General features: G+C 28.2%; 3 protein-coding genes across 6 annotated transcripts; 1 reads left to right on the top strand and 2 right to left on the bottom strand.

Moving 5' to 3' along the window:
• The first annotated feature begins 11996 nt into the window (after positions 1–11996).
• LOC114940609 (uncharacterized) lies at positions 11997–13223 on the top strand. Its single transcript, XM_085489513.1, has 2 exons — positions 11997–12930; positions 13108–13223. Exons 1-2 carry the CDS (start codon positions 11997–11999, stop codon positions 13221–13223), a joined length of 1050 nt encoding a protein of 349 aa, XP_085345639.1.
• A 21831-nt stretch (positions 13224–35054) lies between these two features.
• On the bottom strand, positions 35055–99004 carry DAAM (disheveled-associated activator of morphogenesis-like protein). Of its 2 annotated transcripts, XM_029312491.2 has the most exons (13): positions 68030–68376; positions 65545–65794; positions 52355–52462; positions 42335–42643; positions 41599–41823; positions 40624–41221; positions 40281–40552; positions 38983–39318; positions 38385–38860; positions 37651–38087; positions 36874–37001; positions 36076–36246; positions 35055–35926 (listed from the first exon to the last, which is right to left on the bottom strand). In XM_029312491.2, the coding sequence occupies exons 2-13, from the start codon at positions 65581–65583 to the stop codon at positions 35660–35662; spliced, it is 3366 nt and encodes a 1121-aa protein (XP_029168324.2). In that variant the 5' UTR covers positions 65584–65794; positions 68030–68376; the 3' UTR covers positions 35055–35659. The 2 variants fall into 2 exon arrangements, with proteins under 2 accessions (XP_029168324.2, XP_085345637.1); XM_085489511.1 differs by lacking the exons at positions 65545–65794; positions 68030–68376 and adding an exon at positions 98578–99004.
• Positions 99005–101671: 2667 nt separating this feature from the next.
• Positions 101672–119624, bottom strand: fs(1)N (female sterile (1) Nasrat). Of its 3 annotated transcripts, none has more exons than XM_029312490.2 (16): positions 119394–119624; positions 117918–118407; positions 117166–117464; positions 115784–116088; positions 113031–113723; positions 111474–111725; positions 110888–111206; positions 109277–110116; positions 107792–108307; positions 107415–107626; positions 106977–107115; positions 106363–106652; positions 105763–106131; positions 104799–105137; positions 102078–102231; positions 101672–101898 (listed from the first exon to the last, which is right to left on the bottom strand). In XM_029312490.2, the coding sequence occupies exons 1-16, from the start codon at positions 119596–119598 to the stop codon at positions 101726–101728; spliced, it is 5595 nt and encodes a 1864-aa protein (XP_029168323.2). In that variant the 5' UTR covers positions 119599–119624; the 3' UTR covers positions 101672–101725. The 3 variants fall into 3 exon arrangements, with proteins under 3 accessions (XP_029168323.2, XP_029168322.2, XP_029168321.2); XM_029312489.2 differs by having other exon boundaries at positions 111474–111722; positions 117918–118410; XM_029312488.2 differs by having other exon boundaries at positions 117918–118410.
• Between the last annotated feature and the right edge of the window lie 1492 nt (positions 119625–121116).

Genomic DNA, 121116 nt, shown 5'->3' on the forward strand with positions numbered 1-121116 from the left:
CCGGGGGGGGTTTTTTTTTAAAAAAAATTTTAAAATTTTTTTAAAAAAAAAAAAAATTTTTAAAAAATTTTAAAAAAAAAGGGGGGGAAAAAAAAAAAAAAAAAGGGGAAAAAAAAGGGGGGGGGGTTTTTTTTTTTAAAAAAGGGGGGGGGAAAAAAAAAAATTTTTTTTTAAAAAAAAAGGGGAAAAAGGGGAAAAAAAAAGAACCGGGGGGGGGGGGGGGGAAAAGGGGGAAAAAATTTTTTCCGGGGGGGGGCCCGGGGGGGGGGGGGGAAAAAAAAAAAGAAAAAAAAGGGGAAAGGGGCCCCAAAAAAAAAATTTCCGGGGAAAAAAAAAAATTAAAAAAAAAAAAAAAAAACAAAAAAAAAAAATTTTTTTTTTAAAAAAAAAATTAAAAATTTTTTTTTAAAAAAAGGAAAAAAAAAAAAAAAAAAAAATTTTTTTTTAAAAAAAAAAAAAATTTTTTTTTTTTCCCCGGGAAAAATTTTTTAAAAAAAAACCCGTTTTTTATTTTCCTCAAAAATCCCTCCCCCTTTTCACCCCGTCCCACTCTTTACCGGAACCAAAACCCCGTATACTTTTTTTTTTTAAATTTTAAACTATATTTTATTTTAATTTTGGTTGTTTTAAATCATCTCAAAATTTAAATTTTAATATATTAAAAAGTAAACCCTTTAAATTATTTATTTTAATGTTTTAAACTGTGCCCAATATCATTATTTTGTATACTTTTGTATATATTTGTTTTTTTTTTAATACACTTATGTTTTTTGTATTAAAATTTTAAATTAAAAATTTTGAAAGAAAAACAAAATAACTACGTGCTTCTGAAAAATAGGCAAAACTGTTTATATGCAAAAAAAATGTTCACTTGGGTCACGATTTTACTGTTTCGCTTGAGTAAAAAATACTTTCGAAGGATTTTTAATATTTAAAGACGTTATTGTAAAAAGCAACGTTACCAGATTAAAGCAGAACGATAAAAAAAAAAAAAGCAATAAAAAGGATTAAATCCAAGAAAAAAATCGTGTCACGGCTAAAAAAAATAATAATGAGTGATATGTACAAAAAATATGAGAAAAATACAATATTAAAAATTTTATAACTTTTAAAGCAAATAATAATTAAATTTTGGCAAGATTTTTTCAAAAGGGCGGCACAAAAGCTTAACAGTAGAAAAAGGGGCCCCCCTACTGTCTTTTAGAAACAATCAAGGGGAAAACAACTAGTTTCCCTTTAAATCTTTCCGGTCGAAATATTTTTTTATGAATACATAAATTTTATTTCTTCAAACTTCCTAAGCTTACTGACTGCATCCCTCGGCTCATACATGTCGGATTCCTTTTTTTTTTTTAAAGCCAAAAGTAAACCAAAAAACTAGGGGATAAAAGCCCATAAACCTTTCTTCCAAAACAAAACTTTTGCCAAAGGAATAAAAAGGGAATTCTATTTTTCCGTCTAATTTTTAAAAATTCTACCGCCAACCCACTCTTGGAACAAAGATCCACTTTTTTCTTTTTATAATTAATCAAATATCTTTTATTTTTTAAAATATAATTGGTATAGAAAACACAACGTGCGCTTTGCGCGCGCTAAACAAATTTTTCCCCGGAGTGTATATAATTTTAATTCCCCCAAATTTCTATTATGTAAATAATTAAAATTTGACCAAAATAGAAATTGGGCCGTTAAATTTTTGTAAAAATAAATTTTGAAAATTTAAAATAAAAAACCTAATAAAATTCCCGAATATTAGTATTGGACATTGTAAAATTCACGAATCAAAAATTTAAAACAAATGGAAATTCAAAAAAATTTAAAATTTGGGGACAAAATTAAAAATTCCCCAAAAATAAAAAATTTTGGGATAAAATAAAATTTGAATTAAAATTTTTGTACAAAAAAAAATTGGGAAAATTTAAAAAATTTTAAAAAAATAATAAAAATTTGGTAATTTAAAAAATAGTTCATTACAAAATTCCTATTTAAAAAAATCCCCTCCCTCCTACCGAGATATAGGACTTCTTCTTTTAAAAATTTTAAAATGTGATTTTAAAAAAAAATTGAAAATTTAAAATAATTTTAGGGGGGTCGAATTTTTGGGGAAAAAAATTTTCCAACCCTAATTGAAATTTTTAGCGCTGGGGGCTGGTCTCACCCCCCGGTTTTACATCAAAGTTTTTTTTTTTTCCCTTTTTTTTCCCCCCTGGTTTTTGAACCCTTTCCTACCCGGGGGCCCCAAAAAATGGGGCAAGTAAAGTTTCCCCCCTCGTAGGGTGGCCCCTTGGCAACGCCCTATTTGGGGGGGTGACCACAAAAACTAGAACTGCGGGACATGTGAGGACAATATCATACATTACAACCCTTTTATTTTGGGGCCTTTTTTGAAATAGTTTCGTTATTTACCATTTTTATTTTATATAAAAAAGGGGATTTTAAAAATTTCATCCCTAAAAATTTAATTTTTTAAAAATTGAAAAAAAATAACAAACTTTTTAAAATTCCCTTTTTTAAAAAATATTAATTAAATTTACCTATTATTGTTTTATATTATAAAAAAAATTTAAAAAAGTATTTTATACTATTTTTCATTCCGTTTTTTAAAAAATTTACCCTTGTGTTTTTTTAAAACTCAAAAAAAATAAAAAAATAATATAAAGAATTTTTTTTTTTATAAAATTCTCAAAAAAAATTGCAAAAAAAAATTTTTTAAATGTCTTTTTTTTAAAACGCCCCAAATTTTTTTTAAAAAATTTTTAACAAAAATAAAAAAATTTACAAAAAAAAATTAAAAAAATTTTTGGTTAAAAATTTTTAAAACATTTTTTCCTTTTAAAAAACTTTTAATATAAAAAAAAAACCCGCCGGGAAAAAAAATTTTTAAACACAAAACCCCTAAAAAAATGGAAGAAATTTGCGCTACGTTTTTTAAAAATTTTATTTGTCAAATTTATGAATAAAAACCCAATTATAAAAAAAATTTTTCCGTTTTTTTTTTCTTTTTCATACAGGGTTAAAAAAAAAAAAAAATTTTAAAAAAATTTAATTTTTTTTTTTTTTTTCAATGTTTTTTTTAATTTTTAAAATTCTGTTTTAAAAAAAATTTGAATAATTTAAAAGGGTTTTCTTTTTTTTTTCGATCTTTTTGAATTTTTACAATAATAAACTAAAAATTTAAAAAATTTTTTAAAAACATTGTTTAATTAATAAAAAAAAGGTTTTTTTTTTTGTAGGGATATTTGTTAAAATTTTTTAAACCTCTGACTAAAAATTTTACTCATCTGTAAAAAAATAAAATTTACAAAATTTTAAAAAAAATAATAATAAAATTTTAAAGAAAAGAGGGGTAATTAAAAATGAAAAAAAACGCTATTTTTTTTTAGGCTGTCAAAAAAACGTATTTTTAAAAAAAATTGCCCAGGAAAAGGGAAAAAAGTACCCTTTTTAATTTTCTTTCTCGCAAAAACAGGGAAAACCCCTTTTTTTTAAAAACTTACCTTTAAAAAAAAAGGGAAAAAAAAAGGGCCCCCTTTAAAAGGCAAGGGTTGTAAAAAAAAATTTCCATTTTCCAAAACCCCTTTAAAATTTCATGAAAAAATTTTCCTTTTTAAAACCCCTATAAAAACTTCTAAAAAAATGATATAAAGAAAAAAAATTGCGCCCATGAAAGGAAAACTTGGGAAATTAAAAAATTTCAAACCCAAAAAAAGTCGTATAAAAAGAACTAGTAAAATTTTAAAAAAATTAAAAAATTAAAATAAAAAAAAAAAATTTTGTTAAAAAAAACTTACGGCCCTAAAAATTATAAAAAAAAGGAGAGGAAAAGGGGAAAAAGAGAAGAGAGAAAAGATAAAGTAAAAGAAAAATAAACCCAAAATAATATTTAAAATTCAAAACCCTAAAGAAAAAGAAGGAAACCTTTGCCCCATTTTAATGAAAAAAAACCCAATTTAAAAATTTTTTTTAAACAAAAAATTGGGAAAAAAAAACCTCGTTAAAAAAACATTTAAAATCCCCCAATGAGGGTTAAATTTTAAAAATTTTTTTGGATTCCATCCACAACACAGTAATTTAAATGGGTTTTACTCACCCCCTTTTTCATGACGTATATGGGTTGTTGTAATTTTTCCCCTTAAAAATTAAATTTTTTTAAAATTACATATATTTAAAAATTTTTTTATTTGTCATTATTCCCAAAAAACACTGACTTCAATAAACAATGTTCTTTTGGTATATGTCATGAATTTTACTAATTTGACCAAAAAAATTTTAAAAAAAAACCATTAAAAAATTTTTGGAAAAAAGCTAATTTTCGATTTTTTCGTAAAAATTTTTTTCCTTTTTTTTTTAAAAAATTTTTTTTTCAAATTTTTTTTTTAAAAATTGGGAAAAACTTTTTCAAGTATCTGTTTTTATCAAAGTTTTTTTTTTTTTCTTGCCTTTTTTGTAAAAAAAAATTTTTTTAAGAAAAGCAAAAATTTAAAATTCTTCTTCATTTATTTTTATGGTTTTTATCAAAAAGGGTTTTCCCTCACCATCAACGTCCGGGCCCCGATTTTAGGGTTTTTCCCGCTAAAATTTTTTAAAAAAAAAGAAAAGAAAAAAAAAGGGGGGGAGGAAAGGGGGAAGAGGGGAGAAAAAAAGGGGCGCTACTCCCGCTCTTAAATCAATCAACTTTTTAAAAAAAAATTTTTTTTTGGGAAAAATCATTTGAATTATTAGTTTGATTTTAGACATTTTAACAAAATTTTTAATTATTTTACGACATTCGAATAATATTTTCAATGTTGATAATATATACTGTTTTATTATTTAAGTTCGTAAAAAGTTTAGAAATAAATTAAAATTTATAAATAAATATATAAAATAATTAAAATATATAAAATAAATTATTAAAAATATACTACAATTATTAAAATATACTTTAAAATGAAAAATTATTTTATTTTTTCAAGTACCTAAATATTTCTAAATCTTGAAGCGAGAAAAAAAAGAAAAAAAAATTAAAATTTCCTAGTCTGGTAAGATCTATTTGATTTAATGCGCAATTCTTTCTCTGAAAAAATCATTTATATACACATTACTTTGGCTTTGATCAAAATTCTCATATGCATAATTTTAAAAATATATATAGCTATAACACTGCTAACGATGTTTATTGTTTGAATGAAAGTCATCGTTTATAGTGATAAATTTTAATCTAATGAGCAATCTTTATATATAAGCACCGTCTGTCTGTATGTATGTACGCGAACTACTTCCGCATTTGTGGACCGATTTTCGTGAAACTGGTACCAAAATGTTGCAAATTTTTCGGGGGTGGCTGCTGTGGGTTTTTTTTTTTAATTTTTTAATTTTTTTTTTTCTCAGAGGAGGGTATGTTTCTTTTTTTGCAATATTTCTAAACACATGGTATCAAAATGTTGCAAATTTTTTGGAGATAGCGACGATGCGGTTTTTTCATGTGTTACACCTCCACCCACGCACCCACCCACGCATTCACCCACACGCATGCGCATTTATGGACCAATTTTCACGAAATTAGTACCAAAATGTTGCAAATTTTTCTGAGAAAACTGCTGTTTTATTTTTTTAAGTTTACGCCTCCACCCACGCACCCACCCACGCAAATGTATATTTATGAACCGATTTTTTTTTAAATTGGTACCAAAATGTTGCAAATTTTTTGGAGATGGCGACGATGCGGTTTTTTCAAGTGTTACATCTCAACCCTCGCATTCACACAAATGCATGCGCATTTATGGACCAATTTTTACAAAATTGATACCAAAATGTTGCAAATTTTTCTGAGAAAACTGCTGTTTTATTTCTTTAAGTTTACGCCTCCACCCACGCACCCACTTACGCAATCGCATATTTATGAACCGATTTTTCTTAAATTGGTACCAAAATGTTGCAAATTTTGTGGAGATGGTGACGATGTGGTTTTTTCAAGTGTTACACCTCCACCCACGCATTCACACATTTATTCACAGATTTTTTCGAAATTTGTACTCAAACTTTGTCGGGGATGGCTACTATGATTTTAACAAATTTTTATCATCCTATTTATCCATCCATGCACCCATGTGCATACGCATTTATTGACTTGGTCACACCAAGAAGTAATTTTAAAAAAATTTGTGTACGTGTTTGTGATTATGTGTGCAATTCGTGTAAATAAACCTTTAATTTATATGCCTTGACCATAGTAACATTTAAATTCAATATTCTTATTTTATATATACATTTCCTTCAACTTTTTTTAAATCAATGTGACACATAATACGGCTTAACCAACATGTCTAAAGAGAGCAGCGAAAATGCATGCAGTTCAAATCAGCATAATGTAAGTAGATTTTAATTTTAGAGAGAGAGAGAAAGGGAGAGTGAGAAAGAAAGAGAGAGAGAGAGAGAGAGGGAGAAAAGGAAAGAGAGAAAGAGAGCATGTGTCTTAAAGAAAGAGAGAAAGAGGGAGAGAGAGAGAGAAAGAGAGAAAGAGCGTGTGTCTTAGAGAGAGAAAGAGAGAGAGAGAGAGAGAGAGGGAGAGAGATCGTGTGTCTTAAAGAAAGAAAGAAAGAGAGAGAGATTGATTGATTGATGAGCTTTTATTTAGCTTTCTCAGCTATTTTCTTATACAGTTTTAACATTTACATATGTAAGATATGCGCTTTTAATCTTCTTTTAAATAATTCGAGCCTATCGCAAGTTTTAATTTCTACTGGCAGGACGTTATACAATATACTTCCTTCATAAAACAAACTTTTCTGTGCACTCCTTGTTTTTCGAAATTGAATTTCGATATTACCCGCTTGTCTTGTTTCCCTATCGCATTTGTTCCCTACTATTTGTAACTTATCTCTTAACTGAATTGGTAACAGGTTATTCAATATCTTGAAAATAAATATACATATATTATATTGTAATCTTTGTCTTACTGACATAAATTGCAACGCCTCTAGCATGTCTTCCACTTTGGTGTATCTATCACATTGAAATATTATCCTCATAGCTCTGTTTTGTACCTTCTGCAGTTGGGTTATCTGCGTCTCCCCCATGCCTATTAATATCGTCGCGCAATACTCAAAATGAGGAGCTATGATTGTCTTATATATAATGCATCTAGTATACACTGATATGTAATTACCTACTCTATTTAAGAAACTCGTTTTTTTACCTATTTTTTTTAACATATAATCACAGTGATCTTGAAATCGAAGTCTGTCATCGATAATTATACCTAGATATTTCATAGTCTCTACACGCTTTATTTCAATTCCGTCCAGACATTTCAAAATAGTATTACCTCTCAATTCTTTTCGAATACTTCTAACTATCATATACTTCGTTTTACTTGCATTCATTTTTAACTTATTTATATTCATCCAACGTTCGATTATATTAAAAGCCGTGTTCAATTTTATCTCTATATCCGTGCTACTTTCTCCACTTACATATATAAGCGTGTCGTCTGCAAACATTTTTATATTGCACCCTTCTGGACAGCCTTCGATTATATCATTTATATATATTATAAATAGTAAAGGTCCTAGTAACGAGCCTTGTGGCACTCCGTATTCTGTTGTCAAGAGAGAGAGAGAGAGAGAGAGAGCGTGTGTCTTAAAAAAAGAGGGAGGAAGAGAGAGAAAGAGAGAGAGAGCGTGTGTCTTAAAGAGAGAGAGAGAAAGAAAGAGAGAGAGATAGAACGTGTGTCTTAAAGAAAGAGAGAGAAAAAGAGAGAGAGAGAGAGAGAAGAGAGAGAGAGAGAGAGAGAGAACGTGTGTCTTAAAGAAAGAAAGAGAGAGAGAACGTGTGTCTTAAAAAGAGGGAGGAAGAGAGAGAAAGAGAGAGAGAGCGTGTGTCTTAAAGAGATAGAGAGAGAAAGAGAGAGAGAGAGAGAGAACGTGTGTCTTAAAGAAAGAGAGAGAGAGAGAGAGAACGTGTGTCTTAAAGAAAGAGAGAGAAAAAAGAGAGAGAGAGAGAGAGAAAGAGAGAGAGAGAGAGAGAACGTGTGTCTTAAAGAAAGAGAGAGAGAGAGAACGTGTGTCTTAAAGAAAGAGAGAGAAGAGAGAGAGAGAGAGAGAGAGAGAGAGAGATTATTAATTTAATAGTAGATATATATTCTATGTATTTTTTTAGAATAACATAAGTAGTGAAGCCGTTACAGTCAATGGAATAAATCATTATGATGGACAAAGCGGCACGGACGAAATTTCAACAAGGCAAAGAGAAATGGAAGAATTTAGAAACGGTAAATAAAAATTAATAATAATAATTAATTCAAAATTTCTTAAATCTTTTAATAAATTATCTAATTAAATTTAAAAAAATTTCAGTGCTTGAAGATGGGTTCGATGATATTTTATTAGAAGCATTAATAGAATTTGAAAATCAAGAGATTCAGAAAGAAGAATGTATTGAAAATCAACAGAATAAAAAAGAAGAAGGAGAAACAGAATATAAGAAACGGAAAAATATAAGTAATGATGACAAGAAGAATAAGAAAAATAAGAAAAAATAAAATTTGACATATAAAAATGAATTTACAATATAATGATTTATTTCATTGATTTTTTTCCATAATAATTTTTAATATCTATTTCTAATGTACATATTATATGTAATTTTTATGTATACATTTATCTATTATTAAAAATATATCTCTATATGTATCAAATATCTAATATTAATTTGAGCGTGTCTTAAAGAAAGAGAGAGAGAGAGAGAGAGAGCGTGTGTCTTAAAAAAAGAGGGAGGAAGAGAGAGAACGTGTGTCTTAAAGAAAGAGAGAGAGAGAGAGAGAGAGAGAGAGAGAGAACGTGTGTCTTAAAAAAAGAGAGGGGGGGGGAGACAGAGAGAGAGTGAGAGAAAGAGAAAGAAAGAGGGAGGGGGGGGAGAGAGAAAGAGAGAGAGAGAAAGGGAGGGGAGTGAGAGAGAGAGAGGGAAAGAAAGAGGGGGAAAGAGAAAGAGGGGGGAGGGGGAGAAGGGAAGAGAGAGAGAGTGAGAGAGAGAGAGAGAGGAAGGGGAGAGAGAGAGAGAGAGAGAGAGAGAGAACGTGTGCGTGTGTCTTTTTTAAAGAAAAAGATAAAATATATTTCAGATATATTTTATATATTTTTTTAAAATAATCTAAGTAGCAAAGCACTTTTTGCCGAAAATAATTTATTTCAGACGAATAGGTATAACAGTAACTGTCTGCTGCTTTGACAAAGATGATACAGATTTACATATTGATATAATTTATAATAGTATTTTCGCGTCCACGGCCACGTCTGCGTCCACGGCCACGTCCGCGTTCACGGCCACGTCCTGCTCTTGCCCATCGAGCTTTAGTTTTTGCTGTAAAAAGAATATACATAGATTTTTGATATTATAAGGGAATTAATCCATAAATGTAAAAGTAGGTCACGGTTATATATAGATAAATGAATAGAAAAAAATATTTATAAATATGGATACTTACGTTGAAATTTATCTTCTTCCATTTCTTTTAAAACTGCAGGCTGTGGATTGTTAGTAATCACCTCAGGTTGTATATTTTCAACAGCCACCTCAGGTTGTGGATTATTATTAACAGCCACTTCAGGTTGTAGTGGCTGTTTGGCCAAAGCAGCAGTCAGTTGCCGTTGCAACTCCCGTAGTACCTTTGTGTTCAATATATCATTTTCGGCATTAAAATCTTCGCTACCGTTATTCTAAAAATAGATAAATTAATAGATTAATCATTTTCTCTCTCTCTCTCTTTCTCTTTAACACACACAAACACACATGTCTATCTTTTTCTCTCTCTTTCTCTTTTACTATCCCTCCCCCCTCTCTCTCTCCCCCTCTCCCCCTTCATCACTCTTTCTCTCTTTCTTTAAGACACACGCTCTCTCTCTCTCTCTCTCTCTCTCTCTCTCTAAGACACTCTCTCTCTCTTTAAGACACACGCTCTCTCTCTCTTTCTCTCTTTAAAACACACGCTCTTTCTCTCTCTCTCTCTCTCTCTCTCTCTCTCTCTAAGACACGCGCTCTCTCTCTTTCTTTCTCTCTTTAAGACACACGCTCTCTCTCTCTTTCTCTCTCTCCCTCTTTCTTTCTTTAAGACACACGCTCTCTCTCTCTCTCTTTCTTTAAGACACACGCTCTCTCTCTCTCTCTCTCTCTCTCTCTAAAATTAAAATCTACTTACATTATGCTGATTTGAACTGCATGCATTTTCGCTGCTCTCTTTAGACATCTTGGTTAAGCCGTATTATGTGTCACATTGATTTAAAAAAAGTTTAAGGAAATGTTTGTATAAAATAAGAATATTGAATTTAAATGTTACTATGGTCAAGGCATACAAATTAAAAGTTTATTTACACGAATTGCACACATAATCACACAAACACGTACACAAATTTTTTTAAATTACTTATTGGTGTGATTTTGTAAATATCACTTTTTAGGAGTGAGTTTCGATTTTTTAACGTGAGTCATTTAATAAATAATTATATAAGTTGCTGGTTTCATATTAAATTACGTTAAATGTCATAACGGATAGATCAAATAAAATAGAAAATATAATAAATAAAATTAGTACAACAAAAAAGGTGTCGAAGGCGTAAAACTTTACGAGAAAGGTTAGTGGTAGGCGAAGGAAGAAAGTTAGTGATAAACGAAGTTAAAACGTTGAAGAGGAAGAGTGAAGAGAGAGAGAGAGAAAGAGAGAGAGAGAAAGAGAGAGAGACGGTAGATATTTTATTTATAGGTATTTGTAATAAATATGTTTAAATATTTGTAATTATTTTATAATAATTACACTTTTATTAGATTTTTCGTATATAAAAAATTTTTTCTTAGATATTCTAAATTCAATTATTTAAAAATTATATAAAAATTATATAAAAAATATATATATATAAATAAAAAAATATATAAAATTATATAAAAAGGCTGCTGTGCGCCTGTAAAAAAGGCTGCTGCGCGCCTGTAAAAAAAGGCTGCTGTGCGCCTGTAAAAAAAGGCTGCTGTGCGCCTGTAAAAAAGGCTGCTGTGCGCCTGTAAAAAAAGGCTGCGGTGCGCCTGTAAAAAAAGGCTGCTGTGCGCCTGTAAAAAAAGGCTGCTGTGCGCCTGTAAAAAAAGGCTGCTGTGCGCCTGTATAAAAAAGACTACTGTGCGCCTATAAAAAAGGTTGCTGTGCGTCTGTAAAAAAGGCTGCAGTGCGCCTATATAAAAAGGTTGCTGTGTGCTTATACAAAGAATTAATATAAAACAGAATAAGCACGAAAAAGAAAAATTCTATCAAGAAAATCGATGAATTAATGAATAAATAATTCTTGGTCATACAGACAGACAGACAGTACTTATATATATAGATAGATAATATAGATATAATTATTACGGCAATATATTTATAATATACCTACGTACACGCCGTATATGGTACGACGCAGATAAGTATGCCTCAAAAGAGAAAAGGCGGAAATTTATATAAAATCAGTCGCGAAAGCAAGCGTTTACGACAAATACGAAAAATTGAGAGTTCGGAGGAAAGATCTCAACGACTTGAAGCTAATGCTCAAAGAAATTATCAGCAGAGGGTCAATGAAAATGATGACGAAAGGTCTCAACGACTCGAAGCTAATGCTCAAAGAAATTATCAGCAGAGGGTCAATGAAAATAATGACGCAAGGTCTCAACGACTCGAAGCTGATGCCCAAAGACATGCTCAGTGAAGGCAACAAGCTAGACAATTAAATCATCATATTGCGCTAATTGCCAAGGACAATGAAATAAATGTGTCAATTCATACACTTGGCCAAATGAATATAGAATGCCAATTTTGCAAATCGTTAAATTTTGAATGTGAAAAACCTAAAGATGGGAAATTTACATATTGTTGTCAAAAGGGTAAGCTTACATTAAAGTCAATAAATTGTTCTGATTTTATTAAAAAATTATACATAGGAAATGATTATGCATCGAAAAATTTCCTTCATAATATTTGTTCATATAATAGCGCTTTAGCTATGGCTTCTATGGGTGCCCCGGGCAATAGAAATCCATTAGATGTTGTGAACAATGTTCCTTATTGCTTGAAGATTCATGGGCAATATCATCATTTGACTTCGACAGCAATGCGCCCAGCAGATGGGCAAGCTCCGCGCTTTGCGCAGCTTTACTTTTTAGATATAGAAGAAGCTATAAATCATAGAATGAATAAGAAAGCTAATCAAGAGTGTGATTTTGAAATAATGAAAAATTTGTCAAGTTTTATGGTTAAATGCAATGAATTTGCAAAGACTTTCAAGATGATGCGTCAAGTTGAACAAGATCTTAATCCGATAGGCAATAAAAATATAAATTTAATGTTGTCCTTTCGAAACAATCCTCAACATGATCAAAGAAGATATAATGCTCCACAAGCTAATGAAATAGCTGTGGTCTTTCAGAATGTAGATGGTGAGCCTCCATTTGAAAGAGACATTCGAATTTATAATAAAAATTCAAACAATGTTCAACAAATATCAATTCTGGACAAAAGGTGTGACCCAATGTGTTATCCTTTGTTATATCCATATGGTAACGATGGATGGCATTCAGAAATGAAATCTTATAATTCTAAATATTCAGGATTTAAAGTTACTCAAATGGATTATTATGCTCATCTGCTGGCACCAAGAGCCGAATTTAGCCAATTTAAAAGAGCAGGCAAATTGAGATGTCAATTTATACTTGATGCCTATATGAAAACTGAAGCCAATAGACTTAATTATATTAAATTAAATCAACCTCAATTAAGAGCAGAACTTTATTCAGGATTAATGAATCACCTTGATAATCGAGCACAAAATGAGGGAATTACAGTTGGTGTACCTGTAATATTACCATCTTCATTTATGGGCAGTCCAAGGAACATGCAAGAAAGATACCAAGATGCCATGTCTTTGGTAAGAAAGTATGGTAAACCAGACATTTTTTTAACCATAACTTGCAATCCTCAATGTCCTGAAATTAAGGATAATCTTGATGGATGTCAAATAGAGTTTCGACCTGATTTAGTCGCTAAAACATTTAATTTGGATGTCAAAGAGATTTTAAAGGATTTAATTCAAAATAAAATTTTTGGAAATATTATAGCTTATGCAGGTGTGATTGAATTTCAAAAAAGAGGACTTCCACATTTGCATTTACTTGCAATGTTGAGCGATGAAGATAAGCCCCGACTTCAAGAAGTCATTGATATGATGGTATGAGCTGAAATTCCTAATAAAGAAAAATATTCAGAACTTAATGAAAAAGTTTTGAAACACATGATTCACGGTCCATGTGGAGATCCCTCGAGGAGATATCCTTGCACTGGGGACGATGGAAAATGTTCAAAAGGTTTTCCAAAAGAATTTTGTGATAAAACTAATGCTAATGTAAATGGATATCCCATCTATCAACGTAGGAATATTGGAATAAAATACATCGTTAGAAATAAAGAATAAGTGGATAATCGATGGGTGGTACCGTATTCACCATATTTAATCATGAAATATAATCGACATATTAATTTAGAAATATGTTCATCAGTGAAGAGCGTAAAATATCTATATAAATATATTCATAAAGGATTTGATTGTGCTGCAATTGAAATGCAAGCACGAGATGGTACAAGATTTATTAGAATAGATGAGGTTAACTCATTTCTGGATGCAAGATATGTTAGTGCTCCAGAAGCAATGTGGAGACTTAACGGATATGATCTGTTCATGAAATCTCATACAGTAATAAGATTGGCAGTTCATTTGCCTGATCGCCAAATGGTTTATTTTCGAGCAGGAAATGAAGAACAAGCTGCTCAAAGAGAGCTAAATCGAGATACTACGCTGACTGCATGGTTCAAATTAAATCAATATGATGAAAATGCAGTAAATTATCTTTATACAGATATTCCTTATCATTATGTTTATAATAAAAAAGAAACTAAGTGGAAGCCACGTAAAAAAGGTGGTGAAAAAATAATTTCAAGACTATATACAGTAAGCATAAAAGATATTGAAAGATTTTATCTCCGTCTTCTTCTACTACATGTGACTGGAGCAAAATGTTTTGAAGATTTGAGAAATGTAAATGGAATTATTTATAATACGTTTAAGGATGCAGCAATTGCAAAAAATTTAGTAGAAACTGATGACTTTTGGGGAAAAACGATGGAGGAAGCAACAGAATCGAATATGCCTGCACAACTTCGAGAATTATTTGCTTACATTTGCATCTTTGGAAATCCAATAGATGTACCAACAATTTGGAATAAATACAACAATTTTATGATTGAGGACTTTGTAAATAATAATGTTGTAAATCCCGAAAATATGGCGTTAAACCATATACAACAAATTCTGATAAATAATGGAAGTAGTTGTGAGAAATTTCAATTACCAAATCCAACTGAAATAAATATTTACGAAACAGAGTATAATGTAGATGAAGAAAAAATACGTGGTGATTATTTATTATCTACACTAAATGATGAGCAAAAATACGTGTATGATATAGTAATGCGAGCAATTGAAAATGAAAATGAACCTAAACGTTTGTTTTTTATTGACGGGTTTGCAGGAAGTGGTAAAACCTATCTATTTAATACATTTCTAAGTGTTATTCGAGGAAAAAATGAAATAATTCTTCCATGTGCTTCAACTGGAATTGCAGCCACACTTCTGAAAGGAGGAAGAACTTATCATTCTCTATTTAAGCTTACAATTCCAATTGATGATGCAGCTAAATCAAATATTAGAGGAAATTCTCAAGCTGCACGAGAATTGATCAATGCCAAATTAATCATATCGGATGAAGTGAGCATGACTGTTGGACATGCCTTAACAGCAGTTGATAAACTTTTCAAGGATTTAATGAAGAATCATCAACCATTTGGAGAAAAAGTAATTTTATTTGCAGGAGATTTCAGACAAAATCTTCCAGTAGTACCTCATGTACACAAAACAGCGATAATTGAATCGACTGTTAAATACAACCCTATATGGAGGAATGTAATTAAGGTTAAATTACAGCAAAATATGAGAACTGCGGAAGAAAAAGAATTTGCAAATTGGTTAATGCAACTCGGAGATGGTAAATTATCAAATACAGATGGACTAAATCTAGACACGATTAAAATTCCACAAGATTTTATATCAAAAGAATCTCTTATTAATGAGATTTTTGGTGATAGAATTACCATGAGAAGAATTAGAGAAAATCAAGATCGAGCGATTCTTTGTCCTAAAAATGAAGATACTTTCAAAATTAATGATGAAATTCTTTGTCTAATGGAAGGAGAAGAAAAGGAGTATCTCTCTATTGACTGTATTGTAAGTGATGATCCACAGGAGCAATTAAATTTTCCAACTGAGTTTCTAAACTCACTGACACCTTCTGGAATGCCAGTTCATCGGCTTAAAATAAAAGTTGGTGCTACAATAATCTTATTAAAAAATTTAAATACTAAAAAAGGACTTTGTAATGGTACAAGATTTATTGTAACTAATTTGAAAAATAATATAATTTATGTAGAAGTTATAACAGGTCCTGCTCGAGGACAAATTGTCATGATTCCGAGGATAGATTTAATTACAAATGATTTGGAACTGCCATTTAAGTTTAAACGAAGACAGTTTCCTATCCGAGTGTTATTTGCTATGACAATAAATAAATCACAAGGACAAAGTTTAGAAAAAATTGGAATTTATTTGCCACATCCTGTATTTGCTCATGGTCAACTTTATGTGGCATTTTCTAGAGCAACAAAAAGAGAAAGTGTAAAAATTAAAATTGATGAATGTAGCAATCAAGGACATTTAATTGAAGAAAGTGAAAAATGTTTTACAAAAAATGTAATATACAGGGAAATTTTGTAAATTGAAGAATTATGATATTGTATGAGAGCTAATAATAGCGTGTTAGCGGTGGGTACATTAGAAATAAAAAAAAATTGAGTAAAATGTATAAAAAAGGATATAATAATTAAGTAATAAAAAAAATATTTAAAGTATTTAACCAAAATAAATGTTTAAATTTTTTTGTGGATGACTACTATGTTATCTATTTCTTTCTCCCAGATATTTTATACACAACATTTTGACAGACAACAAATGTGGGAGTAGTTTGCGGTAATACAAAAAAAGAATTAATTTGTTGTGTTAAAACGGATTTAATATAGGCTATATGAGGACCGCGCGAAGCGCGGTCCGAAAAGCTAGTAGGATATATTTTTAATATTTAAAAAAAATTGTTATGTACGTACAATAACTTAAAATATAAGCAATTATTGTAAATATTATTAACACATGATTTATTATGACAGGTAAACATTTTTTACTAACAAATGCAAATTTTCTGATAGTACATACATAAGTAGTATGTAGGCCACTATAGCCCGTCAAAACAAACCCCCACCCTTCAGCCATTGACGCCAACTCCCTGCTGTGAGGTCAGTGCCCGCCGCTGTGAGGGTCAATGCCCCTACTGTGAGGGTCGGTGGCCCCTGCTGCGAGGGTCAAAACTTTCCCTTTGACACAAGACCCCTGACGTCAGAGGGGGTGGCTAGACAGAGTTTTACGATCCGTGTTGGTCTATTTTTTTATCGGGACATTAGTCCTCGGGGTCTGATAGGATCTGCCTATAGTGGCCCGCACTCTGATGGCTGATTTTCATTTTCGAAGGGTAGAGAGAGAGTAGGTAGGGTTTTGGAAAAAGCCGACAAAATGGCGAGTCGTGGTATACCGAAGTCGCGGAGAGGGGGACTATGACGTCTAGCTCTTCGGACTATCTCTTACGCTATAAAGCGGAAAGATCTCTGGAGTGACAGCAGTGAAAAAGATTAACAAAAAATACAGACTCTCACTGATTTCGGGCTGATTATTTATTAGGCGTTGCACTATCAGCTATTGTTAGTATCATCGGTAAGGAGAGGAAACAAAGAAAAAAAAAAGATATACAAAAATTAATGCCTCTAACGTCCGTGTATGATTTTACTTACCGTATGCTCAACATCTGGTACGAGTATTATCAAAACCTCGGGTAACAAATAAGGCCTAACAAAAAAAAAAAAAAAAAGCACATGTACAATTTCGGTTGAACATCACCTCGACACCTCGGGTAATAAAAATAACTTTAATAGAAAACAAGCTCGTCCAAGTTTACATTCAAGTTTTATTGCCGGAAAAATAAAATTATTTCTCGAAATACAGCGACGCAATAGAGAAAAGAGCATATTAAACAATTAGAAGTACAAAGGATCAAATTTCTATTTCGCTATGAGGTAAAGAATAAAGCATGTAGGAAAAATATAAAAAATTTAAATAAAAAGTTTCACAGACGTTTATTATCACTAATTCTTTATATAAATGGACGTTACAAATACATAAAGTTAAAAACGATACATAAAAATGTTATTAAAATTATTAAATTGAATATAATATTAGGATTAGAAACTACGTTTTTATTTCAGCAGAAAAGAAATTTTTTGAAATAAATGTACGATTAATCTGTCGTTGTGTGTACAATTTTCGGCAAAAAGAGTAAGAAATTGATTAAGATCGTAACCGATTGACATAAAATAAAAAAATACCAGAGAGAAATCTGAGAGCGGCCATCGGAATTTAGCGGCCGTGTGTACTAGTGCGCTCCCTGACAAAGTGAACATACACTACGTCGTGACGCTCGGTAAAAAGCACGGTAAATGGTACGATTTCGTGATATGGTTCATGTCCAAACTATTCAGCTAAGAACCAAGTTGAGCAGCAAACCGCGAAGAGCGTTTGATAAGCATCGACGTAAAGCAGTTCTTCCGACGAGAAAATCGGCTGTAATGGTCTACTAGAAATTTGCGTACCGTTGACGTACAGAGAGAAAAAATTTATACCGTAATTTTAAAAATTAAACGGATGTAATTTTCTGTCTCCATTAAATGCTTTATTATTTACGATCCGACTATTATTCGTTTTGGTAATTGTCCTAGTATTATATTATCTAATGATACGCCCACAACACCGCTATGAATCGTGAATGTTTTAACCTCGACTCTCGTAAGCGGATACTTGGCTGTAACTTTACTCAGCATTCTAGCATGCACAAATAGCACTCCATGGCTTATTTTTGTTCTTCTCACTAGTAAGCTAGCATCGAAAATAAGTATTTTCGACGCGCCGTTACTTTCAATGAAGCAAAACGAATCTTTCGAGCGGACAAGTCTCAGTCGTACTTCCACACCGTTAATTAAGAATTTGTCTTGATTGAAAATGTCGCAATGGAGATGTCCTATAAGATCTACCGCTCGCCCGCCTCCGAATGTAATGGGCGCGTCTCGCGAGAGCGGTATTGTTTTTCGACTCCAGCGAATCGTCCATATAATCTGGTATATCCGCATTCCATAAACATGATGTTAGATGGGAAGTTTTTGAGAGTGAGGAATAATTTAAAATCGATGTACGCGCGGAACGCGTAAGCGTTGTTTGGAGGTGACATGAGCTTTTGATTGAAATATACGTCGACCTAATTAAAGATGAAATAAAGTAAATGATTTACAGGGCCTATGACGTTCTCCGCGGCAACGGCGCTGCTCGTTCCTGAAGCTCGAGCCATTGAATCGTCGCCCGATTTCAGGCGCACGCGAAGACTCAGCAGGGTATGCGTAAGATCTAGATATTCTTCTCCGTAGGCCGGGACGACGAATTCTATCGGTAAATCGTCTGAGAGAGAGGTCACGGGTTTGTAATGAATCCATTGCGAACTCTCGATACTGGTTTGCGTAGGCGATAAAGAAAAAAGATCGAGCTCACTCTTTAAACACTCACTCAAATGCGTATAAAGAAAAGACATACTTATTCTCCGGCAATTGTTTCGTCGTCCTCGTCATGGTTAAATGTGTGCGAATGAAAATATCGTTATTTAAGAAAATATGTCGAATACGGTACTTTTCTTGCCAATTTTACGTCGTTTCGCTGACATTTTGAGTCTTTTTACAGCCGCACGAGTTTTCCTCGTTCTCTTATTCTTCGGTGATTTTGTATTCTTCTTCTTTTTGGTCTTGATTTTCGATGAATTTCTCTTATTCGTGCGACGCCGTTTAGCGATGCGGTTGTCGTACCCGACGCTATGTGCATTTTCGCATCAGATTTATATCCTGAGCTTTTCATGAAACTAGTTATTTTTTTCTTTAGCTTTTGAGATTGTTACGCGATTCTTCAAAACGTTGTCTGGCCGCTATCCTTAAACGGAGTACTATTTTCTACATCGTCTATTATATTAGCGCTCGTGCGTAAAGCTTCTTTACCGACAGCCCGTGCAGCAATGCCTAGATAAGGTAACACGCGTTTGAATAATCTTCCGAGAAAACACCCGATACCGTGCTCGCGTTGATAGGGTGATCTGACAAAAACTCTTGGAATTCCACCACCGCGAGCTCCTCCGTTCTATAATACGTCGTAATATGCCAAATAATAATCCATCGACAGAGTAAACAAACAAATTTTTTTTTCTTTTTCCTTTATCGTTCTCTCTGTCATAAACCGAATGTTTTTACGACATCGATTGGATTCGTCTAAAGTGCAATGTCACCGTCAGCGTTTCGAATTCGAATGGTATACTTTGACCCATTTGATCTTTTCTATTTTGATTGTACGGAAACACGCGTTTGATGCAGCGTGATGTATTGAGCGGGCGAGAAATGTTTTATCTGAGTCGATGCGAACGCGTAATCATTTTTTGAGTCGAGCGCAACTATTCGAAGAAGGGGAGATTGTACGTCGCCAGTAATATAAGATTCGCAAATGTTGCAATAAACAAAAAATTTGTCGGCAATACCGCGCAATAAACTACCCGGTTCGTCGGTTATTAACATTTGTGTAGAAGTGAATTCGTAAAATAGCAGAGAATGCATCTCTTCATCGTAGACCCACGATAAAATGTTGGGCATAACGGAGTTACTTCCGATTTTAACAAGCTTTTCGTCGTCGTTATTATATTGTATTTTTATACCGATTTTGTTATAAATCCACGCAGGCAATGAGGTAAGTATAGTGGGATCGTTATCGAGTTGAACAAGATCTCTACGCTTGATGTGTACATCGAAGCCAAGTATGCGACAAAGTTTATCGGAAAAATTTATATAATGCAATATATTACAACCATTTTCTTTACAGTCAAGTTTCATAAAAACTTTACCACCCACGAAGACGCCGTAATAGAAAACAATATGCGAATCGACAGAATTAGCTGCAAAATTTACACCAGCAACAATATTTTGCATACTTAAGTAAATAAATACCCACGAGTACTCGAAATCTTATAGCCTTAACTGATTTATCGTCTTCGTTGTGACGTGGTCTTTTTGAGCCAGTCACAAGGACGGACGCGCCAGGCCGGGAGGTGTCTGAGAGCGCTTTCGAATTTTTGCGTTTCGTACGGGTGAGCGGCGACCTTTTCGCTGGCTCGCCCTTACTCGGTATCGGGAGTCGAGGTGGTGGGCCAGGAGAGCTTGAATTGTTCTAGAGAGAAGAAGACCCAGGCGAACAGCGGAGGGACGACGAGAGGGAGGAACGGAGACTGAGCGACCGGCCCGGTGAGTAGTAAGGAGCAATAAAATGTACACAGCACCGAGTGCATAAGAAAGAGATACTGCAAGTAAACTCGTTACAGCCTCGAGTAGACGAACAGAAGCAGCCCGGAGCAGGGAAGGAAAGGCGCCTACATCTCTCCACAAGGATGATCACCCCTATAGGGCCCCGCCACCACACGTCGAGGAGAAAGCGGAGATCACTCGGGACCGATCACCCCGGAACGATCTCCCCAGTAAAGCAAGGCTGGCGAGGACACCATCAAGCAGCCATACGAGGTGTGGACGGGGCCACCAGGAGCAGACCTGCGACATCGTCATTACCGAGGGCTGCGATTCGAATTTGGCGGCGGAAGATCGATACGAGAATCGATTCCGAGCCTGGCGCAGGGCGCAACGCTGCCGCGAAACCTGGCAACCGGGCCGGGGTGGCGCGCAGTGTCTCCCCCTCCCCCAGCGTACCTCCCGAGGTCCTGCCGGCCCAAGGCGAAATCACTGTTCGGCGAGCCGGTGTCCTGCGAACATTAGGAGACAGCGGCCCACATCCCACAGCAGCGGCGACGTAGAATTGTAAGGCCACCTCCTCGATCTTCCGGTAAGCGCGGATTCGGCAGAGACCCGTGGGCTATTAGAGTATTATCGCGATACCGAGCAATTATGCCAGTAATAATTTAATACCGAGAATTTGTGGAAGACTCACGGGACTCGCGTCGGTGTCCGCGTAATTACGTTTTTACACAACTCTTTGCCTTCTTCGTCTTTCCAAGGGGCACCGAAACGAGTCGACAGTCACTTTGTTATCACATTAATGTTGTAAGATTATATCGAGCCATTTAGTACCGAGTTTGAGAATGATTTTCACTGGATTATTGTATGGCGTATACGATTCCGAGCAACCACAAAAGGAGGAGAGTAATAATAATTAGAGATCTAAAGAAACCCAGCAATCTCCTCCACGCTCGATGATTATGTTATACCAATGCCTAGTTTCTACATATACTATTAATTGAAAATATACTCTTACTATTTTATCTAATATCTGGTCGTAATTTATGTCGATATTTCCTCTCTCTCTCCGAGACTGCGATTCCGACTCTTCTTACGGAAAGAACCACGACACTCTACCCCCTGTTGATACCGAGCTTCCGAGGCTGAGCCGTTGTGTCCGCTAATTAGTTGTCGCGATACTAATGAGTGGTGCGGCCTGACCGTACCTGGCGCCCAATATACAATACCGAGTAGCGATCGAGAGAACGGAAAGCGGCACGGCGAGGTTGCGCAGCGATCTCTCTCGCACTCTCTCTCTTTTGACGAGAGAGGACGGGGAGACGGTCGCATCGTTGATATCGATAAATCTGATTATTCTTTCATTATCGCGTATGTAAAAAAATTACACAGAAACTGAATCTCCATGAGCGCTACTTCCCAACGCCCGTGCAATTCTATACGCTGAGGTAATTCGGTGGTGAAACACATAGTTGTATTTTCAGGGAAATAACGCATGCTACTGTTGCTCGGGAGAATAATATAAAATTCTTCTTCCCTCATTTTAATTCAAAGATCTTAAACTCAAAACGGGTATCTAAGAGTCGAACTTTGAAGGATATCCCTGCCAACTAACTAGTAATTGTTTATTGTTGTCGCGCCCCCTGCTTTTTATTACTCGCTCGACGATAACTTCTTTCTCTTGCAAATCTTTATTGACAGGAGTTAATTCTTGTTTGTAAAATATTCTATCTATATTCTCACCCGCTAAATCACTTTATTCGTATACGCGAGGTTTTCTCCATTCGAGAACGCGGTAAATTCGAAATATTTCTTCTCCACTTTGCCTCGTATCCTTTCTCGAAGACTACTTTTGCCCTACTGACACGCACGAGATCTCACTGATTGTATTTAGACTTTTGTTTATCGCTGCGCTTCTTTTTTTTCTTTTCATTGTCGTCGTCGTCGTCGTTGACTTTCCATCGCTGATTCATATTTCACACGCGTTACGGGCATTTTCCTGCGTGACAGCAGCGGGTTGCATTTTAATAGAGGTATGTCGTAAGCGTGAACGATATCCTGTAAAACATTGATGCAACGTTGCGTATTTTTATGTGTAAAATATGTCACATCCGTTTCTTGAGTACCTATTAAAACGCTCATCTCCAGCTGCTTTAACATCGAGACTACGGGCCACGCGAAAACTAATGTCTTTTTCTTTCAAGAACTTTTATACAAAACTGTGCTATAAATTATTTACCTTTATCCATCTGCAAGTAGACGGGTCGACGCTCTTTCTCAAAAGTACACGATAAAAGGCTTTTGTCATACAGGTAGCCGTTTTGTCGCGTAATGGTTCTACCCAAATAAACTTACTTTTATCCCAGCTAATCTTCGATGGCGGAATTTTTAACAAATATTTCAATAACGCGTTTGCTTAAGAACAATACGTTTGCGGTACACTGCTGAGTATTTCTTTGATCTTTTCCGCAGATTGTGCACGTTTCTTCCCGAAACTACTCTCGCTAACAGCTTTACTACTGCTGATTGAAGTATTATCATGAGTTTGTATTTCCATAAATTCGTCATCTGTGGACGGCTCGATATCTTTATCCTGATCGTCTTCGTTGACTCCGTCATCATCAACATTAGTAGCGTCATCGGTGTTATTGCGCGTAAGCGCTTTTTTGCTTCTTAAACAAAATAAAGATAGTGCTGAAACACTTCTTTATTCAATTTCCATGTTTTGCTTTTATCGAGAGGAGTCGTGAGATTGAGATACGCCACATTTCCGTGTCAAGGCGCGATAAGGAGGTTCCAGGAGTTCGTATGCTAGTATTATTATTATTATTATTATTATTATTATTATTATTACCTTTTTCTTCATTCAATAACGTTATATTTTTTTGGCGAATTATCCAACAATGTTTTTGTTGTTTCCGGCTGTATTTGACGATGTTGCATTTATCGCATTCTTTCGAGATTTTCCGTAGAAATCAGTACCATTTTTTTGCTCTTTCCATTTTTCCGTATGACAAACGAGCGTGTCAAATCTTTTTATAACTTTTTTCTAGCCTTAAAAGAAATCAATATTCACAGGGATATATTTTTTTCATTCACCGATAACTCTGGCTAATATAGCGCTTAACAACCCCTAATAGCACACCATATCCAAAAGACATTCAGAGGATATCTAGAGGACATTTGAACATCTTCAGGATGTTCTCTGAACGTCTTCGGGATATGTGTGCTGTTCGAGAATGGAGCAATAAGGTAGGGTAAAAAATCTCCGCGTTGTACCAACAAATTTCTTTTAGTTTCTCAATTGCCACGTTTTACTGCGATGCGTCGAAGGATAGATTTATGCTTGACTAAACGTGCTTTTTCATGACTCTCGAGCGGCACGTTTCCCTCGAGCGTATTATAAACACACTCTTGAATACACTTTATGAGGTTATTATCGGCAGTACGTAAGAACGACGTATTTTGATTTCTTTTTATATAACAGAAAGTTTTCAAAAGACAGGCGTTTCTCTCACCGATAGACTGCCTGGCAATCTTTATTGCGAATGAATTTTTTCGACGACGTCGACGTCTCTCTTTGTTGTCCTTTTTTTCACGTGTTACCATTACGTTAAAATTGCGCAACTGACAACTTTTACATGTAAATATTGTCCTTTTATACGTCCTCCGTTACTGCTCTACTATTCGATCTACGAGGAATGTAGACGTAATGCGTATTTATCGTTTCTTAAAAAAAACATTTCGCGAAATTCACGCGTATGGTATAAATTCGAGTAAACTGGGAGATTATGTAGGATTATCATTTAATTCGCCGAATTTATTGCACGGCCTCGCGGGTTTATCCTTTCGTCCGGTGCGCGACTTGACTTACGAGGATATTTGAGGCCTCGTGAGCACGGTAACATAGAGTACGGGAGAACTCGAACAGTTCGCGAAACAGTTTAATATACATATTTTCAATATCGCTATTCCTTCAGGTCGCGGACGTGTGAAAATATCGCGAAACATTCAATAGTGGAAATAAACAATTTCGACAACTTGTATTTTCCGCGCTCCCTCGTAGTAGCGCAAACTTATTGCGAACGCAGAACATGCGTACGGGAGAATTGCACGAAAAGTAGAATAGGATAAGACGTCAGCAATCGACGTTACAACGCGAATGAGCATTAGAATTAACAAGAAACGCCGATGTGATAATGCCCGAAGAGAGATACGGAATTCATGAAATATTGAGCATTTCCAGTGACACTCGCCGCTGACAATGTCGCTGGAATCGTTATATGTATATAATTTTAGTATTTTCGGTCGCGGAGCGAAACCGTACTACGACGGTACAACAATACTCGCTCTCGAGCGTGAATCCTTTCATCGGCTAAATATTATGTATTATGAAGATTCACGCCATTTTAACCCTATATTAAATTTAAAAGCCGCCGCGAGTTCTCGTAATTTTTGTGCGACGTGCAATGTAGGTTTTCGGAACGATAGAGGTAGCGGTCACCGGTGCTCAAATAAATGTCTGCATTGTTTTGCCGCGCCGGCGTGCGATCACTCTGACGACGCGCGAATGCGACGCATGCAATCAAACGTTTTTCGGTGCTTCGTGTTTCGAGCGTCATCGTAGGGAAAAATCTTGTGACAGTAAATCGCTCGCGAGTGTTTGTAGCATCATACGATTTTGCGATGAATGCGGTTGTATAGTTAAATCGAAAGTAAAACACGAATTGATAAGCTCTTGATGATAAGCTCTTGATAAGCGTAACATCTCGCGAAATCCCGGTTTACGCTCAGTCGCAAAACTTTGCTTGAATTTATTCTGGGGAAAATTTGGCCAACGATCCAATTTGCCAAATACCGAAATCGTTAAGTTACATCAGCGTTTTATGTTATTATTAACAAGTCCCGAGCACGAGATAATCGATATATTACCTGTAAACGACGAGGTAATGTATGTTTCGTGGCGATTGCGACATGAGGCTGTCGTCCGATGAGTACCCTCGCCGATAACTAATGTCGTGATAGCCGCATACACGACTGCACAGGCGAGACTAAAATTGTATGAATATCTGGAGCGTTTAGATCGTCGTGTATTATATTACGATATCGATTCTTGCATTTATGTGAGCACTGGTAAACCGGATGAATATGAACCGCGCACTGGTAATTTTCTAGGCAAAATGACCGATAAACTCGAGAGCTACGGTTGTGAAAGTTACATCGAGGAATTCGTGTCCAGCGGTCCAAAGTTTTACGCCTACATCGTGCGAACACCCGACAGAGTTATACACAAAACTTGTAAAGTTAAAGGTATAACTCTCAATTACGAGAACTCGCAGCGTGTTAATTTTAATAGTATTAAAAAATTGTTATTAGCGCGAGAAAAAAACACGAGAAAACGAAGATAACGAAGAAAAAGATGAAATAACGATAAATCTGCGTTTCAACGCCATTCGCCATACTGCATTTTATGAAATTATAACGCGGGACGAGACGAAAATATGCGCACCAGTATTGATGAAACGTAGATTTATTGATAACCGATATTCATTCCCACATGAATATTTATTATAAAAATAATAATATTCTTTTCTCCCGCATTTTGTACAAATATTTTATGCGCTTATTAGGAAATATTTGTGTAATATAGTACTGTTAATACTAGTAATAACAGAAGTATGCAATATGTAATAAGAAAAATAAATTTTGTATTACACGTGCAGGCAATGTGGCACTTTCGGTGCATGTTTTCTGTGCCGAAAGCGGCCGATTTCCCCCGCCGCCATCTAGCGGCGACGCGGTGAATAAATAAGCAAAATTTTATTCTATGCTAATTTTAAATAATATCGGTAACGTTATTATAAAAAATGTACATAATAGTATATTGTGTATCAAGTGCGGAAAGTTGACAATTGGTCACGAGTGCGGGGGATGGACACACGAGCCGAAGGCGAGTGCGACCATCCCACACGAGTGAACAATCGTCAATCCGCACTTGATACACATACTATTTTGTATTGCAAGTGCAGGCAAAGTGGCTGTTTCGGCGCGTTTTCTGTGCGCGAAGCGGCCGATCGCACGCCGCCATCTTGCCGCGGCACGGTGGGGGAATAGCCGGTTTCAATACATTTTCTACGGCTTGAACCGTATACAATGGCTTTTAACGTGGCTCAGCCGTAGATAATGACTTTGAAACCGGCTTATTCACTCACCGCGTCGCCGCTAGATGGCGGCGGGGAAAATCGGCCGCTTTCGGCACAGAAAACATGCACCGAAAGTGCCACATTGCCTGCACGTGTAATACAAAATAATTTTATTTTACTTTTTTTAACGATAAAACTTTGAATGCGAACTCGAAGGTGCGTGTTTTCTATTAGGGTTATTCCTATTACTCGAGGCGTCGAGGTGACATTCAGCAAAATTGTACACGTGTTCCTTTTTGTTTTTTTATGTTAGGTCTTATTTGTTACAGAGATATCGATAATATCTGATAATGTTGTGCATACGGTAAGCAAAATCGTGGACAGATGTTAGAGGCGTTTGTATTTTTTGTATATCTTTTTTTTCTTTGTTTCCTTTGTTACCGATGATACCAACAATAGCTGATAGTGCAACGCCTAGTAAGCAATCAGTCCGAAATCAGTGTGAGTCTGTATTTTTTGTTAATCTTTTTCACTGCTGTCACTCCAGGGACCTTTCAGCTCTATAGCGTAAGAGATAATTAAAATTTTTTGTTTCTTACCTTCATGCATTTTTGAGTGTTGAATAAAATAATTTTTACGGTTTGATTCACCCGCGACTTGAATGCTACCAGAATAGAGATGATTAGGGAAATAGACTTAATGACATAAATCTATTATTTTTGATAGGAGCGAATACGTGTGTGATGCTTGACTAAGTAATGTTTACGATTTCAATAAGTTCTTTCTATCGTTTATTACATATTACTTATTGTTCAGAAATTTATTTTATTTGATTTATTTTGTTCATTACTATTGCTTTATTTTGTGTTTTATCATTTTTGTTAAATTTTCTCTTCATTATTCCTTAGATTTAAGAAATAAGTATCCTGCAATTATATAAAATGCTTAATAAGTAAAGAAATCTGCCCAACAAATTATGGGTCCAGAATATGTTTAATATAGTAAAAAGAAAGTACTCGGATTGAGGCATATTAAGTGACATATAATCAGTAAAAATTAATTAGAAAAGAGAGGAGTGTAAGATGGTAGAAAAAGTAAATCTGAAAAATAAAAGAGAACGAGTGAGAGAAAACACTGCCACATGCTCTGATATTCTATATCGAAGATACTTGAAATAATCGGTATAATTTTACTAAAACCCCCTACACACGACCTAATCCAGGATCTCTGCAAGATTAAGTTGTATGTATGGGATTTAATACAATTTCTTTAATTTATTTTTTCTTTAAATATATTTTTCTTTGCATGCGTAATAAATTCTGATTTACACGGAAAATATTTGCTATGGATAATAGACATTCAAATTGAAAAACGCTAGATAAGGCATAAAAGAGCGCTGAGATATGTTATAGATATGTTATAGACAAAAACTGAGTAAAAAGGTCATAAAGGAAAAACGTTTTACGTTATTTACGTTTCGTTCTTTTTTATTCTGTTCGGTAACAAGTATATAAAAGCAAAATATTTGTTTGCATAACCCGTTTTCATATTGTTATGAAACAGCGTAAAATATTAAACAAAGCGTAGACAGACTATATATACATCACTTACTCAAAAAGTAATTGCGGTTTATGAAAGATACTATTAACTCTTGAATTAAGATTGTATTAAATTAGATTGCACTCTGGTTATTTGAGATTTATTCTTTTTTTTAATGGCAAAATTACAGCCTGAAGATTTGCCAATATTGAAAAATTTTATAACTTTAAAACTTATCCAGTATGGAAGTTCCAAATAAGTATTCTACTTCGTGCTGAACTATATGGCACAATCACATAAGAAGTTGTAAAGAATCAAGTTGCAAACGGATTAGTGGAAGAAGAACGCCAATGCATAGAAGATAATATTACTATTGTAGAAAAGACACCATTGCTTCATATAAGAAGAGATGTGAAGAAAAATCAATGACATTTATGAAAGAAATTCAGGACAGAAGTACAGCCTACTGCAGATGTTCTACAGCACTACTTTCAATCAAATCACTAACATAACCACTTATATAAGAGGATTGAAAAATTTGATTTTCAACCTGAATGCATTTGAAAAATGATGACAAACACACCGAGAGATCAAGATTAAATTTCAACGACCTGAAAGAAATGAAAAAACTATATGAAGTTTGTCAATAGGCTAAGAATCAAGATTCAAATTTAGTGAAGCAAAAACGAGACCATTGCAAATTATACACACAGATCTTTGCGGTCCAATTGACCCAGTTACGTGAGATAAAAATTAATATTTTGTTATGTTTCTAGATGACCCATTACACGATGATCAATTTGCTGATTTACCAGGATCAAGAAAAGTAAAATTAGTCCTAAATGAAGATAAAGAAGATGTTTTAGAAAAAGCAGAAGAAATACTTATAGATCAAGACACCAATACTAAATGGAGATGTATAAACAACTCTTATTTAACCAAAGAGTTTTTATATAAACAACTAATAGCTGTTTACTAAAACAAGACCAGATATATCTTCTGCAGTGAATTTTAGCAGTAGATATATCAAAGGATATACACAAGAAAAATGTTACGACATAAAACATATTCTTATAAATATTTAAAAGGCAATGTTACTCAAGGAATTACCCAGCTAGCAAGTTGCCCACAAATTGCTTTGAGTAAGTTGTTTTCAACATTGAGGAAAGCGGCTTGTGATTTTGTCTATTAGATTGTCGACTAAATATTTTACAGACACTGTTTACAATAGAGGTAACTTTTATGGCAATTAGTACGCTACAACATTTCCGTTTCTTTGCAGCAACTATTGTCCGTATAATGCTTTTATGTTAACAAATTTACTGTTATCTTGATGATAGCAACATAATGACAAATAAATGAAAACTTGTGTCAAGCAAGATTTTCTTTCTTATGCCAAGGAATGCTTGATTATCTGGATATAGATATTTATAAACACAGGAATACTAAATCAACTCGAAACTGTGATGCTGATTTAGCAGGAGACAAACTTGAATTCAAGACGCAACACAACGGGTTATATTCTTCTATGCAGGAGAAACAATAAGCTGGTGCTCCAGAAATCAACTGATTACTTTATAGCACTGTTATTAATTATAGAGGTGAATACGTAACTGCAAGGAACTTATTCTTTATTTAAAAACCTTTTTAAAAGAATTATTAAATCAATAAATTTAGAACTTAATATTGACACCAAATTATTGAACCAAAGTACAATAACAAACAGTGTAATTAATAGAAGAAATCACATAGATGTAAAATATAGATTTATACATAATTCAGTTTAAGAGTAAATTATAAAATTAAAATATTGTCCTACGACTATAGTTAAATAGTAAATATATTTACAAAATAAAAAATTATATATCGAGAAATTTAAAAACTGTAAGAAAAACTTGATGTTAATTAATATAAAAATTAAGAGTGTTGAAAAAAAAGAATGTAATTTTCATCCGCAATTTGAATACTACTAGAGATAGCGTTTGTCTCTAGCCTTTTGTCTTTTGTCTTCTCGGTTGTTTAAACCGGGCAATATGTATTGGGTATTAGGTACTGTGTATTTATATGGGTCATGCACAGAACATATATAAGGAGTCATGGCTGTATATAAGCTGCTGTAAGCCGTTGTAAGAAGTCTGTGTAGGATCTGATGAATGATATTATGTATATTATTATGTAAATGCAAATGAAATAAAATGAAATGTAATGTAAAAGTAAAGTAATTGTAAATGTAAAAGTGAATGGAAATGGAAATGAAAAAGAAATGTAAAAAGTAAAAGGAAAAAGTAAATGTAAATGCAAGATGTAACGGGTAAATTGCAAAAGGTAATGGGTAATGTAAGATGTTAAATGTATTAAATGTTAAAAGTAAGATGTAAAAATGTAAAAATGTAAAAATGTAAAATGTAAAAATGTAAAAATGTAATAATGTAAAAGATAAAAATGTAGAAATGTAAAAAATGTAAAAATGTAAAATGTAAAATGTAGAGTATAGGCATTGGTTCTTGCGTTTTGCGTTGTGGGTTATCGATGGGCTATATAGGGGAGTTTGGACCTTAGATATAGGGATAGGAAGAAAAGTTTAGGGTATGAGTGTGGAAGGATGATAGAGAGTGTGAGTAATAGAAATTATGTAAACCAAGTCCACTTCCTGCCTAATAAGTTGAAGTTAAATATATATACAATATATATATATACTACTAGAGATAGCGTAATTTTTGTGCAATAATACTAATGTAAAAAGTATAATACTGTATCTTATTGTTTGATATAATATATACTATATTATATCGAATACACCTTATGTTAATATAAACGTTTTGACAATACAAATTTTTTTATATAATTTATTTTTTTATAAATTATTGAAATAAATACGAAGAATTTGATGAAAAAAAATACACCTTTATATCTCGTATAATTTTTCATTATAAAAGTTGTACACACTAAAATATATATTCTTGTATAGTTGTAATTATTAATCTTTTAATAAAAATATATATTTTAATAAAAATTGCAAATTTTTTTCACCTCTTATAATTAATTTAAAATAATTTATTAAACTATTTTTATATTTGATTTATTATTAAATCTTTTTGAACAATTCAAGTAAACAATTCAAGTATAAATAAAATTGCAAGCGGAGTAATAAGCACAATATTTTTAACTTTTTCTACTAATTGCTGTATTATATGTATATATTTAAAATATATATTTGTTAGGACTAATTAAAAATTATTGTATTGTATATAAAATTTATTTAATGTGTATATATATTCATTTGCTTTAATTTGTACAAATATAATAAAATTATACAGAAGTACCTAATTAAAAAATAATCGATAAATTATTTAACATCTAATATAATACTTTTTTATAAATAAATTAATAATGCTGAGTATGATTTATAATAAATTCGATCGAAATATTTAGCAAAAATACATGATGTGTACTATTGAAATAGTATTTAACGTTTACATCAGTTGCATTTACTTAATATAAAGTAATAAAATAATTAATTTTCCGCTTTACGATATATATTATAAATAAATTAAATAATTGTCTTCTTAATTTTTCTGTTAATTTATTTTTTAAATGACTCCTTGTGTACTACTACAATAAAGATATTCTTAAGTATAAATTAATATAATTTTTATATTTTATAATATACAGGGTGTCCCATAATTCGCGAATCACCTTTCATGGGCAGATAGAGCGTGTTAAACTGAATAAAAAATTCATGTATCATTTTGCGATATTTGCAATAATTCTTGAGTTATTTATTAAAATATCTAAACGAATAAGCAGGTAGAAAGCATTATTTGATCGAAAGGCGGCGTCATGCAGCGAGCGGCGACCAATGTAGTGGCGCCGAAAAGTAAGATAATACTTTTGATACTAAGCGGTACATGCACACCGAGTCCGGCCTACCGCTTTCTACCCGCTCATTTGTTTAGATATTTTAGTTAATAACTCAATAATTATTGCGAATANCGCAAAATGATACAGGACTTTTCTATTCAGTTTAACACGCTCTATCTGCCCATGAAAGGTGATTCGCGAATTATGGGACACCCTGTATATAAGCTACACTAAAGGTCAATTATACATATAAAATTGACTTAAAACATAAAATATTATATTATTAAAATATTGTACCATTTTAGCCAAAGGAATAAAATAAACAATATGACTTAAAAATATTTTACATTTAATTGATATATATTTTAATATATTAATATATGCGAGATATCGGTAATATATAATATGCATATTAATTAAACATTGATTCCTGCAGAATGACTATGTTTCGAACATAAAAACATCAATACTGAATATTTACAAAAATACAAAAGTTTATAAAACATCGACTACTATACAACTCTTCTAATCACTTTTTATATAGTTTACTTTTTCTACACATCAAAAACTAGCTTTAATAACGTTATAAAGCCGGCATATATAATGTAGTTTTCTATTCATAAATTGTAATAACCGTATATTATTTTGTTAACTTAGAAAATCAGACTTTTAGTTTTCCATGAATCATTAACTAGTTATTATATGCTCACTGCTTACCTAGGCCTTTTATGTACTTATTAATAATAATCGTAGATATTATTTGGATAAAAAATCATTCCTTTTGATCAATATTATTTGTTTAAACGCCATGAATCTTGCATATCACGCAGTGTTTATTTTTATTGCATTTGCTCAAAATAAAATTATTTGATAAACCACAAAGATGCAATCACAATTGTCTCATTAATTCCTATAAGTAAAATAAATATATTTTACTAAGCATGCTACAGATGATTTGCTGCAATGCTTTGATTCTGATACAATGATAAGGAACTTTATGTTTTACTTTATTTATTAGATTTCTATTGTTAGCGATAGTTTGCAAAATTAATTAAGCTTGCTGTTGATTTTATTTAATAAATTATATATTGCAGCTTTTATACAAAGTAAAATCTGCCTCGCATAATTTATTAGAGACCACAATTAATGTTTAACATTAACAGAACTTTGCGTCAGTTTATAAATATTTTATTTGCAAGCCAAATTAATACTTCTATCAATTTACGCCATAACATTCTAAAAATATTGAAAAAATTTGATATGCTTTTTATAAAAAATAATAATAAAAGATAATTATTTCTTTTTCAGAATACACATACGTTCAATATATATTATTTCAGTGTATAATTATTGTATTTTTCATTGCATGATTATTCGTATTGATTGTATTTTAATTTCATATAATTTGTGATCTTTAATTTCTTTTCGATCAATTATCTCGTAAAAATTGTTTCATACATTGCGTCATATTTTTGCAAGCTATTTTTTTAAATTATTGCAGACTAATCAACATATGTTACTAATTTTGCAAAAAACACTATTTTTTTATACATTTTATTTTAAAAGAAAATTGAAAAAAATAGATAAAAACGTATAATGTCTTTTAAATTACATATATGTATATAATAATTTTATAGCCACAATCTCCACTTGATTCCTCTCGACCAATAGAGCCAAACGCGATGTTATTGCGACAATTATGAAGGAAAGAACATTTTTGGAAAGGAATTCGAATCCTATGGTTGGGATCTCAAAAATTCCCCCTGTTCCTTCTCTTAACATCCCCTGTAAAGAAATAGGCGAGAAAAATATTGGTCCGAAAGTCGGCTGAATCGGGACGTTTGGCTCTATTGGTCGAGAGGAATCAAGTGGAGATTGTGGCTTTAAAAATTAAAAGAGCTGACTAAATAATTATTCGCATTATAATAATTTTATGTTTTTTAAATATAACTTTTTATCCTCCTAAAATGGTGGTCAAAATTCGTTTTAAAAAAAGAATCAAAATAGGTCTTTTTTTAAATAATTTGTGATAATTATGTACCAACTATTTAATTACTTGCGTTATAATTGATTTTAATATTTTTTTACTAAAAGCATCTTATAATGAGATATTTTAGAAATACTAAATTTGGCAAAAATTAATAGTCAAATTTTCTCTTATTGAAAAAATTTCAAAACCTATAGAGAGAGATATGGATTTCCATAGCATGCATTGTTTATTTACAAAAATACTAAATAGTTAATAACTGTAATATTAGTTATAAATAACATAGTAATTTTAATTTAAAACCTTTGTAATTTATAAACTTATGTGCGCAATAAGACCAAGAACATTAATTTATTGTAATTCTTTTAATAAAAAATTGATTATTTTTTAAAATATTTTCTTTATGATATTGATTGCACCATTTATTATTTAGCATTTTTAAGCATGTTTAATTTTGAGATGTTATTTTCCAGGAAAAAATTATTTTTATTGAACTATGTTATTAAACAATTATTTTTATTAAACTATTATTGTTATCATTTTATATTCACACATTATAATTTATTTTAATAAATTTACTATTTAAATTATATACTTTAAAAAACTTTAATATTATTATCATTATTGTATTTAAAAAATAAACTATAATAATAATTACTATTAGAACAAAATAATAAAAATAAAATTATTCACTGCATTACTATTAAACAAAGACGTATTTTGCACCACAATTTTAGATAAATAAAAATGCTATTATCGCGCGTATCAAAAAAACATAAAATTATATATAATTTGCATTTTTCGATAAAAATCAGCATTTTTTATCCATTATTATTTGTTATTTTTTATGATACTGTAAATTTATAATTAATATCAATGAAATTCAGAATACAGATAATTATATATTCAACTTTGTAAATATTTACTTTAGAAATGTTGATGTTGATTCCATATCGAATTAACTTTTTTAAGATGCTTATGTTTTCTTACAAAATTTATCTAAAAATGTATGAAAATTTTAAAAATTTTTTCTGATTTGGCAAATCCTTATAGGTATATTTTGGTGAAGAATATTATATAACATTAATATATTTCTAACATTAATATATATTATTAAATTCCTATAAGCGTTTTTTTATAATGGTGTTTAATTCGTCGTATAAAATTTTCACGAAAAATGGTTCCATATTTTTATATTAAAAAATGTATGTAGGTGCCATATCTAGTATATCAAATTCGCTTTTGTATGTGGACAACAATTTTTTATGTATCTTATTCCTGAATTGTGTGTAAGTTTAAAACTTACGTTCTGCAAACGAATGTATGAAAACAATATTAGTAAATCAATACGTCTTTCACGAATGATATGAAATTACCATTACAATATTGATATACTTGTAACTGATATTAAGAACTGTTATCTATATTTATAAAATAAAATTACCTACACAATTTGCTTCTAAATACGATTAGTTTTTAATTTTGTGAAAATGTTTTTAAAAAATGCTCTATATTTATCCAGATTTCGTATGACCAGAATTAATCCAGGAGATTCTAATGGCGTTCACGTGAATCTTCCTTATGAGTGCTATGTCTGCGTGTTTCTTGACCGCTGGGTGTAACAGGTCGTCGTTTTGATCTTTTGAATTTGGCAATATCCTCGCCGAATACGTCGCCAGTTCGAAGAGCGGATATCAAATCATCGAATTCGCCCTTGTTGTCATTTTGACCGTTACTGTTCGCTTCATTCTTTTTGTTTAGTGATATGCTGTTTAAGATACCTTCTCGCGAATTCTTCCTCTCTATTGTTCTCTTTCGAAGCTGTAATTTTAACGTGTTATAAGAAATTGTGATGAGTAAAATAAACTATATTAAATAAATATCACAGTCAGCCAAGTCTGTGCAAATAAATTTTTTTTAAGTGTCTACTTGTCAGCAAAAAGGCTACAGATTTGTTTAGAATTGCTTACTTCCTGTTCCTGTTTTGCTCTACGTTCATCTTCTTCAATCTTCTTTCTCATGTTTTCTACATCTTGTCTCGCTTCAGCTAGAGCTTGCAGGAAATTTTCGAAAATGCCAAAAAATTCATCAGGTTGAACGCCAGCCGAATCCTCACCAAATAGTCTCACTGCTCGGTCAAACTATTTCAATAAAAAATAGATTATTATAATAAATTCCCAACAAACATAATGAAATTAATGTTGTCTTTTTTGATAAGAAACAAAGTAATTGTTCGATCTAGTTATTGTTTTTTTATTTCATTTTTTATGGCTCCAATTGCTATACTGATATGTACTATGAAGAAAAATCACATCATTTGTATCTCTAATAGAATTATATATGTAGATCTCAAAATATTTAATTTGCTGTTACTTTTAGAAACTCGCTCGTATATACTAATAAAATATGGTTCTAAAAAAGTTATCAAACTTGAGCGAGTATGTAGCGTTATATCACTTATTGTTAGTTTAAATTTGACAGCTAGACACTTCCCTAATTATTCCAAAGGAAATACAAAAATGTATATTCACATATACATACAGAAATAAAGAAAAAGAGAACTAGTATCAAATTCAAATATACAAAATATAATATCGATTTATGTTTATCAGAGTACTTTAAGTCCTATAATACTCATCAAATTTTAATTTAATACATTTATGTATGATGTGAGTTTACTTAAAATAGTAAAAAATACTATTTTTAGTTTAAAGGAAACCCGTCCTGTTTGTGCATGTTTAATATTTTCTCTTTACAGATATTCTTACCCTAGTCTTCATATCTTGGAATAAGTCTTCAGCCTCTGCTAATCTACATGTGGCTTGCGCCTGGAAGTCCCTCATCGCTGGTAAAAACATATCACCCTGAAGTACCTGAGCTTGACCTCTATGAAATTCTGAAAGACAAATAAATTATAAGTACCATAAATAGCAGTATAATAAAAAAATCACCTATTTTCTTCTTTTACATTTTCACTTATTTTTGAAAAATCATTATCAATTTTATAGAAAAAAATTATAACTAGTAGTAATAGCAAGTTGTGTAAAGGGTATAAAAATTACGCATAAAATTTCTATAAAATTTCTATTATGTTTATGAAAATTTAATCATCTATTCATCAATTATGAATTAAAACTGAAATTTATTAAAAGAAGCTTCCTATGAGACAAATAAAAATTTTGAAACTACATTTTAAAGAACTGAAAGACGCTATTACTGAGGTGTTCAACAACAAATTAAATCAAGAATAGAATCTCAAGAATAAAATTTGGAAATTCAAATATCGAGTGAAACAACTTAAAGCAGTTTAGATAAAATCATTGCATCTAAGAACTATAAAATGTGTAAAAAGAATTAGATGACTAGAGATATACTGAAAATAATGGTAGATCGCAGATTTCTTAAGGAAATAGAATCGAATATTAGATAAGGACATCATCGCGAGTGACAATCTTATATTTTATTATTTTTAGGTTTTGGCGTATTTTTTTATACACAAGTTTCAGTTAATTTACCAAATTTAATTATTACATAATGTTAATTACCTATTTCTCTCTGAACGTCCTGCAGTCCATTTTTAAGGTTGGCCACTTCCTTTTGCAAATCAACCATACTGACTCTAGCTGCCGTTCTAACATACGGCATATCTTCTTCAATATCTAAGACCTCTCTAAATCTGGCTTCAAGAATCTGCACGAGATAATGTAACAAAGTTGTACCCTTAGAGCAAGAAGACTTTGTGTCAACTAGACGATTTAAAGAAGCCAATCGGAAGCCGCACGCATTACCCCGTGCATTTCCACGATTTACGTAATTTCCTAACGCCAAGACCAATTCTAAAAGCTTTCTGAGTCTTCTTGATCTGGCCACTTGCCGACTCGCTTCTAGAACTGCTCGCATCCTTGGTGTCAATTCTGCGATGCTAGCCGCAAATTTCTTCTTGTAATGCAGAGAACGCAACCTCTGCTCATAATGCGGCACTCTAAAGGCAAAAATATACATTTTATTTATTTAGTGTTTTTTTTGCACATATATAAAAAAATTCAAATTCATGAATAACCAGAAAATTCAATCAATATTGAATAAAATAATCATTAGGCTTGTTTTCTATTCCTGTACTGATGAACTAGTGTATTTGATAATGAGACAAGTATTGACTTATTGCATCAGTATGCACAGTTCAGCCAATACAGGAATAAAAAACAAATTCATTACACTATTTTTTAGTTTAATAACTTAGCGCTAACTTCAACCTAAAAACATTAAAAATGTAACGCACTTTGATATTTGATACAAAAAACTGTCAGCTCTGTTCTGCAATTCTTTCTGATGGATATCTAACGAAGCAGCCTCCTCCGAGGACGGTATGTACTTTAGCAACTGCTCCACCATGTCGATATGCAAAATATTCTGTTGATCCATTGATAATATCGTTCTAGTGATTTCGTTGTCGGACATCTTCAATTTCGACAATAATATTGTGCAATTTTGTGCCCTCCTCGAATCGATCACTGACATCGTTTTCTTATTTTTTCCTAAAGTTCTCAAATCTTCTATCGAGCCTTCCGTGGCAACGCCATTTTTCTGATATGCACAAAAGATTTTGTCGATGGACTCGAGATCCATTACATTATAAAGCTTACTATCGTCCAATTCGGACCATATTGTGCCTTGCAACTTTTGCTCAGGTATTTTGGACCAATTAAACGACTTCAAAGGATTACTTGGCTGAGGAACATTCTTCATTATCTCCATCTGCAATTATTTAGTTCCAATTATATGAAAAAATTACAATTATTTATTATTATTAGCATTAGTATTAGCATTATTATTATTAATTACAATAAAGTAATATATAAATAATATAAAATAATAACCTTCATTGCTGGAGGAGCAACCGAAATCAAACAAGGAGGCGGTGGAGGTGCTAATGGTGGAGGTGGTGGTGGTGGTGGCGGAGTAGGTTTTGCCTCGAGCTTCTCGAGTACTTCATCTTCCACAATTTTTAGAGTAGCTTTTGCATCATCTGGTAAACTTCCCGAAGCTACCAACTGTTCCAGACGCTTCCTTTCAGATTTTTCGTTATTAATTTGTCGCGACAATGTTTCAAGGTTATCTTGCAATTCAGAGATTTTTTGCTTTGTCTCTATGTGCATCGACGTCTCTTTCTCGAGACGTTCTTTGATTCTTGCTAAACTGGCCTCCATATCTTCCTAGAATATGCACATTAATTTAGCAATTATTATATTTTCGTAATTATGTTTATTAAATTATGTTTATTAAGGAGATGCTGATTAGGTCTGTTTTATCGACAAATATTATTTTCATTTAACTTTTTATTAGCTATACAGAATGAAAAATCCTCTACTAGAATTAAAGTATTCATAATAACAAAGCTGGGCTACTATATACGTGTATATATAAGAAGAAACCAAGAAAGTTAAATAATTACAGTTTTTTATCATTTAGGTTAGGTTGACCTAATGCAAAAGACGATAGGAAAACTGTAATTATTTAGCTTTCTTGTTTTTTTATATATACATATATGCAGTATAGTCCAAATTTGATATTATGAATACTTTAATTCTAATAAAGGATTTTTCATTCTGTACAGCCAATAAAGAATTAAATAAAAATAATATTTATCGATCAAACAAATCTAGCCAGCATCACCTTAAATGTTTATGATCTTAAAGCTCTGTTTTATCGATAACAGCGTGAAATTGGATTCGATCATAAATCTTTTTATTGGCTATACAGATTGAAAAATCCTTTTTTTTTCTACAATTAAAGTATTAATATTAACAAATAAGGAGGCGCTGTAATTTCAGGCAAAAAAAAAACAAAAAAGGTTAGAAATTACATTGTTTATCTCTCTTTTTTTAACTCTTGTTTTTTTTATATAAAATGATAACATTCATAATTCGTTATTATTAGTAGATTAATTGTGGAAAAAGATTTTTCAATCTGTATAGCCCATAAAAAGATTCATGATCGAATCCAACTTAGCATTCTATCAATAAAACAGTGCTTTAGGATCACCTCAATGTTCAAATTAACAGAATTAAAAGATCATAATTGAAATTTTAATTATAAAAATGTATCTTTTTTTAAGATATAAAAGATTGATTGTGTCCGATTGTTTTCCAAAAACAATATTAATTGTCAACCGTACTTTTTCTTGAGTCCTCAAATCTAATTCCTGTTCTTTCTTAGCCAGTCTTGTGGACATATCTGAATTTTCACGCTCCAATTCTTCGGCCTTTTTTCTTGCTGCCACAAGTTCCTCTTCCTTTGCAAGAAGGTGGACGATTTCTTTTACATTTATTTCGATCGGCGCCACATCGGGATTTCTTATCAAGCCTGTCTCGGTTTCGGACTGTAAAACGATCTGCTGAACGATTCGATCGAACAGCAACCAATGCTGAGGATGTGAACCGTAATCCACTAAAAAAGATAATCAGCATTATGGTAAATCTTATACATTTTACTGTAATACAATCGATCCGAGAACTCACGTGGCAACAGAAGACAATGTTCAAGCAAACTAAGAAGATGAGGATAAGCAGCAGTATGACTGAGCTTCCGTCGCAAAAGATCGAACATGGCACTAGCACTCTTAGTATCGACATGCTCCTTCTCAAATTTCCTGGCAAGCTCCTTCTCATCCTCATTCCGTACCATTTCAAAGAAATCAAGATGTCTATCGAGTGTCTCATTCTCATATCTTCTTAATTTCTCGATAATAGGCTGAATCCCGAGCATCAGTAGCTCGTATCTCAAATGCAGTCTAAACTCCAATGTCACCTGGCCAGGTCCATAGTTCAGCACAGCGTTGATAAATGACATGATTGCTGTCTTCAGGGATAGATTGTCTTTGTAGACACCAAAGTTTTTGTCAAGATTGTTGATTATACATTGAAAGCGTGTTCTTTCGGAGTGATATTGTTGGAAGTGCAACATGGCCTCTAAGACCTTGCGGTGACCTCCCGGCACTAGACAAACTGCACCAAGGATTTCTAATACAGAGATTTTTGTCTTTATATTCTCAGTCGCCAGCGACTGCGATATCGTGTTGATTGCAGTTGGATGTGCCAACACGTGCGCTCTACCATTCTAGAAAAAAAGTTAATTATTAAATAACAAAAGAGAAGTAGCACTTGGTTTCCCTTGCCAAAATTAGAAATAAGAGGTTAATCAATTGGTGGTTCGTATATCGTTATTAAAAGAATAAGAGTAAAAGATGGAGTAAATTCCCTAATAGCACACCATATCCAAAAGACATTTAGAAGATATCCAGAGAATATCCGTAGCACATTCGAATATCCTCAGGATGTTCTCTGAACGTCTTCGGGATATGTGTGCTGTTAGGATTGTTTACTTGACACACACTCTCTCTCTCTCTCTTTGTTCTATGTACAATTTATATACACCTATATATATTGTTAATAAATCTTCTTGAACGTTTATTACATAAGTTAGTCAAGACTCACCGAATTGTTCATTAAAGCTTTCAGACATCCTATAACGCTGGTATGAAGATTACTATTAGCCGCCTCAGCATTCATAGTCTCTAATACTTGTAAAAGAGCATTTAAACCATCTAGCTCTATAAATCTGAGGACGAAACTATGCGGTTGCGTTCTCAAGGCAGTCTTTAGGGCTTCTGCTTGACGCATTTGATTCGATATTTCGTCATCTTCCTCTGGAAAAGGACTCTGCACAAAATATTTAATATTATTATTAGAGAAATAAAATTGAAAAAATAAATCACGATATAATTCTTACGGTTTCTTGGGAAAGAGTTAACTCTAAGCAAATTCATAATCGCAAATTTATACGCATAATAGAAATGCATGTTTCTTAAACATAAATTCTCCTCTTTTACAATTCGCTTCGTCAAGTCTTCCAATTTTAATTGTTTTATTCTTGACTTATATTTTAATAAGAAAACTTTTAAAGCAAAATGGAAATAATCGTAATTATAAACAACAAAATAAAAAAAATTGAAAGAAATTAAAAGAAATAAAATTACAAAATAGAAATATTTATTGTGCGTCATCAAATCAAAGTTGTACTATTGACATCTCTATCTATGGTTAAAGAATTTCAATGTGTATTGAACAAAAAACTTTTCTTATTAAAATTTTAAATACAGTGCCTGCAAATATATTTAAAAAAATAATCCTAATTAAATATCTATTCCATTAAACAATTTCGTTCACTCACGCTAGCTATTGTCTTCAGTCTATTAATATAGTCTTCAGGATCACCGCTAAGGTCGGTTGTCCGCAATCCTCCGTTGTCCAGCGTGCCATTACCTTTTCTGGAGCAATATATCTGCCATTTTTTATTCGCCGGAAGTGCTAAAACCGCCTGCCGATTGGTTTGAGTTAAATCCAATTCGTCGACGAGTTCGAGAAACATTTTATTTAGCTCTTCCTCGGCCGGCATCGGCAAGGTAGGTGTCATCGCTTGTAACGTGAGCGTACCCGTGTGTTCCACAACGCAATACGTGATTTCCGGTGGCTCATCATCCTGCAAAAAAGAGCAATTGAATTTAGTTTAGCATCTTATCATATAGGCTATTAGACAGATCATACAATATCCATACGCATAAAGAAGGTATAAAATGGTAAATATATGGCTGAATGCATTTTTTTGTTTTAAGCCTTCTCTGAGCATATAAGTATGCATTTCATCGCTTTTTATTTTATTATATACAACATATTAATATAATAAAATTATGAAACATATAAAAATTTATGTTTCAAGAAAAAATTAATTTTATGTATATCAATTTTAATGTTTAATATAATTTAAATAATATAATTCAATTTTACTTTTAAAAAAAACTATTTATGCACAAATAAATTTTTTGAAGAGATATTTGATATATTTTATTAAGCATCAATCAATAATATAATCATTATGTCTTGTTAAGAACAATATATAATTTTTTCTTAACAAAAAGACGTAACAAAATAATGTAATATTCATATATATATATATATATATATATATGAATATTACATTATTTTGTTACGTCTTTTTGTTAAGAAAAAATTATATATTGTTCTTAAGGTGTACATATAATATTACATGTACATATATATGTGTATATATATATATATGAATATTACATTATTTTGTTACGTTTTTTTGTTAAGAAAAAATTATATATTGTTCTTAACAAGACATAATAATTATATTATTGATTGATATATATATGGTATATATATATATATATATATATATATATATATATATATATAAACATTTTTACAATGTCAAATAAATTATATTAAATGCACTGCTACTACTATGTTTATATCGTGTGAATTATATTTTTAAAAAATGCTTGTTACGCACATGTGTATATGTGTAAAGACTTTCAGGGAAACAGATAGCATCGCGATCAATAATGCAACTTGCTGTTGCATTATCGCAGTTCTTTGCGCTGAATTCTGCTTTCGACTAAAAGTCGTAAAGCTTTTTACACATTTTTCTACTGAATTAATTATATTATCGTAGCGATTTCATTGAAATTTTATGAAGATAAAAATGGGATATAAGACAATCAGGTTGTACAACTAGCTCTTAATGTAATTTTTAAATAAATAAAACATTGCCAGTGTTGGTCAATTATATAATCCTGTTTTGAATAAAAAAGGGATATAAAACAATCAGGTTATACAACTAGCTCTTAATGTATGTAAGTCTGAGCATTAAATCACCAAGCTTAAGAGAACGTTGTCAATGATTTCATGATCAATTTTAACATCAGAAATTTTATGAATATGCATCTTTCTTTCATGAAAATAATATCCTATATGTAGAATCATCTTTACATATATTGTACATCTTATACATATGTCATACATGATTTGAATATATATTACAATTGTATAATATATATTCATTGATATATTTTATAAATACATATAGTATGTATGTCAAATATTTAATTTATACATATATTGTTGTGCATATATATAATAAGCAAAAATTATGCAAAAAAAGATTTTTATAAACTCCTTGTTTTTTAAGATTTATGATTAATTTTTGGCACAAAGTAATACAAACTTAGCGTAATACAGCAATTTAAAAAATTTTTTTACAAAATAGCGATGCTAATTTCACATGCACACATAATTAGAAAGCGATAGTAAATTTCTTAAAAATCGGACAAGGTATACTAATAAGGATAAATCAATATTATATGTACACCTTATAATTTAAAAATCAATAAAGCCCATTTCTTATCTAAATACTTATCTCTTAAAAAAATATATAATAGCTCTCCTATATATTCTATAAACTTTAAACGAAGAATGTTGAAAATTAAGAAGCTCTGATAATAAATATATAATAAAAATAAAGGGCTAAATGAGAGCTTAGCGTGGTCGTTGGTACGCAAATAAAATAAAAAAAATCAAATTAATCGTTCTTTATTTGTACGTTTCGGTCCTCGGATTTAGGATCATCTTCAGCAAATTAATAATAAAATTAATTAATTATGGAGACACAAAGCGCATACTCCGATTCGAGATTTTATCGTTGGCTTTGACACGTTATACAGCGTTCGATGACTGTTATAATTTTTCTATCTCGGCTACTACCGGGGAATTAAGATGTGGACTTTTGTCGGAGTATGCGCTTTGTGTCTTCATAATTAACTAATTTTATTATCAATTTGCTGAAAATGGTCCTAAATCCGAGGATCAAAACGTACAAATAAAGAACAATTCATTTGATTTCTTTTATTTTATTTGCGTACCAATGACCACGCTAAGCTCTCATTTAGCACTTTATTTTTATTATATATTTAAACGAAGAAATTGAAAACAAAATATTATTAACATAAATTCGGATAATATTTTAAATACATATGCTTTTTATCACATAGTTATTTTAATCATTACAATGTTATGAACAAGAGTTATGAAAAAGTGAATAAAATTCTATTACTCGTATATGTTCTCTTTTCAATATATTTATTAGATTTTTATAAAATACAATTTTTGAATTTAGATTTTTTTCTTATAAGATTTTTTAACTCAATTACATATGGAAAAAAATTCGTAAAAACTGTGCAACATTAAAGAACGTTATTATAAAATACAATTTTTGAATTTATCTAATATGACCGATTTTAGTTCCCATAAAAAAACTGAATACAAGATCAATTTTTACGGAACCGATCTTTGTCTTTCCTTTTTATTTTTCCGACTCAAATATTTTATTCAGGAGATTTATTACTGGAGATTTTCCTTTTATGATTTACCATAGAATTATATTCGCATATATATATATATATATATATATATATATATATAATATAAATATATACATAGTTACTCTAAATAAAACGTTTTGCAGTGTAAAGTAAAAATCAATCGAATTATCAAATCTACAAATTACAAAATTAAGACGACTATTTGTAGATTCTGTTCTGAAGAAAACGGTACACCGATTTTCTTGACTCAATCGACCATCGCGGTCACGATGTCAAAGACCTCGAATGTTAGTGTTTATACGAGGACACATGTCAGAGATTTCAAACACACACTGTTGACAACAGTAATACCTTTAATTGTTAGAAACATATAATTTGAAAATTTTTAAATAATTATTAGGTCCTTGAATAAGTTCTCGCTGTTTCTTAAAAGATGGCGTAGCGGCACTCTGTGCATGGAATTTCGTACGGAAACGCATCAGCTAAGTAGTACTATATGTAACCTCAAATTCTAGTAGATACAGTTTACCACAGTGTCAACCACGTGTTTAATTACCTATTGTGAAAATGTCTACTTTTGTGCCAAATAAAGTGTTTTTGCGGGGAATTTTATTGCACTGCTTTATTCAAAAGAAATCTGCAGCTGAAGCACACAGAATTCTTGTTGAAACATATGGTGACAATGCTCTGTCGAATACGACATGCAGAGACTGGTTTAGGCGCTTTAAAAATAATGACTTTGACCTTGAAGATAAAGAACGTTCTGGAGCACCGACAAAGTTTGAAGACGAAGAATTGGAGGCATTGCTGTGTGGTCTCTAATGATGGACAATACTTTGAGTAAAGTTATTGTAAGCCTTATATTTTAAATAAATGTTTTTTTTTAAAAAAAAAACAGCGAGAACTTATTCAAGGACCTAATATAAATAAAATAAATTTTTATTGTCTATTATCTAAAACAACTTGGTTATTTTTAGTCTAAAGATGTGAAAAATTTTTCACAAAATTATTAAATTTTTGTCTATCAATTTTTGTATCTAAATTGTAGACAAATAATATATGACTTCTAAACAAAAAACATGTGTTTTAAGTAATGATGACGTACATTTTTGAGTTAATCAAATCTAGTTAATAAAATCAAAATTAATAGTTTAGATTAATAAAATCTGACGTATAATCATGGATAATAATGACTTTAAAAAACAAAGCTTTACATACAAGTATATTCATTATATGTAATTTAACTATTTCTTTATAAATAATCAATTGTAATATAAATAAGAGCTAATGTGTATAAATAAATTTAAAATTTATAATATTAAGCTGATTTAATATATTCTAAATTTTATATATTTTTATTTCTTCTAACATTATTTTTATATTATTTTTTTAAATATATGAAATATATATAGATTTGTAAAAACGTTTTTCACGTGTTGAATCTATAAACGCAAACAACAAGAGCACGTGTACTTATAGTAAATTTAAACAATTAATTAGTATATATTTAAATAAACTTCACTGCGATTTGATGATAATAAATCGCACTAAGAGACGAATCAAGAAAGTACAGTTAACAACTCAATTCTTTTCACTTTCAGTCAACTTTCAAATTAATGTGTATTTATGCTTCGATAAATTTAAGCATTGTGCATGTAATTACCTTGCATTTGAGAATATAAGAAAAAATAAATATTAAGAAAGTTTAATTAAAAACATGTGTATATATCAAACATTCCTTAATAATATTAATAATAAGTTTGGGAAATAATTATCCAAACTAGCAAGTAATAATCGTTTATTAAATTTCACGACGTTTCGATCATATGGTTGTGGTCCCTTTTAAGTAAGACTACACACTACAATAATTATTAAACATATTATTATTATCACACTAATATAAAATTCGCAATAATATGGAAACGCAATACTAACAAGTAAATTTAGTAATAATTAACTCATCATACAGCAATAATCAATATCAATTTTTAGTGAAAAATATACAAGTCTAAATTAAAATTAAATTGAAATTGTGAGACAGCCACAACATATCCCAACCAAGGATCGTCAGATTCTAATGTATTTTAGGTGAGATTATTTACACGACCTTAATTATTTTATTATATATATATATATATATATATATATATTATATAACAAGATAATAATATAAATTTAACGTATAAGACGGGCAATAAGAGCCAAATCGCGGATGACAATGCGTTATCCTAACGAAACTAAATAATTTTCCGTTAGAATTAAATACCGGTGCACAAGGCACCAAATTTTACTTGGACACGGCCAAGATTTTAAATATGAAATAATCTCATATTTGAGATTTAATTTTAATACCCCTTTAACCCCCCTACGGAAAATAAATAAATGAATGCAAAAGAAAAATATAGATCCGAAAGTCGCTGAATCGGGAACGATTTCCCGGGAAATCGTTCCCGATTCAGCGACTTTCGGATCTATATTTTTCTTTTGCATTCATTTATTTATTTTCCGTAGGGGGGTTAAAGGGGTATTAAAATTAAATCTCAAATATGAGATTATTTCATATTTAAAATCTTGGCCGTGTCCAAGTAAAATTTGGTGCCTTGTGCACCGGTATTTAATTCTAACGGAAAATTATTTAGTTTCGTTAGGATAACGCATTGTCATCCGCGATTTGGCTCTTATTGCCCGTCTTATACGTTAAATTTATATTTATATTACAGAGCCTTGTTAAACTCTTAAAGATATTAATAATAATTTTATGAAATAAATAATTTTTTAGAAATTTAAATGTATAGTAAATGAACTAATTATAAATAAGAAATATAATTTGTAGCAATTATATTTTATAAATATTAATATATGTATAGTCGGTTTTTTAACGATAAATTGATAATTTATGTATTTACTATCTTTATTAATTTAACGATAAAATTAATGAAGTCGCCAGTGATGAGTAAACCCATACAAATTTATTGAAATTTCGACCTAACTGGCCAGTACAATTTATTAGAAACACACAACATAGTGTTTCTAATAAATTGTACAGTTAGGTCGAAATTTCAATAAATTTGTATGGCTTTATTAATTTGTCACTGCAATTCTGTTCAAGAATGTCGCATTGATATTTGAAATCATAGTTGTATGTGTACACACAGATGTGATCTTAAACATCAATGCAACATTCTCAAATTACAGCTCAAATTGATAAAGGTAGTAGACACACATTTTAAATCACAATTTATCATAAAAAAATCGACTTGTCTCGGATAGACATAATTCGACAACAAATTATCGTATCGAATTCCGCTAAAGTGCACTTCAAAAAAAAAAAATTGAACTTTCACGCGTTTTTTACTTATTACATTGAGCTACGTCAACTGATTAACTCCGTCTAATTTAAAAAAATGATATTTTATTAATTAATTTCGTACGTTCTATTCTTTATAACACGTAAACTTTTTCTTTAGCTATAAAAAACATAACCAAAAGAAAAAAGCTTATTTTATTTAATAAGTTAATTTTTGTTATTATATAATCTCTTTTAAGGCAAAAAGTCAATTCGACATTATTGTATAATTACTATTTATATTATTAATATCATCAATACATCTGTGACATTTTAATGGCACTTTCGTCATCTATATATATAATTAGAATATATATAACTATATATATAATAATATATAATAATAATATTACATTTTTTTCTATAGATGGTATGTTTTCTCATTGATATTTTTTTTATAATGCGCAAGAAAAATATTATGACTTATTCTAAAAATTTAAATAACTTTGAAATTTTAATTAATTAATTTTTTCACCCTATCTATTATTGTTGCAACTTAAATAAAATCAATTTTCTGATAAATAATAACAATCCAGTCAACTTCTTTCTTAATTTTATTAATGATTATATTTATTTACGTAAAAATTTCTGAACTTCGCTCTTGGCAAGAACTAAAGTAGCCCAGCAAACGTCGAGGCCGGTCCCAAGTCCGGATAAAGAAAGAGGGTTGGTGAGCAAGGTTAGCAGTCTACTCATCGTAAAAAGAGACAACGCTCACAGAATCACTGCATTAGCTTCGGATACTGGACAGATACAAGAGAATAACGACTTGGCAAGGAAACTGGAAAAGGAACATAAAAAGACTTGGATGCTGGAATGTAACATCTTGGAATAGTAAAGATCAGGAAGTCATCATAGAAATGGAAAAACATGGGGTAGACATCTGCTTGATCTCGGAAACAAAGAAGAAGGGCAAAGGCAACATAAGGTACCAAAATCACATACTGTTCTACAGCGGAGTTGACAAAGATTTCAGAGCACAGGCAGGAGTAGGCGTATTAATCCACAAAAACTTCGAAAACAACATCAAAGGCGTGAAATACATAAACCACAACATAATGTACATAATAATCCAGGCGAAAAAGGAAAGAGAAAGAATCCATATCATGAGCATCTACGCACCAGACATAAACAAACCCAAAGAGGAAAGAGAGAGCTTTTTTGATACTCTACAAGAGACATTAGACTATATATCTACAGAAGACAGGGTATTCATGATGGGAGATTTTAACTGTAGGATCGGTAATAGCAGTATCCCGAAAGTTATGCATAAATTCAACGAAGAAACTCTAAATGAAAACGGGAACATACTCATATCATTGTGCGCCCATAACGAACTAAGGATCAATAACACATACTTTGATCACAAAGACCAGCACAAGTACACATTCGCAAACACTAGAGAACAAAAATCAACGATCGACTACGTGATTACTAATAGGAACGTACACTCTAGACAGATACTGGATGTGAGAACATTAACCTCAGCAAATGCCGGTACACAACATGGATTAGTACTATGCAAGTATCGTATGGGGCAAATACAACTAAAAAAGAAGAAGCCCAATTATGTCTCTAAGTTTAATGTGAAATCCCTAGAACAGAAAAGTACCAAGGAACTATATGCGAGAAGATTAAGAGAAAAGGTTACCCTTAACAAAATCACGGAGGAAGATGACATCGAAACAGCATAGAAAAGGGTAAAAGAGAACATCACGAATAGTGCAGCGGAGGCTGTAGGGTTAAGAACAACAGATACGAACAAACTGAAAAACAAACCATGGTTCACGAAGGAGATTAAGGATCTGGCAAGAAAAAAAAGAAAAGCATACATAAAATATATTAACAACAGAACACCAGTAGAATGCGAAAGATACAAAAAAATTAGGAATAAAACAACCAATGAAATTAAACAGTTAAAAAAGCAGTACTGGGAGAGGTTTTCATCAGATATGGAACATGATCTACGGAGGACAAAGAAGAGTATGGAACATGCTGAGAAACTAGAAAAGACCGGTAAATGAAGAAATACAAATAAATGCTATAAAACCAGAAAAGTGGGTGGAATACTTTGGCAACCTCTACCAGAATCCGAACAACGAAACAAGGGAAGAAGAAGAAAATCTGCCAACAGACCTATATCCAACGGCGGCCAAAGAAGCTGATGGAATAACAACAGAAGATATTCAGATAGCGATAAGGAAGTTAAAAACACGAAAATCGCCAGGCATCGATAACATTACCAACGAACTAATAAAGTGTGGAGGACCCGAAATCGTGGAGGAACTTACTAGCCTATTTCAAAAGATCGAAAAGAACGGCATAATTCCAGAAGACTGGAAAAAAAGTGTAACCATCCCGATATAAAAAGGGGCCAAAGAACAATCCGGCCAACTACAGAGGCATAACACTGTTAAGCTCCATACAGAAAATACTGACCAAGATTTTCACACAAAAAATCAATAAAGAAATCGGCTTCCTAGAGGAACAACAAGGATTTCGGACGAATAGATCTACAATAGACGCAATTTTCATCCTAAGACAGCTGATAGAAAAAGCAATAGAGTTTAACAAGCCTATGTTTGTATGTTTCGTGGATCTCGAAAAAGCGTTCGACAGAGTGAGGCTGAGCAATGTGGTCGCTCTCTTAAAACAGAATAACGTTGATGAGCGGTATATAAGCATAATTAAGGCACTTAATAGCAACAACAAAACCAGGATAAGGACGAACCAGGGCATAACACAAGGAGTTGCGATAGCGACAGGAATAAGGCAAGGAGACAGTCTGAGCCCATGCCTCTTTAACATCATTATGGACCAGATCATCAGAGGCGTGAATGAAGTTGAGGCCGGTTACGAGATGGGTGGCCGATCCCTGAGAGTCTTGTGCTACGCAGATGATGCAGTACTGATGGCCGAGAATGAAGACGACTTACAAAGACTACTCAACAAGTTCAAAGCAACAGCAGAAAAGTTTAATATGCTCATATCCCATAAAAAAAACCCATGCAATGGTGATCGCAAAAAAACCGATTAGATGCAAGCTGGTGGTAAACGACCACATCGTCGAACAAGTAATGAGCTTTAATTACCTGGGAGTGGAAACATATAGTGATAGATACATTCTGAACAAGGCAAGAACACAGACAAATAAGGCAGCCAGAATCGCAGGCTGACTCAGGGGCATAGTATGGAGGAACAAGTATATGAGCACGAAGAGCAAGATCCGGATATACAAAACCTGAATTAGACACGTACTCACCTATGCAGCGGAGACGAGAGCTGAAACTTCGAGGACGAAAAGGATGATGAGGACAACGGAAATGAGGATATTGAGAACTATCAAGGGGGTTAGCCTTAGGGATAGAATAAGAAGTAACGATATACGGAGAGAGTTTGAACTACAAGACGTAGTGAGATGGACGAGAGCACGACGTCGATTTTGGAGAGATCACGTTGATAGGGTGAGCCCAGAACAACTACCAAATTGGGCAAAAACGCAAAAACCAAATAGCAGACGGGCCATAGGAAGACCACCTAAACGGTGGTGCAAAAGTTGGACCTCAGAATCACAGGAGGGAAATGCCAGTGGAACCGACAGGACTTAGCCCTACTACACAAAGAAGAAGAGAAGACGTAAAAATTACTTATGTTAGAGTCATACCTGGAGGCAGCCGCAAAATGATTTCTTTACTCGTGATGGCATAGTCTGGCAGCGACCGACGAACTCTTTCAGAGGCTGTGAACTCTTCACAGGACAGCTTGGAATCCTCTGTAAATCATGAAATCGTTTATGTATAGTATTCAACATAAATACATAATGTATATATAATAAAAAAAGAATTTATATTTTATATAAAAGTATTAATATGCTAAATTATTGTCATTTATAATTAATTTTAATAGTACTTTGTAAATTGCAACAAAAAGCACCGCAATAGAAAAAAATATTCAATATTATGTGACAGAAGTAGTTAAACAAGAAAAAAGTTTCAGACTATGTCGTAGACATTTTATTTGTTTTTATATGTATAATGTAACATAATACAATATGTCAATATAACAATTTATATCATATTAAACGCTGTTATATAATGTGTATCACATTAAAACAAAAGCGGGAGAAAGTAGTTATAGAGACATGAAATAATAACATCGCATTAAACGTCAATCTTGTAACAATTATTGCTTCTTTCCGTTAATTCTATAAACAAAATGTTCTGTTTAATCATTACACACTTATAATATAAAAATATTATATATAATAAAAACAAATAACATACGAGAATTAAAAAAATAAGTCTGATTTTGTGGGGAACGAGAGTGTAAGATACTATATTATTATTTCACAAAAATATGTGTAATATACATACGAGTATAATACTTAACATCAAATAAATTGCTATATTAAATAATTAAAATTAAGGATAAAAAATATATAATCTTGAATAATAAGATTTCTTGTAAAAAATACAGCTATAATATAATAATATCTTTTTAGCTATCTTTTTAAAAAAGTATATTCTGACAAAAATACATTTTTAAATCTTCATAAGCAAATATACGTTAATACGTATAATATACGTTTTTAACGCATATAATAAGTCACATCATTATAGAGATTAATAATTTTATTTACATATACTTTATAATATTTAATAATTTTATTTACATATCCTTATAATATTTATAAAATAGCAAAAATCAATATTATAAAAAAAAAGTTTTACATTCAAAATTTTTAAAATAAAATTTAAAAAATATTTATTATATGCCTTACATATATTATATAAACGGTTTTTGTTATTAAATCTTATTTATATATTAAATGTTATTATTAAATTATTAAATTATTATCTAATTCAAGTGTATTTCCGATTTATTATTATATAATAAAGATGAGTAATGAGAACCAATGCAATAATTTCCTAATAAAACTATAGATCCTATATTTTTTGTAGTATAATTTAATATAATTTAATGCATTGCAATAAAATTTTCTGTTACTGTAAAATAAATACATGAAAAGTATACTTTTTCATATACTTTTAATGTGTGTCGTAATTTTATAAAATTATCAATTTTTAACATCAGAAATTCATTAGAGATTATCTTATTTACATAACAATCTCAACAATTTTAACTTGTCCTATACAATCGTGTACTAATATAATCAATAAGAAATTATGTTGTATTATACAATAATAATGGATCATATACAGAAAATTTTGAATTTTAATCACAAACAATAATTAGTTTGTAATTAAAAACATTCCTATTCTGATCCTCAGCATTAAAAGACATAAGTATCAGTATCGTTTTTCAAGATCAATTAGATAGTATTTTTGCACGTCATAATCATATAAAAAGAAGACACCTGAGACATCGGTTTATTTTTGATTGTAATCTTCCTTACGATTAACCACGACTTTCACTTTTGCATGCCTCAGAAACATGGGCATTCGCAGGATTTTTTCCAGGAAGGGGCTTATTAGATTTTTTAATTTTTTGTTTTTTATTCTTTTAAATTTTATTTTTTCGTTATTTTTATTCTTTTATATTAAATATGCAAATAAATTTTAGTGTTAATTCAAAAGAAGAACAAATGCTTAATTTTTTTACTAATTCTAGGGGAGGGGGTAAATGCCCCTTTTGCTCTCCTCTGCGGACGCCTAGCTCAGAGAGGAAATCACTTCACGCATGTAAGAATTTAGGGAATTTAAACCACCAGCCGATTTGGTCGACTGATACTTTAACTTTATCTTGCTCGTTGTATTTGTATGAAGTTCTTTAGTTCTTATCACGAAAAAAAATACAGAACACACAATGTCAAAATTATCGTTATCGCGCGGTTATGCATATCATGGTGATGTCCTCGAAAATCAGCTGATCGCCAGACACACAAGTAGACAAACGCTTTCAGAAATGTTTTTTTTTTATTTTTAGGTGACGAATGATATATAATAATTGTTCGATTTCTGCCTTCTTATATTTTCTTGTATTTATTATATATTCATTTTCAAAATGATAAAAAAAAAGATAACATTTAAAAGTAAAATTGAAATATATATTCTAGTTTTTAATCTGATTATGTAATAATCTTAAAGTAAAAATCCTGCTTTATAATATTCAATTAAAATACAGAATAATTAGCATAATGATGTATATATTTTGCAATTCGAGAGTTCTGCCTATATTAAATATATTATAAGCTATTAAATATAAAATATAATATTAAACCATTTAACCATTTACCAATTAACTTTTTATGAAGTAATCGTTAATGAGAAAACTCAATGTGTTTGGCAGTTATGTTTATCCCGGCTATTTCTGTTCATGAATAATTGCAACCTTTCTTCTCATGCCGTTATATCGCGGTTCGTATAACAAGAATGTCGAACACATCAAAACATTGTACATGTGTAAATGCGCACTATACTTTTTTATAACGTGCTTTTCAAAATGCATAATTACATGTGAGAATAAACAAAATATATTTTGCTCATTTTCAAAGCATCATGACAAAAAACAAACATAATAACGAGCTGAATATTTTAATAGATATATATATATAATTGCAATTTAATTTAATTTGCTAAATTTCGACAATTGAAATTTCTTCACCTTCTCTAAATTATTTAATGTTTAATTAAATAATTAAATAATATAGTATGGAGAGATAAATAAAAAATATGATATGCATGTGTAAGCTCTTATTAAATTTTTTAATATATATTAATATTTTTTACCGATACTGAAATTCACAAAATATAGATAAATTGACATTTTATATCATTTTCACTTATATTAAAAAATTAAACAGGAACTTTCATAAAGCTACAAACTGATTTTAATAAAAATAAATAATATTTTTTTTATTTTCAAATATTTTAGAAATTTTTCACACTACACATCAAGACATTCTTCACAAGCAAAACATAAAATTTATTGATATTATTTGCAAGTATACAATATGTGCGATATGTAAAAGTTATATAAATGTAAATATTATGTATATATAATATATTTTAAAAATTAAAAGAGCTGACTTAATAAGTACTCTCATTATAATATATTTACATTAATATTTAATAATTTAATTATTAAATAAATAATGTTAAATAACTCTTAGTTATTTTTATAAATATGTTCTTTCAATATTGATATCTTGTTTTTTGTTACAATTAAATTTTTGTATATAGATTTGTATATAATGAAGTTACTTTTTAATAGTTTTTCTTTGCATAAACACACGCTGTCCTGATATACCGAGTGTCCAATAATAATCATATCACCTCTCGTACAGGTAAACCGCGTTAAACTCAGTAGAAAAAGCAGAAAAAGTAGAAAAATAAAAAGCTTCTATTGTATTGCGATCTTCGCAATAATTAATGAGAAATTAATTTTTTTTACATTGGCTAAACCGTGAATAAGCGCGGGACACGAAGAGACCTAACCTATTATGCAATTGCTAAGCGCATGCGCATCTAGCAATAGCGTAACAATATAGATTAACTGTTTTTTTTTTCATCGCGCGCTTATTCGCGAATTAGATGATTTTTAAAATTTATCTCATTAATTATTGCGAACACTATATAAACCTAAATATATATTTTAACCTAGAGAATATACGCTATTGAAAAAGCGTGTTATTCAATGCAAATTCCATCGTTTAACGGCGTTTGCCGGAAGTGAGTACATGACGACGTAACAGTCACGGACTTGTAAGCACACTTTTCAAAACTTTACGGTCTGATCCATCTCCTCAAATTACTTCCTCGTGAAAAATGCGAGGATACACGAACTTACATTCGTACTTATGGCTGGCAACTGTCATCATGTCATCAGTTCAAGATAGTTGTAAATATATGAAAATAGTACTATAAAGCTAGCAAAAAATGACAATTTAGACATTTGTTACGTGTATTAATTCAAAGAAAAAAATATAAGGAAACGTTGAGTCTCACTGATTTTGTCTCATGTAAATAGAAGGAAAAATATCTTATATATAAATATTGATGTATAAAAAATTAAATTCAAAATACGTTATAAATAAAAAACATTTTGAAAAATGTCATAAATAAAAATAATTTAGTATAATTACGATTTTAGTAATTTATGATTATTATTTATAGTTGATAATTATTCATATTTTATTTATGACAAACTACATTATGCACTTACACTTTCTTTTGCAATTTATAATTTAAAATTATAATTATAATTTAATTTAATATTACAACTAGAATGAAAAAAATGTTTAATTAAATTAATATAAGAAAAGAGAAAAGTAATACGAAATATAAGAATTTATAAGTATAATAAAATAAAATAAAACAATTTGCTTCATCAATATTGTAAGTTTTAAATAATTAAACATTAATAATGTTAATATTATTAAGACTTAATTAATTTTTATTAATAATATCAATATTGAAAGAACATATTTATAAAAATAACTAAGAGTTATTTAACATTATTTATTTAATAATTAAATTATTAAATATTAATGTAAATATATTATATATATATACATAATATTTACATTTATATAACATTTATATTAAATATTAATTAATTAATAAATATTGTGATCTTAATATAAATTTCTTTATTAAATATTATGCAATACAGAAAAAGAAAGTGCCAATTAGAGCTTGGACGCGGTAATAGATACGTATAATGAAATTTATTACGCATCTATTATCGTATTCAGGTTTTAATTGGCCCTTTCCTTCTTCTATTGATTGATATTGTCTAATGTTTTTAAATGATTTTAGTTAATTGAAAATATTATATAGTAAACATTTAATTATATATAATTAAATTAAAACAATTAATTGTTTACAATTAAATTGAAACTATTAATTAGTTAATTAAGACAATAATTAAACAATAATTTTTAATTTACAATATAATAAATTATTTAAATTACTTTATGCCCTCTAAATTATCTTATGCTTTCTAAGATACATGCAACATGTGTGAAATTAAGAAAAAAATATTTGTCATTGTCAAGCCGAAAAAACTCATGTAATTTCTTATCTTTTCCAGTGTGAGCGCCTTATCAACTTGGTCACATCGATTTAAGTAAAGATTAATAATCTATCTTGACATCACAATATACTTACAAAAGTTAGCAACATTAATATATCCATACTTTTAATGGATGTATACATATGTATATGAATGTATTCACTTTTTATTAGTTATAATTCCTCACAAATAATTATCAATTTTTAATATCAAATTACTATATTTATTTTTATAAAGAAATTTTTATAATAAATTTACATTACATTTCTAATATCTCCATCTAATCTGCAAATATAATTTGAATTATATATCAGTCACATCTTTAAAAGTGCCAAAGAAAATTATTTATTCAATTAAATTTGACTGATTGGTATTTTATCAACTCAATTCGTGGCAATGATACATATCTCGAAACACCTAGTTACAGAAATAATAAAATTAAATGAGCAAGATGTTATGTTAGATATATGTATGCTGCAAAGGTAGGCACAATAATAACAGACTCGAAAGTAATAAACTCATTACTCACAGCGGCGATATAATTATACGCTATAATTATTATGCTTCGCGCGGCGCCTGCGCAAAAGATCTCGCAGATATCATTTTAATGACGCGCGCGCATCATTCGCATCAAATAATCAGTTGTGATTAATGTATGATATGTTTATTGCTACTTCGTGATATTCAATATTTGAAAGCTGCATATGCAAAAATTGATTTATTATGCAATCAAAATTTCAAATTTATTTGCTCGCAATGTAAAAAAAAAGATAGTCACATTTTACTAAAAGATAGGGAAATTTTACGAAAATTTTTGTCACATACGAAATCTGAAATCAAAATTTTAAAATTTTAAAATTCTAAATGATAATATGGCCAAAACTATTTATAAAACATAATTAACGTTTTTTTGCCATTTTTAATATAGCCAAAAAACGTTAATTATGTCATAAATAGTTTTATATATAATAAAATATTTATATGTTAATAAATATAGTAAAATATTTTTATGTTAAGGATTTCCAAGATTTTTAATTTTAAACCTATAGTTAAAATTAAAAAATTTTAAATAGTGGAATTAATTAACGTTAGGAAAATCTCTATTACTTTTTAAATATGATTAATATTTTATAATTATTAGTCATTCTGTTCGTCATTAAATTTGGCGTTTAAAATTTTTTTATTTTGACAATAGATTTGAAATTAGAGCCCCGTTAGCCTACAAATCAATTGCTAACAGCATCACTTGCCATCATCCCATTTGCCAACATCTCATTTAACTACAAAAAGTATTGCCAACAGATTGATTGCCTACTAATGCTATTGCACACAAATGAAAAATGAAGAGACAGACGTTCGTTTGCACACATAACAGTTTTGCGCACAAACCGTATTGCACATAAAAATTATTACCCACAAATCGATTGCCTACAAATTCTATTGTGCACAAACCGTATGCAACAAAAATAATTGCCTATAGATCAATTGCCTACAAGCTCTATTGCGCACAAATAACAAAATAAGAGACGGAAGATCCCGATGAAGTTCCTTTGATGATCCTGATTACGAATATCATAGTGGCGACTATTTCATTTTCAATATAAACATCATAAAAAACCATTAAAAAATTAGTTTTTTTAAATTATCTCAGTAAATACAAAAAATTATGATAAATATTTTAGACAAAAGTTTTAAATCTACAGAAAACGCGTGGAAAAGTGTATGCGTGGAAACGGTGGATTTTGCCCCCTTGCGGGAGGCTCCACTATCAAAAAACTAGACAAATAGATTTGCGTGGAACCTCGCTTTGCCTGAAAAGTTGCAAACCCATGTGAAATTGTATATATACTGCAAAGTACAATACATGCTTAGATAGAAGAACAGATACAAAATTTAAATTCCATCGTTTTTGTTGAAAACTATCACTCATATAGTAAAAATGAATAGGACATAAAATGTTTATCTCTGTAAGATCTAAAACTTTTGTCTATAATATTTATTATAATTTTCCGCATTTACTGAGATAATCCTAAAAAACTAATTTTTTTAATGGTTTTTCATGGTGTTCACACAAAAATCAAATAGTCGCCAATTTTTACTATGATATTCGTAATCAGTGCATCAAAATACGTAAGAACACTGAGTTTCAAAAAATCGGGAGTGAGTACTTTTCGGAACTTTATCGGAGTCTTCCATCTTTTATTTTGTTATTTGTGCGCAATAGAGCTTGTAGGCAATCAATCTGTAGGCAATAATTTTTGTGTGCAATACGGTTTGTGCGTAAAAATATTATGTGTGTAAACGTACGTCCGTCTCTTCATTTTTCATTTGTGTGGAATAGCGTTAGTAGGTAATCAATCCGTTGACAATACATTTTGTAGTTAAACAAAATGTTGGCAAATGAGATGTCGGCAAGTGATGCTGTTAGCAATTGATTTGTAGGCTAACGCCCCCCCCCCCCCTAAAATTAGTAAACTCTAAAACCCTTCAAAAATGTAGTTTTAGCAAAATATAAATAATTTTTTAAATTTGTATTTTTTTTGGCTGTCATATTGTATCTGTTATTTTAAATTTTTGATTTGCAGAATTGGTATCAGCAACCTCAAAGATATTATTATTAATGTAATGTGATTTCAGAATATGTTTAGTATTTTTGTCCAACAATAAAATTAAAAAATTATACAAATTTCTGCTGATACTTTGTATATAATTGATTGCAAAAGCAAAAATTATAAATTAAATGGAAAATAAATTATCACTAGAATATAAAAAACATTATTTAGATAAAATAGCAATGCTAAGTATTAAAAAAATATCCAAATTTACGTGTAAGTAAAGAAATTTTAAAAATAAAAAAATTATTAAACCTTAAAAAAGTAAATCAAAACTAAATATCAACATAATTCTATAGTTACAACTGGCTATGAATTAATTTATTATAGACATTAAGAGCAATTTAGAATTTAATTAATTTGTCTAACACATTTTATGTGACATAATTTAAAAAAGAAACTTTTTTATATAACTAAAGTTGCTTAATAAAGAATTTCAGACAAAAGTACAACGCTATTTTAAATAACATCTTATATAAACAAACACACAAACACTACAAAAGCCGTTGGATAATCTCTCTATAATTTTTATTAAAAGCTTATCTCTTAAATCTTATATCTGAAAAATTAATTTAGAATTTTACTAAATATTTTGTGGTAAATGTTCTTCTTTGTCAACTAGTCTCTCTTTTAAAATATTTTTACCTTTCCATTTTTACGCGTTCAACTTTAATTATGTAAAAAAATTTTTTTTACAATTTTGAAACTATTATTTTGTATAATATCCTCATTTTCTGTTTTCATTATTTTACAAGTTTTATTATACAAATATTCAATTGTTTTTGTTATTCTACGAGAAATACATATACCTATGTACAAGCCGAAAATATTATTTTTCAACACAATCAGTTCACGTTATTCAAAAATGCACTCTCAAAGAAGCAAAACGGTAATAGTTACGGTAAGCTTATTTGCTATGCATGTTGCAAAGAATCGAACAAAGCATGTTGCGAAGAACCGACTTTCTATTACATTAATGTATGCACGGCTCGTTCGAAATTATGATTGAAATGAGTGATGTTTCCTCGCAATTAGATTAATTCATTTGAATAATTATGGCGCGGTATATTATGCCACCATATACTTTCAACTATGATGAAACTATTACTATTATAAGCATCTTCTACGGACAAAATAATATACAATGCATTTTTTATATATAGTATTTTTGAAAAATATGCGAATTTTGTATAATTATTAACTTGTATAATTTTGTATAATTATTAATTTGTATATTACTCTTCTAAAATATTTTTTAATAAATGCGACATTTATTGTGATTGAGACTGATTTTGTATATCGAGCAAATATCATAATTTTAAAGTATTTATTAGTTTTTATATATTTGTGAGGTTACATAGATTTGATCCATAACATATATGCATTTTAAGCTTTTTATAAATTAAATATTTTACAAAAAACAAATTTTTTTAAAGGTCTTATAAACATTCAGTACTTTATAAAAAGGCTAAATCTTTCTGCAAAAACTAATTTTATTAAAAAATCTGCAATACACATGTACACTAATAATAAACATTAATTTTAAATAATTTCTATATAAAAATTTTTCTTCCTTTATCTTTTTATATAATTTTATAATACAAATAATATAATAGATTGACATTACAACAACAAAAAAAGCTAAATTATCTCTTCCTATTTCATATCATTTATATATTTCTCCTTGTCAGCTCTTATCTTTTCCTCTTTTTTTTTATGTAGAAGTACTCTCACCAAAAATATTTGAGTGAAACTTTAATACATCCTTCCTCTTCATCGACATCAGTTAAAATGATTAATCGATCGATCAGCTGTCATAAAATGGGAATAAAATCTTCTATCACTAATAAAAATAATTTTCTTTATTAGCTACTGTCATTCTCTCTTTCACTCTCTCTTTTTCTTTTCTATTAGAATTTCCTTTATAATTTATATCCTCGATTCATGATGAAAACATAATATTAAAAATAAAAATTATAAAGTAAGAATATATCAAAGCAAAATGTGATTGCTAAAAATATAATTACGTTTATAACATATACAAAAATCGATTTTATAATATTATCTATTTTAGATTTTATATTAATATTTACTATATTAAATTATATATATATATATATATATATATATATATAATTATTTAAGTTATATGTTAATGCGTATAATTATATTAATTTCCATTAGTATAATCATATATATATATATATATATATATATATATATCTAATAAATATTGATTTTGCAAATTAAAAATGATTTAGAAGTAAATCATATAATACTGAATTACGCTTGTTTATCACGAAAAATAGAAATCTGTAGAATAAAATAATTGGATTGATTGCATTCTATAGTCACATTAAATTGTATTTTTAGAATTATTTAAAACAACATTAATTATTTGACATACTGTTCTTGCAATAAATGATATGAAATAGCTCATATATATATATATATGAAATATTACATATATACAAGATATCCTATTTTAATAAAAACAGCCGTGAGTCATCTAAACTTAATGTTGCCCAAAACAAGTTTCAAAAAAATTTTCAAGTTTTGATTTTAAAAAAAATTTTTTAATGAAATCACCATAATTTGTTTATGTAAAAATTAATTCCTCACAATATTCGGCATAAAAGTTGCATAATCAACATTTATCCACATAAAAAATAGCAATAAGAGTTAAGCAGGGTAATTAAGATACTTTATTATGAATTTAAAATATGCATTATAAGTATAAATAGCACACATTTTGATTTCTTTCTTGGGCTGTCTTCAAAAATTATTTATTTTATTTAGAATGATATACATCAGAGACATGAGATACTCCACTTTTAGGGAGATACGTAGATAAGATTGGCCCAGGATAGAAAGAGATGGAGATACACGTCCAACCAGTCTTCGGACTGAGGACTTTATGATGATGATGAGAATGATATACACGGAAAAGCGTATTACATAAAAGAGAAAGGAAAAGAAAGTCTGATATTATAATAAAACAATAATATATATAAAGAACAGAATATAAATAAAAAAATAAAAATAAATTAAGTTAAAATTAAAATTGAATATACGTAAATAAAATAAAAATTAGCATTTCAATAAAACATGTTAGATGGAAAAATCTTGTAAAAGTATAGTAATAGACAAAAATAAGTGACACATGATTTAAATGAATGATATAAACAAAGTGTCTTATGATAGTATCCATACATCCGATAAATTGGATTTGTAAAATCTAGAGCAAAAAAGAAGCAGTGCACAGCAAGATATACATATGTTCAAATTAATAAGGAATAATAGACAGAAGCAATTAATGATTGCAGTTAATGATGCTGAACAAGAAAGCAGCATCTGCAACACGTCGACCTTCTTCCAAAGATGACAGATTAAGATATTGCATGAGATATGAATACAGTCGGTCTTAAAATTGAATATAGTTATAAAATATTTTATACTTGAAAAATGCACTAAGTGAAAAATTCAAAATTATCAACTTTTTTCCTTACAAAATCTTATATATTTTTTTTGTGCACTGTCAAGTTTTTTTAAGAGATATACAACTGTTTTCATTAAAATGGCACACTATTTTGTATCTGAACGTACATATATTATCTGACACAACCTGATCCTATCAGATATCTCATCCTATATTCGTTAGTATATATATGTGTGCCTGTATGTGGGTGTTTAGGTTTCTAGGTGAGCGAGAGTATGTTTATTCAAGTGAAATATTCAAATTGAACACCATCCTCCGCAATACAAACGCATTTACTTTGCTTTGGTAAAAAATTTTTTTGGTTGCCTTAATAAAAAAATGGATAAAAAATATTAGGAACCGATAGGATTTGTAAAAAATTTTATCGTTTCTTATCGTAACCTATATTGTTTCACTTTTTACATTTCAAAAGAAATATTATCGTTTCTTATCGTTTTCTTTCATTTTCTGTTAAAATCGGATTCAGTTGTTAGAATATGATAAAATTCTTATAGTAATATATTGCTTTTTATCGTTTTGTTGGAATTTAGCCAGAAAAAAAAATGAAAATTTATCGTAATTGTACCTATATTCATAACTACGATTAAAAATAATGCAATCGTTTTCTATTATTTTTTATCGTTTTTTTTTATTAGGGAGTACTTCTACTTTCTACTTCATTTTAAAAAAAGAGTGGTTTCAAAGATCCTATATATAGGATGTACAAGAAATGTCAAAATCCCTTAATTTTACGAAAATTACACATTTTCAAAAAAAATGTTTCATACAAAGTTATAAGATTTAAAATAATATATTTATTAGCCTTTATTAGAGAGAGTTTAACCTTAGATGGCGTTTTTCAAGATCAATTTAAGGTCAACTCGATATTTTTTAATGGAATTAACCTAAGTGTTTTATGTAAATAGATTTCTTGTAATACTCTGCATAAAAATCATAAACGTTATAGCCAAAAATTAAACGATTTACAAGATATTTTATATTTTAATCTGACATTTATATAATATGATATAATATAATATATTATTAAACACATTTACGCGGTATATTTAAATCAGTATATTTCAAGTAATGTGAAAATAAAGTTTATTTGAAATTATAAATAAAGCATAAAATTTATTATGTATTTAAATTACCTATTTAATGAAATCCTTAAATATACATATAATTAAATATTAAATATATAATTATATATATATATATATATATATATATTAAATATATATATTTAATTATAATTATATATATTAGTTGGAATAATTAAATAATCGACCAAACTAGCAAGAATTCAATTTTTTTTATATATTAATTATTAAAATTATAATTATATATATAAAATATTATAATTAAATATTAAATATATAATTATAAATAATAAATAAAGTATTTAATTATTAGGTTATTAATTATCTATGTAAAATTTGAAAAATTAAATTCAATAAAAAATAAAAATAATTTTAAAGAATAACTACAAATAAAGGTCTAAGAGCCTTTAGTTAAATAATAATTAATAATTTTATTTTCTCTCTAAACGATACCAAATGTTTTTCATTGTGTTGTTTCCTTCCAAAAAACATATCACAATTAAAAGCAATAATATATCATTGTTTTATTGTCAGTTATTAGAAATGATAGTCGCATTTATGATAAAGCTTTGTTAATGACGAATCTATAATAAACGCAGCTCAATATTTGAACTATACACATTACCAGATTTATTTTTTCCATTTTGTCCAACATGGTGTTCATCTTGAATTTCGTCGGTATTAGACTTCTCTTCAAACGTTTGCCCTTTTGAATCGCGAACTGAAATGTCTTATACCTAGTATTCGTTCGAAAGTTGCTCGCTTAGCATGCGAAGATCACAAATATTTGTCGACGAGCACAGTAAAGTTACATCATATCCCAGAATAAAGCATACAGTTTGATGCATTTACATATAATATTTTAATGCTTCATCCTGTAAAAATTGCGGAAATTATACGTGACATTCAAAATCTCTTCTTTTTTTATACGTATATATATATATATATATATATATATATATATATATATAAAGACGATTTTCTCTTCCTTTTTCTGCATTATACAGAGTTATATATACAGAGTTTCCCAAAAGTCCTGCAACAATTAAATATCTCAGAAAATAAAGACTTTTTGAGAAAAAATGTTTCAAATAAAAATTTTAGACCTTTAATTAAGTAGGCACATTAAATAGTAATGTAAGTGTGACTATAAATAGCACTGTTAAGGCCACGTAAAATTCACTTTGAAATTTTTTAATAAAAACTCCTATTTTTTATTACATATTCATGTAGCTTATTTTAAGAGAATTTTTCAAAACACTAGTTTTCCGCTTATAAGTATTTTTCGAATTATAAGGCTTTAAAAAAATACAGTATTTTAATATAAAATACAAAATATCTTGTAAAACATTTAGCTCTCTTATCTTAATATTTTTATGTACAGAATAATAAGATCAATCAATTGATATAAAAATCGTGAAATTGTTTTTAAGAAAAAATATGTTGCAATGTGTAAACATTTCTTTAAAATAACTATGCGTTTTTTATACATTATTGATTTGTCTACTTATGTTATATATAAAATAAATAAGATTATCAAAAACTAAATATTTTATAAGATATTTTATATTTTATGTCAAAATAATCTTCAAGTATTATAATTCAAAAAACACTAAATAAAAAATATTTTATTATAGTGTTTTGAAAAACTCTCCAGATAAGCTCTAAGAATATGCAATTAAAATTAGGGGTTTGCATTTAAAAATTTCGAAATAAATTTTACATAGCCATGCTATTTATAGTCACGCTAACATTATTATTAAATGTGCCTACTTAAAGGCCTACAATTTTTATTTAAAACATTTTTTTCTACAAAAAGTCTTCATTTTTAGATATTTGACTGTTGAAAGACTTTTGACATATCCTGTATATAAAGAACTTTTTTTTTTTATATGTATATGTATAAATATAATCTTTTTGAATGGATAAGACATTTGTGATTCTCTTCAATAATATTTGCAATAATACGTTATATTTCATCCTTTTTACTTCGAAAACCTTAATACAAAATTAAAAATATTGATTTAATTTTAATATTAATTGCTACTTCTCTTTGCAATTTAACGCCGATTTCTATGATAGATTTCATTTACGTTTAATTATACTCTTTCTCTTTTTTCTCTCTTATTTACATAATTTCTTGAAAATCCTTGAAAATTTTTGTTCGATTCAAAATTGAGATTTTATACGTTATGTAAATAGAGGTAAAAAGTGTAAAGGTAGAAAGTGTTTAAGTTTACAACTTTATTTTTATTTAAGATTTTTTGTAATAATAAACTTAGGAATAACTTTAAAGAATCAATATTGTATTAAAATTTTCTTCTTTGTCAAAATTGTAAAACATTTTAAAATAAGTTTCAAGATTTTGTTTTACTGTAGTGTTTTTAATAAATTTAATCACATCACTGTCAATAAGAACATATCATATCGCCGTCTTTTTCCTATCAATCTATTGATCAATATTATATTCATTAATTTAATCAATTTAATAAGTTAATAAATTGATCATTCTGTTTTTATAATACCAGAGTTGGGTAAGTTAATGGTTTTTTAAACTAAATTAAGTTAAAATTAGTTGCTTATAAAATTAATTTAGTTAAGTTAAAAGTTGCATAAATATGGTAAAAAGTTAACTCATTGTCGATTAAAAAGTTAAGTAAAAATTAAATTAACTGAAATTAAATCAAAAGTTAATTTTTAAGAACATTATTTATATTAAATTATAGTTTTGTTTGTTAATTCTTTCAAAATTTATAATAACAAAAAAATTTTGATTTTTATATAAAAATATATTTTTTGGTAATTACAATTAATGACAAATAAACAAAAAAATTAATAATAGTACTTTAATTTAAAAATAATACGTTTATAACTTGTACAAAAAACAATAATGGTATTTAGAAGTAAAAAAATTTAAATTAGGAAAAAGTTAATAAGTTTAAGGTCAAAAATAACTAGTTAAAGTTAAAAATTAATATATTTTAAATTAACTAAGCTAAGTTAAAAGTTATTAACTTTTTTTAACTTTTAACTAATTAACTAGTTATTACCCAACCCTGTATAATACAATCTATTTTCGATTTATAAGAAAACAATCCAGCAATATTAACTTTATTTGGAAAACTTGGTATCTTTCTGTTCGTCGGATTCGCCGTTTTTATCCGAGAAAAATTTTTTAAAAACAATTTTTTCCGGAGTTTCTAATCAAACTGAATCGAATCCTTTGTTGAAATAAAATTAGACACAATATAAATTTTCCCAATGCAAACTCTTTCACTCGTAAAAAATATTTCACGTGCAATATATATTACTATCGAAGAATCCAACAAAGAAAATAGAAAATAGACGATCGCGCGCGAAAATTCGAACAGAAACTTTAGCGACCCGAATTTTCTTCTCTCCGTTTCGCGATCGAAGACGGCGGACGATCGTCTCCGCGAAACGTTCTCGCTCGCGATTGTAGGTTGAACTGCCAGGTGAAAACACAACACCTCTTAACCTGCACACAGGTGTACATAGAAGTCTCCCGGCACCGGGCGCCGAAGAAAAGAAGGGGGGCCTACTTGTGCGCGCGCGCTAGGATTCCTTGCCACTCTTCGAATACTTCGATCAGCGCCGGACGCCTGACGTGAAACCGAACGAATTATTATCCTCGCGATCCCGACAATCCTTTACGAAGATCGAATTTAGATGGGATAGATAATAGGTTGAAATATAAATATAAATGAATGTCATTAGAGCCGAGGCGAGCGATAAGCGCGGAGGAAAGTCGAACCGATATATTGGTATATATATGTACGTACAAAAATTTGCCCGAAGGGGAAATATCGCCTCGTTTGAGCACTTTCTTTTACGTGTAACATTAATGAAAACATATAAGATACGCGAAAACTCCGATAAACTCTTTTGTGATTAAATGACTTTCTATCGTTATTAGTTACAAATGAATAGAGACACAAAAGAAAGTACGCTGCATTTTAGTAATACATTTAAATATACAGAGTGTTCCATTTTGATATTCCATTTCAAATAACTTTTTCATTTTTTATTGTAGAAGAAAATTTTTCAGACAAAACTTGTAGGGTTTTGAGAGGAGCATAAAGATGGTGCCATTAGTTTGACTTTGAATAGTTGCTTTACCTCCAATTTCTTAAATGGAACCCCTTATTTTTCATTGTATATTCTTGTAGCTTATCTCAAAAGCTTTCCAAAACCCTTTAATAAAGTATTTTTTCATTAAGTACTTCTTAAGTTATAAAGGTTCGAAGTTAACAATTTCTTGACATGAAATGTAAAATATCGTAAAATATTCAGTTTTCGGTAATCATACCTTCAAACTCATTTTTATGATTATATTGTTTTCATTATATTGTCATTTTACTATACATTGGCAAAAAACTTGTTATACGTTTTCTACATCGAACACATCATAATATATGTGAAAGCTATGGAATAAATTTTGTCCGATTATCGAATTTTTTGTGCGACAGCGTATTTAATTTCATTACCTATAATAAGTTTAACGTCGCATATCAAATTTATTAATTACTCTTAAAAATCAGATTTAATTAGATTTTTTTAAATTAAATTTATTTTTTCCCTGGTACGCAGATTTTATTTTTTTTATTTTTAAAAAAAAAGACATTTTCTTTAATATTTGAAACATTTATATTATCGAAAGTGTGATATAATTGGATAAAAAGCGCAATATCTGTTTGTTAAAAATATCCATAAATATAAAAATTTTCTATTTTTATTTTGAATTTTTGGCTAAAAGTATATTCATTAGCTTGAGTGCGCACATGATAAGCAAAGATAACAAAATAAAATCGCAGCCCAGCTGATCGCTCATATTGCGTGCCATACGTGCACAACGAAGATTCGTGTGAGCCTCTCTTAGATCTTCAGACCCGAAACATCATGCTCCGTGTCGTTGTCATCATTGGCGTGTGACGCTTGACAAAAAGTGTTCGTCCTTGCTCGCTCCGCGGCGACATGCACTTTTGTCTCTTCGTCGCTGATGCGCAACGACTCGTTTTTCAGAAGGAAAAACAAAACGTACGACCATCAGAATTTATTTCTCCTCCTCTGTGCCATTCCTTCTGCAAAGGTAAAGGGACAAGAGACAGGAGAAGTTTATTGTCCGTCCCCTTTAGATTGTAGCTTTTATCTTGAACTATGTTCTATTATGATATTTAGTAATATATCTTCAAAATTGTTAATGACGGCGAGTGCACGCAAGATCAGATTAAAATGAGTAAATGCACCAAAGTAAAGCTAATAAATTAGTAATAAACGCGTAGAGATTTGTAAACAAAACGAATCATTTTCTATCCTATAATCCTATAGTAGCTTTACAGCGCCATCTTGCGTACGCGCGAGGTAATATTGAAAGATTTAACTTTTACTTTCATTATCTGCGTGCAATTAATAATAATAATTTATTAATCTGTCTATGACAGAGGCGCTGACGTATCAATATAGAACCTTTATACATGTTTTTTTAGCTCAAAACAAATATTCACTAGAAAATGATATTTGCAAACTAGAAAATTATGTGGCCAGCCAGTCCATCCCAATAAGTAACAAATTGACGTCATTAAACGTCAAAATGACATCATTTTGATATTTACTGACGTCAGTTTGCTACCTGGAATCTTTGACATGTTTCTTTTGCACTGTCTTAAAAAATCTTTATTTCTTCAAGTCTATAAAATCCACTACACATGAATACCACAAAGACTCATAATAGTTCAATTCTTAATTTAATTTCAATGTAATATTACACAACTTTATTTATACTACTTTTTATATTAATATTTACTAAATAACACAAGCGCGCGATTCGCGCGCTCTATTAATTTTATGTGCTTCGATTTAATATTATTTTAAACAACTGTCAAACTATTAACCTTCGCGATGACAGCTGCTCAATGCTACAACTATAACGCGAATCGAGACAGCCAATTAGCATCGTCGAAAAACGACAACAATAAACTTTGAGAAATGCGATTATCGACTTTACATGACTTTTTTTATAGTAGATTTTATAGTAGATTTATATCAAAATTTAAATATATCTTATTTTGGAACATATTAAATTCTCTGAAAAAAATTTTTATTAACTTTTATTAATTATAAGTGACCTATTGAATAATTATTTGAGAAAGAGAGAGAGAGAGAGAGAGAAAATATTCAAAATTTTCGAGAACTATATCTAAAAAATAAATTTTCATTTTCTGTTATTACTAATAATATTTACTTTTTTCTCATACTTTTTTTTATGTATGACATATAAAATTGAATTGTCATGTCACTGACATTTTGCATTGACTTCTTTATCGCATATCTTTCGCCTTTCATTCGAATGGATAGAGACACTCGCGCAAGACTGTTTGCTATGACGTTGAAGTTAATCGATTGCATTCGTTGGTTCGTTTACTCGCTTTATCGCAGGAATGTATATTGTATAATGCTTTAAAGCTGCGGGACACTCAGCATTAATGTTACTTGGCATACATCGTTGGTGAAAACAAACGAGAGAAACTTTCCGCGCTTCTGTAGACAAGACTACTTTTTTATCGTATTTCCGGAAAATCTAGCATGGGAATGAGATGCAAATTTCAAGTAACTTTACAAAATTTGAATGCAAGCATGTCTAATTCGATAACTATATATATATAAATAGCAAATCTAATTTTTTTAAAGATAATTTTGTAATAAATTATTATGCACCAGAGTTGAGTAATAACCTAGTTGATTAATTAAAAGTTAAAAAAAAGTTAATAACTTTTAACTTAGCTTAGTTAATTTAAAATATATTAATTTTTAACTTTAACTAGTTATATTTTTTACTTATAAACTTATTAACTCTTCCTAATTTAAATTCTTTTTATCTCTGAATACCATTATTGTTTTTTGTACAAATTATAAACGTATTATTTTTAAATTAAAATATTATTAACTTTAATGTTTATTTGCCATCAATTATAATTACCAAAAAATATATTTTTATATAAAAATCAAAATTTTTTGTTATTTTTATTATAAATTTTAAAAGAATGAAGAAACAAAATTCTAATTTAATATAAATAATGTTTTGATTTAGGGAGTAATGCCACTCTAGCCCCCGAAAAAACTGCCTAATTTTGACAATTTTTTTATGGGAATATAGTGAGTGGAATATAAAATCTGTTTAGAAGTTCTTATTGTACATATTTTGAAACATATTTACAAATTTTTTCAATTTTTTTGTACAAAATGGCGACGCGAGAATTCAGCAAAAGAAGCCTCTTCTCATGAATAGTGTTCCGCGACCGAAAAAATTTCTCCTGCAATTTTTGACCTAAAACAAAAAACCAAAAATTTTCGAGTTTCATATAAGATTATCTAGGGAAATACATATTTTAAATTTTGTTGTAAACTTTCTTTTTGTTATTAACAATTTTTCACGTAATTTTCTACTTAAAAATGAAACTTTTTTTTCAAACGTGCACCAAAAATAGTTTTTACAAAATACGGTATTTTTTAATTTCCGTATGTACTTCCCTAGATAATCTTATATAAAACTCAAAAATTTTTGGTTTTTTGTTATAGGTCAAAAATTGCAGGAGAAAAATTTTCCGGTCGCGGAACACTATTCGTGAGAAGAGACTTCTTTTGCTGAATTCTCGCGTCGCCATTTTGTACCAAAAAATTGAAAAAATTTGTAAACACGCTTCAAAATATGTACAATAAGAACTTCTAAACAGATTTTATATTCCACTCATTATATTCCCATAAAAAATTGTCAAAATTAGGCAGTTTTTTCGGGGGCTAGAGTGGCATTACCCCTTAAATCAAAAGTTAATTTTTAAAAATATTATTTATATTAAATTAGAATTTTGTTTCTTCATTCTTTTAAAATTTATAATAAAAATAACAAAAAAATTTTAATTTGTATATAAAAATATATTTTTTGGTAATTATAATTGATGGCAAATGAACATAAAAGTTAATAATATTTTAATTTAAAAATCCGTGAGAAGAGGCTTCTTTTGCTGAATTCTCGCGCCGTCATTTTGTACAAAAAAAATTGAACAAAATTTGTAAGCACACTTCAAAATATGTACGATAAGAACTTCTAAACAAATTTTATATTTTATTCACTATATTCCTATAAAAAATTATTAAAATTAGGCTGTTGGGGGAGAGACTAGAGTGGCATTACACCTTAACTCTTCAGTTACTTTAATCATAACTTAACTTTAACTGAGTTAATTTTATGCAACTTTTAATTTAAGTAAATTAATTTTATAAGCAACTAACTTTAAGCTCAACTCTTAATTTAATAAAATCATTAACTTACTCAACCCTGTTATATATACATATATTTTTTTTCTAAAATTATCAGTTATTGATTTAATCACTATACCATATTTTGTATATGCAAACTTTTTTACGACAGAATATTCCAATTTCAAATTGCAACAATAAAATTAGATATCCGGAAATCGCACAAGTATAAAAAGAATTTCAAGAATACGTAATAAGTATTCACGACCTCATAACCTATTCACTCAGCAATGACTCGTGAATTCATATCTGTTCGTGACATGTCTCGCTGACGATTTGCAAGTTTAACATCCGTATCGACATCATCATTTACATAGAACAATTTGCCAGACCCCAGTAAAAGCATAGAACACTAACATTGCGTGTAATGTTGAAGAAGCTGTCTGTAAATGATTTATGATGTTTCGATCAAAGAAGTCGAGTTAAATACTGGTAAAAACATCAAAATTCGCGGTAAACTTTTTTTAATCATCACGGGAATTTTTCCTTTGATTATCCTTTTGTGAGAGTGAGTGGGAAATCATGACAAGAAACAAAATGTCAGACCTTAGAACATATATATCTGAAAGGGGAATTACGTTGTTTCGGAACTGTTAGTTTTAGAACAGCTTTAAATATTTGTGGAAGGGAAATTAAACCATGAGGTGTTGTCTGGAAATATAGAAGAGAAAAGGAATAGAAGACATTAATTATTTCACTGGTAAATAATTATTATGTATTTATAAAAATAATTTATATTTTAGATCATAAAATTTAGATATAAATTAGACTATTTATTTATAGATATAAAGTATATATAGATTAGATAATATATATATATATATATATATATATATATATATTAGAATATATAATAGTAATATACAATAATAAATTAGATAATTAATTTAATGATTTTAAGTCACTGATCTCTATATATAACTGGATATAACATAGAACAAAAAAACGTGTGACCAATTGAAACTTGTGGGCTCTATCTACATAATATGAATATGGCGCTTATTTTGACATTTTAATGACAATATATATATATATATCGCATATATGTATATACATATAATTTATTGTTGCTATGGAAATGTGGACACTGCCCACAATTTTAATCGCTTCTATTGGTCACACTTTTTACAGCTAGGTTATTGGGGTATGCCATATCCAGTTACATATAGAGATCAGTAATTTAAGTCTATAAATATCCAAAAATCTACAATCATCATATACAAATAATAGACGCGATGCGTTTAGCTATTTTTTATTTGAACGCGGCTAACTTCACTTGGGAAAATTAATAACGCTGTCTGTTGTACACGTATAAATGCATTTTCTACAGCGTCTTAATCGATGTCAACTATTGCACGTATCGACTTACTGAAGAAAACCCGTTATGTTGTATCTTCCTATGCCTTTCTATACTTCATAGTGATATATCCTTTCTGTTTCGCTTTTGACTTTAGTACGTCCGCGATATAACAGAACGATCTGTCATCATCATGTCTAAATTGAAAGACTGTTAATGTAAAGTGATTATTGATGGATGTCGATTAGAAAATAGTAGTATATTTAAGATACAGTCTAATCAAAGTCAGTTTTATTTAATCTGAATCACTTGGTTAAGTAAAATTAAACACGATAAAATTTAGCACTAAATAAAAAATTGTTAAGTAATAATGTGTATTTATAATAAAATTACATTATATTAAATAAGAGAAAATATTTCTAATGACACCAGTAAATATAATCACTAAGATAAGAATATTTTAATATGTAGACGACCAAACTGCGCAAATAGTATTCCTTTATTATATATTCGTCATAACGTTTCGATCTTTGGTTTAGATCATTATCAAATGCAAACTGAAATAATTATTACAACTTTAAAATGTACAATAAAAATTAAATAAAAATAAACATAAAAAATAAAAATAAATTAAATTAAATTAAATTAAAGAACGTTAACCGAAAAACGAAGAACACCACACAAAAAAAGAAACGTGTAAAACATGAGAAAATTTACAATTATTACGCGTTAATTACAATATCTTTGATGTCATTATTACTAAATAAATATATGATGATCATCACTTTAAAACTGCATATATGTATAAAACATATTAATATCTTATTATCGTGTTATTAATAATGTCGGCAAAGGAGCACCCATGCATTTTTAATGTAAAATCTCGATTTTTTAATGGAATTATATAAAATATTAGACCCACATTAGGGAACATAAAAATAATAGTAAAACGCACGGAGAGTAATTATTCAGTAGTGAGTAAACACAGAGTTGAATTTGGGCACGACTTTAATTGGGATAAATCGATTATTTTGCATAATGAAAAACATACCAAAAAAGAGAAATAGCTGAGATGTTTTATATAACAAAGTGTTATAATACTCTGAACTCTTAGACAGACACGGAGAATTTAAATATTATATATGATAAGGTCATCAATATTGTTTAAATATTTAACGAGACAAACAAACAGTCTGTAGTTAAACGTCAAAGCAGACACATGTTTTATACATATATACAGTTTTAAAGTGATGATCATCATATATTTTTTAGTAATAATGACATCAAAGATATCGTAATTAACGCGTAATAATTTGTAAGTTTTCTCATGTTTTACACGTTTCTTTTTTTGTGTGGTGTTCTTTGTTTTTTCGGTTAACGTTCTCTAATTTAATTTAATTTAATTTATTTTTATTTTTTATTTTTATTTAATTTTTATTGTACATTTTAAAGTTGTATAATTATTTCAATTTTCATTTGATAATGACCTCAACCAAAGGTCGAAACGTTATGACGAATATATAATAAAGGAATACTATTTACCCAGTTTGGTCGTCTACATATTGAAATATTCTTATCCTAAAATTACATTATATATATATAATAATTTTAGGATAAGAACTATATATATATATATATATATATATATATAATCAACTTAATAAATAACATTAATGAACATATAAACTTTAAAGTTCTGCCAAATGTCTGCGCATAAGTTGGATTTTAGCAATTTTTTAGTGCAATTTTCCACCTCATTCAATGTCAAGAAAGATTATTTAGAAATTCACATGTCGTTCTCCTAGAATATTAGCTATTTATATTTTATGTTCCGTTAAGCGTTATTACCTATATATTCTAACGCTAAGTCTCCTATAGATAGAATCCAGCTTATGAGATCGTAGCTCGTTTGGCATTCAGCGTAGGTACGTTCGCAACTGCGTATAAGTTCATTCATGGATTACTTTGTCATTCCATTCTCGTTCGCGTTATACCGTTTTCCTAATCGCACAACGTCCTTTTTCACGCGTTACATACTTTTGACATATTTTACACGTTTCAACTGCGAACATATTTGTAAAGATCTAACGAGATCGGAACAAATAATGGTATTTTTAAAAATATACGAACTTTGGGATGGTATGACTTTGATGTAATGTAGAGTATACATATATACAGGGTGTCCCATAGGAAAATGCTGAAACTAATCAGTTGTCATTTTTTAATGCATACAGTTATTGAGAAAACAAAAATTGTGTTGAAAAAAGAAAAATCCCCAGTTTTTAATAGATATAAATAAAATGTTTGTATATCAATTTATTTTATTGAAAAGTAATGAAAAAAGTGCTAATTATATGTATATGTAAACTAATGATAAATATTTTCGAAGTACGCACCATAGAGCACTTTTTTCATTACCTTTAATCAATAAAATAAATTGATATACAAACATTTTATTAATATTCATTAAAAATGCAGACTTTCTTTTTAACGCAATTTTTGTTTTCTCAATAACTGCATACATTAAAAATTCAGCATTTTCCTATAGAACACTTTGTATGTGTGCGTGTGTGTGCGTGCGTGTGTGCGTGTGCGTGTGGGTGTGTGTGTGTGTGTGTTGTTGGATGTTATATTTTCCTATGAATTTATAAATTATTTTGATAATCTCCAATAATAGCTTGCAAATCTTAATTTTAATTATTTTGAATTATTAATTAAATAATATGAAATGATACATAATTTTAATTTTAATACAACGCCTTAGATTCGTTTTCGTTATGTTTTCTAATACCGATTGATTTTTTAAAGTGCAGTATTTAAAAGATTACAAATTTTTGTTTTTGATTCAACATATAAATTTGATATAGTTTATTTATTTATTTTCAGTTTTACTTTTATTTTTAGTTTGAGTTTATGTACATTGTAATTAAATCCGAAGTTAGCGTTTTGATAGCGTTAATTATATTTTGAATTTATGACATTGTATTTAATTAAATATTTTATAAAATATTTAACGTAAAAGGTATACACATACAAATATATTTACTGGAAATCATCGAAAGCCATGAAAAAAAGATTAAGATAATAATAAATAAATAAAATATATACAACGTATAAATCAAGATTTACTTATAAATTACAAGTAGATTTATACATATATACTATGTATAGGATGTCACAAAATCTCCGTACTTTTTGAACGTATTCTAAAGATAAAATAGAGTACAAAAGTTTTATGTATAAAAATCTCATTTTATTAATTGTAAAATAGCACGTCCTAAAATTATAAATTAAGATGCCTAAAATTCATGATTTTTTAAAAATATTGTCCATATTTTTAAAATATTGTTCATATTCTTAAATTAATAATTTGTTAATTCTTCAATTCAAAAAAAAAGCTGTCGATCAGACGAGCTATAACCTTTCCAGAAATCAACATGCTTTGCATACATCTGACGACGAATCGTGACATACTAACCCGAGAGGTGCGTTTTAGAATAAATTTAATAGATAGACACATACGCACACATGTTAACGGTGCTATGGTCTCATATGGGACGCATTTTAATTCGCTAGACATGAACAGGAGATGGCATACGACTGATCATATAAAGAAGGCGACTAATTATAATTTCTTGGCACGTAAATAATTGAATATGCGTCATGAATATTTGCGCGTTTTTGAACAGCTCATATACTTTATATTTTTTTATTTATTTTTTAAAATTCTTCAAGATGTTTGTATAAAATAAAAATTATTTGCCTATCATATGAATAGTTCTAATATAATTATTATGCTATCTTTCATAAAAATACAATATAGATATACATTATAGGTATTTTATGGAGATATTTTTCGGACCTATATTTTTCTCGCCTATTTCTCCATATGTAAGTTTAATCGAGATTAATTTATATATGGAACTTAGTAATCTCAAACCAAGAAATACAGTTCCGAAGAATTAATTTTTCGCACTTAGGCTCTATTGGCCGATTTAAAATATCATATATTATTATTAATATTGAGAGCAGATAAAAATATTTCTTATCTGATTTTATGGAAAAGTTATATGTACATAAAATGTAAGTTTCATAATATAAAAATGATTCTTTAAAAATGTGTGTGGAAATATTTTGAGGACAGTTAAAATCTCCAAATGTAGAATCCCTCTTTATTTTATTAATTAATTTAATTTCGCGCACTAAAAGTAACAATATTTAGGAGCAATATATTTTCGAAACTTTACGCAAAAAATCTAGTTATTTTTTTCTGAGAAATACTGTCATATTAATTTTTATCTATTTAGAACCATACATATGTGTGTGTGTGCGCACACATAAATTCTAGGTAAAGAATATGTAATTATCTAGAGATAAATAATATTTAAATATAAAAATAACACTAGTTTACAGCTAAAAACTATATTAGACAAAGTGTTTCTCATAGATTTTTAGGTACTAAAAATAATGCCACAAATGAAATTTCTCTAGCACGTCAGGTTTTCAAAATAATTCAAGTTTAATGTATAAAAAATGGTACGATATTTTAAATTTTTTGTAAAAAAATTTAACATTATCTAGAAAATCTGATCAAATATCATGAATGTGTTGTATCGATAGCCTTAAACTACAAATTAAGAATACTATATGACTTCATCATCATAGGCGGAATATTTGTTATCTCAACAAAACTCTGTATTTAAATACTTCCTAACACGACTAAAAAATAAGATACTAAAATAAAAAATGATATATTTTATAGGCAATAATACGCTCATGACATTTGATCAGAATTTTCCGATAACATTAACATTTTTCACAAAAAAATCTTAAATATTAAAAAAATAATAAAATCAATTTTGGAAAAATATTTTTTTCCACTATAATTAAATAGTTATTACTCAACCCTGCTGATATTAAAACTTTTCTGCAAAACCAGGAGTACCACTTCTCGCGTAACACTTATTCTTCTATTGCCTAGATCTATTGCGCAACTCGATCATTCCACGCGAGTTAGATGTCTCCTTCAGGCTTAAGCCTGATGTGGAATGTGCAATCTCCTTATCGCCGTAGAAGTATGCCAAAAGCGGCTTCAAGTGCCACGAACGAGTTCCACATTTACAACTGCTTCTGGAACGGCGTAACACAAGACGTCAATTTATTATCGCGGCAGGCTTGTCAGTAAAGATAATATGCTGGCTCTCGCATGACTATGACAAATTTGCCCGCCGATCGCTTATCAACGTTCGTTTTAATATGGCTATTGCAGCCTATCATCGCTTCCCCAACTGGTGTGTGTTAGTGCAGTAGAAAAACAACTACAAATACCTACTCGCGAGAAGGAAGTAGCGCGCCCTCATCCATGTAGTTTCTACAATCGAATCGCAATCGGAATGCAACAAGAGCGCCGCTTGCCCAGATTGGCGAGGCTTATGTTGGTACAACAAGAATCGTGAAAATGCTGGTCCTACTAACCTAGTACGGCATATGAGAAATATGAATGCTTTTATATACCACACCTAGAGACGTCTCGTAAACTCGTCTTTTTCGATCAAATATTCGATTAAATTATTTATCGCGTTATTAAGTCGACCAGTGCTCTGATTATTATTGTACTTGTCCCAGCCGATCTAGAAATCTATTTTATTATTATATTAATATTCTCAATGCCTGTATAAGTAATTTTTTTGAGTTTTAGTATTTTTTAAATCATTTTTGATAGCTAATCTATAATTATGGGAATATAAATATATCTACATAATTTTATGCATTTATCGAGATTTTATCAATATTTTTTTTATTCACAAATAAGTTTTAAAAATGCATGCCAAAATATCTACTATATATTAATAAATTTAATTATTTTTTTTTAATAAAAATTTTTTTAAATAAAATTATTTGAAGAATATTGAATCAAATCATTTTTTTTCTTAATTTAATATTTGTGATAAATTATAAAATAATAGAATGGTAAAATCTAATTGCCTAAGAAAACGTTTGTTTATCAATGAAATTGTTTGCTTTTATGTGAATTTTTTTAAAATAATTATATAAAAAATATCTATAAATTCCCAATTATTAATGGCAGTCACTAGCATTTAAATAGGAGTTGTGGAAATAATCGACCAAACTAGCAAATAAATAGTTTATTCTATTTCACAACGTTTCGACCATATGATTGTGGTCCTTTTAAAAAATATCTACAGGTATGTTCATCTATTCATTTTGCTATATATATTATATATAAAGTTTATTTTATACAAAATGTTAAATTGATATTATTCATTTTAATAACAAAGTATTAAGAAAAGAAGTTTATTATATACACATACATAAAAGTGTTGTATTTAGGCATACATATGTCCTATTTAGACAATACATGAACATTAAATACGACAAAAAGTTATTAATGTAGCGCAAAATAATAAATCGAATTGCTCAAAGTGCAAAGTTTTGGTATAATTATTCGCGCAATCCTTAAATTTTTTTACTGCTTTTAAACAATAAAAAATTTCATTAAAAATTGCTATTTGCATTTAAATTTGCAATTTTCTTATTTTAATACATAAAATTGCTATATGCAAGTACCCACTTCATTGAAATTAAATTGTAAATAATTTTTTAAATAATATATTGTTTATTTAAATATTGCCTCAAATTAAACATATATATGAGATTGCATTGTATATTTTCTTTCAATATAAAATAAACCAAAACAGTTAAATTAAAATTTAAGTTATTTTATTTTTTAAATTATTTATTTGCAAACACATTTTATAAACATATATTGTTCAATATAGTTAAATTATCTTCTTATTTTTTTTAATTGAAAATATATTATTTAGTAATTTTTTTGCGATTTATATCAATGTTATTAGTTAAAAATGTCAGACCACATGCGCTAATCACAAACAGAATCATAATAGAACACTTTTATATTTCATGAAAATTAAAATATGGTTTAAAAAAGAACATACAAACACATTTTTTATATTTTACGAGATGTTTCATACTTCATGTAAAATTATGTCAAATTTAAATATAAAATGTCTCGTAACTGTGTTTATCTTTTTTTACCATCTAACATCTAATCCTTATAACTTTTTATGCATAAAATTTTGAGAAATTGATTTATAAAAAAAATATAATTGTTTCATTAAAAAAAATGACTTTTAAATGATCTTGAAAAGCGCTCTTTAGAAGTCAGTAGCTCAATGTTCTGTTCTTTAAATCAAACAATTTTTATTTGAAACATTTTGTTGTGTAATCAAAATTAAACAAGTTTTTGAGGATGACTGATTACAATAAGACACTCTGTATTAGAATAATATTGCATAAAAAGTATATTGTATAAAAAAATTATAAATTTTTCATTTCAAACATACATACTTTCTAATTAATTGTTAATAATATTATAACATAAATTATATTTTTTTATATCTTATTTTTCTTTTATTAATAATTTCGGACGTTGTTTTATGCAGTATTTATATAAAAACTATTATCTACTCTATTCAATAAAACTTCAATAAAAAACTATTCAATAAAAAATCGATCTTTTTCTGCTCCTTTCTAAATTCATTTTGACAAAGCGACCCAAAAAAGTTTTGGCAAGCATTCAAGTATTCGATATTCGCTACATGACTTGTAACTATTCCGTTGCATTGCCTCTCTGTTTGCTATATAATACATTCCCAAGATTTTCTATATTTGAGGTCGACCCAAATTGTAACGAAGAAGGAGAGGGAATCGCAGAAAACCCGGTTACGTTATTATTGATCCAATTTACAATTCTGAGTTTGTTTAAAAAAATTAAAAAATTAAAAAATAAAAAACTCGGCAAATCTGTCCAACAATGCAGCAACTATGATGTTTGATTGAATAAAGAGTAATGAATCCTTTTATAGCAAATTATTTACTACAATATTATTATTATATAATTATCATATAATAATTATTACATTATATAATAATAATTATAATAATAATAATATATATTATATATATATATATATATATATATATATATATAATATACTATAATATATATATGTATACAATATATTTATAATATATATTATATTATATTATATTATTCTATATTATATATTATATTATATATTATATATTATTATAATTATTATAGTCTAATTATTATTATTATACTAATTATTATCAAAAATTGGAAGGTTCATATAAATTAAAAAATTATTTAAAAATAAAATAATATTTAGACCAACTAAACGAACAATAAAATCTTAGGGTGTTATTCATTTATTTTGTACTTATAAACATTAAAAAACCGCAAACGTTTTGATTGTACTACAATCTTCTTCAATACAATAATAAAATAAATAATAATTATTATTATTAAATAAATTATTGTTATTATTATTATTATATTATTATTATTATTATTATTATTATTATATTATTATTACTATTTTTTTTCCAATGCTTATATAGATAATACATATTTTTATTATCTTATATAAAGATAAGATAACGCCAAAATATCATCTAGATGATCATCTATATAATTTTATTTAAATAACAGCAAACACTGATAGGAACTCTACAGTATATAATTTTTTTTATTTTTCTACTATTTATATGAAAAGAATAATTAACACTAATACAAAAAACTATTTATATCAAACAAGATAATGATACGACTGTTCATAACAATAGATAAAAAGTGCCCGTCTCAACAAACTCCAAAAAAATTCTTTAAAATAAAACCTAGATCTCTTTCTTTAAGTAAAGCATTATTGAAACAAACCAGAAGCTACTGAAAATATAGATATATAAGACAAAAATTCAATAGAAAAGAAAAAGAAATGGGGAAAAAATAGTAAAAATATAAGGAAAGAAAATATAAAAAAGACCTAAATAAACATGTATTAATTATTGTATTATTGTACATAGTCCTAAGTATATCAACATCTAATAGAATTAAAGAATTTACTTCAAAAATAAACCAATAAAGTTGAAGCACAAGAAAAACTCACAAAAAAGCTTTAAACCTTCCATTTTCGTAGCCAAAGTCAATAATATCAAGTCGCTTGTAAAACTCTTGGAAAAAATCCTAAAATTATGAAAAATTACGAAATAAAAATTCTAAAAAGAGAGCAAATAAAAAGTCAAACAAACACAATTACAATAGATATCATAAACAATTAAAACTCTTAACTTAAGAAAACATATATCAACAACTGCTAAGTAATATTAAAAGAAATCTCTTTCAGGGATAACATGAATTAATATATGCAATCATTTATGTATGTGTAATTTCTGAGAAGAATAACACATAATTGAAATTATATGATATTATTATCTTGCACATATTATTTTACATTTTATCTTTATTTTTTATTAATCCCGATTAAATAAAAAAAGTTATCGAACTTTAAACGCTGTAACTTTAATGGGAATGGTTTTAAGAAAAAATATTTTAAATATATGAACGTTGCTTGTTTTCTGAAGTATGTATAATGTAGATTACGGAATTTGAAATAGAGATTACGGATTGATTTTATATAGATACACATTAAAAATTTTAAAGTTACCTTCCCGTTTTACTTTCTAGAAGAGTCGCAGAAGGATCAATCTTAACATAGATTTAAAAGTCCCTGGCAGCTATAAAATTCGAGATCAGAACTATTAAAATTGATCGTGTATCTTGAGATATTAATAGTTAATATAGTTATGTAAACCACCTTGTATATACATATACAGGGTGTCCCGGGACTTGACCAACAAATTGCAAGAACATATTTTATAAATAATAATAAGAAAAAATGTTATATGAAGGGTTTGGCTAAAAATAACAATTTTATTACAAAATAATTTATTTTATCACAAAATAAAAATGAAGTTATTTTCTTTTATATCCTTCCATTTTTCTGATCAGGTATTAATAATTAAATATAAGTCGTAACTCTTAAAGAAGGCGTTTTTGAAGTAATGTTCATAAAAACTTTTTCATCCTTATGACGAACCTAATCTCATTTCTGATTTTGACCAAGTATTTCGGGATTACCATGTATAACAAGGTATTTTAAGTCAGTTTTAAAAGCAAACGGTCGAATATCTCATAAACAATGCATTTTAGAAAAAAATGTTTTAGATAAAAACTGTAGAGTTTAAAAATATCTCTTTCCAGATTTTATCACTTTAACTTTAAATGGCGTTGCCAAGGTCAAGGCAAAATTAGCGTGAATTTTTTATATAAAACCACCTATTTTTTTATATAAATCGATTCCTCGCAATATTCTGTATAAAAAGTTAAGGTGATCAAAAAGTGAATAGTTCTCGAGATATTTTATATTTTATTTTGACGTAATCTTAAATTAGAAAATATCTCGTCGTATTATATATTTATTTTTCGAAGATCTTACCTTAATATACTTTTATGCAGAAAATAATGAAAGAAATTAACTAGCGTAAAAAAACACATAATTGTTTTTAAAAAGAGAAATATGTAGAAAATTATATAAAATATTTATATATATTATTATAATATTTGTATCTTGAACATACTATACCTTTTAATTTTCGTCTGTAACTGCATCGCATATTCTTATTCAAGTGCAAACTTTTTAGACAATAATCATTAATGTCATAATAATTATTAATGTCATTATTTTGTTTAAAAATTAACAACCATATCACTCGTAAACAATAATTTCTCGTTTTGTTTAGCGATTGGAATTTATTTTAACTCGAAATTGCACCATTACGAATTTGCACATTACATCACTTATTATTTTACATAATTACACTTATCACTACACGTCATAGACTTTTTTGTACGAAAAAAATCGAACGATTATTGACGACTAATCGATCAAAACTGTATCTTGGTATGAATATTAAAACGCAGAAAGATTTTCTGTACGTTTCCATAAATATCAATTTTCACAGAAAGACAACCACGTGGTGAACCAAACACCGAGACAGCCAAAGGGAATCTCCGACAAATTTTGACTAGGACATGTAATATACAATGTGTGTGTGTATGTGTATATGTGTATATGTGTGTGTGTGTGTGTGTGTGTGTGTGTGTGTATACAGAGTGTCTCTAAAGTCCGACCCGGACTTTTTATCTTGGAAATGGCTTTAGATACGAAAAAATGTTTCAAACAAAAGTTGTAGGGTTTCGAGAAGGACATAAGGTTGTGCTATTGATTTAACCTTGAATAGGCATTTGAAGGTCACGTGAAGGTTACCTTCAATTTTTTAAATGGAATTACTTATTTTTCATTGCATATTTTTGTAGGTTATCTCAAGAACTTTCCAAAACCATATAATAAAGTATTTTTTCATGGAGTACTTTTTGAGTTATAAAGATTTGAAGTTAACAATTTTTTGACATAAAATGTAAAATATTCAATTTTTGGTAATGATACCTTAATACTTTTTTGCACAGAATTATGTCTCCCTCGAAACTCTATAACATTTTTGTTTGAAACATTGTTTCACATTTGAAACCATTTCCAAGATAAAGAGCCCGGGTCGGACTTTAGAGGCACCCTGTATATACATGTGTATATGCATTTGTTGGGTGAGCACGTGTCACGTGGCCCTTAAGCTAGAGCTCACGAGGGTTGAAGGTAGCAATAGTGGGGCTATTGTCGTGGGTACAATGCTGCCGATGCTGCGTTCATATGTAGTCATCGTTGATGGAGGGTAGTTCTTGGCATGGGCGACTTTCTCCATGGGGGAACTGGACCCTCGCACTCTGTGGATTAAACATCTGTCCAAGATTCCCCCGCCACTACCATCATTCGGCCCATTGGCTTTTTAGATGCGGTATATATTTCTTTCATATTTTACGACGTTCAACTAAACGTGTGCAGATTTCAATTGCAAAATGATAGTATGTTTACGTTTCTTTGTATTCTTCGTTCTTTTTATTTGATTTGATCTTTTTGGAGCAATATATATAGGTCACAATGTAAATATTTTTAAATGAATTTAGAATTATATTGATTTATTTATATATTTATTTTTATTTCAATTTATTTGTATTTATTTTTATTTATATTTATTTTTATTTCATATTTTAATTTTAGTTTACTCGATAAATAACAAATACTCTGTCTTTCTTATATAAATTATTTAAAATTAGACAGTTTACACTCGTTAATACGTGGAACTATTATTATTAACTTGTTAATCTATAGATTAAAGAGATATATCTCTTAGCATGCACAAAGTGCATCTATAACTCTTCTTAACAGATCGTTAAACAATTCTAATTACGTTGCACGTATAAACATCGGTCCAACATGTCGCATTACATTAGCATTGCATTTCCGGTGCATTCTGCATAACAATGTGCTTCATACTTTTCTAAGTATATGCACCGATTTACATCACAATGTAACAATAAGAATTGTAATTTAACGAAGAAAAAATATGTAACTAGCAACTACATATTTTTCCTTAAAAACAAACTATTTTCTTCATATCAATTGACTCCCCTCATTATTTTGTGCATAAAAGTATTGAGGTAAGTTCGAAAAGTGAATATTTGACGAGATAGGTTATAATTTTTGTAAAATTATGTTAAATTAAAGTATAAAATATCTCGTAAATTATTCAATTTTAAAAAATTTGATGCCCTTATTAAATTATAAATTTATCTATAAAAATCTAAAGGTAAACCTTGAAAAATAAAGAAATAACTGCTAACAAGTTATCAATTTAAAAGCCTCTTTGAACTATAAAAATTTCAATTGGTCCACTAACAAATAGAATTATATATATTAAATAAATTAGAAAATATATTAAATACAGGATATTAAATTTCAATCGTAACAGATAAAATATCTCTTAAACAATGCATTTCAGAAAAAATGTTTTAAATAAACATTGTAGGATTTAAGGATATCTATATTTATCGATTTTATAACTTTGATTTTGAGTAGCGTTGTCAAGATCAGGGCAAAATCATCTTGATTTTTTTAAATAGAACTATTACAATTTTTTTTATGTAAATCAATTCGCAATATTCTGTATAAAAAGTTATAAGAGTAGTATTATCAAAAAATTAATAGTTTATGAGATGTTTTATATTCTAATTTGACATAATTTTAAAATATCTCGTAATATATTCATTTTTCGATGATTTTATCTTAAGTTAGTTTTATGCACAAAATAATGAGAAGAATCGATTGGTGTAAAGAAAACAGATAATTATTTTTAAAAAAATATGTAGCTCCTAGATACACATTACATACTTTTTCTTAAATTATATAATTTTCTTTACATTAATTAATTCCTTTTATTATTTTGCGTATAAAAGTATTAAGATAAAAATGTCGACAAATTAGTATTTTACGAGATATTTCATAATTTATGTAAGATTATATTAAACTAAAGTATAAAATATCTCGTAAAGTATAAATTATTTACTTTTTGACCATCCTACTCTTATAACTTGTATGCAGAATGTTGTGAGAAATCGATTTATATATAAAAAATATCGTGGTTGCCTTCAAAAAATTGAAGATAACATTGATAATTTTATTTAAAACATTTTTTTATTGCATATAGTATTAATTTTTTTATTGTATATAGTAGCTTGCGTAAAATAAATTAATTTTAACTACAAACTTTTTTTAAACTGTCGGAATTATTTCAAAAATTATGCGAACCGTTACGCTGAACACCCTGTACATATGTATGTATGTATATAGTATATACAAAGAAAAAAAATTAAAAAGAGAAAGAGAGAGACAGAGATTATACATATATCAACTACTTGAGTATTCAAAATTTAAAACGTGAGTGTCGTTCTGCATTGGCATAATGTGTAATCACGATCATCCTGACTCTTATTGTTAGTCCTAATTGCTGTCAATTGCTACCAATTGCCGAACGACTATGCTGTCCCTACAACTGTAATTTGCGTTTCGTATAGCGATGATATCTTCGAATCTCGTATTGCGTACGCAATATACGAGTTGTATACATATTATAATAATGATGTTTTTTTAGTCATTATATACTTTTAATTACATACTTAATAATCAACAAATAATAATTACTAAACAGCTCTGTTACATATACATCACATTGTAAAAAATATACTATATTATAATTTTTAATATAATTTTTCTATTTCTTCTCTTTTACTACGGTCAAAGAAACAAATTACGTTTTATCGACACAATCGCGAATTATTGAATTGTTGTATCCAACTTACAAATGAAAAAAATATCAATAGATATAACATATTTAACGATGAAATTTTATTTTTCTGAAACTAAATAAAAATACGAAAGATATAGACAATATATACAAAAAAATACGAAAGATATATGCTTAAAAAAATAGCATGATACAAACTAAATCCACAAGAAAAATTAGAAATTTTATTATTCCTATATTTTAAATAAATGACCTTCCGCCTTTTTAATCACTTATAGATATTAATTTATATATATACAATATTTTAGCGGATATCATCCGGATTCTCTGACTCATACGAAATTGAGACTCTTAATTGTAAGACGTGTTAGGATTCAGCCTTAGGGCGCGTACACACAAAGACACACGTTTTATGGGAAACCGTCACGTAAAAGAACTTCAGGCAATCAATAATCGACATGAATGAATTACGAGCTTATTTACAGTGACCTTAACTTTTATAGAGTACAATGCTATATGTATTATTATTATTGTATTTGCGTATTCTGATATATAAGTTGTAGCCATTGTTTTTCTATTTTATAGGCATCATAATGAACAAAATTAATATATAAGTAACGATATAAAACTATAAAGTCACCAGACAATAATTAAAAAATGGTAATAATTTAATCGACCAACTCTGGCAAATAAGTAATTTTATTGAATTTCACAACGTTTCGGCCATGGGCCCAAAATTAATATATAATAATATATTAATAATAAACAAACAAAAGATGAAAATTATTATTAAGATAAAAATTAAGATTGTCATTGAGGTAAAAATTATTTTATCTTATTAATTATATCAATATTATTAATACCAAAAGAGAGAGTGATTATATATTCTATTTACTTATCATTATTTATTTTTAGGGCCATAAAAATGTATATTGCACAAAATTATGTTTATTATTCCAACATATGTTTAATCATATCATATTAAAATATTGTTTATATAGTATATACTCCTATGTATTCAATATGTTAAACATTAATCTTTCTCAGAAAGAAATATTTTCATCGGCTCTCAATATTAAGAATATAAATATGATGTTTTTTAAATCGGCCAACAGAGCCAAAACACGAAAAATTAATTATTCGGAACTGTATCTCTTGGTTTGAAATCACTAAGTTTCATATATAAATTAATCTCGAAACTTACATATGGAGAAATAGGCGCGAAAAATATAGGTCCGAAAAGTCCCTGAAGCGGGAATCGAACCCGCGTCTTTCACTTTCCGGGCAACTGCTCTTACCAACTAAGCTATTCAGACCCTTTCGATCCTATATTTTTCATTTGTCTTTTAGTAGATGTTAGTAAATAACGCCGTGATTAGGCCAAGGCGTGAATAAAATCAGAAAAAAATATTTTCATCGGCTCTCAATATTAAGAATATAAATATGATGTTTTTTAAATCCATATGTAAGTTTCGAGATTAATTTGTATATGAAACTTAGTGATCTCAAACCAAGAGATACAGTTCCGAATAATTAATTTTTCGTGCTTTGGCTCTGTTGGCCAATTTAAAAAACATCATATTTATATTAATCTTTCTCTTACCACATTTTGAAAACATATTATAATATTTTATATGTTGAAAATAAACCTGACAATGCGTTCGCATTTTGTAAATTTATTGAGAGCTAGCGAAAAAACTTCATAAGATTATCGCTGTTTACATTTCCAGTGGCTGTATTATTTTTATTCTTTGCAGGCGAGATTTTGTATGAGGAAAGTTTTAAGGGCGTGATATATACGCATAGAGGGTTAACAGCTGTGATCAATAGCCTACATGACACACTTTGCTCTTGTTGAGAGCTTGTGGAGCTTTGCTGTTTTTCCTAATGAAAAAACAGATATTAATACGGATATTGATTAAAACGCAATTTTATCATTTCGATAATTACACTAGTTTACAGCCCAAAAATTATTTTAAATCAGTCAAAGTATTTCTTATTTTGTATGCTGAAAACGATGCCGAAAACCAAATTTTACTAGGACATCAAAATAATTGAGTTTTATATGTAAAAAATAATTTTCCAAAATAATTGAGTTTTAATATGTAAAAAATAACTTTTTTGCAATATTTGAGATTTTATGTAAAAAAAAGATTAACATTATCTGGAAAATCAAATCAGCTATCATAAATGTATTATTCATCTTCTATAAAATGTTTCTTTGTATTTCAATATCTTATTTTTTAGTCATGTTATGAAAGTTTAAAGCTGGGAACTACTTCTCATATGGATATGCTCCTGAGGAAAAAGGTTTTTTAAAAAAAAAATTATTTTTCCCAAAATTGGTATTACCATTATTTGTCTCCCTTTAGATCATACAACTGGAATATTTTTTCGAAAATGTATTGTTTCGAAAAATTCAAGATGGGCATTTAAAATAAGACTCTATAATATATACATATATATTATATATATATATATATACACAATGATAAATTATTAAATATTATTAGGCCCTGTGTAACAAACACAAAAAATTTTTTTCTAAGAATTAATAAAAATTTTTTGTGCTTGTTACACAGGGCCTAATAATATTTAATAATTTATCATTGTGTTTGTTTACATACGAGCTTAAGCACTGTTAGAGTTTAGTTGATTGTGTATGGTAATTGTTATTATATATATATATAATAACAATTACCATACACAATCAACTAAACTCTAACAGTGCTTAAGCTCGTATGTAAACAAACACAATGATAAATTATTAAATATTATTAGGCCCTGTGTAACGAGCACAAAAAATTTTTATTAATTCTTAGAAAAAAATTTTTTGTGTTTGTTACACAGGGCCTAATAATATTTAATAATTTATCATTGTGTATATATATATATATAATATATATGTATATATTATAGAGTCTTATTTTAAATGCCCATCTTGAATTTTTCGAAACAATACATTTTCAAAAAAATATTCCAGTTGTATGATCTAAAGGGAGACAAATAATGGTAATACCAATTTTGGGAAAAATAATTTTTATATATATATATATATATTATATATATATATATACATTTAGTGGAATCTATCACAATAAGTTACACTATATATACTGAAAAAAATTGTTAACTTGACTGAATCTTTCAACTAAATTACTATTTTGTTAATTGAACATATAGTAGTATTTAAGTTAAATATACGTTTTGTTAGATTTAATATGTTACATTTAATTTAAATATTTGTATATTCAATTAACAAAATAATATTTAGTTGAAAGGTTTAGTCAAGTTAACAAATTTTTTCAGTGTTTGTGTATCGATAGCCTTAAACTACACATTATGAATATAATTATATGACTTCATCATCATAGGTGAAATATTTGTTATCTCAGCAAAACTCTGTATTTAAATGCTTCCTAACATGACTATAAAAAGTAAGATATTAAAATATAAAATACTGTATTTTATAGGAGATAAACAATACATTCATAAAATCTGATCAGAATTTCCTTTAACGTTAACCGTTTTTACAAAAAAAAATCTCAAAGATTGCAAAAGTTATTTTTGCATATTAAACCTCAATTATTACGGAAACCTGGCATGCTGATGAAAATTTACTTATTATAGCATCGTTTTCAGCATCCAAAAATCTATAAGAAATACCTTGTCTAGTTTCAAATAATAAATTTTTTTTAACTGCTAGTATTATTAACTGGTCGTGCTTCTATTGATGACTCATTTGAAAAACTATATTTGGATTCTTATCGTGGATAATCATAGTATCATTGGATCTTAAATAATGCTCGTCAATCAAGGTTTCCCGTCAATCATCATTATCTTACCAGCAAGAATTCCATGACTGATGATATGAATCGCAGCTCATCAGAATACCCTGCTACTCTTATAGAAAGTGGAAATAATTTTTTGAAGTGAATAATTTGTTGTTCTCATTTTCTGCAACTATTCTGCTTCAAAATAACAAAATAATATTTATTTATTTGTAAATAATATGTCTGAATATTTATGGTAAAGTAATATATTTTTATGTTGGCGACACAAAAAATATAACGCGCGTCCCCAAAATAATACAGAACGCGTAATAAAACATGAGTGTAGCCTTGGGATGTATCGCTGTATCGGTGCAGCGAAAATAGTTTGTGTAAGAAGAAAAAAGGTACAGACGGAAAGTTTAAATGCGGTTTCCTGTAAAATCGTGTCTCCAAATATATTTAGAATATCTATAAATACTAACATATGTTTCTTCTCATCAAAGTGATTCAATCAATTTCAAGATTGTTATATTATCTTAAAGCACACTTTGATGAAAGCAATTCTTCTATTTGTCTACTCATAAAATTTTTCATAAAAAAATTTTTCAAAAAAAATTTTTTTTTATTTAATCCAGGTTAATTTATATTTACTAATTTCGATTAACTTAGTAAAGATTTTATAAAGATCTATCTATAACTATGTTTTATTCAGATGAAGAAGCATATGATATGCTGCTAATTTTGGGTGAGTATCGAAATATTCGCTTGAAAGATTGTGGGGAGAACATTCTTAGACCCCTCATTCCCGAAATGTTTTTTTCACATTTAGCTAACTGAATCAGAATAACTGAAGGTGTCATTCAACCTAAACATGCAACGGAGATAGGTAGATTTGTCGTACAATTAGAGGTAAAAGAGCAACAAAAATTCTTGTATTAGCAGAATTAAGGTTCCGAGAAAGAATTTTTAGTCGCGACATTATTTGGCGTATTTTGAAAAAAATTGGCAGAAACTTGCATTTTGCAATTAAATAAGACATCAATCATCTGATTTTCATCTCAAAACTTTATTTTCTGATGAATGTACATTTGAAAGTAATAGATCTGTCAATACTTTTAAAACTGTCATTATTGATCACAAGTTAAATCTCACTAGTTGAGAGAATTGGTTGAACTATCGACATGTTTAGAAAATCAACGTTTAATACAGCATTATTGAAAATTATAATATCGAAATTAGATTATTTAGGTCCTATTTTCTTTGAAGAAAATCTATACAATGATATATATTCAGCCTTGAAATAGACAGATCTTTCTCGATCTTTCTGTCTTATTAGAAAATCTTTTTCTACGATTGCAATTTGTAGTTTCAACAAAATGGATGCGCAGCAAAATGGGTTTTTACATCAAGAGGTGCCCGTGTAACATTGTCGTGTAAAGACTATGGGTTTGTTCTTTATTGGTGCACTGATGAACTAGTGCACACTAGTGCAATAAGTTAGAGTGAAACAAAATATACTTATCTCACTTTAACTTATTACACCAGTGTGCACTAGTTCATCAGTGCAGCAATAAAGAACAAACCCAAAGACTATAGATTTGTTCTTTATTGCTGCATTGATAAACTAGTGCATACTAGTGCAATAAATTAGAGTGAAACAAAATATACTTATCTCACTTTAACTTATTGCACCAGTGTGCACTAGATCACTAGTGCAGCAATAAAGAACAAACTCTATGTTTCCTAACAATTGAATAAACAAATACTTACAATCCGATCAGTTATTCCAGTCAACCTCATCATCTTTGAGGATTATTTGTGAGGTAAAGGATTTAATGTATTGTGAACGTCCGACTACAAGGGACAATATAATTCGTAGAATATAAGTAAAGCAATTTGATCCTTAAATAAAATTTTTCGAGAAACCAATTCCTTCAGAGCAAACCCTAATAGCATACATATCCCACATGTTAAGAGAACATCCTGAGAATGTTTGAATGTCCTCTAAATATCCTCCGAATATCCTCTAAATATTTTTTGGATACGTTGTATTTGTTGGATATGTTGTGCTATTAGAGAAGTAGATGCTTGCATCCCAGAAAATAATCAGTTTTAACACCTTGTTTGAACAAACAATCACTTATCCAAAAATGCACGCACACATATATACATACACACACCCCAAGAAACAAATAAAATCAGATATCTGTTACGTCCTCGTCATTGGTCCTCGGTTATACTAACAATATAAGAGCAGTTAGTTTTATATTTTTTCATCACACTAATTTTCAATATTATTTCAAGATCAATGAAGATATTTTCAGAAAAAAATTGAGACAATTTTTTTTTGGAAAGTCACGATCTGAATTAAAAATTAAAAAATTAAAACTTTTAGTTTGGATAACCCATTTCATCAATATTTGAAGTTGAAAATATCATCTTTTGAGCATATCGATTTACTTATCCAAATTTTTGAGATTTCTAATAAAAACCGCTTTCCTTTATTTTAAAAGAAGTATGAGGCTGGATCTTCTCAGATATTTTGTACATTGTAAATAGCACGACAGTCAATAAACATAGCCCACATAGCCTATCTCGCTTAGCACTTCTCAATCCGTCGATTGTGCGACTGCGCATTCTGCGTTATAGCACTATAAGTGACCGACGGAGGATGAGAGTTAACCTTCTTATATATAGTCTTAAACATGTTACGCTATTTCTGTGTGGCACGATGTGTTTTATTGTTAGTACAGTTAGGTATGCGTTTGATAGCATGTTCGACTACACGAACGCGATCATAAAGAGCGGTAAAAATTATAATAAACGCACCGCGTATATATATTTCTTTTCTGCAAGTGTTGTTTCATTGCATGTTCCTTGCAGAACAGTTGTGTCAAATATATAATATGCATTAATGTTTGCTAAAGTTGCAGACACGAAATGTTTTCTTAATAAAAAAGTTTATATTGGCTCAATCAATGTTTACTGTTATCTAAATAAAATTATATAGATGATCATCTAGATAAAACTTTGGCGTTATCTTATCTTTATATAGATGATAAAAATATATATTTTCTATATCTGCATTTTACATGAAAAAAATATTATCTTTACTAAATTATCTCGAATAATGTTCAGATAATTTGGTTTAGAATCATAGCACATAAAAATACTTAAATAGTATAACTTAAGCAGTAAGCGATAAAAACTTATATAAATAAAACTTATATAAATAAAACTTATATAAATAAAACTTATATAAATAAAACTTATATAAATAAAAATATGTGAATACATTTTTATATTCCTTTTATAATTTATATTTTTTATAGCAGTGTTCACATAAGCAGATTTAAAAATAACATCTGTGGAAATTATCTAGATGATGTAATTTTTAATCTTTTATCTAGATATATTTAAAAAAAAATTATCTTCATCTTTATTGAATTACAATTGTTCAATTTCCAGTGCTGAATTTCAATATGATATGGCAATAAGCAATATAATATAAGCCTAGTACATGTAGAATTCGTGTAGGTAGTTACTGACATTTCAAATCAAATGTCAAGCTTTCTCACAATGTGCTGTTTATCATTTGGATTGCTATAAACTATTGATTTGTGTAGCTACATTGGATGCTGACGAATAACAGAAAAAAATTTTTCTTAAAAAATTCAGCTTTCAAAGATAAAATTAGTTACATTCTGCTAAATCAATTATTTTCTGATAAATTATTATTATTGATAGCATTGCTGTAAATATCCATAATGATAATTCTGTATATTTAATTAAGAATATTATTTTTTATGATACATTATGCTGTAATATAATTTTTTAAATGTTTATTTAACAAAGACATATGATTAAAATTATATGTTATTATAACCAAATCAAATGCGAATCAGATACGTCAATTAAAAAGTTAATTAATTCTAAAAGACGCTTTTCCAGAGCAAAATTAATTTTGAAAACTAACTAAAACTGCATTTATGCAAAACAATCGGCAGTTTTCATGCTTGTAAATACCCAGTTTTTTAAATTCTTTTTCAGTTGCCTACCACATGTGTGATGATTATTATATTATTTAACTTTATTAACAACTTGAGTTTCAGCCACCTTCAATTTTAGCGCATACATGATGAAATGCATTGATATGATCTAATTATTTTTACATAGAGGTGTCAATCAAAAAATATTGATTCAAAGTGATTTAAAATTATAGAGATAAAGTGATTAACAAAGTGACTTAACATTATAGAATTAATTATGCATACCGTATATCTAGATTATTTAAAAATAAATAGATTATAATTGAAATTGTATTTATAATCTAAGAAAATTCTAATGAAGAATCTGGTGTGGCATGATAGATAATTATATAAAAGAATAATAGTGAAGAATCTAAGTTTTTTTTCACATGCTGAATAATATAATAGAATTTTATGAGAGAGTTTATTTTGGGAGATAGTTCTATCTTATCTCTCGTGGATTTGATTAGAAAATATATTTCAATTATCGTAATGTTTTCGAAATATTTTTGTTGCTTTTAATAAAAATTTCTGAATATTTCTAAATATTGAAAAAGAAATTATTCCAAAAAGCAAGAAATATCTTAATAAAAATAAAAGAATTATAAAAAATAATTAAAATAAATATAATTATAAATAATTCCTTATATTAAAATAATATAAGGAAAAGAAACTTATCACAACTTTGTTATCTTTATCATATTATACTGTAATAATGGTAAAAATAAATTATTAACATAATAAGAGATAAGACACATCAGAATAAAAATTATCAATTGTCGCTACTCTATGATTAGATGATACAAACGTATCGTTTGTCTTTATGAATAAACAATAACACAATTTATTTCGCAAGACAAGGTAACTACCTTACTGAGCACAGAAGAAATATAAAATTGCAATTTATTAAATATTTTTAAAATAATTACATGTTTTATTAATAACACTAATTTCCAATTTTTTTCATTGTTTGGAACCAGAAACAAAGTATTTCTTACAAATTTTTGGATGCTGAAAACGATGCTCAAGCCAATTTTTCACATCAACTTTCCGAAATAATTGAGATTTAACATGCAAAAAATGGTTTTTTGCAATATTTAAATCTTTTTGCTGAAATGGTTAATATTATTTTGAAATTTTGATCAAAAGTCACGAATAAAATGCATTATTTTATTTCAATATATTATTTTTAGACATGTTAGAAAGAATTTAAATACAGTTTTGCTGAATAAGGAAATATTCCGCCTATGATAATAAAGTCATAATTATAATATATTTTTTAGTTTGAAGCTATCGATACACATATACAATATAACTTATCGTGATAGATTCCACTAAATGTATATTTATATATAATGCTTTATTTCAATTGCCCACCTTGAACTTTTCGAAATAAATGTTCCAAACAAAAGTTGTATGATTTAAAGGAAGACAAATAATAATAAAATCAGTTTTGGAAAAAATAAATTTTTCCAAAAAAGTTTTTTTTTTTTATTCAAAGAGCATCTTTATATGAGAAATAGTTCTCAACTTTAATTTCTATAACATAATTAAAAAGTAAGATATTAAAACAAAAAAATGCATTTTATAAACAATACATTCATGCTATCTGATCAGACTTTTCAGATAATATTAATCATTTTTACAAAAAAAATCTTAAATATATCGCAAAAGAAGTCATTTTTTACTAAACTTCAATTATTTTAGGAATCTAATTAAATGCTAAGAGTTTGCGGCATCGTTTTGACACTCAAAAATCAATAAGAAACACTTTGTCAAATTTAAAATAATTTTGACTGTAAACTAGTGTAATAGAACTAGTAACTAGTGTAATAGAAAACGCATTACGACTGTGTATACACATAACTTTATACGTGATTTTTAATTTATTCATAACATTTGAATGTTACAAAATTATCTGTTTTAAAGTACGCGCTTTAAAAGACCTTAAATGACATTTTTAATTAATTATGCAAATTATAAACTCTATACATGTTCAGTAGAGCAGCATCCTATTCGCGAATTAAATGGCTGTCTGGGATCACGAAGGGATCATAGAACCTTACCGGGTCTCCCACAGACGCGAAATGTGCGAAATCTCCTGGACGCGTCGGTCAGGACGCGCCGATCAATAGGAAGTAAGAAGGCACATGTCCCGGTGGCTTCTCACACTATGGTGGTCACAAGCTCAACATCGCGCATTTTCGGCAGCTTCGCGCGCCGTCAGCGAGCTGAACGAACAGCGGAAGGTTTTAGCGGACTTCAAGCTTCGACTTTTAACGTTTAAATTTACGACGCGGCGGTCCTCGCCGCTTTACGAGAATTTATGCGATCGTACGGAAGGGGCTGGGTCTAACGATAGGCTGGGAATCGTCGCGATAACGATATGTCGACGTCAGCGACAGCGTCGGAACGAAGCGGGACGACGCAGCGCGAAAGCCGAGAAAAGTCGGGATACTGGTCCGCTGTCATTGGAGGGACCGTCGACCCGGTGCAGCGGCTTTTATTACACGACGACGCACTGCGCCGACGTCACAGCGACGTCGACGTCGTTGCCGTCGTCAAGGTGACGCGACGGCGCGACGGAGCCAGCCGGAGCCTCGTACCGAATCGATTCTTTTATATCGAGATATCGAAATGCAAACAAAATGCAACGTCGAGTGTTGTAGCGCGAAAATTTCGAAGTATGAGTTTGTAACAGTTTGTAAGTATACAGGATCTTATAGGAAATTGCTAAAACTAATCAGCTGTCATTTCTGAATACATGCAATTATTGAGAAAACAAAAATTGTGTTGAAAAGAAGAAAGTCTACAATATTTTTTTAATGGATATAAATAAAATGTTTGTATACTTGTATAGTTTATTTTATTGAAAAAAAGTAATCAAAAAAGTGCTATTAATAATAATTACATATGTAAAGTAATGATGAATATTTTCAAAGTGCGCACCATTTGAATTTGTATAAAATTCTGTTATTTTACGAAAACTCGTAAAAACTTTTTCTAATATATGTCATTTTTAATGTCATTGACGATCCTTTTAATAACTGCTATTAAATCTGATATTGTTGAAAATATTTATCATTAGTTTATGTGATTTTATATGATTATTAATACTTTTTTTATTATAAACTGATATACAAACATTTTATTTATATCCATTAAAAACTGCAGACTATCCTTTTTCTAACACAATTTTTGTTTTTTCAATAACTACATGCATTAAAAAATGACAGCTGATTAGTTTCAGCAATTTCCTATGGGACACTCTACATATATTCAAAAGTCATGGGTCCTTTCCCACTTGAAGATAGCCGCGGTAAAAATAGCTAGATCGCGCGTCTAGTTACTTATGCATCATGACTGTAGAGATTCTTAAAAAAACCCGCAACACTATTTCAAAGTCAGTTGTCAATTTCGAAGTCAGCTTGACAACATTAAGTATTTGTAGAAAGTTTTTATTTTATAGATATAAAAATTAGATTATTTATTTAAAATTGACATAAATTCATAAATTAGATTATTTATTATATAATTTGTTATTATTTATTATTATATATATTATATATTATAATTTATTATTATCTAATTATTATCTATTTATGAATGTATGTCTCTAAATATATCATTTATTAACTAATAATCTCATTTATACTCAACTTATATTTATGAATAAATCATTTAATTTCAAAATTTATATCTATAAATAAATAATCAATACCTTTATATTTATTAATTATATTTTTGAATTTACCGCACAATATTCATTAATTTAAATAATTAAATTTCTTTTCCTTATATTTTCAGATAACATCTCATGGTTTAATCTTCCACAAACATTTAAAGTTGTTAAACTGATGACTTAGAAACAATGAGTTTGTTCTTTATTGCTGCACAATTGAACCAGTGCACACTAGTACAATAAGTTAAAGTAAAACAAGTACATTTTATTTCGCTCTAATTTACTGCACCAGTGTACATTAGTTCACCAATTGCAGCAATAAAAAGCAAACCCAATGTTGCTGATTGCTGGTTTCTTCAAGAATCTACAATCATGATACACAAATAACAAAAGACACCGTGTCTATAGCTATTTTTAACTTTTGGCTATCTTCAGAAGAGAAGGCATTATTAACGCTGTGTTACATAAAACGGGCATCAGAGAGTTGTCTAAATGCTCAAAATTTATAATAAAAATACTAAATTATGAAACTACATATAAGGGTGACTTGTAAGTATTAATAGTTATTTAGTAGTTTAATTAGTAATTATTAATTGCAATAATAATCGCGTGATAAATTTTGTTTGTAACAAAGAAAGTAACTTTGTTACACTTTTCAGTGACGCGAATAACGAATTTAATAATTACTTCTATCATATTTTACTTTTTCGAACCTACTAAATATAAATTTTAATACAAAGAAATTATACATATATTAATCAAGGGTATTGAAATACAGTATTACATTAAAATTGTTCTTTATATATTTATTTTAATATATGCTCATTTAAATCAAATCAATATGTATAAGCATATATGCATCATATAAAAACTATATTTCTTCATTTCTGTTGTATGAAATTTATGGTAAATACACAATCAAACATTATTTAGAATATTTAATATAAAGATATCAAAATAAAAATAATAAGAATATTAATTTCAAAATATCAAAGTAAAACTCATTATCTTACCTAATAATTTTTTCCTGATTGTTTCTGATAAGAATGGATAATTTTCATTTAATTCTTCAATATAATATAAATAAAATTGTACATATAGTTAGATAATTAATATACTAGACATTGTTAAAGTTTAATTTTTATTATAAAGAAATGTCAACGTGTTACAATTATTATACTATATATCATTGAGCAAAATTATCATATCAGTTATTATAAATAATAAATAAAATTTTAATAAATTATTAATATTATATAACATTAATATTATATAACAACTTATTAATATTATGTAATAGCTCATTCCGGCGACAGCCCAGGAACTATAAAGAGATATTAATATATTGACTTACAATTAGATGCTATTTACTATTATTAATTTTATTATTTTTTTTTTATTTTTTTTTTAATTGCTAAGAATAGAAATTTTTAATACATTATACAACAATAACATTTTGCATATATATATTGCATATATATACTCCCATTTTTTTATTTATAAATATTTGTACAGATGTTTGTAACTGAGATTTATAAATCCAACTTTTCACCATACATTTTTGCTTCCAAAATTGTTAATCGATTCTTGTGTATAACGGCCAAGCAATGTTTTTTCTCCAGATTAATGTGTTTTCTTATTTTAAAATTGTACAATTTATCAACTTTTATTTTTATTTCACTTTTCTGTACAAAACCGTTGATACCTTGTAAAAAATTATGAAGAAACGTAATAAATTATATATATGTATATATTATTGATAAATGAATTATATATATATATATATATATATAATTTATTTTATATACTTAAATAAATTATTTTTAAGTTTCTTACATTTTTCTAATTTTACACTATACCTTATATTTGTAATATCCGACTTACCTTTATATTCGTAAATCTGAATGGTATCATTATTTTCTGCAAAAATAAACAATGTTTCGACAAGTCCATTGAAATTTAGAATCAAAAATGATTTCGGCAGACGTGTTTTTATAGTTTGCAAAATCTGTGTTTGCGAGATGTCATTTTGGCACAACTAAATGAAACAATACGATCAAATTAACACATCAATGTCCTCATAAAATAATATTTAATTTCATCAAACTAACAGAAAAATAGACTATTAAGAGCTAGATTAACCAAAAAGCGCAAATTCCTTTTTTTTTTTTTTTTTTTTTTTTTTTTTTTTTTTTTTTTTTTTTTTTTTTTTAGAATTAATTGATTAATTTTATAAATATATGTTAACATTAATAGTCTATTTTTCCGTTAGTTGGATATTTAGTACCGAAGTTTGAAACTTCGTTATTTAATTATATATGATAAATTGTGGCTTTATATATATTATATGCATTACTTTAAAAAAAATAGAGAACACTTATTCTATCCAAAAAATTATGCTATTTTCAAATCGAGAGTCGATGAAAAATGGTCGTAGACTAAATTTTAAAAACGCAATCAACGCATTTTAAAACTTTTTCAACTTTAATGCGGAATCGGTAGTTTTTAAAAATATTTTTATTTTTTCATTTTATATTTTAAAAAAGAACATACTATTTTGTTCCTTAAAATTACGTACTTTTAACACCCTGCAGCTCAATAAAAAAATTTTCTCGAAAAATTCTACTCAAGTTTCATAAACTACAACATTTTGCTTAAAAAGTGCTACTTTTTAAATTTTTCTGCAATTATTTTGACTGACAATATGTTACACGATTTTATAATTATAAATTTGTATTTTTCAAAACAAAATAAAATAAAAAATGTAAAATGGTAATAATTTTGTCAACCATATCTGGCTATAAATACTATTTATTAAACTTTACGACGTTTCGGCCATGGGTTTCGGCCCTTATCAAGTGCTATAAACAATTGATATATAATTAAATTAATAATATTACAGATTAATACAAATTAGGTGCTTAAATATTGATATACCAACCTACTTAATACCGCATTATTGTAATAACATTGCTTGTTTGATCTTAGGTCATGACGTGATGTACTGTCATGATAATGTGTTACGAACTAACTATATTAATATGTCAATACGGAACTATTTATATACTAGATCAGACTAAACGACCTTTATTAATTTTTCGTAGACATTGTTTAGATTGTCAGTATCTTTTTGTAAGTTAATATTATTGTCAAATTTCTTGATGAAAAACATCTCCGCTATTTCTCGTTTTCTAACATATTTTTCATGATGTAAAATTTTCTAAACAATGTCTACGAAAAATTAATAAAGGTCGTTTAGTCTGATCTAGTATATAAATAGTTCCGTATTGACATATTAATATAGTTAGTTCGTAACACATTATCATGACAGTACATCACGTCATGACCTAAGATCAAACAAGCAGTGTTATTACAATAATGCGGTATTAAGTAGGTTGGTATATCAATATTTAAGCACCTAATTTGTATTAATCTGTAATATTATTAATTTAATTATATATCAATTGTTTATAGCACTTGATAAGGGCCAAAACCCATGGCCGAAACGTTGTAAAGTTTAATAAATAGTATTTATAGCCAGATATGGTTGACGAAATTATTACCATTTTTAATTATCGACTGGTGACTTCTTAGTTCTTTATATATATAAAAAAATGTCAAATTAATTGACAGCGTATTAAATTTGACACCTCAAACTTTAAATTGCTTTTTTAATTTTTTGTCTACTATTATTTTTCGCCTATTAACATAATTTTTTAAAAATATAGATTTTGTTTCAAAATCAATAAAGGTCGGTAATAACTTGGGCAAAAAAAATCGTAAAAAAAATTTCAAAAATAGCATTTTGTAGGCAAAATGTTGTAGTTTATGGAACATTAGTAGAATTTTTAGATAAAAATTTTGTTATTGAGCTGCAAAATGTCAAAAATACGTAATTTTAAGGAATAAAACCATATGTTTGTTTTTAGTCCAGAACAAAGAAGTTAAAAAAATTTTATTACCAATAGGGCATTAAAATTAAAATTGCAACCTTTAAAATGCTTCTTTAATTTTTTTGTTTACGATGGTTTTTTGCTGAATATCGATATTATATCTGAAAAAAATGTTTACTTTCCAAATTGTGTAACTCGGTCAAAAGTTTTTAAATAAGTATAAAACGGAAAAATAAAAGAAAGATTGATAAGAAAACTGTAATTATTTAACTTTCTTAGTTTTTTATATACATATATACATAGGAGTAATTTGTTATTATGAATACTTTATTAATTTTAGAAAAGGATTTTTCATTTTGTATGGCTAAGAAATAGGTAAATAAAAATAATATTTATCGATAAAACAGAGTCAGTATCCCTTAAATTTGAAATTTTAAGCTTCAAAATGCTTTTTTAATTTTTAATTTTTTACAATGATTTTTCGCCGAGTTTTAGTGGTTTGAAAATAGCATAATTTTTAAGATGGGAAAATAGTGTTTCTCTTTTTTTTGAATAGTGTATATAATACATATTGTATATATGTATATACATTGTACGTATAAGCGCGCGCACACGCACATAAAAATACAAACACGCACGCACACACACGTAAATGGCTATATAAAATTAATTGTATAATAATACATGAATGGAAATTTTTTTTTCAACTTACGAATATATAATCACGGCTGACTTCTTCGTCGTAGTAAATATATTCTTCTTTTTCATAAATACCTACTTTAAAATTTAACGTGCTGTCATTTCTTAGATATGTATCATTGGAAGATCTTCCTTGTAATCCGTAAATTAAGGATTGATTAACAAAGGCAATTGGATAAATATTTGAAATTAAATTTAATTTTTTGTTTTCATTCTTATATGAGATGAGACTTTGCAATATATCTGACTGAATATTTTCTGAAGCATTTTCAAGATTTTCGGAAGCCATTGATACAAATTGATCTTGATGTAAATCCATAATATAGCTAACATTGTCAAATTCCGACACATGCTACGAAAAAGAAAATAAAATAAAAAATAAAGAATATAGTTCTCTGAATTTAACTTAAGCAAAAATATATTATATTTTCAGAGTTGGTAAGATAATAATTTTTTAAAACTAAGTTAAGTTTAAGTTAGCTGCTCATAAAATTAATTTAGTTAAGTTAAAAGTTGAACAAAAAATTAACTCAGTTAAAGTTATTAAATTAGGATTAAATTAAACTAAAGTTAAATCAAAAGTTAATTTTTAAAAACATTCATATTAAATTAGAATTTTGTTTGTTAATTCTTTTAAAATGTATAATAACAAATAACCAAAAAATTTTGATTTCTATGTAGAAATATATTTTTTGGTAGTTATAACTGATAGCAAAAATAAACATAAAAATTAATAATATTTTAATTTAAAAATAATACGTTTATAACTTATAAAAATATAATAATGGTATTCAGAAAAAAATTTTAATTAGGAAAAAAGTTAATAAGTTTAGAATCAAAAATAACTAACTGAAGTTAAAAATTAATACTTTTTAAATTACTTCTAACTTTTTAATTCTTTTTAACTTTTAACTATATTTAACTAGTTATTACCCAACCCTGTATATTGTATAAGTACATTTTACTTTATTACTCACCATTAATCTGTTATTTTCTAATTTCCATATATTATTCAAGCTTCTACCGCAGGTGCGTTTTGCGACGGTAAAGAAATACATAGGATGATTTGGATTTAAAAAAATCCATTTATCAATTAATCCAAAATCGGACACTTCGTCGACCACTTGAAAATCATTTTGAATATACATTATAAGTTTCATACGGCAAGTATCATAATTTACCAATATATAATCGAACATATCTAATTCAATAGTACGGATATCATGAATATCTCCTTCAAATTCCTGAATTTTCAAGTAGTCAAATGTATTGAACTTGTATATCTGATTCATAGCATTGTATTTAAGCGTGTCTAAATGGAATGCATATATATTATTCAGATCCATCTGCACAAAATAAAGTTATGTTAAAAGTGTAAGCAAAACAATTTTAAAAATAAATTTTGGTAAAAAAAAACACTGGATTTAATTGTAATAACCTTAATAAGAAAAAATAAAAATAAATTAGTGATTACAAAAAATATTTTTTTAATTATTTGTTAACTATTACTTAATATCATATTTACTATATCGAAAATGATATTTTGCTGAATGTTTTTAGAAAATAAATTATCTTACATATGTTTCATTGATGATGCGATCTATTTCAGGATTTTCCTTTGATAAATCAAATGATGTTTCGCTGACATTAACTCCACTCAAAAACTCACTTCCGCCAATATTTTCTTCAAAATGGACATTTCCATATATTTTCCACTTTCCAGATATAATCTGTTTATTCCAGATAATTTGTTTAGTTACTATTTCGATTGCAACGCCTTGCCAATTGATTGGATTTATTCCATTTAAAAGACCCCCAATTTTGAGACTTTTATCAAGAACAACAGGAGTTTTGAATATAAAATTTCCTTAAAAAAATTAAACATATGTATTATTTACAATAATGGTCATCGTAATAAAAACATTCTCATAATTAGTCCATCTGCTGCTCAAATAAATGAAGAAAAATAGAAATCATCTATATACAACGCTATAAAAGAGTTGTTTTGTCCTTTATATCTTAAAATAATAAAACATGTACGAATATTTCTTAGATTTTTGTGTTTAACAATATTTCAAAAAGAATTAATTGATATCAAACAGTTTTTATATTCCTTGTTAATTTCTTCATTTTAAAGACTATCTCTAAATTTTTATAACATTATTTATATATAACATTTCAGTTTTTTTACCTGCTAAAGTGTCATTGGCAATTAAAGAAACAATTTGTTTCGTATTGAACCTATTAACGAGATGTGCATTAAAATCATGATACGCATAAACATTTCCTTGAATATGTATATATCCCGAAATATTTTGATTACTATATATCTGTAAAAAAATTTATTATTTTATTATTTTCAAACTATTACATAGCAGTGCAATTTTAAAAATTATGTATTTAAAAAAATTAAGGCATTGCAATCGTAAAATACGATTTTTTTTAAATGTAAAAGAATACTAATAAAATATGAATAAAAATGTGCATATATTAATTTATTCACAAACATTTTCATATTTTAAGCAAAAAACAAAAAATAAAAAATAAAAATAATTTTCATACTTTAATCTCTAAAATCTAAAATATCTGAAACGATAAAATTGTTATTATTATATTTTGACGCATGTACCAAAAATGTGTTTGTAAAAATATCTTCTAGATGGTAGGTATTAATATGTCCTGTTATTTGTATGTTTTTAACGGTGGCATTATTGCAATTAAGTTTATGCGATATGATTAACTGTTTCGTATGCAATGGAATCAGCATATTAATTTTTAAGTCATTGACCTGTACAACTTTTATGCTTGCTTGGAAAGTCACATTATCAAGTATGATCCGTTCTGAAATATAAATCATTCTTTAGTATGCCAAAAATTGTCCAATATAATAATTATCTTGATATAATAATAATAATAATAATAATAATAATAATAATAATAATAATAATAATAATAATAATAATAATATATATATAACTTTTTTCTATTATATGTGAAGCTGATTACCTGAAAAATAATTAAGTTCATTGAGAGTGATAACATTCTCTTGCAAATCTTTCATATCGACATCCATGATAGTATTTGATTGTAATTCTGTTTTTACTACAAGAGTTTTTTGTATATACACATCTTCTTTAAACATAACTTTAACATCAATCGAGAAAGGTTTATCAATATAAATAGCATTTTTGTGAAATCTGTTTAAATCTAAATTATTTAAATTGCCATAGATAGTAAATGCACTATTAAACGTAATTGGACTTTTAAAAATTTTCGATCCAGATATTATAATATTTTCATCGTTTTTACGAATTAATGTCTCCAACAAACTGTCAAACATTAATCTTTGAATTAGTCCACTTATATTCAGCCTTGTTATTGAAGTAATTTCATTGAAATAAAAATTGCCGTGAAGAGCATAAGTATTATTTTCAAGTGATTTAAATCTATTTATAAAATCACATAAGAATACATTTCCAATCTTGCCAGTTGTATCAAAATTCCTTAAAACTGTGACCCAGCCTAAAAAAAGATTTATTAATATTCTGTTTAAAAAGTACAGAAAAAATTAGAGGAAAAGGAGGAAAAAATATTTACAATTGTGATGATGATGATGAAAATAATTAACGTTAAAAAATTAATGCAATTGTAAGTATAAAACAGTATAAATAGAATTTAATATTGTAATGACATATTTAACTCTACTAAATATAAATAAAAGAGTAATAAAAAATAAAAAAAATAAAAAAGAGAGAGAAAGAGAGAGTATATAAAATATATCTAATAAATATGTCCCCTTTTAATCGATTACCTCCAAAAATATTTTTATTTTTGATTGTACAACAAAATGCTTTAAATAAAAGTTGTTTGATTTAAATAAAGAGATAAGATATTTTAATACTTTTATGTATATAATAATGAGAGAAACAAATAGATGTTAAGAAAACATAGTTATTTTCAAGAAAAAAAATGTAAATTGCAACCAGTTACATACTTTTTCTTACAAATAATAATGTATTTTATACTAATTGATTTTTTCATTATTTTATGTACAAAAGATATTAGGATCAGATTGTCGAAAAATGAATATTTTACGAGATATTTCATAGTCTATGTAAATTGTGTCAAATTTAAATAGGTATAACATATCTCGTAAAATTCTTTTTCCATCTTACCCTTATAACTTCTTATAGTAAATATTGTAAGAAATCAATTTATATAAAAAAAATTAGGGTAATTCCATTTAAAAATATATAAATGACCTTGAAAAGTGCCCTTTAGAAAAAATCACTAGCACAATAATCTTCTGTCCCCCTTTAAATCAATCACAATTTTTTTTTAAAAAATTTGGTACACAATTAAAAATAAAAATATTTTTAGGATGCTCAATTAAAATGGGAAACATTTCTAAAAGTTTTTAAAATTACATTTGAAAGTAAAATTGTATAGGAAATATTAAAACACATGAAAACTTCTGTCCATGCAACATACCATTTATAACAACTGGTCCTTTCAGTATCTGTTTTTTACTGGAATCCAAGATATTTTCTATAGGATGTCCATTTATAACTCGCGCCTTCAAAAATTCGCATGTAACATTCTCTAATGTTTTGTGGCCTACAAATGTTATGTTTCTGTCGACTTTTTGTACCGCGTCAGCAACAAATTCAGTTAGATTTAAACCATTCACGAAGCCAACCACCGTTAGATCTTTAATCGATGTGTTTTCTTTGAAAATTACAGTTCCCATGCAGTCTTTCTTGTAAACGTTAACGATATCATTATCATTAATCAAAGATGCTGTTATCATTCCTGTCACTCGAAGTGACCTTATTGGCGCATTTCCGTTGAAAATATCATTGTAAAGTGATTTTGCATGCTCTAATAATCGTTGTAATTCATTCAAGGGCATTCCATTAATTATTTCTGCGTTCAAGACATCGATTTCCAAATTGTCAACTATTAAAGCGCCTGTCAAATTTTGCTGCGTAGAAATTGTTAAGATGCGTCCAGTCAAATTAGCGTAATCGATATAATTGATCGTGTTCGGCGAGATTTCATCGGCTATTAATGTTGAGAGTATCAAATTTTCAAAGTACATTTTTTCGAAAGTTTGATTTAATTTGTCGAAAAAAGCAGTCTGAGTAATATTTTGCTTCAGAGTATCAAAAGACAAATCGTCAACGATACATGATCTAATAAACAATAATACTTTGTTTAGGCAAGTAGCAGAAGCAACATTTTGTTCACGAGTTATGTAATTTTCCAACTTCTTTATCATGCCAAAAGTTACGTTGCCAAACGTGACATTTGCCGATATTTTTCTCAAATCTGTGTAAAGTAATATTATAAAAATAAAATTTTAAAGTAATGCAATTAAGTAACAACAAGTATTTTTATAATTATTTTTTCTTTAAAAGAGAAAAAACAGATTTATGTATTACAAAAAGTAATATTATAATATTTTTATTATTTTACTATTGTAAAAATAAAGTAAACAATAAAACATTTTTTCTATAATTCATTATGTATAATAAATTTATATGTATATACAGGGTGTAATTAAACAAAGATATACGAACCACATCATTTGGTGCAGGACAACAAACTAAATCGAAAAGTCCTAAGCTATTTTTTAATCTGACAATGAGCTTTATTTTTGACGCTACAAATTGTTAAAGTTTGCCAATTAGCGCGTGGCTACAACGAAAAACAGCGTAGGAGTATAATACGGGGTCTATAATAGCAGTCATAGAGTCGTAAGTCGTAGAAATTGACCAATCACAGTTGAAGTTCAGAAAAATAATCGACTGTGATTGGTCAATTTCTACGACTTAAGACTCTACGACTGCTATTGTAGACCCCGCATTAAAGTCTACTAAGGCGGCGCCTACGCTGTTTTCCGTTGTGCTAATTGGCACAATTTATAGCGTCAAAAATAAAGGGCAAATTAAAAAATGGCTCAAGACTTTTCAATTTAGTTTGTTGTCCTGCACCAGATACCTTTGTTTAGTTATACCCTGCATATATATTCTTTATTTTTTAATTATACATTAAACTATTACAAATAATTATAAATAATGTTTATAAATTAATACTTACAGGGAAACTGTTGATCTGTATTTAACGTTACAAACTCTGAGAAAAAGTGATTATTAATTTGTCCAGATGTGATTGTGACGTTGGAATTTATACAAATACGATTCGAGAATTTTTTATTCCCAGTAATTAATGCATTTTCCTCTGTTTTCAGCAAAAGATCATCAAAATCCGACCATGTTCTATCATCAATTGAATCTTGAAGTACAATGTTTCCCATAACAGTCAGATTTTCAAAAATAATATCTGACGAGAGCCTAGCAGTTTCATTGAGCAAACCCTCTATGTTGCTTATGTTAATACCCGTTATATCGCCGTCAAGCTAAAATCATTATGACATAATAATTAGAACAAAAAATTTAAAATAAAAAAAATTGTAAATTAAGAAATTAAAAATTTTTTAAATTTTTAATATAAAACTGATAAGTTTGCGCTTTGTTTTTATATGTACTTTAATCGTGGAAAAGCATTTAGTATTCTATTCTACCAATAAAAAGAAAAGGGTGCACAAAAATGATGTTTTATCGATAAAACAGAACGGCGTTTAGGATCACTTTAACTGCAAAATATATTTATTGAATTATCATACCTGGAAAATTCCAATCTCGAGATTTTCAAAAGTAATTTCATGATCAATAATCTCCTGTCTGCTAACAATAATGAAATCATCAATATTTATTTTATTTATTGAATCAATACCCAGCAAATGTGTTGTAGACAGATTGGCAAAGTATTTTTCACCCGTAACGTTGATGGAATTTTTATCATTAATTAAAACGTAATCTTCTGGATATCGTAAATGGTTCAGATTTTTGACATTGGCTTCGTCAACGATAAGCTGCTAAGAGAAAAAATTTGTTATTAAAGTAAAAGTTATAAAAGAGTTTTATTCTAATATATACAGGTTATCTTAATCGATGATTCCTTAAAATTTTTTTATTTTGATTTTACAATAAAATGCTTCAAAAATTGTTTGATTTTTAAAAAGGTATAGAAGTTAACGTTATTAATTTTTTTCTAAAGGTTCTAAAGATCACATTTTTAAGGTCATTTGAACATTATTTGTTTTTTTTTAAATAGAACTATTATAATTTTTTAAAATAAATTAATTCCTCGTAATTTTCGACATAAAAAGTTATGAAGACGAGATGGCTAAAAAATGAATAGTTTGTGAAATATTTTATACTTTTTGACATAATTTTACATAAACTATGAAATATTTAAAAATATTTATTTTCCAATGATCTTATCTCAAAACTTTTATGCACAAAATAATGAAGGAAATCGATTGGTGTAAAGAAAATATATAGTTTGTTTCTAAAAAAATATGTAAATAGCAACTAGCAGCTATATACTTCTTTATAAACAAATGTTTTTTATACCAGTTAATTTCTTTTATTATTTTATACATAAAAACATTGAGATAATAAAAATGAATAGTTTACGAAATATTTTATAGTTTCATGTAAAATTATGTCAAAAAGTATAAAATATCTTACAAATTATTCATTTTTTGGTCATTTCACCCTTATAATATTAAATATTTTTATGCAAAATATTATGAGGAATCAATTTATAAAAAAATATGATGGTTCCATTAAAAAATGGCCTTCAAATGACCTTAAAAAGCGCTCTTTAGAGAAAAAAGAAGTAGCATCTTTTAATCCCTTTTAAATCAAATAACATTTATTTGAAACATTTTGTTGTGCAATTAAAAATAAAAGTGTTTAGGAGTGATCGATTAAAATAGAATTAAAAGGACACTTTGTATAAAATGTTTAATAAATAATAAATATCAGTGGTAAATTATTAATAATTTTTTACAAAAAAAAATAAATGATGTAGAATAAATCTATTTTCATTAATTATATTAAATACAAAAACATGTTATTTTTAGAAAGCCATTTTTCTCAAAAATTACGTAAATTGTAAAAATAAAATTATAGCAAACAATTATAGGAGATTCAACCTCGATGGCCTTAATTAAAATATGTTATCAATATAATGAACTGAAAATCATCATATTGAATATATCAAGATCACATCAAGATTGAATTCCTTTTCTTACAATTTTATTTACTTTATATATTTATTTTAATTAATTTATTTTAATTACGATTCTCTATATAATTATACATTGCCTTACCCCTTCCACGATAGTCTCTCCTGGAATAGTTATTGGTTCATCTTTCCATATTACACTTTGCATTAGATTCTCCCATGTAACATTATTTATCTCGGAAAAGTTTAAGTGTCCATTAATTTGTAATCGTTTTAACTTCGAAAAATCAGTGTTGTTATAATTTTTTATTGAAGTATCAAGAACAATTTCTTGCAACGGGACCCCATTCAGTGAGAAAACTGTTAAATTATCAGTATTGATGGAAAGAAAAGATTTCTGGCCGTTAACGATATTAGAAACATAATTTACAATATTGTTTCCTGCGATCGAAGTTGATGCGTTATTTACAAAAGCAGCAGTTATATTTTTTGCGTACAACGTTCCAGTCACCAGAAAATTCCCAGTTAATTCAATATCTGACGATAAGTTGATTCTCGAATCAGTTACATTTTGCAAATCCAATAAGATTTGATTAAGCCTCGTGTCAAATTTATCCAGTTTCTTTAAAATCGATGTCACGTTTATCAATATGTCTTCCATTTCCAAGTCAATCGACCCGACTTTGACAGCGCCGTAATTTACATTTCTTTCTATTGTCGCATTCGATGCATCTACTTTCGAAAAATTCCATAGTCCTGATACAGCATTTTTAAAGTAACTTTGATCCAAGCGTGCTTTAGTCTCGTCAAAGACTACTTCCTGTTTTCGAAAAACCTCCTGGAAGTATTTTATGTGCAAAAATGTAAAATTTCTCAATAAAAATTGTTTTAAATAAATATAAATAAAGATAGAATAATAAGCATGTAAGTCTAAATATTTTTATATATTTGCATTTTAAGTTATTCAATTATATGAAACATTTATATGAAACATTTATTTGTGTCTATAATTATGGAGAAAATATATAATTTTACAAAGTATCCCACTTTAAAAGATCCACACAAATATTTCTTAAACAATGCATTTTAGAAAAAATGTTTTAGACAAAAGTTGTAGGATTTTTGAAAGGAAAAAAGACTTTCTCCCCTAAAAAGTGATTTTCAAGATCATTTAAAGGTCATGTATATTTTTTTTAAAATAGAACCATCTTAATATTTTTAAATATATATATTTTATAAATTAAACTTCGGCTCGTATACAATTAAAATATGTGATATAATAAAAGGCCAACTTAACGAGCTTATATGCTATTGATTGAACAATTTATTTATTAATTTACTTCATACTATACAAAAGTTCAGATAAACGTTTCGACTGTACGACAGTCTTTCTCAATATCCTAATAATATGTTAAAAAATTAATTTAGTCATTTCGACATCATAAATAAATACAACAATTATAAGATTATATGACGAACGCAGTACAAATTCATGTATGTTGGCATGAGTTAGAGCGTCAGATGCTGTTATATTATGTAACCATTTTTTGTCAACGAACATAACACTTTTTTAAAAAATTATTTCTTTTTACTTAACATAGTCACAATGTGTACTTTTTTAAAAAACAGGACAGATATCGATTTGTTTTTTAAAAAAGTACACATTGTGACTATGTTAAGTAAAAAGAAATAATTTTTTAAAAAAGTGTTATGTTCGTTGACAAAAAATGGTTACATAATATAACAGCATCTGACGCTCTAACTCATGCCAACATACATGAATTTGTACTGCGTTCGTCATATAATCTTATAATTGTTGTATTTATTTATGATGTCGAAATGACTAAATTAATTTTTTAACATATTATTAGGATATTGAGAAAGACTGTCGTACAGTCGAAACGTTTATCTGAACTTTTGTATAGTATGAAGTAAATTAATAAATAAATTTTTCAATCAATAGCATATAAGCTCGTTAAGTTGGCCTTTTATTATATCACATATTTTAATATTTTTATATAAATCAATTCCTCGCAATATTCACTATAAAAAATTATAAGAACATGATGGCCAAAAAGTGAATAGTTTATGAAATATTTTATACGTTAATTCAACATAATATTACATAAATTACTTCGAAATATTTAGAAAATATTCATTTTTCGACGATCTTACCTTAATATTTTTATGCATAAAATAATTAAAGGAATAAATTAGTGTAAAAAAGAATACACAGTATGTGATTTGTAACTAATTATTATTTGCTTTTTTTTATAAACAACTGTGTATTTTTTTACACACCAATTGATTTCTTTCATTATTTTATGCATAAAAGCATTGAAGTAAGATCATCAAAAACTAAATATTTTACGAGATATTTTTTTTATAGTTTATGTAAAATTATGTTAAATTTAAGTATCAAATACCTCGTAAATTATTCGTATTTTTATCATTTTACTCTTACTAAGAGAATTGCGAAAAATATGTATATGAAGAAGTATAAGAATATGTATATGTATAAGAATATGTATAAATAATATGTAAAAAAATGTGATGGTTCTATTGAAAAATCATAAATGACTTTTAAATAAGCTCAAAAATACCTTTTAGGAAAAAGTTAGTAGTAATTTCTTTCCCCCTCTATAAAATCCTACAACTTTTATCTGAAACATTTTTCTCAAAAATGCATTGTTCAAGAGATAGTATTTGTTGGGATCTTTTAAAATGGGACACCCTGTACATAAATATATAATACATTAATTAATTATATAAATTACTTATATAGTTTAATTATGTAAATAATAATTAATTATATAAATATTAATTATATAAATATTATATAATGCATAATTATATATAAAAAATATTACACATAAATGAAACAAAACCTATAAGTACCTCCAACAAAATTCGCGTCTTTAATATGCTTTCCGTCTCATTGTGAATAGGATGCGCTAATTCGCTCAAGGTCACATCAATACATACAAGCACATTTGCATGCACGAATCCAACTTTTGGAATAGGAATGATTTTTGACAGATCAAAATTATTTATAATTTGATTAGGTAAAGCTACCGTCTTGAACTTTAATCCTTGCCAAGCTAGAGCAATTACTGACAAATTTTTAAATTGAACCAATAATAATGATTCATCCCGGTATGTGTTCAGTGATATAGTGGTGATCCAAGAAATGTCAGTAGTATCTGTAAAATATATACTTATCTATTTTTGTAAAATTATATTTTACTTAAAAACTAAATAAATAAGCATATTATATATTAGAAGACTCACCCCCTCCTATAATTCTCAATAACTTGACCTTGACAATATATGTGAAGGTCATGACTCTAAGTAATATATAAGTTCTATTCATCGTTCATTCTTCATTAACTAGTTATTAACAATTAAATTAAATCTAATTTTTATTTAAAAAGATGAATTAGTTTGGATTAAACTAAAATGTTACTCATAACTTTGACATATGTTGTCAAGGTCAAGATTATTGTAGATGAGTCTCCTCATATGTATACACAATTGAAAAATTCCTGTTAAATTTAATATATATCACATGTCCAAAACGGTTCACATAAATTTTTGTGTTAATTTATCATAATATAGATATGTATGTTAAATGGGGAGTCATAAATACTATATTATAATATTTTAACACAAAATAAATACAAAACTTCAAGTAATTTAAAATAAATTTTGTGTAACCGGCGCGCGAAAAGTCGCCCTTTACGCACATGATAGAATTTTAGAAAGGGCTCCTTTCCACGCACCGGTCACACAAAATATTGTAGCCAACATGTGCGGGTCGTAAATCAGCCGATCGTGCAGATTGTCACACTTGGCTTCGCCTCGTGCGCCAAACTTCCGCACTCTCGGCCGATTTACGATCCTCCGCACTTGTTAGCTAATATACTATTGTGTAAAATTAACACAATTTTAATGTAAAAATTAATTTAAAATATGTTAATTTTACATTTTATCATCCCCTTTTACATTATAAAATAAAAAATCAACATTTTATTTTGTAAATTTTAACAGATAAAATCTTGTCACTAATCAAGCATATTTATTGTGTAAAATTAAAAGTAGATATATAGTGTGTTATTTTACATCTTTTTCAGTTGTTAATAATTTAATACTTAAGTTTAATTAATATAACAGCAATGTGTTAAATTAACATATAAATATGTTAAATATTTAACAACAAAAAGAGACAAATTTTTCTACTGTGTGTGTGTAGTTACGGAAAATTATTGTCGTAAAATTACCATTGAAATGCAGATCCGTCTCGACATTATTTTGAAACTCGTTCTCGGAAAAGCGAAGTAAACGCGTTTCCTTTCCACCAATTGCTAGATATTCAATATAGCCACTCTCGAAACAGACGAAATTTCTTAACTCGTTGGACTCGATAATTTCAAATTTTTCAAACTGACAAGATTTACGTTCATTTTTCGATTTATATAAAATAATATTATTAATTCCTTGAAAAGCCAACACGGAACTTCCATAAATCGAACATATTTGAACATCAAATACTTTTGGAACAAATAATCGCCGACAAAACCTACAGTGCAGTTTAAAGTTTACTATAAAATATGCGTTGTATTTATACAATATTATTTTGTACTTTGATAAATATTATTTCAGTTTGTGTATATAAAAACAATTGTATATATAAACTAAAAATATATAATTAAAAATTTTTTTAATTTAAAAAAAAAGAAAGAATACTTGTCTCTCTAAACAAAAAAACGTTAACGTTTATAGGCATAAAAATATTATTTAGATTTCTTCTATAATTTTTTTATGTCGACATATATGTTTTGCAAAAAAAATCTATCATATAATTCCATCAAGTTGTGAATTATGCGTATTATATAATATAATATTATAAAAGTAAAAAAAAAACAGAAAAATATATATTTATAAACAATTAAATTAAAAATTAAACAGTTAAATTAAAAATTAAACAATTAAATTAAAAATTAAAAATATGTATAAACAATTACGTAATTACCATATATCAATGCGATGCTTATTATAATCAACATTGAAACCATAAATATCGATCAACGATTGTTCTTCAGGATGTACATCATTGTCAAGTAGCAATAATTCATGTTGCTCTTCTTCTCGTACAAATTCCATGTCTTGAATTTGTTTTTGTACAGGCCACGTCAAATACAACGTGTACGTATTTCCAAAGATTCTGTACCAGTACAAGAAATAGCTATGTTGGATTTCAACCAGTAAGACTACCATTAAATTAACGTGATTTTCATAGAATGTTTTTTCGGTATTTAAATTAAGAACTTTAAATTGTAATATTTTTCCTTCAGTCGTTATACTTAGAGTATGTTCAACTGACAAATCATCAAGATTAATCTTATAGAAAAATAATGTTGAATTCTCTGCACAAATAAAGTAAGAAGTTTCTATTTGAAAAAATTTCCAATCAATGTTATCGGGCAGATTAAATCCATACAATGAAATATTTGTCACAATAACTTCTGAAAATAAAAACATTTTTTTGAATTGTTATATATATATATATGAAGCGTACGAAAAATCATTTATTTGTACAACAAAACAATAAACATAAAATTACATATAAAAAATATAACTGTTCTATATAAAAAATATTAAAATATATAAGAAATGGTGATGAAATGAAATAAAAACAATTTCACGTATAAATGTAGATTAGAATTAGAATGAAAAATTGAAAATATATATTAATTATTAGAAGATTTCGTTTTTGAATAAATAAATTCTAAAAATCCGTTAAGTACCTAAAAACAAGTTTACACTAAAAATATATACCCTGAGAAAAAAATTGTACATAAAATATCTTATGTTCATATATATATTTTTTTTTTATTTAATCCCTATCTGTATATTCCGTCTGTACAGAAAAATAAAATATAAGAATAATTTTTGCATTATTTAAAATAATAAGATTTGAAAAAATAAGAAAAAATTATTCATATATATACATTTATATATAGACAATTTTTCTCGTTTATTCAAATTTCCTTTAAAAAAAAACAAAAATAATTATTTTTATTTTATTTTTTTTTTATACATGAACAGTAATTATACAAAAGAAACATATACAGATATATTCTATATATAATTATATACATTTATATTTTATTATACACATGCAATTTTTTCCCGGATGATCAGAATCATTTTCATTATTAGATTATAATTATCATTGTTAGGTAAATTAATCATGCTGATGTGGATCGAATATGAATATAAAATTAATTTAATTTTCACGTACATTTTATATAGAAATATTGTATTATACGTATATAAAAATATTGTATTATATTTATATTTTTAATTTTTGTAAAAATTATCTCTATTTCTTGTTTTAGTATAAATACATATAATAAATAGAGGTGATTCTTGCAAATATATATGCATATATTTATAATTGTTAACATTAATATAATAATATATTTGTATATTTTATAATAATTACCTTCTCGATTTCCAGCCCCAGTGCCAAATTCATATTCCTGCCAAATTAATGATGAATCTTCGTGATTCCGTGGTCGTCGAAATGATCTGGTATTGACGAGTATTTCATCCAATGTCTTGGACATTTCTTCGATATCCTGACACTTTACGTTAGTCACGAAAATCCACAGAAAGAGGAAACACACAAGATCTTTACTCGGTAACATTCTGAATATGTACTGAGACTCTCGACCGTGAAATTCTCACACGCTTGATATCTCGTAAATATCTTCGTATGACCCATAATATTTTGATTATTTATTGAGTCGATGCTTACATCTAAAATCAAACACTCTTCGAATTTATCTTGCTAAACGTTCCAAAATTAAATTAAACAAGATATTATTTACCAGTATATTTTCTACTATAAGTTCATTAATAATTATATACATTCCTTTTAAATCATAATTTATTATTAACACGGTTTTATTAGTAACAGTTCTTCAATAGATCCCATATTTATCTACAAATATTTTATTAATCATATCAATATAACAAATTTTTGTGAAACTTGGAAGTCGTAACAAATACTTAATTTTATACAATTATATAAAATATGATTTTCAATAAAACTTCTCTAACATATATCATTGCTTAAATTTGCTTTTTATACAAAAAATAATGATATCAGTAAATTATATCATTTAGAAATATAGTTAGGCACAATATAAAATTCAATTTTTTTAGTATTTTATATTTTAATATTAAAATTGATATAGCCAATTGAATACAATATAAATATATCTTTTATTTAAAAACTATTATTATATATTTTAATATAATTGTAATATACAAATATGTAATCTATATACATATATATATAAAATATGTAAGATACATATCTTAAATGTATATATATATATATATATATATATATATATATATATATATATATATATTTAAGATAATTTTAAGATATTTTTTATATCTTAAAGTGTAATATTAATTCAACTCATGACGATTTGACCTGTGTTTTAAGTGTTTCATTAGATTTCTCATATATTGGACAAAGAAACATTTAAATACTCGCATTAAAGAACACAAAAATAATATAGAATTACATGAGAGTAATCACTCAGTTATAAGTAAATATAGAGTTGATTTTAAACATGAATTTGACTGGGAAAATTTGAAGCTTTTACTACATAACGAAAGACACAAAAAAAGAGAGCTAGTTGAAATGTTTTTTATAAAAAAAGTTAACAATACTTTAAACGCTCAAAAAGACAACCTAAACACTATTATGATAAGGTCATTAGAATCGTTTAATTTGTATTGTATTAACGAATGGCTTATATACCGACGAGATGTCGTAAGAGACGCAAGTTTTCGTATACATATAATGATAGATATGGTCTTAAGAACTCGCACTACTTTAATTATATTGTCATCTTAAATGGATTGTAAGTTTTTAATTTTACTTTTTCTTTTTTACTTTTCTGTTTTGTTTAATCTCGTATAATTGATATAATTGCCTTTGTTGTATTTGAATGTTCAGAATCATTTGATGAAGACCTAAAACGTCATGAACTAAATTAATAAAAAAATCTTTTCAGTCGAGTATTGGTCGTTTTATAAATTTAATAAGTTTTAATTTTATTTCTTACTGGCGACTATGATACACAGTTAATAATCAATTAACATATACATCAAAATAATTTAAAAATAATATAATTAAAATTATT

Source organism: Nylanderia fulva, unplaced genomic scaffold (genome assembly GCF_048542155.1).
Source record: "Nylanderia fulva isolate GAGA-0341 unplaced genomic scaffold, ASM4854215v1 Scaffold86, whole genome shotgun sequence".
NCBI lineage: Eukaryota > Metazoa > Arthropoda > Insecta > Hymenoptera > Formicidae > Nylanderia > Nylanderia fulva.

Coding starts and splice junctions, on each gene's coding strand:
- LOC114940609 (XM_085489513.1), top strand. CDS start 11,997: ATGGCTTCTATGGGTGCCCCGGGCAATAGAAATCCATTAGATGTTGTG. Junction 12,931..13,107: donor GTCTTTGGTAAGAAAGTATG/GTAAACCAGACA, acceptor GAAATATTATAG/CTTATGCAGGTGTGATTGAA.
- DAAM (XM_029312491.2), bottom strand. CDS start 65,583: ATGAACACCATGTTGGACAAAATGGAAAAAATAAATCTG. Junction 38,088..38,384: donor TTTTTGTATCAAATATCAAA/GTGCGTTACATT, acceptor TTTTGCCTTTAG/AGTGCCGCATTATGAGCAGA. Junction 36,247..36,873: donor TCCAAGATATGAAGACTAGG/GTAAGAATATCT, acceptor TTATTGAAATAG/TTTGACCGAGCAGTGAGACT.